Source organism: Salmo trutta, chromosome 7, assembly GCF_901001165.1.
Source record: "Salmo trutta chromosome 7, fSalTru1.1, whole genome shotgun sequence".
In the NCBI taxonomy this organism is placed as follows: domain Eukaryota; kingdom Metazoa; phylum Chordata; class Actinopteri; order Salmoniformes; family Salmonidae; genus Salmo; species Salmo trutta.
The window spans coordinates 20,073,836-20,180,476 of record NC_042963.1 but is presented as its reverse complement, the minus strand read 5'-3'; the positions used below and the strand labels follow the sequence as shown (position 1 = coordinate 20,180,476).

Sequence of the window (106,641 nt, the reverse complement as noted above, 5' to 3'; positions counted from 1 at the left end):
TGTTCAGTTAGGAAGTAAGGTATGATCAACTGCCATTTTTTTTTTTTTACCAGCCAGGGATTTGGTGGAATGATATTTCCCTTCACACATTATAATGGCATGGAATAGTATGGAATGGGAATAGCATGGAACGGAACAGACAGTGGTGGAAAAAGTACCCAAATGTCATACTTGAGTAAAAGGAAAGGTTCCTTAATTGAAATGACTCACGTAAAAGTGAAAGTCACCCAGTAAAATACTACTTGAGTAAAAGTTTAAAACCAAGTATTTAGTTTAAAATACACTTAAGTATCAAAAGTAAATGTAATTGGTAAAATATACTTAAGCATCAAAAGTAAAAGTATAAAAAAAAATCAGATTCATTATATTAAGCAAACCTGAGGGCACCATTGTCTTGCTTATTTCATTTGTGGCTAGCTAGGGGCACACTCCAAAAATCAGACATAATTTACAATGAAGCATTTGTGTTCATTTAGCCCACCAGATCAGAGGCAGCAGGGATAACCAGCGATGTTCTCTTGATAAGTGTGTGAATTGGACCCCTTTGCTGTCCTGCTAAGCATTTGAAAAGTACTTTTGGGTGTCTCCGAAAAGGTATGGAGTAAAAAGTACATTAATATCTTTAGGAATGGTGTGAAGTAAAAGCAAAAGTTGTCAATAATATCAATAGTAAAGTACAGATACCCCCCAAAAATATAAAGCAGTACTTGAAAGTAGATTTACTTAGTTACTTTACACCACTGGGAACAGAACATAATGGAATGGGTGGAACAGGAGATTAGATCAAATCCTAACAGAACAGAATAATATAGAAAGAAATAGAATAGAAGAGAAATAGATACTTGATTGTCCATTTGGCTAGAACTGAATAAATCTTGAGTGCCAATCAATTAATGATGGAAAGGTGAAAACATTGTCATTATAAAAAATAAACAATGTTTATGTAATGCTCGTCGAATGTGTTTTGTAGCTGATAAACTAGGTGTGGTTACAAACCAACTTTTGACTCAAATGTGGCTTATAGGCCTCCCGAGTGGCGCAGTGGTCTAAGGCACTAGCTGTGCCACTAAAGATTCTGGGTTCGAGTCCAGGCTCTGTCGCAGCCGGCCCGACCGGGAGGCCCATGGAGCGGCGCACAATTGGCCCAGCGTTGTTAGGGGAGGGTTTGGCCGGCAGGGATGTCCTTGTCTCATTGTGCACTAGTGACTCCTGTGGTGGGCTGGGCACAGTGCACGCTGATACTGTCGCCAGGTGTACGGTGTTTCCTCTGACACATTGGTGGCTTCTGGGTTGGATGGGCATTGTGTCAAGAAGCAGTGCGGCTTGGTTGGGTTGTGTTTCGGAGGATGCATGGCTCTCAACCTTTGTCTGTACAGGAGTTGGAGCGATGAGACAAGACTGTAACTACTACCAATTCGACACCATGAAATTGGGGAGAAAAAAGGGGTGAAAATACAAACAAAAAAAGTGGCTTATAACATTACCTCCATATATACACCACAATATTGTTGAAAGACCATGTTGTTTTCCAAGATTTAGTCTGAGATGTTTACTTTTGCAGAATCTGTGGATAATTTTTTTAATCTCTTGTGAGGGAGTGCTAGAGAAGTCATACCAACCAACCAGTAAGTAGAAATTGTCATTTGCTGGTGGTGGGTCTAACTAACTACTCTACACACACACCTACACATACACACACACACACACTATAAGACTGAGTGTGGGTGTTATTCGGGCTGAGATCCATCCGTGGGGTCAGAGGTGATTTGTGTGTTGATAGAGTAAGTGGGTGTAAGTAACCTGAACTCAATATGTTCTCTCTCTGTTCTTATTATTATTTTGTGTGTGTACATTATTAACGGTAAATGTAACATTTTGAGATCCAATCTTTACTAGAAAACATGTTTGAGATACGTGAGCCAGCCAGCACATAACGTTCTGAGACTTATATGTTTCTTAAAGCTTGGGATAGTGCGATTGTCCTATGGTTATTTTGCATACAACCTTCCCACAACGTTCTGGGAATTGTGAAAGCTACCCAGGTAGCACATAACACTCTGAGAACCATATTTTTCTCAGGTTGGAATTTCAGTACTTCTGCATAATGTTTCCTTCAGGTTTCCTCATGGTTTTATTTAAAGCAATGTTCTCAAATTGTTCCGAGAATGTTAAGAAACAACATTCTTCTGTTGGAATTTCAGTACTTCAGCATAACATTTTCTGCAGGTTTCCTCATGGTTCTATTTAAAATCATTTTCTCAGAACATTCAGAGAACACAATCATTTTTTTTAACCTTTATTTAACTAGGCAAGTCAGTTAAGAACAATTCTTATTTTCATTGACGGCCTAGGAACAGTGGGTTATCTGCCTTGTTCAGGGGCAGAAAACAGTTTTTTACTTTGTCAGCTCGGGGATTCAATCTTGCAACCTTTCGGTTACTAGTCCAACGCTCTAACCACTAGGCTACTTGCCGCCCCAGGGGTAAGCAAATGGGTAATGATTAATGGGTAAGCAAATTAATTTCCTATCTGTACTTGGAGTTCAAAACAGTTAACCCAAACTAAGATAGCAGTGTTATTAAAAGTCTTATTAAAACATATTCTCAGAACGTTATTTAATTACCTTCAAATAACCTATCATTTTCATTCTTAGAACATTAATAAAACCTCCCAGGAAACTTTCAGGGAACCATAATAAAACGTTCTCAGAACCTCCATGCAACCTAAAAATGAACTTTCCAAGAACAGGCAAAATTTTCCCTTCTCAGAACATTTAAAAAACATTCTGTTTTACCGGTCAGGATACGTATGGCTTTGTTCCCAGAACCAATGGGAAACCAAAAATGTACTTTCTCACAACTTCCAAGGATCTAAATGTGCTAGCTGGGAAGAGTCCATACCAGCTGTAAGACTCTCTGATATACTCATTCTAAAAAATAACCAATGGTAATAACCAATAACCCACCATTTCTATTAATAGAATTGCTAAGTACATTTTGATTGACTGACACATACATTACATTCCCTGACACCACATTGACTGACATCACCATTTACTGTAACCTAGTAACTGGTAGAGTTCTGATCTAAAAATAGATTTCTCAAAACATTACCATTGTGGAAGGGATTTGGTGCATTTTCCAGTACAATGCTCTCCAGTAAAGCACTTTGAAGACCCCTTATAATAACTTCAAACGTATTCCTGATCTCTCCTGTAGTAGGCCTATGATATGAACGCTCCATATGCTCCTCAATAGCATTAGATTAGCATCAGTTCATGGAGAGGGTCAGCATGCTTACTGCATGGGGAATCTGTGATGACTCCTGCTTCTAATTGATACCGAGAAACAACGGAGGTTTTCAGATGTAATTTTCAGATGAGATAATTTTACAGATGTAGGATCTTAATTTGATCCCTCTTTTGTTGCTGAGAATTTTCCTGTAAAGCAAAAAATATCCATACATTATAATTCACATAATAATTCACATTTCCTGTTGCTGCAGGATTATGTTCCTTCTGTATCAAACATAATAATTCACATTTCCTGTTGCTGCAGGATTATGGAACCCCTGGAGGGCCAAGAGAACAGAGGTGTCTGGTTATATATCTGTCATAGCTTACTGGACATATTGTTATACTGAAGTTCACTACTGACACAAACTATTCTACTCTATTCTATTCTGATCTGTTCTATTATATTATATCTGAGCTGTAAAATATAGGCTATCCGTTGTGTATCAGTTATGTATCAGTAACAATTAAATAGTCTATTTTTCCAACCTATTATTCAGTGAGAGGGGTCCACAGTTTGAATGCATGAGAACCACACAAAGGTATTTCCTACCCTGTGACTAAGCCATGTGGCTTTGAAACCTTGTCAAAAGTCATTGTTGTATGCACAGAACCATAGAAAGTGAATGGGTAGCAATTTCATGTCACATTGTGTATAGTTGGCTTGGATAAGTTAATCAGTCTACTTCAAACAAATAGTCAGGTATGGTGTGAGTCATCACAAAAGTTCCCTATGATGTTCACCTCTTGTCTAAAGGGGCTTTTCCTCATGACTTACCTCTCCAGTGTTAGGCCTCTCCAAGGGGCTTACTCAGAAACGGACTGGCCATAGGGCGGTTCTGGCAAATGCCAGATTGACTGGTTCATCTTTAGCCCAGAGGGCTGGTCTAAAGTTGGTAGTAATTTTAGTGCAGAATTGCCATTATTTAGCTAATAATGGTGGCCTCAAGGGAAGAGAAGTGTGGGAGCCTTGAGGGAAAAATGAGGGCGGTGTGCTAGAAATTCCCAGGAGGATTTGGGTTTAATTGGTTCATTTAAAAAACAAATCTATGATAATCACTGATTCCTTGGTCCAGATTATTATTGGTGGGTTAAATGAATGAGAAGTGAATCTTTATTGTAATGTTTGAGTTAATAATCCTGAGTCAATTTTGGAAGTTTCGATTTTGGATACATTTTTCATTTGATTTCAATGTACACAAAAACAGTATAGTTTTTGCTCATGTCATTAGGCTTTGTATTGTATTTCCTGTATTTCCTATCTGGGTGAAACCTTTAGTCTTTTTCAGACCCCTGATGTGTGCAGAGAATAAATAATCATTTGTTTTGCAATTTTTCACAAATGTTGCATTCATTATAGAAATATTTTAAAATTAAGATACAGCTTTTCTCAATATTAAGGAAATATCTAACTTTATGTACTTTTATTTGGTGCAGGAAATTGCCCTCATTCTCATAAGCAATGGTTGAATTCTGACATTGAGTGAATAGTCCACTTTAGTAAATGCCAATGTCGCCACCCAGTGGCCAAATTGTATTGATTAGAAACAATCAACTTCACTGATAACAACCTGATACTGAAATGAAATTAATCCATTCATCAAACCCTGCGATTCAAATAACTGACAAACAAACAGCCTACTGATTCACTGTATTATTTTGCCTACTTATACAACGGGTGGGTCTAACCCTGGATGCTGATAGGTTAAAATCGCATTCCAGCCGGTGTCTATTCCACAAGTTTACCACCGGCTAAAGCTATGACGTTGAAATACCTATTTACTCTGTCGCATCTCACTGCACAATCCACTGTCTCATCCGCCCAGCAGACAATTTATGAACTTGATCTCCACTATAAAAAGCATGTAGACATTATCGCCCATTTCATTTAGACTAGCATTTGGTTTTCAACAGCGGAGATTTGTATAAACCTTGCTGCAGACAGCTTTTCTCAGCCAGTCGAAATCATGAATCAACTGGCATGATTTTGATGGAAATATACAAAGAAATGTCAATAGAAAACAGGTAAAACGAAACGAAATGCAGATAGTTTGCAGTCTTTCCAGCTTCGGTTTGAAGTGATTGTGTTAGCTGTGTTGTTGACTAGATGACGAGAGAGCACATTTTCAATGCCAGGCGAAATCACGCCTCATTAGCGTTATGGATGACTGCAAATAAATGTCACTAGAACACAGTTTAAATAAATGCAGATGCAGCTACTTTGCTGTTATTCTGTCTGCACTGTTTGACGTGACTGTAAATTAGCCGTAGTTGGCTAGCTACAGTAGTAAGCAAGGGATAAGAACGTTGCCAGCTAGTATGGAAATGGAACATTTAGAACCAACGACTGGGAACAGAACAAAAGGACTTAAAACCTGTTGGGGATAGGGGGCAGTATTTGCACGGCAAGATAAAAAACGTACCCGATTTAATCTGGTTACTACTCCTGCCCAGTAACTAGAATATGCATATAATTGTTTGATTTGGATAGAAAACACCCTAAAGTTTGTAAAACTGTTTGAATGGTGTCTGTGAGTATAACAGAACTCATATGGCAGTCAAAACCCTGAGACAAATCCTGACAGGAAACTGAAATCTGATGTGTGGATATCACTTCAAACATTTGCCATTGAAACACACAGGGGCTTATGAATCATTTAGCACTTCCTAAGGCTTCCACTAGATGTCCCCAGTCTTTACAAAGTGGTTTGAGTCTCCTACTATCAAAACTGACTGAAAGAGAGGCTGTGGAAAGTGGTCACAGGTGGAGGGCCATTTACCATTATGACGTGGCTGCCCATGGCTACCCTCCCCTTTCGAAACGTTTTGAAAGACAATGCAAACGTCCCCATGGAATATTATTGAAGCTCTGGTTGAAAAAGGCCCTAAAGATTTATGTTATACAACGTTTGACATGTTTGAAGGAACTTAAATATTTATTTTTTGTACATTCGTGACGACAAGTCCGACTCAGCACGGTACATTTTCAGTAGCCTTCGGAGCGCGCTAACAATTGGGACATAAATGATTAACTTTTTCGAACAAAACTACATTTGTTATGGACCTGGGATTCCTGGAAGTGCTTTCTGATAAAGATAATCAAAGGTAAGGTTTTATTTACAATAGTATTTTTGATGGTTGATCGTTCCAAGATGGCTCCAACATGTATAGCCTAGCCTATTTTGCTGGGCATACCACGTCGTTTATTGCAAAGTGTGATTTCCCAGTAAAGTTATTTTGAAATCTGGCAAAGCAGTGGCATTCAAGACATGTTAATCTATAAGTCTTTGAATGACAATATTAAATTTTAACAATGTTTTCGAATAGTAATTTTGTTAATTGTAGCGCTGATTCACCGGAAGCATTTGAGGGAAAATATTTTTTGAATGTCACGCGCCGATGTAAAATGCTGTTTTTATATATAAATATGAACTTTATCGAACAAAAAATGCATGTATTGTGTAACATGATGTCCTAGGATTGTCATCTGATGAAGATTGTCAAAGGTTAGTGCTGCATTTAGCTGTGTTTTGGGTATTTGTGATGCATCTAGTTGCTTTGAAAATGGCTGTGTGATTATTTCTGGCTGGGTTCTCTCCTAACATAATCTAATGTTTTGTTTTTGCTGTAAAGCCTTTTTGAAATCGGACAACGTGGTTCGATTCAGGAGAGGTGTATCTATAAAACGGTGTAAAATAGTCATATGTTTGAGAAATGGAAGTTATAGCATTTATGAGGTTTTGCATTTCGCACAACGCGATTCCACTGGCTGTTGATTAGGGTGGGACGCAAGCTAAAATTGATTACATTACTTTTTTCCAGCATCAATCTACACATAGTACCCCATAATGACAAAGCGACAACAGGTTGTTAATTGTTTTTGCAAATGTATTTAAAAAAAGAACTGAAATACCTTATTTACATACAGTACCAGTCAAAAGTTTGGACACACCTACTCATTCAAGTGTTTTTCTTTATTTTGACTATTTTCTACATTGTAGAATAATAGTGAAGACATCAAAACTATGAAATAACACATATGGAATCATGCAGTAACCAAAAAAGTGTTAAACATATTTTAGATTCTTCAAAGTAGCCACCCTTTGCCTTGATGAGAGCTTTGCACACGCTTGATATTCTCTCAACCAGCTTCACCTGGAATACTTTTCCAACAGTCTTGAAGGAGTTCCCACATATGCTTAGCACTTGATGGCTGCTTTTCCTTCACTCTGCAGTCCAACTCATCCCAAACCATCTCAATTGGGTTGAGGTGGGGTGATTATGGATGCCAGGTCATCTGATGCAGCATTCCATCACTCTCCTTTTTGGTCAAATAGCCCTTACACAGCCTGGATGTGGGTTGGGTCATTGTCCTGTTGAAAAACAAATTATAGTCCCACTAAGCGCAAACCAGATGGGATGGCCTATCGCTGCAGAATGCTATGGTAGCCATGCTGGTTAAGTGTGTCTTGAATTAAAAAAAAATCACAGACAGGGTCAGCAGCAAAGCACCCTCACACCATCACACTTCCTCCTCCATGCTTCACGTGAGAACCACACATGCGGAGATCATCCGTTAACCTACTCTGCATCTCACAAAGACATGACGGTCGGAACCAAAAAACTCAGATTTGGACTCATCAGACCAAAGAACAAATTTCCACTGGTCTAATATCCATTGCTCATGTTTCTTGGCCCAAGCAAGTCTCTTTTTATTATTGGTGTCCTTTAGTAGTGGTTTCTTTGCAACAATTCAACCATGGTGGCATGATTTATGCAGTCTCCTCGGAACAGTCAATGTTGAGATGTGTCTGTTACTTGAAATCTGTGAAGCATTTATTTGGGCTGAAACTTCTGAGGCTGGTAACTCTAATAAACCTATCCTCTGCAGCAAAGGTAACTCAGGGTCTTCCTTTCCTGTGGCAATCCTCATGAGAGCCAGTTTCATCATAGCGCTTGATGGTTTTTGTGACTGCACTTTAAAGTTCTTGAAATGTTCCATATTGAATGACCTTCATGTCTTAAAGTAATGATGGACATTTATCTTTGCTTATTTCACATGTTCTTGCCATAATATGGACTTGGTCTTTTACCAAATAGGCTTATCTTCTGTATACCACCCCTACCTTGTTACAACACAACTGATTGTGTTGTAAAAAATGCCAAAAATTAACTTTAACAAGACACAAGTAAAAATAAAGAAAAACCCTTGAATGAGTAGGTGTGTTCAAATGTTTGACTGGTACTGTATTTATTTAGACCCTTTGCTATGAGACTCAACTTGATTGGAGTCCACCTGTGGTAAATTCAATTGATTGGACATGATTTGGAAAGGCACACACCTGTCTATATAAGATCCCACAGTTGACAGTGCATGTCAGAGCAAAAACCAAGCCATGAGGTTGAAGGAATTGTCTATAGAGCGCAGAGACAGGATTTTGTTAAGGTACAGATCTGGGGAAGTGCACCAAAACATTTCTGCAGCATTGAAGGTCCCCAAGAACACAGTGGCCTCCATTATTATTAAATGGAAGAAGTTTGGAACCACCAAGACTCTTCCTAGAGTTGGCCGCCCGGCCAAACTGAGCAATCGGGGGAGAAGGGCCTTTGTCAGGGAGGTGACCAAGAACCCGATGGTCACTCTGACAGAGCTCCAGAGTTCCTCTGTTGCGATGGGGGAACCGTCCAGAAGGACAAACATCTCTGCAGCACTCCACCAATCAGGCCTTTATTGTAGAGTGGTCAGATGGAAGCCACTCCTCAGTAAAAGGCACATGACAGCCAGCTTGGAGTTTGCCAAAAGTCACATAAAGGATTCTGACCCTGAGAAACAACATTCTCTGGTCTGACGAAACCAAGATTGAACTCTTTAGCCTAAATGCCAAGAGTCATGTCTGGAGGAAACATGGCACCATACCTACGGTGAAGCATGGTGGTGGCAGCATCATGCTGTGGGGATGTTTTTCAGCGGCAGGGACTGGGAAACTAGTCAGGATCGAGGGAAAGATGAACCGAGCAAAGTACAGAGAGATCCTTGATGAAAACCTGCTCCAGAGCTGCGTTGAAGGTTCACCTTCCAACAGGACAACGACTCTAAGCACACAGCAAAGACAATGCAGGAGTGGCTTTGGGACATTTCTCTGAATGTCCTTGAGTGGCCCAGCTAGAGCCCGGACTTGAACCCGATCGAACATCTCTGGAGAGACCAGAAAATAGCTGTACAGCGATGCTCCCCATCCAACCTAACAGAGCTTGAGAGGATCTGCAGAGAAGAATGGGAGAAATTCCCCAAATACAGGTGTGCCAAGCGTGTAGCGTCATACCCAAGAAGACTGTAATAGCTGCCAAAGGTGCTTCAAGAAAGTACTGAGTGAAAAATGTTTTTGTCCATTTTAGAATAATGTAACAAAATGTGGAAAAAGTCAAGGGGTCTGAATACTTTCCGAATGCACTGTATCTCCTGGAAGAATGAAATAGTATGAATACATTGATCAAAATAACCTTGTTTATGAAAATATGTCAATCATTATTTGAATATGTTGGTAACCCGTTGTATAAAAGTGATAATGCCCTTGAAGCCGGTATTTGGAGGACATATTGAGACGGTTTGCCGGCCCTCTACAAAACAACACCCGTGCCAATATATCCTCCAAACACCAGCTTCTCTGGTGTTATCGCTTAAGTGGTATTTTTATTTAACCTATATTTAGGTCAGTTTAGAACATTCTTACAATGACGGCCTACCCCGGCCAAACCCTAATGACGCTAGGTCAATTGTGCACCACCCTATTGGACTCCCAATCACGGCCAGTTGTGATACAGCCTGGAATTTAACCAGGGTCTGTAGTGACACCTCTAGCACTGAGATGCAGTGCCTTAGACTGCTGTGCCACTAAGGAGCTTGTGACATTTATTGTGAAATTGTAAGTGCTGTACACAAGTAGCGCAAAATGAAAGATGAAATGGTTATTATATATATCCATTGTAAAATCATGATTTACAACAGTACAAATACTTCTCAGGAAGTATTGACAATATGGAAAACATTGAACGGGGCTACAGTAAAATATAATATGCATCTCAAATAATAATCCAACTGGGCGTAACAAAATACTTTTTTATGTATCCTTATCAATTACTACCTTTTTATAGATGGTGAATAGCATAGGTATCATGCTATGCGCGAAACATTTTGTTCTATAAGTGCACCGGGCATTACCCCGTGACGTGAACGGGCAAAAACGGTGAGGGAGGAGCGCCCTTCTGAAATCCAACAGGAATCCGCGCAGCTCGGTCATATTGATAACAAGGCAGCATTGTGTATCGCTCAGAAGCATACAGCTCTTTTCCATAAAATATATGTTCAAACAATTTTCATTGGCAAGGCAAATAAAGCGCCGTGCTAGTAAGACACAGAATACAACTCATTACTCCACGTTCTCAAGCCACTTTGCTTCTGTTTTGAGCCGACTTCGCCGTCGCCTAAAACGGGGCACCGAAATTCCCCCAACATGTGACGTCGCGGTAACTGAGCTCCAATAAAAATAGCTATATGTAAATCACCTCTTCTTCAGTAGGAAGTCGGGCTGCAGTTGCTAGGTGCTCGCGTGTTTCAACTCTGTTCAGCTGTTGTAAACAGTCCGTGGCTACACCGAGCAGCTGTGCAATGTCCACAGAGAGCAAAACAGCTCGTATGCGTTAATGCAAGGACACTGATTCGGACGAAAGCTCGGAAATATCTTCGATGTAAAAATGGTATGTTGCTAACCAGCTGACTTGCTGGCCTTTTTTACAGAAACAATTGCTACTGCGTGTGTGCCTAAATTAGGGAGTCGGCTGACAGAGGGCAGTCTACTTTTTCTGTATGTATCACTGTATCAAAAGTGGGTAACATTTATGTATTCTATTCTAGACTAGATTGTAAGCGTAGAATGAGTTGTCTCGCGCAAATTCAACTCTAACACAAACATTACCTGTCAGACTCCACTGCTAAATAATAACGTCCGAATGATTTGGAATTCGTACAATGATACTGTTTTATAATGTAATTTGTATCTACATAAAGTCAAACAGATTAGACTTTTGCATTCAACAATATGCTGACAGTTTGCTATTTGGGTGACTTTTTGTTCCTCTTTTCCAGCGCTGCCAGATTCTGAAATGCATGTCCAGGAGGTGACTGAGTATCATTAGTTATTGAACAGAGGCAAGGTGGGCAAAAATGTTTGACACTGTCTGACCGACTTCGTTTCTTTCTGCTGTTTGTGGACTTCAAACCAGTCTTATTGTGGTCATATTTGATCTCATTATTCTTATCACGCTCCAATTTACATGATGTATCAATGCTATGATTGCGTGTGACTCTTTATATGCCCTCTGCACCAGTGGCGGTTCTAGACCATTTCAACTGGGGGGGCCAAGCTGGGGCCAGTTGTACTGTTAGAGGGGCCAGTTACATTAGACGTTATTGTTGTCATATCGTTTTCTTCACTGCATTAGCAGGCAAAAGACCATGTGCTGCATTGCCACTGTCTAATAACCAATGTAAAAAAAGAACGATAGCAAAAATGTGTTATGTAAAAATTATTTCATACTCCACATTTAGGGATGCCAAGAGGGGGTCCAAAATTGTTGTCACAGGGGCACTGCCCCCCCCCCCAGAACTGCTCTGCACCTGTGTGCCATTTGTTGCTGTTGTGATCATATGTTAATTGTGCCTAGACATAGGTCCTCTCTGTCAACCATGAGTGCGCTTGTGGAGCCAGGCGATGTCCACACCATTGCCCCCGAGATGCCAGCCATGTTTGATGGCGTGAAGCTGGCTGCCGTAGCAACGGTGCTCTATTTCCTGGTGCGCTGTCTGAATCTGAAGAGTCCCACGGCCCCGCCTGACATCACCTATCGGGACACGCCCCTCAATCGCTATCTGCTCAAGTCCTGCCCCATCCTGACCGAAGAGTGAGTACTGAAACCTACCCAGCAGATAGGATGCCATTTGGGACACAGCCACGATCACCTATAGAGCCCTGGTCAAAAGTAATAAACTATATAGGAAATGGGGTGCCATTTGGGACGCAAACCGTGTCCACTGTTCCCATGCACCGGCGCACACATAGGCCTACTTGAGAGCAAGCACACACACTTGTAAGTGAAATAGCAGTAAAGCCATGCATTTCTTCCTGGAACATGTTATGTTGTTGTGACTATGGTATCAAATTCCAGAGCAGACTGGTACATGCCACACACAGACAGTCACAAGCTCATACCCATAAACCCATATGTACAGTAGCTACAGGACATACTATCCCATTTTCATAAACATCCTTAATCGTTCCTTTCCCCCTGAGTCGTGATCACTTTCAACCCAGTCGCGATAGTGCCCTTCTCACAGTACCTCCCTGTTAGACCAGTCCTCAACACTCCCTGCATCAGTCAATGGCTGTCCAGCCAATCGAGATGCCCTGTGTGTGGGTATAGGAGGTGTCCTATTAACACTGTATTATTTTACAGCCACATCGCAATTACATAACATCTACACTATTGACCACACTGCAGACTTAGCATGGCTAAATTACACTGTCTTTACGTGGATAAAGTGAATTCTTTTAAAAAGATAAACTCTCTAACTAAAGGACATAGGCAGCTGTTTTTCATTGAGGCATATTTGCTTTAAAATGTAAATGGCTTCCATGAGACATGAAGATGTTAATGTCTTGCTACCAGTGATATATAATTGATCCTACAGGCCAAAGCCTGGTCACAGAGTGGGGAAATGAGGTTACTTAAAACGGTTGGGTTTCTTTGCATGAGGTGGAAAGACCATGCCAGAGGCACAGCTAGGATCCAGAGTTACTTGCAAATTAGATTACATTTTTTTGTTATACCTCTTTTTCTTCCTAATTTTGTGGTATCCAATTGTCTCATAGCTGCAACTTCCGTACGGACTCGGGAGAGGCCAAGGTCGAGAGCCGTGCGTCCCCCGAAACCCAACCAAGCCGCACTGCTTCTTGACACAATGCCCGCTTAACCCGGAAGCGAGCCGCACCAATGTGTCGGAGGAAACACCGTACACCTGGCGACCGTGTCAGCGTGCACTGCGCCCGGCCCGACACAGGAGTTGCTAGTGCACATGGGACAAGGACATCCCTGCCGGCCAAACCCTCTCCTAACCCGGACGATGCTGGGCCAATTGTGCGCCGCCCCATGGGTCTCACGGTCGCAGCCGGCTGCGACAGAGCCTCGACTCGAACCCAGAATCTCTAGTGGCACAGCTAGCACTGCGATGCAGTGCCTTAGACCACTGCACTACTTGGGAGGCCCGCAAATTAGATGTTTATACATGCAATAACATGTTAACTTCATGCTAGAGTTTGTGTGTGCTTTAGCATGTGATTCCATGCGTGTGCGTGTGTGTGTGTGTGGAATGTACCAGTTCACACTGGGATTTCAAACCATTCTCACAACACAAAATGTTCCATAAGGCACTGACATTACTGCTCTTACATCACTTTGGCTCTCACACAACCACTCTTGCCCGTTTGTGTATTCACACAGGTACGAACCGCCGCTGCTGTGGGGGAAGAGTGGACACCTCCAGACGGCCCTGTATGGGAAGATGGGGCGTGTCAGCTCCCCAAACCCCTGTGGGGTGCGCAAGTACCTCCTCATGCAGGATGGGGCCACTGCCACCTTTGACCTCTTCGAGTCGCTGGGGGACCACCGCACTGGAGGTGAGATATTCGCTCCAGGGTGAATATTCCCCTAGGTGCAGAACTAGGCTCAGCTTCCCCTGCACCAATCCTAACCTTAACCTTTAGTGAGGAAATGCAAAAATGACCCAAGATCAGCGTCTCGGCTGGGGCAGCTTCACCATACTCCGAGATATTCAGTGTCATGTACTGTACCACGTCATGTACAGACCTGGGTTTAAAAACTAAACTCAGCAAAAAAAGAAACGTCCATTTTTCAGGAGTCTTTGTCTTTCAAAGATAATTCGTAAAAATCCAAATAACTTCACAGATCTTCATTGTAAAGGGTTTAGACATTGTTTCCCATGCTTGTTCAATGAACCATAAACAGTTAATGAACATGCACCTGTGGAACGGTCTTTAAGACACTAACAGCTTACAGACGGTAGGCAATTAAGGTCACAGTTATGACAACTTAGGACACTAAAGAGGCTTTTCTACTGACTCTGAAAAACAGAGTCAGTAGATGCCCAGGGTCCCTGCTCATCTGCGTGAACGTGCCTTAGGCATGCTGCAAGGAGGCATGAGGACTGCAGATGTGGCCAGGGCAATAAATTGCAATGTGTGAGACGCCTAAGACAGTGCTACAGAGAGACAGGACAGACAGCTGATTGTCCTTGCAGTGGCAGACCACGTGTAACAACACCTGCACAGGATCGGTACATCCGAACATCACACCTGTGGGACAGGTACAGGATGGCAACAACAACTGCCCGAGTTACACCAGGAACGCACAATCCCTCCATCAGTGCTCAGACTGTCCGCAATAGGCTGAGAGAGGCTGGACTGATGGCTTGTAGGCCTGTTGTAAGGCAGGTCCTCACCAGACATCACCGGCAACAACGTCGCCTATGGGCACAAACCCACTGTCGCTGGACCAGACAGGACTGACAAAAAGTGCTCTTCACTGACGAGTCGCGGTTTTGTCTCAACAGGGGTGATGGTCGGATTTGCGGTTATCGTCGAAGGAATGAGCGTTACACCGAGGCCTGTACTCTGGAGCGGGATCGATTTGGAGGTGGAGGGTCCGTCATGGTCTGGGGCGGTGTGTCACAGCATCGTCGGACTGAGCTTGTTGTCATTGCAGGCAATCTCAACGCTGTGCGTTACTGGAAAGACATCCTCCTCCCTCATGTGTGGTACCCTTCCTGCAGGCTCATCCTGACATGACCCTCAGCATGACAATGCCAGCAGCCATACTGCTCGTTCTGTGCATGATTTCCTGCAGGACAGGAATGTCAGTGTTCTGCAATGGCCAGCAACGAGCCTGGATCTCAATCCCATTGAGCATGGCTGGGATCGGAGGGTGAGGGCTAGGGCCATTCCCCCCCAGAAATGTCAGGGAACTTGGTGGAAGAGTGGGGTAACATCTCACAGCAAGAACTGGCAAATCTGGTGCAGTCAATGAAGAGGAGATGCACTTCAGTACTCAATGCAGCTGGTGGCCACACCAGATACTGTTACTTTTGATTTTAACCTCCCCCCCCCCGTCACATGTCTGTGGAACATGTTCAGTTTATGTCTGTTGTTGAATCTTATGTTCATACAAATATTTACACATGTTAAGTTTGCTGAAAATAAACGCAGTTGACAGTGAGAGGACGTTTATTTTTTTTTTAATTTTATTTGAAATCTTTCAAATACTTGTAGTGTTTGCTTGAATATTAATAACTGTATTTATAGAGCACTTTCCAATAACAGGTTAACAAAGTGCTTCGCATCAAGTGCATAAGTGGGTTTTCAGGGGGGATTTAAAGAGGCACTGAATCTGCAAGCCTGATCTCCTCTGGCAGACCATTCCAAAGACCATTCCATTCTAGGGAACCTAATGGCAAATGCCAGGTCTCCTTTGCTTTTCAACTTAGACTTTTGGAACGGTCAACAGTGCTTTACCAGGGGATCTCGGGCTGCGTTTTGGCTCATAGGGAGAGAAGGTCTGCAATGTAAGTTGGGGCTAAACCAATCCTAGCCTTAAACGTGATCCTATCTATTCTAAAGGTGACTTGTAGATGGGTGGGGTTTGCACTTGTGCAATTATTGTGTTGGTTCAATTATAAGAACCCAGGTTTGGTCATGTGCCACATGCCATGTACTGTATCTGGGATTTGGGCATGACTCAGCCTATTGGTTAGGGTTACAAAAACAGCTGTGCTGTTGTCAATACTGTCCGCATCCCTTCAAGTCCTCAGTGTAGTGGCACTTCAAAATGAGGTTTAATGCAACAGGTCTGTGACTAGTGTGCATTATTTAGACATTTTGAGGTAATTCATCGAATGGAATTGGCTTTGGTTGGTGTCCACTGTTTATCTTGAATAATGTATGTCAAGGGAACACTTTTTATTTATATATATATATATATATATATATATATATATATATATATATATTTATTTCTCAAGTACTGTTTGGGCACATGCCCTAGGGTATCTAATTGGGATTGAGACCATTAGCAAGATGGTGCCCCTGAGGAAAGAGTAGCACACACCCTTTATCTGTGCAGTGACTCCCTGGTAGGCTTGGATGGTATACTATGTATACTGGGGTATTGTGTGTCCCTGGTAGGCTTGGATGGTATACTATGTATACCGGGGTATTGTGTGTCCCTGGTAGGCTTGGATGGTATACTATGTATACCGGGGTATTGTGTGTCCCTGGTAGGCTTGGATGGTATACTATGTATACCGGGGTATTTTGAAATATAGACGGTATGATTTCTCAAATAGTCATAATCGCTTCAGCCATGCATTTGGTTTGTTAGCTAAGTGGCTAGCCTGCAAGATAAGGCTTCTTGGTTACTGCAGAGGCCATCAATCCCCTCCCGGATCAAGATTCCTAGGGGGCCTCATTTATAAACTGTACACGATATCTCCCCCCCCCCCCCCCCCCCCCCAAATGTGTGCGTGCACCGATTTTCACGCAAAAATCGAACTTGATGAGAAAATGTGCTCACTTCCTCACAAACTTCAGGCCATGTGTATACACATCCTGCTAGGGATTGAAATATTGTATTGCAAGCTGGCAAGTATTTTGTGCAAATGCGGATATGTTGAAAAGCTTATTCATACAAAAAACAGGAACACATATTAACTAGAATGCAGCCGTTTGCCATCAGTGAGGAGTGAAAATCTTTTTATAAAAAATAAAACAAATATAAAATATAAACATTTTCCTATTTTGTTTTCATAAGTTGCATAAAAAATTCCTCACCGTTTCTGGCCGTGATGGATTCATATTTCCGAAGTAGCCATACAAAAAATGACCATGCGCAGCTCTCATTTAATTGGACCTAGTAGTCTAGTAAATAGACAGGCTAAATGTATTTCAAGTTTTGCAATCCCATAGGCAGCTCTATTTATAATATTCAGTGGAATTTAACAGGTGAACAGTCTATTTTACATTGAAGTAGGCTGTAGCATACATTAATGTAAAAAAGAAACTGTTCACCTGTTTAATTCGACTGTATATTATAAATAGCGCTGCCTATGGGATTATTGCATCCCCCCCCAAAAAGAGTAGCCTACCCTAGACAGTCCAAGATTTAGGTTGTGGGAAAAGTCAATGTAAAACATTGTTGTTCTGCAGCGTTACCCATGCAAAGATTAAATGCTAAGATTAAAGCATTCTGCCAACTCAGTAAATAGACTGGCAGCTTGTGTAAAATATTTGACAGTATGTGTAGGCTACAGTATTGGTGTGCGATAGGAGTGCGACCCCATTGCCTACTTAATCTCAGGGTCTATACCAAGGCAGGACATAGAAACCCAATCTATTGATAAACTACATTTTGAATGTCAATAGTTCCAAATTATACAGTAAATAAAAGGGTGTCATAGGAGGACGTTTGTCCAGGCAGAGTTTTAATGCTCGTTCACGCTTGCACAGTTTTACGACGGGTCTGATTTTAGAACTGGGGAAACATGCGTATGTATGGCGTGTGTCAAGTTTATAAATCTTAATATTGTTGTACCTGCGCAGACTTTTCAGAAATTGAGCATGCAGGAATGTAGTGAAATTTAAGCAGCGGTTAGACGAGGCCCCTGCTGCCTAAACGTGTCGTGCGTTCCAAAATATATCATTTGGAAAGAAATAACGGCCCTTTTGTGCACTGCGAGTAATACCGTATACCCTGGTATGGTACAGAGCGGTTTGAAAGTCTGGATACCGCCCAACCCTACTCCTTGGTCTTGTTCATTAGGCACCACACAGAAGAAAAGGACTGAAACGGGGAAGGACTACCGGGACTGGTCTAATGCAAATTAAAATGTTCTGTTGCAAAATGTTTTTAAAGCATGTTCCACTGTGTGCACTAATGAACATTGTGTGCACTAATGACCCCTGTTGCACATAGAATAGCGTGCTTTTCGACCTATCAATTTGCCCTAACAACACCTACTCACGGACTCCCCTTTCGCACCTGTTCACTGTGTTTTTACTCCACAGATGACATCACCATGGTGATCTGCCCGGGGATTGGAAACCACAGCGAGAAGCACTACATCCGCACTTTTGTGAATCACTCCCAGAGGCAGGGGTACAGGTGTGCTGTTCTCAACCATCTGGGGTCCCTGCCCAACATCGAGCTCACCTCGCCGCGCATGTTCACCTACGGTAAGACCGACAGGGCCAGGGCTCTGTTAAGTATGTGTATTGTTGTCCTTTTTAATAATAAAACTTTTCATTTGTAGCTTGTTTTTGGTCACAGGTCAACAATTACCTGGAGCTAACTCTGCAGATAGCACTGCTGGGTGATTTGAAAAGTCATAGTTAAACCATTATTATATTTCTGATCAATTCTCTTTAATTTACAATCTGTAGAAACAATGAGAATAGAAAGGTTCAGAACCTTTTGTGAAGCCTCACAGCACAGTTGTAAAAATATATGTCAAATAGAAATCCAATATGGATGGTGTTAAGAGAGAGATGGGTGGAGTTGAATGGAGCTGAAGGGTGGGACTAATACCAAGATAACGAATGTAAAATGTACTGTGTCCATAAAATGTATATAGGTTCAGCACAGTTAGAAATATATGGCAAATAGAAATCAAACTGTATGGACTTCAGAAATAGATGGGAGAGGTTGAGGAAGAACAGGACTAAAAACAAACAAAATAGAACTATTGTAAAATAGGACGTGTCCTTTAATAACCTCTATGGGTTAATACCGCCCCCTGTCCCCAACAGGTTAATAACCTCTATGGGTTAATACCGCCCCCTGTCCCCAACAGGTTAATAACCTCTATGGGTTAATACCGCCCCCTGTCCCCAACAGGTTAAAAAGGGTATGTAGTTTGTGTGTGTGTATAAGCTGGAAGTAAAAGTCTAAGTGTTGTTCATTAGTTTACTCCAATTAGGGGAGAGGGGGTAGGGTTAGGGGAAAATAATAAATATATTTTATTTATTTTAAAAAGGTGTATGTATTTAGATATATAATATGTGTATACACTACTGTTCAAAAGTTTGGGGTCACTTAGAAATTTCCTCAACTGGCAGCTTCAGTAAATAGTACGTGCAAAACACCAGTCTCAAAGTCAAAGGTGAAGAGGCGACTCTGGGATACTGGCCTTCTAGGCAGAGTTGCAAAGAAAAAGCCATATCTCAGACTGGCCAATAAAATAAGATTATTATGGGCAAATGAACACACTGGACAGAGGAACTCTGCCTAGAAGGCCAGCATCCCGGAGTCACCTCTTCACCTTTGACATTGAGACTGGTGTTTTGCGGGTACAATTTAATGAAGCTGCCAGTTGAGGACTTGTGAGGTGTCTGTTTCTCAAACTAGACACTAATGTACTTGTCCTCTTGCTCAGTTGTGCACCGGGGCCTCCCACTCTTTCAATTCTGGTTAGAGCCAGTTTGCGCTGTTCTGTGAAGGGAGTAGTACATAGCATTGTACGAGATCTTCAGTTTCTTGGCAATTTCTCACATGGAATTGCCTTCATTTCTCAGAACAAGGATAGACTGACGAGTTTGAAGAAAGTTCTTGTGTTTCTGGCCATTTTGAGCCTTTAATCGAACCCACAAATGCTGATACTCCAGATACTCAACTAGTCTAAATAAGGCCTGTTTTATTGCTTCTTTAATCAGGACAACAGTTTTCAGCTGTGCTAACATAATTGTAAAAGGGTTTTCTAATGATCAATTAGCCTTCTAAAATGATAAACTTGGATTAGCTAACACAACGTGCCATTGGAACACAGGAGTGATGGTTGCTGATAATGGGCCTCTGTACGCCTATGTAGATATTCCATTAAAAATCATCTGTTTCCAGCTACAATAGTCATTTACAACAATGGCAATGTCTACAATGTATTTCTGATCAATTTGATGTTATTTTAATGGACAAAAATGTGATTTTCTTTAGAAAACAAGGACATTTCTAAGTGGTGCCAAACTTTTGAACGTGTGTGTGTGTGTGTGTGTGTGTGTGTGTGTACACTCCCTCATTCAAGGGTTTTTCTTTATTTGTACTATTTTCTACATTGTAAAATAATAGTGAAGACATCAAAACTATGAAATGACACATGGAATCATGTAGTGACCAGACAATTGTTAAAACAATGACAGCTTTGCATACTTATTTTTGGTGACTACATGATTCCATGTGTTATTTCATAGTTTTGATGTCTTCACTATTATTCTACAATGTAGAAAATAGTAAAAATATAGAAACCCTGGAATGAGGTCATCTGTCCAAACATTTGACTGTGTGTTTACAAAAAAATATATGGGGGATTGGAAATGATGCGGACAATTACATTGATGGAAGCTACAATCCATCTGCAATATTTGACATTTAGTTGAAGTTGACTTTGGTCTGCTACAGACGGACATGATTGAAAACACCTGTGACTGAATTAACGTTACGTGTGACCTGTGGAGTTTTCCAAGTAAAAGCTTGACGTGGAAAACTTGGTTAATTAATAAATGTATTGCATTTACCTGTAACTTGCACTGTCTTAACTGCTACTAGGTGTGGCAGGTAGCCTAGAGGTTTGAGAGGCAGGTCAGCAATTGGAGGGTTGCCGGTTTGAATCCCTAGTACAGCTGGAAAATATGGTGGGGAGTGCGCCAGTAACCTGAGGGTTGCTGGCATCTGTATCCTAGATGCCATCTTCTGCCGTTGTGCCCTTGCGCAAGGCCCCTAACCCCTTAATATATCCAGGGGCACTACACCTTGCCAACCCTGGATTTCAATCTCTTGAGATTTGTTTGTGCATCTCAGGGCATTTGGTTGAAAAGCACAATACAAATGTCTGTGACTCCTTTTCCAGGTTGTACATGGGAGTTTGCAGCCATGGTAGGTTCCATCAAGCGGGCCTTCCCCCAGACACTGCTCATCGTGGTGGGCTTCAGCCTAGGGGGGAACATTGTGTGTAAGTTCCTGGGGGAGAACAGGATCAACCAGGAGAGAGTGCTGTGCTGCGTCAGTGTCTGCCAGGGATACAGCGCACTCCGGTAAGTGGAATTAAAATAAAGCGTTATACAAACGGCACCCACTACACTGTCAAGTAGAACGTTGTTGATACTGTGTTTCGGCTACATGCGAACATGCGTGTGTCTAGATCCACGCCCGTAAGTATTTGTGGAAGGGGCAGGCAGCCAGTCTGGCCTCTTTGTTCATACCCATAGGTAGGCCATGGTCACCACTTTACCCCATGTAGCTTTTGTGTTTGTCCGAGTCTCTTTAATCTCACTGATGTTGGGCGATTAGGCTTGGCTTGCAGTTGGCGTTCCAATTCATCCCAAAGGTGTTTGATGGGGTTGAGGGCAGGGCTCTGTGCAGGCCAGTCAAGTTATTCCACACTGATCTCGACAAAACATTTCTATACGGACCTCGTTTTTTTGCACAGCTGAAACATGAAAGGGCCTTCCCCAAACTGATGCTACAAAGTTGGAAGCAAAGAATCGTCTAGAATGTCATTGTATGCAGTAGCGTTAAGATTTCACTGGAACTAAGGGGCCAAGCCCGAACCATGAAAGACAGTCCCGGACCATTATTCCTCCTCCACCAAACTTTACAGTTTTATACTTGTCAGCAACGGGTGTGTCTGAAGTAGCCAAATCCACTATTTTGAAAGTGTGTCCACATGCTTTTGTGTGTATGTATAGGGGTAAGGTGACTAGGCATCAGGATATAAGATAAACAGAGTAGCAGCAGCTTGTGTGTGTAGTCAGTATAAATGTGTGTGAGTGAGCAGATAATGGAGTGAGTGTGTGTGAGTGTGCATAGAGGCAGTGCAAAAATAAAAAGTTCAACGAGGATACTCAGGTTAACTCAGTCCATGTAGTTATTTATCCGTATTATTGCTTGGGGATAGAAGCTGTTCAAGAGCCTGTTGGTGCCAGACTTGATGCAGGCTGTAATACAACAAATGTGGAATAAGTCGAGGGGTATGAATACTTTTTGAAGGCACTGTAGAAATACATGCACAAGAACAGAACCACTCATTGTGTGGTATTGACTTGGTGCCATTATTGATTGTGTCTCTCTTTCTCTCTCTCGCTCTCTCTCTCTCGTGTGTGTGTTAATCCAGGGCCCAGAAGACGTTCCTACAGTGGGACCAGTGTCGGAGGCTCTATAACTTTCTCATGGCAGACAGCATGAAGAAGATAATCCTCTCCCACCGGTACATCAAGCTGCTAAAACACACATCTCAGTAGTTAGTACACATATCACTGCTGTCATAGTCCTTATGCAATGTTCAGTCTTTAAAATAAGACCTAGACAGAAATCCTAAATAAATTGGCCTAATGGTTCATGTACGAGCTACATGCTTCAAGCCAGACTAATTTGCGTCATTTGTGATGATGAAATATCAAACTGTCTGGACGACAAAACAAACCCAGATAAAACGTCGTAATCTGAGAGTTCTCAAGTGGCCGCTGGGCCAGCCACCCTTCCATCAGTATCAGACAGCTGGTGTTCTTGTTTGCTTGTAGCCTATAACAAGCATGCAGGCTACCCTACTGTATAAAAATTACAATTTACAGGTGGATTCTGCAATGAACATTACAGCAGTAAAATGTAATTCAAGGCTTTTCCTTAATTTTTTTTTTACAATTTTCTACATTGTAGAATAATAGTGAAAACAATAAAACTTTGAAATAATACATATGGAATCATGTAGTAACCAAAAAAGTGTTAAACAAATCAAAATATATTTTAGATTCTTCAACTAGCCACTCTTTGCCTTGATGACAGCTTTGCACACTCTTGGAATTCTGTCAACCAGCTTCATGAGGTAGTCACCTGGAATGCATTTCAATTAACAGGTGTGCCTTGTTAAAAGTTAATTAGTGGAATTTATTTCCTTCTTAATGAGTTTAAGCCAATCAGTTGTGTTGTGACAAGGTAGGGGTGGTATACCGACGATAGCCCTATTTTGGTAAAAGACAAAGTCCATATTATGGCAAGAACAGCTCAAATAAACAGAGAAACAACAGTCCATTACTTTTTATGACATGGTCATTCAATATGGAACATTTCAAAAACCATCAAGCGCTATGATGAAATTGGCTCTCATGAGGACCGCCACAGGAAAGGAAGACCCAGAGTTACCTCTGCTGCAGAGGACAAGTTCATTAGAGTTACCAGCCCAAATTAATGCTTCAGAGGTCAAGTAACAGACGCATCTCAACATCAACTGTTAAGAGGAGACTACGTGAAGCAGGCCTTCATGGTCGAATTGCTGCAAAGAAACCACTATTAAAGGGACACCAATAAAAAGAAGAGACTTGCTTGGGCCAAGAAACACGAGCAATGGACATTAGACTGGTGGAAATCTGCCCTTTTGGTCTGGAGTCCAAATTAGAGATGTTTGGTTTCAACCGCCGTGTCTTTGTGAGACGCGGTGTGGGTGAGCGGATGATCTCCACATATGTATTTCCCACCGTAAAGCATGGAGGAGGTGTTATGGTGTGGCGGTGCTTTGCTGGTGACTTGCACGTGTTTTATTTAGGATTCAAGGCACACTTAACCAGCATGGCTGCCACAGCATTCTGCAGCAATATGCCATCCCATCTGGTTTGCGCTTAGTGGGACTATCATTTGTTTTTCAACAGGACAATGACCCAACACACCTCCAGGCTGTGTAAGGGCTATTTGACCAAGAAGGAGAGTGATGGAGTGCTGCATCAGATGACCTGGCCTCCACAATCCCCCGACCTCAACCAAATTGAGACAGTTTGGGATGAGTCAGACAGCAGAGTGAAGGATAAGCAGCCAACAAGTGCTCAGCATATGTGGGAACTCCTTCAAGACTGTTGGAAAAGCATTCCAAGTGAAGCTGGTTGAGAGAATGCCGTGAGTGTGCAAAGCTGTCATCAAGGCAAATGGTGGCTACTTTTTGAATAATCTCAAATATAAAATATATTTAGATTTGTTTAACTTTTTTGGGGGGGGGTTAATAAATGATTCCATATGTTATTTCATAGTTTTGATGTCTTCACTATTTTTCTACAATGTAGAAAATAGTAAAAATAAAGAAAAACCTTTTGAGTAGGTGTGTTCAAACTTTTGACTGGTACTATATATATTGTTTCATTATATATAAAAATATATATATATATATATATATATATATATATATATATATATATATATATATATATATATATATATATATATATTATGCTACAAACAAGTTGTAAAATGCCGGGGAAAGGAGTGACTCCGATGCATATGGGTTGGATATCTTTGGGTTGGATATTTTTGGGTTGGATATTTTTGGGTTGGATATCTTTGGGTTGGATATCTTTGGGTTGGATATCTTTGGTTTGTCTCTGACATTAGGAGGCTGTGCTACATCCTATAGCCGAGGAGACAAAACGTTTACTTTGCTTGGGAAGTGCCGTGTGATTCTACCAACAGGCTACTAAACAACATACTATCTCTAAATGAGTCGGCGGCAAGCCAGATAGCCTATTAATTATTTAGGCTATATTTTATGATCATTATTTCAAGGCTATAGCCTGCCATTTTAAGAAATCAATTGTGAAGCATTTGTGTGACGCTACAGGCTAGCAGGAGTGCTCAGCAGTTCAACAACACGTCTATAAATTGCACATTTAGACTGTATAAAATGAAATCTAAATAATGATGAAACGAAAGATGGCTTATTAGGCTATACAGTCATTCAACAGTGCCTTTTTGAAACCAGTTGATCTGTTCCATGTAGTGAATCTGTTATTCAATGTGTTTGTTTCAGCTAATAGCCCCAAAAAAAAAAAATTTCTCCAACAAATAATGTTTAAAAATATTTTTTTATATGTACTTCAAGGGGTCTTTTTAAAATGTTTAATTCAATAGCTAAATGATCCTTGGTATTACTTTTTTTTATATATAAGCAATTCCATATAGCTTAGTAGAACCCTCCTTCCCCATGCTTAGACTGTTTCTTTCGCAGACCGCAAATAAGAGATTCATACAGTGCTCTTATTATAATGGCTGTCTTTTCACCTTTGCCCACTTCAGAAGTCAGATTTTTCTCCAGGTGGCCCCTCGTTATCAATAACGTACTGTCCCTAAATTACACGTTTATTCTGTCACTCAACTCTTCATTTATAATGAGTCTCATTTTGTATTGAGTGGGATATAGCTAGATGCTGTATGTGTTGATTTGCTGTTGTTGTGGATGGATCAGAGGAACCAATAGAATGTGTGCAAGGTAAATTATCAGTAGACCTATGTGCCAAAATTACCTGGAGAAATCTGACCTGCAATTTGTAAATAAAGCTGCTGTACTTATAATTCGTAAAACCTTCATTTGTATCACTTTGAAGTGACCCAAATGGCAAATTAATCTTTCACCTATACATTTCGAGATATATTAAACCACAAAAAAAATACATTTTATTTGGCACTTAGAGCCTGGCTTTATTGGCATTGTCTGATAACACCCGTTACAAAAAATATTGCAGTTTTGAAGCTGCAGTAAAAGTGCAGTAACTGCAGTCGACTGGTATTTTGGACACCGTAATTGCAGTATACTGCACTGTAACTGCAGTCGCACTGCAAAATTACTACAGTAAAAAAACATTTGGACGCAGTATTTTCAGCATACTGCAATATTTTATTTGTAAGGGATATTTCTGATACTGATGAGTTGGAGTGATTTAAAAAAATAAATAAATACATTTGCAGGAATTTATTTTAAGTCATACTTTGTGTACCACCTGTACCCTGTTTCTGATTGACAGGGGCAGTTTGTTTGGGATGAACTCGAGCAAGATGGAGGACGCCGACCTGAGCCGACTGTACACAGCTACCTCCCTCATGCAGATTGACGACAATATCATGAGGTGACGGCCGGGTTTCTCAGACTGTGGTGGCCATCTTGAAGTAATCTTGTCTTTAGTAATTGTGGCCTTGTTGCTATAACCTGATGGTTTTTTTTGTTCATACGTTTCACAGAAAGTTCCATGGTCACGACTCGCTGAAAGAGTACTACGAGAAGGAAAGCTGCGTACACTACATTCACAATGTGAGTGAACACGGACCAGACCTGAGTCTCCCAGAGCCTTCGTAGCTGAAGTAGTACATTTTTGCTCTTGACGACCCAGACTCAAGTCTCCTATAGACACACAAAGTGCTTCATTGAACGAATTTTGCTCAAAGATTGAAGTCGGATATGGATTTTATAATTGTTCCACTAATGTGGTTGTCGCTCTGGGTTGTGGAGATTTTTCTTTTGACTATTTTAGCTACTAAGGATTTGAGAAACCTAGCCCAGAGTGATTACAAAGTGGTTTTCAAACTTAATGATGATGATGAATGGGGGTGACGATGACAATCCCATTTCAGATCAATGTGCCTCTACTGCTGGTCAACTCCTCAGATGACCCTCTGGTCCATCGGTCACTTCTGACCATCCCACGCACACTCGCAGGTATTCGCTCTATTCAATAAGAGTTGTAACTAATTGAGTACTCATTACATTTTATTAATTCATTAATACCAATTATTTATTCATAGTGAGTGATAGCAGTTTTAGTAGCCGGGAAAGGATATCTTCCAAAAAAAAATTGCTGGGAGTAAATGAGGCACGCTCACCAAGTTCACAATTTATGGCCAAATCACATCCAATAAACGTTTACTGAGCATTCTTATTTGATTACGTTTGGCTTAATGCAAAATCCTTTTACACTGGACATTGTGACGATGTGCAATGTCATTAGTAGTAGCGCAATTAATTATTCAATCAACACCAGGGTCACATCAACTTAGCCGCTTCTTCCTTTCTCTGCTGGACACACTCTCTTTAAGTGTTGACCGCTAAGTGTTGATAAATCCTTCTCTCTTAGCTATCTTTCTGCAGCGTCTACCAGCCCAGACAGTCTTCTGAATTTTTCATGGCCATGTGATCCCCTATGCTGTGGTATTATTTATAGGGTGTGTTTGTTGTGCGCCATGTGTCGCCCGCATTTAAGCATTTGTCTGCCTCATTGGCCGGGAGTCACTGCCCCCCCCCCCCCCCCCCCCCCCTTTAGTGTGTAAATCAACAGCCACAGGGCTTGTAGGAGAAAGGTGCTGGTATCTACTTCCCCTGAGACCAGGGCGCTCCAACCATGTTGCTGAAGGGCTACCGTCCTGTAGGTTTTCACTCCAACCCTAATCTAGCACACCTGATTCAAATAATTAGCTAGTTGATAAACTGAATAAGGCTATTTACATCTGGGGTTGAATTGAAAACCTACAGGAGGGCAGCACTCCAGGAACAGGGTTGGAGAGCCCTGCCTTAGGCCCTGTAACTCTACGCCTGGCCTGCATGTTCCATAGGGGACTGTGTTGTGGCGGTGTCCCATAAAGGGTATACAGGCTATCCTCACCACCAAAGGCTACGAGAGTGCAAACAAACCTATTGTATTGGACAACTGCATAGACGCGGATATGGAAGTAGCCTCATGTACCATATGTAGTCGCACACAACCCAATTTTTAAGGGTGAGTCATGCTCTCTAATAAAGGTAGATGGGTTCAGTCAGTGTTACTCCAGTTCATCGTCTCTCTGGCCTTAAAGGCCAGCACTTAATCCCATTTCCGCTGTCTGTATCTGGAGGTCAGTCAGGAAGCCAGCCAGCCAGCCTCAGTCTGCCTGGGCTCTTTCAGCAGCCAGCGCTGTGCTGCACAGCCAGCACCAGCTGTCTCTGCTGTGTGCCTCTCTGCTCCCTCTCAGCGCTGATGAGCTGCCTTTTAACTGGCCCGTGTGTTTGTGTGCGTGTGCTTCCTCCATATGGAGAGCTAATCGCAGGTCGGCTGCTACCACCTCACCACTAACCTTATGTACTTTACATAGAGACCGACGCTGATCTTGGATCATTTCATAATGAATAAGATGATATGGACAGGCCATAGATCAGCACTCTTACTCTGAGATGCTTTGTAAATACAGGCCCATGCCTGGTCAGGGCAGGCCTGTGGCTGTGTTATTTACTGACTGTTGTTGTATTATTTACTCTGGTCACTAGTGTTTCTGTAACGGTGTCACCTGGGCCAGAGTGAAAGACTGGGTTGCAGCTTGAATAGAAAAGCGGCGTGCTACACATTTTTTTATAATATATACTTCTGTCCCGTACACGCTTTTGATTTTGTATCTGAGCCTCTCTTGCGTTCAGTTTGCAGTGACTAAAAGTTATGAGGGAGAAATAAAGACGGAGAGAGTCAGGGCTGAGAGTGTTGGGTGGCAGAAATGGAAAGGAGATTAGGCCTAGGAGTCACATATCTGTGAGGAAACTCGAGGCTCTGCCAGAAAGGGCTACCTGCGAGCTTGCACAAAAATATACCAATGAATCGTCAGTACATTGGCAATATCTAATTCATTACCTCATCAGTTTGCACTGTTACATCTACCATTCGAGGTGTTTTGCATCGTGTTTACTGTGTTCGAGTAAGAGGGCAATGACCTAATCTATACTGAACAAAAATATAAACACAACATGCAACAATTTCATTTTTCTTTTTACTGAGTTAGTTCATATAAGGAAATCAGTCAATTGAAATTCATTAGGCCCTAATCTATGGATTTGACATGACAGGGGTGCAGCCACGGGTGGGCATAGGTTCACCCACTTGGGAGACAGGCGCACCCACGGGGGAGCCAGCCCCAGCCAATCAGAATGAGTTTTTCCCCACAGACAGAAATACTCCTCTGCTGGTGGCATCTTACCTAGTAATAGGCCAGTAATAACAGCATCCACCATAAGCCATTGTTTACGTAACGACGCCACTACATGCTAACTGTTAGCATCACCATATCTCTTTCTCCACACCCATCAGAAAAGAAGCAGAATGTGATCTTCGCCCTGACGCTCCACGGGGGTCACCTGGGCTTCTTCGAGGGGCTGTGCTGTTTCCCCAGCCCCTCACCTGGATGGACAAGGTTATCGTGGGCTATGCCAACGCAATATGCCAGTGGGAAAGACACAGACCGCCCTGCCTGAGGACACGTCGTGGACCCTGTCCACAGGCCGACGGTAAAGCTTACCGCACACGTGCTCACGTATGTCGTATGGACACACACACTCCCAGGGATAAAACGGGGATGCCATGAGACTAAAGGAAAGGTTTCACACTCTACCTACATTTACAGGCGTACACACATACGTTATTGTTATTATTAATATACGCACATCCAGTATTCCTCTGTCCTACATCCTGTCAATCAAGAGTCACTTTCTGTCACTCATCATTTTCTTTCTTTTTTTACATTTTTTTAAAGGGACTCCTAGTTTATAAGGACACAAATACGCCCACGAGAGAAGGCCGAACCCTGTATTCTTCAAAAGGGGGAAGGGGATGATCTACGGGCACAGTAGCTCGCCTGACTTTGTTCTGACTATAGCTTTGCTTAGAGAAACACAGCATTCAGCTGCGAATGACATTCATTGAAAGCCTTACCCATGGACTCCAGTCAGTCGAATGGATGGCACTTGCTCCTCTAAACGTGGATACACAGTGTAACCTGCACATGCTGGTGAACAGCTACAAGACTCCACAGTGGCTTATTTATTGGTCCGTTCTGTCCATGGAAAAGACTGGAGAGGAGATTTAGCTTCTGTGGGCAAAGTCCCAGCCAGCTCCCCTTGGATCTCACACTTGGGTTGCTACTTGGTCCCGACTCTCCTAGCTGTTTGTTCCGAGTGTGTACTGTTGTCGTGAGGGTGAATAGCACTCGGGGGGGGGGGTCTCTGGGAGGTTCAAATTGGAGCTCTGGGAGGTTGAAACTCTAAAGGCTTTTGTTAAGCAGAGAAATAGAATTCCTAGAACAGACATTTTATTTCTATGTTAAGCTTCTTTAGCTCTTTTTAATAATTGGGGCCAGGGTCAAAATCTGGTCTGGGCTCTAGTTCTAAGCTAATAGGCAATACTTTCCTGGTCAGGTCATCGTCTGAGGAAAAACTCCAATCTGGCCCTAGTGATACTATATTTTGTCTTCACATTGTCAAAGTGCCTCAAACATAAAATAAAAAATATATATTTCAAACCAAGAAAGGATGGCAATGGTTTAAAGTACTTCATTACTATTTTCAATACGCAGACATAGTGTTCAAGGACCACACTCTGTAAACATCTGACATTCTGAGGAAGCAACCAAATCCTACCCAGAACACATTTAATGACAAGTTCCCTTGTCCTGTACTGTATTCTTGGTGGAACAGCCTCTGAAATTCTCACTGGTTGGCTTGCACTACACAGCACTCCACTTCTGAGAATCAAATACATAGATTTTTATATATTGCAACTTGAGTTGTGAGTATAGGAATGTTTCTGACCTTTTCTAAGTAGTTGATTCTTACAAGGCGAGTGCACTGACTAAAGTCCTTATTCACAGCCACTGTGAGGCAAGGGTCCACTGTGCTATTTCAGTCATTCAGTTGACTTGCCTGAGTAGCCAATGTTCAATGGTACAATGTCAATGACACTTTATTCTGGCATGCACATTTTGAAGATTTCACTGTAGGACCAATGGAATGGTCTAAAATGAGCAAACTCCGCCCACCTGGGGCAACGGGCGACACAAAACAAGCGCCGCCCACCATTGAGCATTAGTTATTTGAGTTGATTGATTTTAACCCGGTAGGGAACTGACTGTCAAGGTTTGCCATGAACATTGTGTGTCTACCTGAATCATTGAACTCACCCAACAGCTAAGATGAAAATTGAAGCCACGTTTAGGTTCGTTGCTGTTGTGAAATAATATGTAGGTGTGCGCTACAGATGTAGACCCCAGTTGTCCTCAATTGAAATACCAAAACACATGTGACTTGGTCTTCTTCCTTATATGGGCAAAACCCCATGCTTTAAAAATAATAATAAAATTAACACGAAGGTTGAGGTTACCTTGTGTAAGTTTAGTCTGACAGCGTCTTTGTTTTTTGTTCTTGTTTTCCCTTTTTCCATTTAATATTTTCGCTGTTCTTTTTAAGAGATATTTGTTGGAAACTGTTGTTAAAAAAAATGGTGTGGTTCCTGAGATGTAGAGCACAGACTAAATTGGCTTAAATACTCTGGTCGAGATTCAGTCAAAGGCGTATTGTAGACAAACGTACTTCACTTTTGAAGGTAATTTGCACTTGACCCAACTTCTGAATGTGATCTCTGCACGTGTCAGGGAATTTGGGGTTCTGTTGATCAGTGCAGTGCGTTTGTCGACAATGCGCCTTTGATTGAATCCCGGGCTCTGTCTTTTTATTTGCGCTTGTCTGTATTCTATTCCTTGTATAAAAATGGACCAAGTTACTGTGATATCATTGGGTAGATGAGAGAAGAGTTGCTGGACTTGGAGCCTTGCAGAGAGAACTAAGGTCATGTCATAACTTCCACTATTTTTCCCTATGGAATTCATCCTTTGTTTGCCTTTTTATTTTGTTTACACCCCCTATAGATGTACAATGCTGTTCAGTCATTATAATGTAGAATCACAACTTGACGTGATGTATAAAGTAATCGTGTGTGTTTTTGGTTCCGATAAGGGTGTGCAAACGCAATACATTTATGGGGTGGGGGACTTTGAACTTGTATCCTTGAAAAACATTATTTTGTTGTAGATTTCTCTGCATTTATTGTGTATTCCTTGCTAACCTATGTTTTGTGTTTTCCAAAGATTCTACAAGCCAAGGCGAACAGATTGTCATCTTTCTTTTATATACAGTTTATTGAACACATAGTGGTGACGTGCTCATGCCTCTGCAGCAATTCAGAGGATTAAACCGCTCGTTCTTCTCCAAGCACAAACAAATGGAGACGGGGACTTGTTGAATTCCTGGCCTTCTTATCACCGTCAGGTGGATAGAGCAAACTGGACCCTGCCAGGTTTAGCTAGTACTAGCTGTCTGGGTCAGAGATGGGGTTAACACAAAGCATGTCCCCACAGTACAGAGAAAAGCTTGATGGTTCGGGCTGTTAAGTAACCCAATATAAGGCCTGAGCCAAGGATGTATAGTCTCTGTGCTGTTGGGAGTGCTTTGTAAGGTGTGTTAATACCTAATAACCGCTGGAAAACAAAATCAGTGCAAGACCACACCCACAGTTTTCTAAAGCCACACCTATGGTTTTTATTTCACTTTTTTTTTCCTCCAGAGTCTGTTTGGCGGTGTGTGTGTCTAGATGGAGAGGTGGCGGATGGGTAGAGGGGGTGTTCAGTCGAACAGCTTGGCTGCTATGGCTTTGCCGTCGTACTTGGAGTTCTTGCCGTCGAACTCGGAGGGCAGGATGTCCGCGTCAAACTCCTTGTAGTAGTTGTCCAGCTCGTCTCCGTGGACAAACACCTGATTTGGTAGACAGACAAACCTATTAACTAAAATATTCTCACCATATACACTCAGTGGCTAGCTTATTAGGTACACCCATCTAGTACCCCCCCCCCCCTTTGCCTCCAGAACAACTTCAATTCTTAGTGGTGTGGAAACGTTGGTCAATTGGTATCAAGGGACCGAACGTGTGCCAGGAAAACATTCCCCACACCATTACACCAACGCTACCAGCCTGTACCATTTGACACCAGGCAGGACGGGGCCATGGACTCATGCTGCTTACGCCAAATCCGGACTCTGCCATGAGCATGACTCAACAGGAACCAGGATTAGTCTGACCAGGAAATGTTTTTCCCACTCTTCAATTGTCCAGTGTTGGTGATCGCGTGCCCACTGGGACCTCTTCTTGTTTTTAGCTGATAGGAGTGGAACCCGGTGTGGTCGTCTGCTGCAATAGCCCATCCGTGACAAGGACCTACGAGTTGTGCGTTCTGTGACGCCGTTCTGTACACCACTGTTGTACTGCGCTGTTATTTGTCTGTTTGTGGTCCACCTGTTAGCTTGCACCATTCTTGCCATTCTCCTTCCACCTCTCATCAACGAGCTGTTTTCGCCCACAGGACTACCGCTGACTGGATGTTTTTTGTTTGTCGCACCATTCTCTGTAAACCCTAGACACTGTCTTGCGTTAAACGCCCACGAGGCGGCCTGTTTCTGAGATACTGGAACCGGCGCACCTGCCACTGATGATCATATGCTCAAAGTCGCGTAGGTCACTCGTTTTGCCCAACATTCAATCGAACGGTAACTGAATGCCTGCTTTATATAGCAAACCACGTCCACGTGACTCAGTCTGTAGGAGCTAACAATTTTTGTGAACTGGGTGGTGTACCTAATAAACTGTCCACTGAGTTTTTCATTATTGTATTTACTGTTACCTGTATATTACATGTTGATTTAAGAACCCATTCACCTTCCTTACTTGTTGATTTTTATCATGTTACTTCAGACATTTTCCCCATTTTTAAAATCCCAAGTTTTTCCCCACTACTTTCCCACCAACCTCTCACTATAAAAAGGCTCAATTTTTAATGAATTCTTTCATGTTCTTTCACAGGGCCTGTTTCACTCACTCTCTCCAGCAGCTTTCCCTTCATGAGGGGCTTGACCACGTTGTAGGTGGTGGTGAAGTACCAGGGCTGGTGGATGAAGTGGACAGCCTTGAAACGGGCAGGGAAGGAGTCCTGATGCACACAAGAGGAACAGCGGTTCAATTCGTTACAGATCTCACCACCACTATGACCATAAATAAGCATCCTCGTTGAACAAGTAACGGAAAGGGAAACTAGAATTGTTGCGCTACAACAGAGTTCAGCGCATTAGATTAGAACCGGGACGATAACCCGAAAATAAATGTTTAAAAAAAATCCATTATTTTCTATCACAAGGTGTTTACTATTCCTTTGGAATGTGTGGGGAAAGTGACCTGCAACATGTCCACCATCTTCTTGAGCTCAGTGGGTTTGATGCCAGAGGCCTGCTGCATGGTGAAGCCCTTGAAGTTCTCAATGATGCAGAAACCGTTGATCTGAGTCTCCTCGTTCTCCAGCAGGCTCTCCAGGATTACACAGTAGGCACGCAGGATCTGATGAGCACACATATACACGCATAGTCACATGTGCGCAGACACACACACACATGTTTGAAGCACACACCCGTTGACGCTTCTGTTAACATGACGAGAGGAATTGGGGGGAAAAAAGGGCCAGCACTCACTTGATTATGATTTGCAATAGTAGGAGCTTTTGTTTTTAATTCTTTCATAGCAACATGACTCAGTAGACCATACTGGCATACGTTACGGCCAGTGTGTGGACTATTAGGTAATATTGCTATGAAAGAGAATTAAAACTAAGCCTCTATTATTGCAAATCGTGATCAAGTGAGTGCTGGCCCTTTAAAAAAATAAATAAAATGTGAGTGATTTATTTTTGGTTCCAAGCAACCTTTTTACCTGTCTATGCAGATTTGTATATATATTTTTTTCATATTTTGAGCACGTTCTCTTCCTATATTGAGTGTGACAGAAGCCCTTGATGACCACAGATCTCATGAGCCAATTCAAATGATTATTATCATGGGATGATTTCAATGATCAATAACTCCCGTTTGACAACCATTACTGTATATCTATGAAAATGTTGGTCCTGTCATGTTTTTAGGGCCGTGCGGGGACCACCAATGTTTATATATATTTTTTATTTAACTAGGCAGGTCAGTTAAGAACAAAATCTGATTTACAATGACGGCCTACCGGCGAACAGAACAACAGATTTTTACCTTGTCAGCTCGGGGATTCGATCCAGCAACCTTTCGGTTACTGGCCCAATGCTCTAACCACTAAGCTACCTGCTGCCCCCAATGTATCTCAAATGTGTGCATTGTGGGGACACAGGTCCCCGGTAGTCACCTCATCAAAGGTGATCTCTTCGTAATCCCAGTTCTCGATGTTGAAGAGCAGAACGATGCGGCCGTACTTGTCTCTGCTGGACAGGATGCCTGGGTAGCCGGCCTCGATAGTGCTGCGGACAGCTTCCGGGGTCAGGTTCTCGAACAACTCAGGGTAATCCCTCCTGAAGCGCACGTAACCTGAACGTAGACACAGGATCATCAAGATCAGATATAGTCTGGCCAAGTTAGAAGTTGAGCATAAAGGAACTTCAACAGACGCTTATGTTGTTGTTTGGTTAGGTTTAACCAACTACATTTCGTTCCAATGCCACTGTTCAGAATAATCATGTGCACAATAGCATGGCTTCCTTAGCCTGGTCCCAAATCTCTTTGTGCTTTCTTGCCAACTCCAACAGTACTTGGCTATACAGCAACAGATTTGGGACCAGGCTATAGCTGCCTGTCATTTTAAGAAAAAGCATTTATAACACATGACATCAGCTTCAATGAAATAGACAAATGTGCTCACTAAGCTTCTCTGACATACAGTACGGTAGTTTGTGGGGACCCACCCTTCATTAGGTCGAAGGCTCTTGGCACGTCGTATTTCCTGGCGCGGATGAAGCGGACCAGCATGCCGTCGGGCTTCTCTCCAAAGGTTTCCAGCACCCCTTTGGCCAGGTCGTCCTCCGCCTCTGCCTTCTCCTTGATGATTCCCCTCAGCTCCTTGACTGCCAACGCCCGCTTTTCGTCTGTCTCGTTCAGCTCGTCCTTGGCCTGTAGGGAACCATCAAAGCATCAGTCAGTCAACCTCAGAACTGAAGAGCAGCTATATATTTTTTTTCAGACGATGGTGCTATATGTGGCATCTACACAGTACGATGTCATGCTTGTTCTTGTAATTTGCCTTTGCAAAGAAATAGCTCTTTTGGGGAAATTTAAGATACAATTAAGTGTTTTTGTTTTTGAGACCAGAGGGAGTTTGTACAGGTAGTCTGGACTCCAGTTGAACTCAACACATGATTTGTGGTTGCACTTGAGTTTGTGGTAGGGCTGATGATGTGAAGTGAATTTACAGTGTAAGGTTTGTGAGCGAGTGACTGCAGACCTTCTGCACGGTGTGGTCAGGCAGCTTGGCGCAGGGTCCGAACACGGGACCGTGGTCCTTGACCGTGAGGCGCTCCAGCTTGGCCCTGAGGGCCTGCTCTTCTTCCGACACCATACGGAACGTTCCACTCTGGGGAGAGAGGGGTGGATGATCTCACAACCATGACTTGCCAACAAGCACCATTCGCTCGCAAGACTACCAAATAGCTACCTTACGAATGAGGTTTAAACCAGGGCGTACGCCAATATACAATCCAAAAGGAGGCCTCCTATCAATGGGCTTTAGTATTAGCATTGGTTAATCTCCCTCACATGAGCACAGTAAAGCCTGTTTAACCTGGGCTGAGATCTGCTTAGGGGTTAATGCTAGCAATTGACAGCATCCAGCGCTAATGTGCCTGAGAAATGTTGAGCTGCCATTGTCCATGGCACAGGAAGTTATATGACGTTTGAGTCAACGTTCCCTGATGGGTGGACTGTCTGGCGGCCAAATTGAACGCCATTCTATGCTGTTTGAGTAACCCTACTGTGGGAAGTGACGGAAGAACGTGATGACGCAATAAGCGTATCTATTGTGAATTGCATCCTCCGAAGGAACATGATGATGCGCTCTGTTTTCTGCTCATCACTGGATGAAAAATACAATTTCTCAGAACGTGACTCTCAAGCTCAATGTCTCTACATTCGTCATTCCACAGACTTGTTACGTTTGACCATTGATCTGCCATAACAACCACAACTGAATGGTTTGAATAATTACAGTGCAGCATCTAAGCCTGTTGCATACAAAGAGAGGAGCTTAGAGGTACTTACGACGACAGCCATTTCTTTAGTTGTTTAGAGCAGCTTTGTACCCACTGGAAAATAAGAGGGATTTCATTATTCACAATTGGAGAATAGATTGGATTCCAGGAAAACATCAAAATAAACAATTCACGTATTGTGCTCCAAGTTTAAACTCCCTCCATCTTAACCCGCCAGCATTTGTAACACTTCAGATTGCGCCTTATTTGTCCGTTATCTGAATTAACAAAATGTCTGATTCTGTGTATTTTATATAGCAGGATGTATCAAATAATAACACCAGACTCAATCACGATATCACTGACACAATAGCACAGTTGTATGGACAGGGTCAGGCGTGGGTCAGCCACTCAATTCGGAGAGACTGTGCAACTGATCCCATAGTGCATTCAGATCATCGGAGCGACCATCAAAGCTTCCCTCCAAACTTCTGAGTCAGCTAGAGAGCTCTGCGAAAGCACTGGACTCCATTGATGGTCAGAGCTACAGGCAGTGGGTTCCCAAGTCCTCCGCTAGGCACAAGAAGGAAGCTGAAACATTCTGCCTGTCCACATTTGAGATATGGTCATAAACCACAAAGTATTCAAATCTCTCGTGTTTAGCAGATTTAACCCCCCCAGCGTTCAACAACCAATCCAGCATACAAGGCAATGCTCTGCCTTGTAAAACATGGGAGTAATATGTCATGAAATACCAATCATTTTTCACTCCTTCCTCCTGAGCAAAGAAACTTCCTAATTTGGGCTCCAATCCAGCAACACTCCACTGGGTCCATCAGAACTGCCAAACCCCCAGCAGGATTTGGAATGCACCACCCCCTGGGTGTGAGGGAGATGGGTCACAGTGGGTACCCCACATCGGAGGCTTCCGGATCGGGGAGATTGAGCCTTACCTGGGGAGGGAGGAAGCGGGGCGCTGTCGAGAGTCTGTGTGGAGCAGGACGGCCAGGCCCTACCATTTGTAGCGTCAGGATTGGTGTCGTCACACTGGATTACGCCCATCAGATTTCTCTGATAATCAGCGTAAAGTGGAAGGGGGGGAGAAGAAAGGAGGGAAGGACAGAATAGAGCAATGATGCTGAGCCAATAGAAGAAGAGAAGGTGGGGTTAGGGTGGGCTAGAGTGACGTGGGTGACGGTAGGGGTTGCTGTGAGATGTAATGGAAGGGATACACTTTTAGGTTGGGGGGGGGCATTTGATTGCATTCCAACGCTTCTTGGAACAAGTGAAAAGTAGTGGTTGTTAATACTCTCTCTGTGGCCTGCAACATGAACAGAGTTCTGGAGAAGGGGAGGTTCAGACCCGGCGTTGAAGGCACTCTAACCCTTCACGCGTATGACCACGCATATGATTGGGAGGTCTGTCTTTGCTGTATAGGACCAGGTCCCCCCCCCCCCGCTGCCACCAATTGTGCAGCCAGGTAAAGTGTATAAAGCAAGAGTTTTATCATTTTGTATCACTGACAAAGAGAGGACATGTCAATGGGTCTAGCCCAGATTGTCAAAACCTTTTTTTTGATATATCATGATACCTTCTTCTCCACCACCCAATGACTACTGGACCCGACCCCCATGCATTAGAATGTGGAGTAAGGTCTATTCTTATCAGTAAACACAGAGCCCAAATCAGCCACGAGTTCTATTATCTAGGTGTTGTCAGGTTCGTTTTCAAATACATATGTTCTTATGTACTATAGAAGATTAAAATGCTGTGCCCATGCTATATAACATAGTATAGTAGCATTGTGGTGTATGTGGCTACAAACAATGTTAACCCTATAGAATGGGGACGAGTTTAATGTAAGGTTTGTTACGTAGGTACATACAGGTACAAAAGTCCCCCCATTTAATCCGAAGAGAATGAGGGTTAGAAGAAGTGAAAGGGTGATTGAACTAAGGAGTAAGATTAATTGAGTGGTTCAGCTATGCAGAGAGAGAAATATACAAATACTAGATGTTAGGTGTGGTCTTTAGTTCGTAGCACGGGAAACATTTGAGGAACAATGAAATGAGTAAGTGTGGAAGTAGGTGAGGAATATAACCAGTGATGGTGAAATAATGAGTGACGTAGGAAGTAACCAAGAGTTACATGTTGAGGTAGCCATGGGTGTTCCAGTATAAAGCAGATGAAGGATATTCGGTAGTGAGCCCCTTTTCCCCAAAATGTCACTGATGCAGGTTTCACACTGACGCAATGGTGGAGCAGGAGTAATCTCTTAAACCAGGTCTGATCCGCTCAATGAGGGGGTCTGTGTGACTAAAGCGTACCGAATGGCAGCACAATGCCAGGCTCTGTGTTCCCATAGTCAGCCCTGAGCCCAAGGGCTAAGTTAAAGCTTGTGTGTGTGTGAGTAATGGAACCAGCAGCAGCACAGATAGTGGGACCATATAGGCTGCGTTTAGACAGGCAGCCCAATTCTGATTTTTTTTTCTTCTTTTTACCAATCACAGATCCTTTCAGAGCTGATCTGCCTTTCCAAACAGGACTACTTTTAGTTTCTGCTAATGCAAGTGTTGATCTAAGTGGCTAAAGCTGCAGGATTTCTCTGTGACGTGTTCTGTGACGCCATACTGGCAGTTCTCTCTCAGTCATCAGCATGACCCATGACCAAACAAAAAAAGGTGGAAGGAACGAACTTTGATGAACTGTTCAGCTTCGCAAAAGGAAGCTCTGATATAATGGCAACCATTAAAGGTACATTCCCTAAGGCCGGGATTCATTCAATGACTTGTTTCAGCACTGCACTACTGCCAATGTGCCTTTTTTTATAGCAATCTGAAATTGCCAATTTCCCCAAAGTAGGCGGAGATCGCATTCGTGGTAAACACTGTGGATGTCGGCTCAAGCGTAAATTAACTTTTCAAAGTAAAGTGCAATGCGCTTGTCAACAATGCGCCTTTCATTGAATCCCGGCCTTGGTTTGCCAGGGAACCGTGTCACCCCAAGGCTTTTTAAGGACGAAGACCCTCTGGCTATCTTTTTTTAAACCTTACACGATTATGTCTGTTCTTCCAACCCTAATCACATCTGAACAGATGTAGTTAAAGTGGCAATATGTAACTTTTTGGGTGACCTGACCACAGAAATGTGAGTTACAGATCTGCAAGTCTAAGAAGCGGTATGTGCCATATTTCTATGCTTCCTGTTCTAAAGTTTCACTTTTGCATTTTTTTTTACTTTCGGTGTTGTACACCAGCTTCTAACAGCTGAAATACAATATGTTTGGTTATGGAAAATATATTTCACAGTGGTTTAGATGGTACAATGATTCTCTACACTATACTAGCTTAGTTTGTCACAAACTGAAATTAGGCGAACTATTAGAATTTTAGCAACCAGGAAATGGCAGAGCAATTTCTGCATAGTGCAACTACAGATAGAACAATGAGACAGATATTTCACCGGATGTATAAATGTGAAGCATTTGTTTGGAGATGGAGTTTGGCTGACATTCTGCAAATGTTCTCATCAATGAACCATTTGATCTCAATACAGGTTTCTGTTCCCAAAACTAGATTCTGTTATGAACAGAGTGGACTAAGTTTTTTTAAAATCGCTTTGTTTATTAGGAGTGTAAAGGCGAATTGAGTTATTGCACACGCACACTTCACAAGGTAGGTGTTCCCTAACGGAAATATGCAGAAGAATGCTAGAACTGACCAATAGGATCCCGCTAGCTCGTGCTTGGCTCTTCCCACCTCCCTGCTTGTTCTGCCCACTATGACTAATTTGTTCACATTGGAAATGACAGGCTGTGGTCTATCTTGGTTTAATTATAAAATAATCATTGGTGCAACTTTATTTTTAATCTTTGGTGCAACTTTTTTTTTTATCTATGTAAAATATGGAAGTAGATCACTGTTTAGTTTCAACAGGCTCTTCCTAAAGGCACAGACAAGCTGCTCTTTAGAATAGGCAGTTAATTTTTTTTTAACGTGTGTGTGTGTGTGACCACGTTTTTCTCCCCAATTTTGATCTTGTCTCATCGCTGCAACTCCCCAATGGGCTCGGAAGAGGCGAGAGTCGAGTCATGCATCCTCCGAAACATGACCAGCTAAACCACGCTTCTTAACACCAGCCCGCTTAACCCGAAAGCCAGCCGCACCAATGTGTCGCAGGAAACACTGTCTCAAGGAGTCGCTAGAACGTGATGAGCCAAGTAAAGCCCCGCCAGACAAACCCTCCCCTAACCCAGATGATGTTGGGCCAATTGTGTGCCACCCTTATAGGACACCCGGTCATAGCCGGTTGTAACACAGATTGGGATTGAACCCGGGTCTGTAGTGACGCACTGCAGTGCCTTAGACCGCTGCGCAACTCGGGAAGTCCTATTTGTATGTTTTTACCACATTTAAGAACCACAGTAGACTGAAGTGGACTTACATAGAACCTCTGTACAGCTTTAGTAACCATTCGAAAGACTTAGTATTGACCAACCACTTCAAGTTAAGTAGTGGCATTGCATAACATGCATGGATATCTGTAGGCTACTTCAGAACTGTATAAGGGCATTTGTGGGGGCAAACTAAAGGAGGAAAAACACAATTCCTTTTTTTTAAAGACGATATTTGTGTGCAGCATCATGAGCATAAAAAAGCTATATACACGTGGTCACACCTATAACTGCCAGAGCAGGCTTCTCTGAGCCTCCTTTTGATATGATATACAGTCATGACCAAAAGGTATTGGCACTGTTGATAAATACTGTAAAATAAATACTCAGCTATATTGTATGCTTCAAAAAATGGGAAAATGATATTATTTTATACTAATGCAATTGCTCAGAGAAAGATATTTTGTTTAAACAAGTAACAGGTTTTCAGTGGGGTTCAAGTCCATAACATCGAAGATCCACCACCATATTACATACCTACTGTAAAATATGGCCTATTTTGCTTCCACTGGTCCTGGGCCCTTAAGGTCAACAGGCATCATGAACTTTACCCAGTGCTAAGACACTTTAGCCAACCTGGTTGCCTCTGCCAGGAGGCTGAAACTTGGCCGCAAGTGGATGTTCCAGCAGGACAATAACCCCAAGCACACCAAATTTCACAAAGAAATGGTTAATTCATCACAAAATCACATTTTTGTCATGGCCATCTGTCTTTGGACATGAACCAATCTAAAACATTTTAGAAAAAGGCTCAGTGCTATTATCCTTGCAAGGGGAAGGGGCTGGAGTATTGAAAACAGGTGTGGCAATTTTGACCCCTGTCTTGATTACTTGTTAAACAAAGCCTCTTTCTCTGAGAAATTGTATTAGTATTAAATCGTTTTCCAATTTTCTTTATCACACAATATAGCTCAGTATTTATTTTATTTTAACAGTATTTTTTTGCTCATCTTCATCAAGGGTGCCAATAATTTTGGTCATGACTGTAGGTCTGACGAAGCACGCTGCAGCATGCAGCCAGAATGGTTACGCTGTAGAACCTGCCTAAGACCAGTCTGCTCGTCAGTTTAAAATTGGCAGACATTTGATTTCCCAGTGGCTATAGCGGAAATGGAGCCTTTCCTGTCCCTCACCTTAACCAGGGAAAAACACCCCAAAAATCTGATAATGACACAAAATATGTTTTTGTTGTAATTTAAGTGTTTAATTGTTAATAAACATGTAGACAAGTAATATTGCAAATTATATTTTTCATATTATCGTAGAACATGGTCAGCATCATGAAAATGGCTTGTCCATCGAGTCAGGAGACATGGTTTAGTGACATATTTTGAGTCAAAATATTTAAATGTCATAATACAAAGTAAAGTATTATAGGTGTTTAGGGAATTACATAAACATATCAACTAAATATTATAAATAATTTATAATACCTGTCCCTCAATTTCATGTCACTGATGTTACCCTTAATTTTTTTTTTTAAACACCACTTTGAAAAAATGATACATCCTGCCATCTTCCTGGGTCAAAGGTTAATTGAAGTCAGGGCTGTTTTGAAGCATGCACGGTGAGTCTGCACTCTGTTCATATGTTAGCAATTTGAGGATTAATTTGGTAATTTAATGCTTTTAAACCCCTCACTGGTGTTATACAGTTTAAAGTATGGGGAAAGGAAATATGATTGAAATAATTGATCCAATCACGTTATTAAGTGATTTATTTACAATTTAAAAAGTGTGGTTTGTGCTACTGTGGCCCCCATTTTAGATATGCCATCTTGTCAGCAGATTCTTCACTGGTGTTATGTCACTTGTGTTACTGTTCCTGTTGGTAACATCTGTGACATGACAATAACACTGCTAACTTTTACAATGTTTCAATATTGTAATTTGTAACATAATATGGCTTTTCTTTTGATAGATATGGCAAATACAAAAGTATGTACTGCTGAAAAGCTAAGACTCTACAGACCCGGACCGCAGAGAAGCCTATCTTGAAAAAAACAACTTACTTATTTAAAGGATTTAGAGAGTCAAAAAAGAGAGTGAATGATCTCACAGAGAGAAGAAAAAGACAGTAGCGAAAGCAATGTCGGGTCAGACAGGAAAAAAACACGGAGAAATGTTGAGAGCAGGAGAGACGGTGTTGACCCCTTCTTCTGCAGAGCGAGACTCTTTTGGGTGGTGACGCCGCAGGAGAGAGACTGAGAAACTTGCCAGTGTAAGACTCATGAGAACTTGCAGTTTATGGCGGGTAAAATGCACAAACTTGGTCTTTCACAGTCCAGCAGCCACGAGGAGATTGCAGATGGCACAGTTGGTAACGATTCAAAGGCATGTACCTATGGCGAATCCCAAGAATGTGAAGATGCCACTGCGCCACCGGGCTAGACAGCAATCCAACGAAGAGGTGTGGAGAAGATGGAGCAAATGAAGAACAAGAGAAAAGTAGCTTAATCACTGTGAAGAAGGATACAGCCATAACCGAAGAAGAGCTGGTGACCCAGTTCCAGGATAGGCTCTTTAAATTTAGGAGACATCTGTTCAACATCCGATGGCAGTACCACAGCTACCGGACCTTGAGAGAGAGAGAGAACCTGACCAATGACTGCTTGATCCATATAGATTTTTCACATGCAAGTATGCTTCAGAGGTCCAGTCAGTTCACTTCGAGGGTTCACACAAGAAGGTGACAGTCCACACTGGTGTCTTCTATGTGGCAGAGGAGCACCCCCATCTCTTTCTGCACCATCTCACCCAGCAGAAGGCATGACCAAGCAGCCAAATGGGCTCACCTGGACACCATCCTGGACATGATAAAACAGTAGTACCCTACCGTGCAACACTTTCACTTACTCAGTGATGGCCCTGTTTTCAGTGAGGGCAACTTCTATGTGGTTGGCACTGAACCTTTCAAGAAGGGTTTCCAGGGGAGTACGTGGAACTTTTGAGGCCAGTCATGGAAAGGGTGCTCCGGATGGAGTGGGGGGTTCACTAAAGAGGTAAGCTGACCTCTTGGTCCACCACGGGAAAGACGTAATGGATACGATGTCTTTCTATCAAGAGGTAACGGACTCTGACACTCAAATACAGTTGTATTATGCCAGTGATGAAGCGATGGAAAGTAAGGCACAGAAGACTTATGGGGTACCTCTAGTAACCATAAAAGGAACCCAATGCGAATGCACCAGGTTCAGAGTATCACGCCTGGCATCCTAAAGTACAGAGACGTAAGATGTCTCGGCCAAGCAGCACAAAGCGTGTGGGATTTCAAATGTTATGGACTCCAAGAAATCACTCTCCCACCAGTGCCGGCTAATGGCCACGGTCTCTCACCTTCATATCAAACAGATGCCATCTACCCGGATAACTCAGCTCCACTTCGTCCAGATGTCATAGAGGCTCACCACACTGGACAGTGGTGGTGGTGGTATTCCGACAGGTCCACAGATGACGCCATCACACTGCACATTATCCTATCCCATCTGGACAAAAGGAATACCTATGTAAGAATGCTGTTCATTGACTACAGCTCAGTATTCAACACCATAGTGCCCTCCAAGCTCATCATCAAGTTGGAGGCCGTGGGTCTCAACCCCGCCCTGTGCAATTGTGTCCTGGACTTCCTGACAGGCCGCCCCCAGGTGGTGAAGGTAGGAAACAACATCTCCACTTCGCTGACCCACAACACTGGGGCCCCACAAGGGTGCGTGCTCAGCCCCCTCCTGTAGTCCCTCTTCACCCACAACTGCGTGGTCATGCAAGCCTCCAACTCAATCATCAAGTTTGCAGACGACAACAGTAGTGGGCTTGATTACCAACAACGACGAGACAGCCTACAGGGAGGAGGTGAGAGCACTCGGAGTGTGGTGTCAGGAAAACAACCTCTCACTCAACGTCAACAAAACAAAGGAGATTATCGTGGACTTCAGGAAACAGCAGAGGGAGCACCCCCCCTATCCACATCGACAGGACAGCAGTGGAGAAGCTGGAAAGTTTTAAGTTCATCGACGTACACATCACAGACAAACTGAAATGGTCCACCCACACAGACAGTGTGCTGAAGAAGGCGCAACAGCGCCTCATCAACCTCAGGAGGCTGAAGAAATGTGTCTTGTCACCCAAAACCCTGACAAACTTTTACAGATGCACAATCGAGAGCATCCTGTCGGGCTGTATCACAGCCTGGTACGGCAACTGCACCGCCCTCAACCACAAGGCTCTCTGGAGGGTGGTACGCTCTGCACAATGCATCACCAGGGGCAAACTACCTGCCCTCCATGACACCTACAACACCTGATGTCACAGGAAGGCCAAAAAGATAATCAAGGACAACAACCACCCGAGCCACTGCCTGTTCACACCGCTACCATCCAGAAGGCGAGGTCAGTACAGATGCATCAAAGCTGGGACCGAGCGACTGAAAAACAGCAATCACTAACTCAGAGGGGCTGCTGCCTACATTGAGACCCTTTTAATAAATGGATCACTAGTCACTTTAAACAATGCCACTCTAAATAATGCCACTTTATTAATGTTTACATATCTTACACTACTCATAATAAAATAACATTGAAACATGCATGAGAGGACCAGCTGTTCCGGAAGACTGTGATCACGCTCTCTGCAGCCGATGTAAGACCTTTGAACAGGTCAACATTCACAAGGCCGCAGGGCAAGACGGATTACCAGGACGTGTACTGCGAGCATGAGCTGACCAACTGGCAAGTGTCTAAACTGACATTTTCACCCTCTCCCTGTCCGAGTCTGAAATACCAACATGTTTTAAGCAGACCACCATAGTGCCTGTGCCCAAGAACACTAAAGTAACCTGCCTAAATGACTGCCGACCCGTAGCGCTCACGTCTGTATCCATGAAGTGCTTTGAAAGGCTGGTCATGGCTCACAACACCATTATCCCAGAAACCCTAGACCCACTCCAATTTGCATACCGCCCCAACAGATCCACAGATGATGCAATCTCTATTGCACTCCACACTGCCCTTTCTCACCTGGACAAAAGGAACACCTATGTGAGAATGCTAATCATTGACTACAGCTCAGCGTTTAACACCATAGTGCCCTCAAAGCTCATCACTAAGCTAAAGAACCTGGGACTAAACACCTCCCTCTGCAACTGGATCCTGGACTTCCTGATGGGCCGCCCCCAGGTGGTAAGGGTAGGTAACAACACATCCGCCACGCTGATCCTCAACACAGGTGCCCCCCAGGGGTGCGTGCTCAGTCCCCTCCTGTACTCCCTGTTCACTCATGACTGCACGGCCAGGCACGACTCCAACACTATCATTAAGTTTGCCGATGACACAACAGTGGTAGGCCTCTCCCTCAACGTGATCAAGACAAAGGAGATGATTGTGGACTTCAGGAAAAAGAGGACCGAGCACGCCCCCATTCTCATCGACGGGGCTGCAGTGGAGCAGGTTTAAAGCTTCAAGTTCCTCGGTGTCCACATCACCAACAAGCTAACACGGTCCAAGCACACCAAGACAGTCCTGAAGAGGGCATGCCAAAACCTATTCCCCCTCAGGAGACTGAAAAGATTTGGCATGGGTCCTCCGATCCTCAAAAGGTTCTAAAGCTGCACCATCGAGAGCATCCTGACTGGTTGCTTCACTGCCTGGTATGGCAACTGCTCGGCCTCCGACCGCAAGGCAGGACAGAGGGTAGTGCAAACAGCCCAGTACATCCCTGGGGCCAAACTTCCTGCCATCCAGGACCTCTATACCAAGCGGTGTCAGAGGAAATGCTCTAAAAATTGTCAAAGACTCCAGCCACCCTAGTCATAGACTGTTCTCTCTGCTACCACACGGCAAGCGGTACCGGAGCGCCAAGTCTAGGTCCAAGAGGCTTCTAAACAGCTTCTACCCCAAGCCATGAGACTCCTGAACACCCCCTCCCACACCGCTGCTACTCTCTGTTGTTATCATCTATACATAGTCACTTTAGTAACTCTACATGTAAATAAACTCAGCAAAAAAAGAAAAATCCCTTTTTTCAGGACCCTGTCTTTCAAAGATAATTCGTAAAAATCCAAATAACTTCACAGATCTTCATTGTAAAGGGTTTAAACACTGTTTCCCATGCTTGTTCAATGAACCATAAACAAATAATGAACATGCACCTGTGGAACGGTCGTTAAGACACTAACAGCTTACAGACGATAGGCAATTATGGTCACAGTTATGAAAACTTAGGACACTAAAGAGGCCTTTCTACTGACTCTGAAAAACACCAAAAGAAAGATGCCCAGGATCCCTGCTCATCTGTGTGAACGTGCCTTAGGCATGCTGCAAGGAGGCATGAGGACTGTAAATGTGGCCAGGGCAATAAATTGCAATGTCCGTACTGTGAGACGCCTAAGACAGCGCTACAGGGAGACAGGACGGACAGCTGATCATCCTCACAGTGGCAGACCCCGTGTACCAACACCTACACAGGATCGGTACATCCGAACATCACACCTGCGGGACAGGTACAGGATGGCAACAACTGCCCGAGTTATACCAGGAATGCACAATCCCTCCATCAGTGCTCAGACTGTCCACAATAGGCTGAGAGAGGCTGGACTAAGGGCTTGTAGGCCTGTTGTAAGGCAGGTCCTCACCAGACATCACCGGCAACAACGTCGCCTATGGGCACAAACCCACCGTCGCTGGACCAGACAGGACTGGCAAAAAGTGCTCTTCTCTGATGAGTCGCGGTTTTGTCTCACCAGGGGTGATGGTCGGATTCGCATTTATCGTCGAAGGAATGTGCGTTACACCGAGGCCTGTACTCCTGAGCAGGATCGATTTGGAGGTGGAGGGTCCGTCATGGTCTGGGGAGGTGTGTCACCGCATCATTGGACTGAGCTTGTTGTCATTGCAGGCAATCTCAATGATATGCGTTACAGGGAAGACATCCTCCTCCCTCATGTGGTACCCTTCTTGCAGGCTCATCCTGACATGACCCACCAGTCATGCTGCTCGTTCTGTGCGTGATTTCCTGCAAGACAGGAATGTCAGTGTTCTGCCATGGCCAGCGAAGAGCCCAGATCTCAATCCCATTGAGCACGTCTGGGACCTGTTGGATCGGAGGGTGAGGGTTAGGGCCATTCCCCCCAGAAATGTCCGGGAACTTGCAGGTGCCTTGGTGGAAGAGTGGGGTAACATCTCACAGCAAGAACTGGCAAAGCTGGTGCAGTCCATGAGGAGATGCACTGCAGTACTTAATGCAGCTGGTGGCCACACCAGATACTGACTGTTACTTTTGATTTTGACCCCCCCTTTGTTCAGGGACACATTATTCATATTCTGTTAGTCACATGTCTGTGGATCTTGTTCGGTTTATGTCTCAGTTGTTGAATCTTATGTTCATACAAATATTTACACATGTTAAGTTTGCTGAAAATAAACACAGTTGACAGTGAGAGGACGTTTCCTTTTTTGCTTTGTTTATTACCACAACTAACCGGTGCCCCTGCACATTGACTGTGTACCGTTAACCCCCTGTATATAGTCACGCTATTGTTATTTTACTGCTGCTCTTTAATTACTTGTTACTTTTATTTCTTATTCTTATCCATATTTTTTTAACTGCATTGTTGGTTAGGGGCTCGTGTGTAAGCATTTCACTGTAAGGTGAACACCTGTGACTAATAAAATTCGATTTGTCATCTAAAATATAGGTAACACCAGTGACAAAAAGGTAGCACTTGCACTTTATGTAATTTATCAAAAATATTCAAATTAAGGTAGCATGTTGATTTATAATGGTAAAGGCTAATCTATAATCTGACTAAGTTTTGGTTAAAAAAAAATATTTGAATTGTTGGCTCTTCAGAGTCCACCACTTCCGTAGAATTGGAACGCCGACTGCGAGCCAGGCCTAATCGCCCAACATCAGTGCCCGACCTCACTAACGCTCTGGTGGCTGAATAGAAGAAAGTCCCCACAGCAATATTCCGACATCTCGTGGAAAGCCTTCCCAGAAGAGTGGAGGCTGTTATAGCAGCAAAGAAGGGACCAAATCCACATTAATGCCCATGATTTTGGAATGAGATGTTTGACGAGCAGGTGTCCACATACACTACATGACCCAAAGTATCTTGTAGTATAAATCATGTATAGAGGTTCCAGAGAAAAGCTGATTATATGGGAGACTAGAGGACTTGCTGTACATTTGACATCACAGACGGCTCTGAAACGAGATCGAAAGCTAAACTGAGTTTGTTCCAAGATTGCACTCCCACCTAGTGGAGAAAACGAACAAGTTGCTCATATTCAAGGCAAAAAAAAAAAGATGGATTCAGATCATATTGTAACGACCCTGGGTTTATAAGCGTGGAAATCGACTGCCGCACGAGCATGCTTTTGCGGCACAGTCGATAGCGCGCTGGACCTCGGGCGAGGAGGTCGAGGGTTCGAGACCTGCTCCTTGCTGTTTCATTACAATATTAACACTGCGTTTGATCTGAAACATTTAGAAAAAAAGTGAAATTCCATGTTCGTGCAATGCATCAGCACATCTATTTTGAAGTCCAGTTAAGACTAGAGGTCGACCGATTAATTAGGGCCGACTTCAAGTTTTCATAACAATCGGTAATTGGCATTTTTGGACACAGATTGTGGCCAAAAGTTTTTTGTTACACCTTTATTTAACTAGGCAAGTCAGTTAAGAACACATTCTTATTTTCAATGACGGCCTGGGAACGGTGGGTTAACTGCCTCGTTCAGGGGCAGAACGACAGATTTTTACCTTGTCAGCTCGGGGGTTCAATCTTGCAACCTTCCGGTTACTAGGCCAATGCTCTAACCACCTGCCTTACATTGCCCTCCACGAGGAGCCTGCGTGGCAGGCTGACTGCCTGTTAAGCGAGTGCAGCAAGAAGCCATGGTAAATTGCTAGCTAGCATTAAACTTATCTTATAAAAAAAACAATCTTAACATAATCACTAGTTAACTACACATGGTTGATGATATTACTAGTTTATCTAGCGTGTCCTGCGTTGCATATAATTGATGTGGTGCCTGTTATAATTTCTCACCGAATCATTTCTCACCGAATCACAACCTACTTGGCTGTTGTCGATGTGTGCCTGGGGCGAGGAGAGGGACGGAAGCTATACTGTTACACTGGCAATACTAAAGTGCCTATAAGAACATCAAATAGTCAAAGGTATATTAAATACAAATGGTATAGAGAGAAATAGTCATAATAACTACAACCTAAAACATCTTACCTGGGAATATTGAAGACTCGTGTTAAAAGAAACCACCAGCTTTCATGTTCTCATGTTCTGAGCAAGGAACTTAAACGTTAGCTTTTTTACATGGCACATATTGCACTTTTACTTTCTTCTCCAACACTTTGTTTTTGCATTATTTAAACCAATTTAAACATGTTTCATTATTTGAGGCTAAATAGATTTTATTGATGTATTAAGTTAAAATAAGTGTTCATTCAGTATTGTTGTAATTGTCATTATTACAAATAAATAAAATCAGCAGATTAATCCGTATCGGCTTTTTTTGGGGTCCTCCAATAAACTGTATAAAAAAATAAATAATCATAATCGGTCGACCTCTAGTTAAGACAGTACATATTTTCGTAAATTATTTTATTCCAACATATTGATATCCAAATAGGGCACAGGCACAGCAGGGTCTTCATAGAACAGCAGCATAAAACATCAAGTTGGCAGTATGGTTCACTATTAGGTGACTGAAGGGGCAAAGGACCACTCACCGGGAGACACTGGTGTAATTTCGTGCATAAAGCTTAAATGGTGCGTTAAAGGGATACTTCAGGATTTTGCCGCAGAGGCCCATTATCTACTTCCAGAGTTCGATGAACTCATGGATAAAAATTGTGTCTGTGTCTAGTATGAAGGAAGTTAACATTGGTTTGCAAAACTACCTCTTAACTAGTGTTATCACAAGGGCTGCTAGCAGATGCACATAGACTTCCTGCCATTGTTCTAATTATCCAAGTAGTAAGTTAAGCATGTGTTTCATTTCCGATTACCACTTTATCTTCATGTTAAGTCAAACATGCTCTACATACACAAAGACATATGGCTGAAATGCATTCAAATAAATCCCTCGTCATTGCATTTTTCCCTCCTTTCCCAGTTCACTCCCTTTCTTGACGCCATTCTTGACATTGAGCGACTTGACGTGTTGCCATGACCTTATCCCCTGTGGAAACTGTGGCTCCCAGCATGGATGTGTGCAACATCAGCTAATCAGATTCATCTAATATCACCCCTTTTCCCATGAACTTCAGTTAATAGCCAGTCAGAAGAGCAGCTTGATATTGACTAAACCATACTGCCATGCTTGCCAAACTTGGATCACTTGACTTAAAACGCCCCTGGCCTACCTCTACCCCATCAACCCTCCTATACAGGCTTCTCTCAATGGCCATCATCGGTCAAGTCCTCTGGCCAGTACTGGTCCTGCATGTAGTGGTTTGAGGTAGCGGGGTCTGGGAGAGTGCCTGTGTCTCGGTCCTTCATTCTCTCTCGCATGTCCTGTTCCCACTCCCCCTCCACCAGTTTATACAGGTCCAAGGAAGCCAGAGCATCCTCCACTGAACTGTGGCCCCTCCTTCCAACCTGTCAGGGACAAGACAAAGACCACGTGACATCAGACTCAAAATGACAAACGCTAAACGCCAATGACCAAACCAACACAGTCAGACTATTAAGATATCCATCGATCTATTCAGATCCTTAACCTCAGACGCTTTTAAAAACATGGTCACCAAAACATGGCCACCAATACTATGCAGAGAGGAGCGCTCACCTGTATTTTCCTGTTTAGGAGGCTGTTGGCCAGGATCTTGAGTGAGACGCAGCGCTTTGTGGGGAAGCCAGCCAGTCGCCTGAGCAGACGCATACCACTTGTGTCCCTGATCATGTGACCTGGGTGGTTGAAATCCAAGGCCTGGAAGTCGTTGTACAGAGCGTGGCCGATCACCACTTTCCCATCCAGTATTCCTAGTATCTGGACCAGGAAAGCAGACATAGTATTGGTGGCCATTATCAACAGGAACACACATACAAGACAAATAGGAACAATCAAAGTATTAAACAAATCATAAACAGCTTCAATTGCACATCTACTTTCCTTTGAGACCCTGGCTAAATCCAGTTGGGCATTTTAGCATATAGACTACTGTAATCTTTGGTCCAGAAGTCACAAACGAAATAATACTATTAAAAAGGCCAAAGAGTACCAGACAATCTTGTGATGATTAGGAGCTAGTTCTCTTCTTACCTCTGTCCTAGCCTTGGGGAAGGGCAGAGCGTTCTGTAAGTGGTGCCTCTGGATGCCACTCCAACGGGTCCTGTAGTCGGTCACAGCCTGGCACGGACGGATGTACTTGTCGTACAGGACATTGCCATGGTAATCTACCAAGCTGCAGCGTGCCAATTCACTAGTGCGCCCGGCCAGCCCTGTACCAACCATCTCGCAGTCCATTGCCACCACCGTGGTCGGGCACATGGTGAGGCAGGGAGAACTGCGTCCGCTAGCAGGAGGGCTGGCCTCAGACGAGAATCCACTGTCCACCTCCCATAGCTCACTCAGAGCGGCCCCAACCAGCTTTTTGCCTGCTGAAGTCTGCCGGTTGGCGACACGGTTGTCCCCAGAAGCAGCTATCGGTAAACCTTCTACTGTAGGGAGCAATGGCGGTCCAAATTTAGCAACATGAGTCCATGAGTCTGTGGTTTTTAGAGTGCCATCAACTTCTAGACACGTGTGTCTCGCAGGTAATTTGATATTTTTTACTCTTTGGATAGTGTCCCGCGTTTGATTGTTTTCCTCTATCCTTTTTCTCTTATTGGAGATGTTATTCTTCTTTTGATGCTTCTTCCGTTCTCTGGCGTTCTCCACTGCACTGAGGAACATGGCTTTCCGGGATAAATATCTGTAGTTGTTGATAAGTCCCCAAGAATTGCTTTGGGTTTTGCTTCCAATTGAAGTCCATGCTTCAGACATTGCTCTTTCCATGTAGTATCACATCTGCAACAGACCTTTTATTTATTTCATTGGCAAAAACGAACGAAAAGACAAACGACTATATAAAGTTTAGTTATGTCACAATGGCTAGAACTAGCTACCTCAATTGAGAAAGCTCAACAAATTCATAACTAAAGAGTAGAAATGATGCCAAAGATAATGTGTCTAAATGTCACATCTGTCCGTGTTCCGGACCGCGTGTCACCAACGTGGCAAAATCAAATGAACAATCAAAATGTCGAAAAAAAAAATAACATACGGTAATTGCTTAGTTGTATGACATTGACTAACCAAAACATTATACTAACGAATTAATACATAAATGACCTAAAACAGGCATACAGTACCTCTGCTGACACGTCCACCCATCCCGAACACTCGACTGAACAAGCCCAGGCAAGTTTTACTAACTTGGCACTGATTGGCTGGAACGCAAGTAAGCCCCGCCTTCGGCATTCGTTCTCAACTTTGATTGGACCATACAGTTAAACCAATCAGAGAAAAATATCAACTCGTGGCCTGATGTCATTTCACAGAATAACTTCCAGGTTAACAAAATGTGCTGAAAAAGTCCAAAAGATGTTGCCCTCGTCTGGAGAGGAAGATCAGTTAATTCCAGCGTTCAAGTCTGCTTCAAACCGATTGGAACACAGAGAAATAGCCGCGGGAAGTAGGGGTACTAGGGATGCTGCAGCACCCCCCAAAAAACAAAAAACCCAATATTAATACAAAATATATATTTTAGGTTTAAAATACTGTTTCACAATAGTGCACTGGGCCTTTACAAGTCCTGTATTTTTATTAACCAGGCAAGTCAGTTAAGAACAAATTCTTATTTACAACGACGGCCTAGTTTGCGCGAGTGGGTTAACTGCCTTGTTCATGTACAGAACGAAAGATTTTTACCTTGTCACCTCGGGGATTCGATTTAACAACCTTTCGGTTACTGGCCGAACGCTCTACCCACTTGGCTACCAGCCACCCCAAACTGTATTAGCAGTTCGATATAGCTGTCTGTAGAGGTTGAGTAGTACATTATATACACACACACACACCATTTCACAAACCTTTAAAACTAATAACCTAATATTGAGATTATTTGTTTTTGCTGTTCTGCAAATAGGCTCCCCAGTGGCAAGTCAGGGTATGGCTTGGGTAGGCAGTCATTGTAAATACGAATTTGTTCTTAACTGACTTGCCTAGTTAAATGAAGATAACATTTAAAAAAAATTGCATTTCAAAGTTTTAAAATGGTGTATAAGTACAGTAAATGAGCTTCAACTGGTGGGTGTATTTCTACACCCCCTACTTTCCCATACCCTAAAAACACAGCCCCCCCCCCCCAAACTAATTCCTGTGGCTATGCTCAAAGAATATTTCAAAATCTTATTTTTTTGGGGGGGGGGGGGGGGGGGTTACTTAGTCAGGCCTCAACCCCTGGTACCATATGAACACAAGACATGACAAAATTAGTAGAATTACAGGATATGAGCATTAAAACTGCAACTTTTTCTCTTTGCCATCAAGAGTGGTGAAGTCTGAGGTCACGACTTGCAAGGTGGGGGTTTGTTACACCGATAAATGACAATATTAATCCAGACCTTTGCCACCTAGGAAATGTGTGACAGGACCTTCTCATATAGTGCTCAAGTACCCCTGCTCTTAACCATTCAGGTGCTCAATTTAGGACTCAGTGGTCACAGCAGAATTTCACACCTCTGCTCGAAAATCAATGACATTACACTGCAACATCTGCAAAGCACAAACTGTTTTCACAAGAGGAAAATAAACCATTACACTTGACTTTGTTGCAAAAGACTGCACACTGTCGTCTCTGGAAATGGCCTCTCACAATCAAGGCCGGTTTCCTGGAAACAGTAAAAGCCTATTCCTGGACTAAAACACCCTTTCAATAGAGTATCTCCATGGAGCATGCTTTTAGGTCAAGGAGTAAGCTATAAAAACACTCCCATTAAAAGTGCAACATTTTTCTATAGAATGGTCCCCTGTGGTTTTGAAGAATATGTTTTAGATCCTAATTACCATAAAATTCCTCAAGGAATTATATATTTTTTCTATTTTACTACTAGGGTCATACACAGCTTGATAATGTTCTATACACCCGACTCAAAACATATACATTTCTCCATAAATTCAAATAAAAACATGCATTTTGTTTTTGTGGGCCTTTTATTCCCAATCCTTCCAAAATGTACAAAAATGTAGTTAAAAAAAAAAAAAATTACCATAACCACCCCACTTTCAGAAATAACTAAACAATAGACGACTGGAAATTGGTCTCAAACCAAAGTGCATCAGAGGTACAGACCAGGGGAAATAATCTCAATTTCAAAACTGTCCCTCTTTCCATACATAAAAAAAAAAAAACAGGCAGACCCTGGCCACCACCACCTTCCAGTGTTCCCAGAGCAGCAGGACCCAAGGGAGGGTTCAGAGCATTCTGTAGTTCACTAAAGATTGGAATAGAATTTAGTTCTGTCAGTGATTCCCGCCTCGGAATGTTGGCTCCAGTTGAGCTTCTATAGCTCGATCTGAATATTCTTGGACTTCTCTTCTTGAGCCACCAGAGGGTTGGTGGCCTCCCTCTTCAGGTAGGAGACAAAGTCACTGACCTCGCGAGCACCCTGAAAAAAAACCATCATGCCAGGTAAGCTGCTGCATCAACGTGAGACAATGAGGTCTAAGTGGGAGTACCCTTTGAGTCTTACATGAGCCAGATATTATAACCCAAGCCGTATATGTTATGTATACTCGGGACGAACCTCATATTTCTTTGGGCTCATTTTCTGTCCAGCTGGAGCAAAGAAGATGGTGGGGAATCTGAAACAGTGGGGAGGGAACATGAAGATCAGGGTGTAACACAGACAGGACTTGTTTGACATGTAGGTCCAGTGTGTGTCAAGCACTTTCCAAATAGTTATGACTTGAAGACTTATCACTCACCCCCTGACTTCGTATTGAGATGGGACATCATTAGCTGTGGCATCCATCTTTGCGATGACAATGTTGGGATCACTGGACAGCTGTGAGGTAGGGGAGGGAAAGGGTTAGTTTCACGTGCCAATGTAGAATGGCCATGACATAGTCAAGAAGATTTAAAAATCAGCAGCCCTTACCTTCTCTCCCAGCTCTTTCCACTTGGGCTCCAGGCTCTTGCAGTGGCCGCACCACGGGGCGTAGAACTCAATCAGCACGTCCTTTTCCTCGTTGTTCACAATGGCGTCAAAGTTCTCAGCCACCACAGTCTGGAGAACAACAGAGAAGGATTTTTTTTTTTTTTTTTTTTTAAAAGGTTGGCCTGGGTGAGAATGGTTTACACAGACAAACCTTGAGAAAACCCATGCTTTTTTTTTTTTTTAATGGCGTAAACTACGGGAATCTCTCAGACAGCACAACATAAACCTAGGCCCTCCCCCAACACACTCCTCTCATTGGAAAGCATTGAGTTGCTGTGTTTTTCCCCCCGGTTTGGGAGCACCCTTAACCACTTGCAATTTCAGTCTCAAGTGCTGACTCACCTTGACGGGGCCATCGTTGTTCTCAGGGCTGGGCTCAGACTTGAGGTAACGCTTCAGCTTGCCGTCAAAGTAGTCCTGCAGGAAACGCTCCAGGGCCTTGCCGTCACGTCTGTGGAAAACCAAGACAATGGACTGAATCAGTAGGGAATAGCACGTGGGGAAATAAAACCCAGACACAGGACGTTTCTACTTCTACAGAGGTCATCAAGACCATTAGTGCTTCTATACTAGGTGGAAAGTGTACATGATATCCTTTGCTGCAGAGTTTAAATGTCACAAATTTGGCTCCAAAAGCACCAAGTGCTTTTTTAACATTCTTCAAGGGACCCTTGAAATGTTAATGAGTTCAATGGCAGGTTGTACCCACTGTTACATGAAGGTGATGAGTGCTTGTAAGTGAATTCCCCAAGTAAATTACAGGTAGCACTTGTATGATCAATAAACTCATAACCACTAAATCATGAACCAGTCTGTCACCCTAGAGCTGGAACGATAAACCGAAAATTAGACACTCAATGTTTTCCTCTTATCAAAGCATTTTGGCTTACATTGGTCATTTTGTTACACAACATTCCTGTAGATTGTTCTAGTCGCTCTGGATAAGAGCGTCTGCTAAATGACGTAAATGTAAAATTTGGTCAACAGTAATAGCCTATGCATTATGTTTCCTGCTATGAAAGTATCTACCTGTCAGCTGCTGACGCTCACTCCCTCTCCTCACTGTGCACAAAGACAAGGGAGCGATGCATTTTGAGAACCACAAGCGTACAGTGACTTCAAAGGTATTCACACCCCTTGACCTTTTCCACATTTTGCTGTGTTACAAAGTGGGATTAAAAATGGATTTAGTCGTTTGTCAACGATCAACACAAAATACTCATGTCAAAGTGGAAGAAAAATTTCAAATTAAAAGAAAAAATACAATTGATTGCATAAATATTCAACCCCCTGAATCAATGCATGTTAGAATCATCTTTGACAGTGATTACAGCAGTATGTCTCTAAGAGCTTTCCACACCTGGATTATGCAACATTTGCCCATTATTCTTTTCAAAATTCTTCAAGCTCTGTCAAATTGGTTGTTGAACATTGCTAGACAACCATTTTTCAGGTCTTGCCATAGATTGACTTAAATCTGCTTGAAAATCTAACTCAGCCACATTCATGGTCTTCTTGGTAAGCAACTCCAGTGTATATTTGGCCTTGTGTTTTAGGTTATTGTCCTGCTGAAAGGTGAATTAATCTCCCAGTGTCTGGTGGAAAGCAAACTGAACCAGGTTTTCCTCTAGGATTTTGCCTGTACTTAGCTCCATTTCATTTGTTTTTTATCCTGAAAAACTCCCCAGTCCTTAACAATTACAGGCACACCAACATGATGCAGCCACCACTATGCTGGGAAATATGGAGAGGTACTCAGTAATGTGCTGTAGCAGATGTTCCCCAAACATAACACTGTATTCAGGACAAAAAGTTAATTGTTTGCCACATTTTTTCAGTATTACTTTAGTGCCTTATTCTGTAAAGGCTTCCTTCTTTTCACTCTGTCATTTAGGTTAGTATTGCGGAGTAACTACAATGTGTATCCATCCACAGTTCTCTCCTATCACAGCCATTAAACTCTGTAACTGGCCTTCCCTGTGGCTCAGTTGGTAGAGCATGGTGTGTGCAACGCCAGGGTTGTGGGTTCGATTCCCACTGGGGGCCAGTACAAAAAAAAAACGTATCAACTTTACCATGCTCAAAGGGATATTTAATATCTGCTTTTCTTATTTTTACCCATCTACCAATAGGTCAATTTCTTTGCGAGGCATTGGAAAGCCTCCCAGGTTTTTGTGGTTGAAATTCACTGTTCGACTGAGGGACCTTACAGATAATTATATGTGTAGGGTACAAAGATGAGGTAGTCATTCAAAAATCATGTTAAACACTATTATTGCACACAGAATGAGTTCATTCAACTTAGGTGACTCAAGGAAATGTATAATTCCACTTCGTGGGGTGTTGTGTGTAGGCAAGTGACAAAATCCCAATTTAATCCATTTTAAAATTCAGGCTGCAACAACGAAATGTGGAAAAAGTCAAGGGGGTGTGAATACTTTGAAGGCATTGTATGACCGTTGCTCAAAATGCTATTGCGGGAAAAAGACAGAAAAACTAGTGTCGTTCTAGTTACAGAGAGGAGTGTAACAGCTTTCCGAGAATACATCATACACGCCTCACCTCATAATACTGATTTCATGGCGCCACTTTACAGCCGGAGTAGGCTGTAGCGTGGTATGGTTTTGATGTGCCGCGGAGCACACCGTTCGCAGTGAATAGCCCTGCATCAAGTAGCCTAGGCCTAGCGCTGGACAATTTTTTTGGAGGACATTAGCCAACATTTACTGATAGTCATAAATTAAGCAACAATACCATATTTTAGATTTAGCAATCTAGCTAAGTGTTTTGAGTTCCCACTTCTTCGGGTGGTCAATAAAATGCAGCCTTTAGGCCAATGTGCACAAAGAGGTCAGCAAATTCTCTGAGGAGTGAAAAATACATCTGATAATTCTGGATCCTATTTTGACAGGTTGCACATAAAAATATCAATGATGCATTTCCTAGATGAAAGAGTTTACTTTTTTGAATCATAGGCTACCATCTGTTGTCTTGGCACTAGGAAAAAAAAAAAATAAAAAAAATTCTAGAGCCCTGCCGCTTGTAATGTAAAGCAACTGTCAGTTAAATGTTTTTATGGCATTTGTTGTTTTCGAGCAAAAGTTACATTTATCGCGATATAAAACTTTGTCCATATCACCCAGCTCTAGCACTTCCCCCTAAAAAAATAATCGTAATTTATCACATTTGTGTCTATAACGTCCAGTTCTACGTCACCCTAACTTAAAGGATACCTTGTCCGAAGTGCCATTTTGAGTTGCATGGTGAGTGACACTTACGAGAACTCCTCGGCCATGACGTATTTGTCTCCCTTGGCAGTGCGGATGCCGACCACGGGCAGCTCTCCGGAGCTGGCGTCCAGGCCCATTTCAGAGATGTCGTGGCTGAAGCTGTTCTTGCTGGCCACAGCGAAGTTCAGCGTTTTCCCCTGGTCCAGGAAGCTCTTGGCCACCTTCATTACCCTATAGACAGCGAGAGAGAGGGAGTTGGGTTCATACAACAATGCTTTGGAACATTTTGTCAAGGATCCCAAAGAGTCCACTTGTATGCAAATCTGTTGCAAATCTCCATTGAACATGCTTTTCCCCATCCGTGTCCAGGAAACCGGCATTCAGAGTACACAAAATGAGGTACAAGTTTAGTCTTGGGGGCACACAAAGGGGGTTCCCTCCTGGGAATAAGTGTTATTTATTAGGGACCCTACCGGTTCCTCCAGTAGTTGGAGCCTTTGGGGTTCTTCTCATAGTCCACATCATAGTAGGCCACCAGCAGGTCCTTGTCCTTCATTTGGTCCTTATTGTCATCAGTCATGTGGGGGCACATTCCAAAGCTGACGGAGAGAAAAAATAAATAAAATCAGTGTAAGAGGTACAACTCGTTTCATTAATGTCAACATCCAAAATGCAGTGTAAAAGAGGTACAACTTGTTAAAAATGTCCCCATCTCATCCATCTCGACTGTGGGATTGAGGAAAAAAAAATAAAAAAGGCTGATCTTCAGAGAAATTGGTCTTAGCTGGCACATGCATCTCAAAAGAATTCATTAAATAGACCAACAACAAAAATCCATTCAAACTGCCTACGCTGTTTTACTGCTGGCAACATAAACATTTTGAGGTGGTAAAACTCACATGTTGTCCTGGATAAACTTCTTGATCATGGCGTTGGTGAACTTGTCCTCACTGAACTTGATAATGCTCTCTTCAAATTTGTTGCTGAGGCGTGCTGGACGGAACAGAATGATTCCCCTGCAATAAAACAGAACACAAGCAGTCAGATCGGGACACAACAAGTAAGGACACTCAAACATGGTTTATGAACTGATACACAAAACGACACCGGATTCAAAACTGAGTTTTTCAATATGAATTATACATAATTCTTGTAACAAATGGAATATATATATGACACAAGCATAGCAGCTCTGCAGATTTTGCTGTGAAGAGACAGAATCATTAGATCATTTGTTTCGTCCATATGTAGCTTGTTTTTGGTCACAGGTTCAGGAACGGCTGAACAATTACAACAATTACCTGGAGCCAACTCTACAAATAGCACTGCTGGATGATTTGGAAAGTCATAGTCAATCGATCAATTATACTCGTAGCAAAAAATTGTTCTATTTAATTTGCAATCTGTAGAAACTATGCGACTAGAAAGGTTCAGAACTTTAGTGAAACATCACAGCTGACTAATATATAGCATATAATCTGGATGGTATTCAGAGATAGGAGGGGTTGAGGGTAGCTGAAGGATGAGACTAAAAACAAACAAAATAACTAATGTTGGATTCTGAGAATATGATATATACTTATTCATGTCACTGAGGGAGAGAGGGTAATGTATAACGTTTACATGATATCAGGTATCCTATTGAAATATTGAGTGCAGGGAAGCGATCACGTGGCAGGCATTGATAAGGGGGGAGAGCCATGGATTAGTGATGGGGGGGGAGAGAGGTCGAGATCAGGTCAGGTCACGTTAAGTTAATGGCCCATACCTCCTAGTCTGAGTGTCCTGCCTAGCAGTAAAGACAATGTTTGTACAGATGTGCAAGTGGACACTCAGCCTAGGAGGAAGGGTTAAATATCAGTGCTTGTGTGAAAAGGTTGTATTGATCCTCTGGGAAGAATAAACTTGGTTGAGCTTTCAAAGAGTCCGTTGAGTTTTTACTCTGGAAATTAGAACCTAACACTGTAAAATATAGTGTTTGTAAAATGAATATAGTATGTATGAGCTGGAAGTAGAAGCCTAAGTGTTGTTGTTCATTAGTTTACTCTAACTAGGGGAGGGGTGGTAGGGTTAGGGAAATATAATAAACACAAACATATGGGGAATTGGAAATTATACAGACAATTACATTGATAGAAGCCACAATCTATCTGCAATATTAAAGCTGGTCTACCCTTGAGGTAAGTGGAGAAAACACAATGTTAAGAGGAGCACTCACTCTCCCTCCACGCCATTTTTCTGGAGAAGCTCCACAGAGTTGGTGTGTGCAAAGCGGAAGGACTCTCGGAGGGCACTGGCCGACTTAAGGAACTCTGCTTGGGCTGGGCTTCCACGGTCAGCAAAGAAACCTGGACAGGACAGACACAGGAAATAAGCCATACAGTCAAATATGATTGACAACAAAGGCAAAAGTAGAAAAACTTCACTGTCATTTAGTTTTGTTTATTTATGCAGAGGTCGACTTCCAAAGGCCATACCTACCCACAACACTTGCGTCACGGTCTCCGACATACTTCGTAAAATCTGCCTCGGTCTTGAGCTCTATGGAAGACGGGCCAGCCTGCTTCTTTAGATGGCTCACAATCCCATCTGACAGAGAGAGAGACCATTGAAATACCTGGTCAAAACATGCAATAGGTGGATGACAGGCAGTTATTATGCTTTTGTATCTAAGCGCATCAGGTCAAGACACGGCATGTTCAGTCCAAATACCTGCAGTTCTGGGCCCATCGTAGGCACCGGCATCCTCTCCGTCTTTGAAGATCTTCAGTGTTGGGTAACCGCTAACTCCGTACTTCTGGCACACATTGTTTTGGACCGTGCAGTCGACCTAAAGCACAATGACAGGTGGCCATTACTTTGTGAATGTGACAAAGAGCACAAACTAGGTGACTAACTCAGTTTATAAACCTTGTAGACATGGCTGCCTTTACAGGAGTATGGGGATTTCACACAACCGGTTGTAATCCAAAGGTAACATTTTAATGTACAAACGGTAGGTGCATTAAGTGACTAAAGTACCTTGGCCAATGCGACAATGCCTTTCAGACGTGTGGCTGCCACCTCAAACTCCGGAGCTAGTCGTTTACAATGGCCACACCTAAGGGACACACAAGTGAGGTAAACTGAGATCAGTAAAACAATAAAAGCTTGACCCTTATGTTGCCGTTAATAATCCATTCAGACCTTAGTTTGAAATCTAGAGAGGTGGGCTTTAAATGCAGGTGGAATTTGATACCACCGTGATGGATGGGTGTAAATTGACGTTTAAATAAATGCAGCCGCAATGTTGAGGAAAAAGGAAAACCACATTATTGCTGGAAAATACAAATCTGTGAATGACTTTATCAAATCTTAACTATGGTTCTGATCATCCGAGGAAGTCTTGCTCAAGTTTGACAGCAATGAACTACCTGCTAACTGTTCTGGGGACCAATCAGGAGTAGCCACCAAAACTTCACTGGCCAATCATAAGGTTACAAAAGTGGTATCCCAAGCCTGCAGTTAGGTGATTTTAAACCCATTTTAGCTCGCTTATAGCCTCCTAGTTAAGTTTGAGAGGTAAACAAGTTCAATTTGAGGAAACTCATGATCAACCTGAAACTCTACGAAATAAAATTCAATTTCCTATTATATGAAACATTGTGGCTTGCCAGGCCACATCCAAAGTAGCCAACTTAGTTACATACTAGCCATGTCCATTCTACACCCAGCTAGCTAGTATAACGTGATATTTGATAACGAGCAACGCTATGTAGCTAGCAAAGTGCATGTAAGAAATAAGCAGAAACGGGTCACTATGGCTAGGCTGTGGCCAATTTGACATTCCCTTCCTAACTTGCTAGCAAATGTTGTGAGCTAACCATTAAGTAGGTAACGTTAGAAAAGTGTTTGTTTCCTCAACTAGCTAACGTTAATACATATAGTTAGCTAGTAGCTAGTTAACAGTTAGTTGACAGCCAGAAAGTCAACTATTCAATTCTATAGAGTATTAACTTTTTTTTAACCTATTGCTCTTGCGCGAGTAGAGCTAGCTAACAGTGTCTGTTCACTGGAGACAAACTTGTAACAATTTAGCCTCAGAATGTAGTTAGCTATGCGTTTCTGTAGACCTTACCACGGCGCAAAGAATTCCACTAGAATCATCCCGTGATCTCCAATTTTACTGTCGAAATCATCATCAGAGAACTCTATCACATCACTCGCCCGGGCAGCCCCGGCGAGAACAATGAAGAAAAACAACTTCAACATTGCAAAACGTGCCGAAAGAGGAGCAAATTTAAAAAAAGTCAAGCCGGTTTTTCTTAAACCCTCCTAATGTGATAATGTGCTAGGTCCAATGTTGGAGGCACTGTTCGGAAAAAGAAAGAGAAAGCGCTATTAGTGGAGACGGTAAGGATGTGAGTTACTGGGCTTCTGAACAAAGTGTGGCGTCTCACCATTGGATTTTGAACAGCGTCATACTGTCTGAATCAGCCAATAAGAGCCAGGCACACATGATTTCCTTGTTCACTACCAATCCCCATTCATTCCTTTATCATACTTAAATCGCAAAAAATAATACTGATGATATTGATCACAAGAGTTCAATTCATCTAAATACACAGCACAACAAACGTTATTTGTTGTGGGGAAAATATAAAATCACAGATATTAAAATAGTATGTGTTATAATGTTCATTGCTTATTCATTACTATTGGTAAATTGGGTTTTTCTTTCCAAACAAAAATGTTCTGTGTCAGATGATACAGTACTTTTACACGTATTAATCACTACAGTATTTTAAACTAAGAGCCGGACAGAGTTGATTGATTTATGAAGTACAGACAACATCAAACACGTTTTGATGAACGATGTAACAACAGGTGAGAGATTACGCTCTAGAACGATTATACTGTTGTGACGTCACACATAATAAAATACCATTTCGATTTATGACAAACTTGTGTTCTGTTGAAGGGAACATTTCAGTCATGTCAAACTGCTTAGGTGAAATCATGTCAAACTGCTTTCGTTTTGCTTAGCTGAACGATATTCATATAGACAAATGGGGACACAGGTAAGTAATAATTTAACAAGACTGTTTCATGTTGTGAGTTTATGGCTATCCAAATTGTCATATTAATGGCATTCTTTAAAAACTTTACTGTAAATTCAGGGTCTAATCACTGACAACAATTGCTGTAATTTGCATGGTCATTTTCCAGGAGCCCCCCTCCATGGATCTTCCCTCCTACAACAGCCATAATGAAAGGGGCAAGTCAACCACTGAGAAGTTCCTTCCCAGAGCAGAGGTGGTCAGGTCCAAACTCATCCAGAGCTTTTATCTGCTGGACCAGTTACAGGAGGAGCAGAGAGGAAGCCCCAAATACTGCACCAATGATGTTTTAGGTAGCCCACATAGCTTCCAATTTGGTCTGAATGAAATCGGCCTCAGTTGTTTTGAGATTAGAGGTGTTTGTCTGTGAAGAGATTTGTAGAAGTATGTTTACTTCAGATGATTACACACTTTGGTCCTGCTTGGCCTACACTTTACAATACAGGAAAACTGTGATTTTATCGTGTGTGTTGTTTTTAAGAGGCATTGCTAAATAACAAGGATGCTTTTCTCGTGTCTGTCTGTCTGTCTGTCTGTCTGTCTGTCTGTCTGTCTGTCTGTCATGTGTGTGTGTGTGTATTTGACAGACGAGGAGAACTACACCAGTCTGATGGGGAAGGACACACACCAGCTGGTGCGCTTCGAGATCTCCCCCCAGAGGGACAGCACCATCACCATGGACCGCCGTCGCCAGGGACGACTGGAGAACCTTCATGCCAACTATCCGCCCTTGAACATGTTTGCCCACTGGATTCTAGAGAGTATCCTTACACCCAGTCCTGAATGGAAAACCAAAGCCTTGGGTTTTAGTTGTACCTGTAAATGTAATGGAACTGCAGTGACGTAAAGTGATTAACCCTATAGATGCAAGCCATTTCAAAACAAACCCTAAACAAACTCTACCTATATATATAAACTCTTTTTTTATATATATATATATATATATATATATAAAAACCTTTTTGGGGGGGTGGGTTCTACTACAGTGATGTACTTGAGACTCATGTATGTCTTTTTTGTTGTTGTTTGGGCTCAAGAGTTTTTCAATGTTTTTCATGATTATTCATAGGAGCATTACAAGTGAACAAGTGTTTTTCTCAGGAAATAGCTTTGCACATATTCCTTTCAAGTGTGCTGTTTACTTGACAGAATTCTCTAGGTAAAATATTTATGAATATCATTGTCATCCTCATCATTCTGAACACCATTGTATTGGAGATACAAGCAGGTAAGAAAATATCAAAGTCTCTCATCATATCAATTCAATGTCAAATAATCATTAACATTTGTAATGCATTTTATCCCCTTATTTCCACAGCCGGGTGTATGAGCATTGACTGGAATTTTCAATGACATAAGATGTTTCACTACGTAGATTGAATGCCTACTATATTTCAAAGTGTACGGTCCGGGTCTGTTAGTGCTCCAGTCCCCCCTGTCATAGTTAGCAACAGAGGACATGGAAAGCATGTTATTTCCCGTAGAAATGGTTGTGTGGTCAATGTAAGTAACCTAATTTATGTTCCTCTAACTCCCCTGAATACCACTGTCATCCCAGCGATAACTCTTGTCAGCAGATAGCGCTTAGCTCGACCAGTGCAATTAGTTCCTATGTGAATTCCACAAATGGATACCCCCTCAGTTTTCAAATCAGTTAGAGGGCTTGGGCTGTTGCACATGAACGTCATGTCAAAGATGGACCTTCTTGATTTCAGGGTGCATGACACCTACCCTGATATTCTGTTCCTCACAAAGACCTGGCTCAGTGGTCTGATTATGAATACGGACATTGGAATTGGGGATTACAACACCTTCAGGTGTGATATCCTGAAAAAAAGACTGAGGGGTGGCTACACATGTGAAATCAATGCATGTTCTCTAAGTGTCACTATCCACAAAAAGTGTGAGTGTTTGGTTATAGATGTGGCTTTATGCCAAAATACTAACTTGTTTGTAGCAGGGATTTACTGCCGTCCTGCTGCATTGGCGGATGCTGTTGGTACTATTTCTGAGTATTTATAACATTTTATGTCATCTGAATTAGTTATGTTAGAAGATTTGAACCTGAATTGGCTTAACATGGCCTCTGATCATTTGAAGAATATTTGTCTGGACTATAACCTGACTCAACTAATCTCCAAACCTACACTGATTCATGTAAGAAACCCAGCAAAGTCCTCGTTGATTGACCTCATTTTGACAAATAGCTCCCACAAGTTCTTAAGTGACGTTTTGCTAATGACATCAGTGATCATTGCACGTATTAGAGATACGAAACAAAACACTTTGATCTTCATATAATTATGCAGATGAATTTAAAAAACTTAACTCCCCAAGTATCTCTTCAAGATCCTACTGTATGTTTTGCTCTGAGCTTTCCTCTATCGGCTGCATGCCTGACCCTAAACTGGCTCTATAACTTTTTTCATAAATGTTTATACTGTGTCTCTGTCACGGCTGTCTGTAAGAGGGAACCAAGGTGCAGCAGAGGATGTGCTCATCATTAGAATTTTAATTCAAAACAAACAAGAGAACACTACAAAATGAACAAAACGACAGCAAACAGTCCTGTTAGGCAAATACTCAAACAGAAACAATTACCCACAAAACCCAAAGGAAAAACATGCTCCTTATGTGTGACTCCCAATCAGCAGCAACGAGCTTCAGCTGTGCCTGATTGGGAGCCACACACGGCCCAAAACAAAGAAATACCAAAACATAGAAAAAGGAACATAGAACGCCCACCCAATGTAACACCCTGGCCTAACCAAAATAAAGAACAAAAAACCCCTCTCTATGGCCAGGGCGTTACAGTCTCTGGCAGACAAACTGACTCGGTAGCTGATTGGCAGTGTTTCAGGCAATTGAAAAATAGATACACTTCCTTAATTAAGAAAGCTAAATCAAGCTACTTTCTAAGTTCTATCTCAGACTCTGCTGGTGAGCCGTACAATTTTGGGAAAACAGTTAATGCGCTGAAACGTGGAAATTCCTCTCCTTCCCTGCCTAAGCAAATCGTGTCAGACTGGCGTCATTACTGAGAAAAATTAGATAAGCGATGCTTTTACTCAGCATTTTATCTCGGCAGGCTTTTAATTTGAAATAAATGGTGGTTTAACTGACCCTTGGTCAGTTAGTTGACTGCTCTTCCCTCTCCCAACCTCCAGTAGGCGCAATTAAAGATCTGTCAACTTCTAGTGAATCTTCTTCTACTGATTTTCTACTGAGATGTGCTTGATGTGTAAAAAAGTTATTTTTTTTAAATCCACTGGGGCTGATTTGCTTAATCCTTTCTTGCTGCATCTTTCTGCTACCCTGATTGCGGAATCATTGAAATATTTTATCTTGGGTGCTGTTCCTAGGGTTTGGAAGGCTACCCATGCGCACCATCTCAAAGGTGGTAACCCTTCCGACATTAATAACTATCACCCAATCTCAAAACTATTTTTCCTGGCAATTAAAAAAAAAAAATGTAATCAACACTCAGCTTAGATCTTTCTTCGCTTCAAAATGTATTCTAAGGTTTGCAGATGATTTATCTTTGCTTTAGCCAACTCATTGATTGTTGTTGGCTGGACAAGAAGCAGACCTGGCAACCTGACTATTCTTTCTGCCCAAGAGGTGTTTGACAACATGGACCCCAATCTGGAGATTGTGAAATTGGTTCTGGAAATGTTGGACTGGAGCATCCTGGCCATCTTCTTCCTGGAGATCGTATTGAAGTGGTTGGACAACTTCTGGAACTTCTGGAAAAGCACCTGGAATATCTTTGATTTTGCTGTTACCATGCTGGTAAGAGTCAAACCAGCAAGGAATTGAATAATGTGAATGTACTGTAGATGTGATGCAGATAGACGCACATAAATAAATACAAACCTATATATAGGCCTATGCATTATGTATATATACATACAGTGCCTTCAGAAAGTATTCAAACCCCTTGACATTTTCCACATTTTGTTGTGTTACAGCCAGAATTTAAACTATATTAAATTGAGATTTTGTGCCTACACACACAATACCCCATCATGTCAAAGTGGAATTATGTTTGTAGACATTTTTACAAATGCATAAAAAATGAAAAGCTGAAAATGTCTTGAGTCAATAAGTATTCAATCCCTTTGTTATGGCAAGCCTAAATAAGTTAAGGAGTAAAAATGTGCTTAACAAGTCACATACTCAATCAAATGTATTTATAAATCCCTTTTTACATCAGCTGATGTCATAAAGTGCTGTACAGAAACCCAGCCTAAAACTCCAAACAGCAAGCAATGCAGGTGTAGAAGTGCGGTGGCTAGGAAAAACTCCCTAGAAAGGCCAGAACCTAGGAAGAAACCTAGAGAGGAACCATGCTCTGAGGGGTGGCCAGTCCTATTCTGGCTGTGCCGGGTGGAGATAACAGTACATGACCAAGATGTTCAAACGTTCATAGATGACCAGCAGGGTCAAATAATAATTATCACAGTGGTTGTACAGGGTGCAACAGGTCAGCATCTCAGGAGTAAATGCCAGTTGGCTTTTCATAGCCGATCATTTAGAGTTAGAGACAGCAGGTGCGGTAGAGAGAGGGAGTCGAAAACAGCAGGTCCGGAACAAGGTAGCACGTCCGGTGAACAGGTCAGGGTTCCATAGCCGCAGGCAGAACAGTTGAGACTGAGGCAGCAGCACGACCAGGTGGACTGGGGACAGCAAGGAGTCATCAGGCCAGGTAGTCCTGAGGCATGGTCCTAGGGCTCAGGTCCTCCGAGAGAAGAGAAAGAGAGAGAATTAGAGGGAGCCTTCTTAAATTCACACAGGACACCAGATAAGACAGGAGAAATACTCCAGATATAACAGACTGACCCTAGCCCCCCAACACAAACTATTGCAGCATAATTACTGGAGGCTGAGACAGGAGGGGTCAGGAGACACTGTGGCCCCATCTGACTATACCCCTGGATAGGGCCAACCAGGCAGGATATAAGCCACCCAGTTCGCCAAACCACAGCCCCCACACCACTAGAGAGAACTTCAACCGCCAACTTGTCCTGAATACAAAGCGTTATGTTTGGGGCAAATCCAATATAACACATTACTGAGTACCACTCTCCATATTTTCAAGCATAGTGGTGGCTGCATCATGTTATGGGTACGCTTGTAATCGTTAAGGACTGGGGAGTTTTTCAGAATAAAATATAAAGCTGAATGGAGCTAAGCATAGGCAAAATCCTAGAGGAACACCTGGTTCAGTCAGCTTTCCACCAAACACTGGGAGATTAATTCCTCTTTCACCAGGACAATTCAGCGGGACAATAACTTAAAACACAAGGCCAAATCTACACTGGAGTCGCAGTGAAAGTTCCTGCGTGGCCAAGTTACAGTTTTGACTTAAAATCATCTTGAAAATCTATGGAAAGACTTGAAAATGGCTGTCTAGCAATGATCAACAACCAACTTGACTTAGTTTATATAATTTTATATTGTACAATCCAGGCACGCAAAGCTCTTAGAGACTTACCCAGAAAGACTAATTTCTGCCAAAGGTGATTCTATGCATTAACTCAGGGGTGTGGATACTTATATAAATGAGATATTTCTGTATTTCATTCTAGATAAATGTGCAGCAATTTCTAAAAACATGTTTTCACTTTGTCACGATGGGGTATTCTGTGTCGATGGGTGAGAAAAAAATTGATATTTAATCAATTTTGAATTCAGGCTGTAACACAACAAATGGAATCCGTGAATGGATGTGAATACTTTCTGAAGGCACTGTACATACAAGTCCAAATCCAAATCCCAGTTACAGTACTCAGGTTACCTCTCTCTCCTCCCCCAGTCTGTTATACCAGAGATCGTGAAGGTTTTCAAAGGGGTGGACACTGACGACTTGGAGATTGTGGCACTCCTAAAGAAGTTCCGTATCCTCCGCTCCCTGAAAATTATCTCTAAATTCAGGCAGATCCGCCTTATCGTGTTGGCCATCTCCAAAGCTTTCAAGGTAGGGAACCAACCATAGAATTACAGTATAATTATTATTCTATGTCTATGGATCCAACAGTTTTACACTCCCTCTGTATTGGTGTCAGCATTTATTGTGCAGTTAGAGACTGAGTGATACAGACTTTGGGAGTCGGACAAACATGAGTGACAAATTTTTCAAAGGTACGTGTGCACGAAAAGGACTCAACCTTGCGCGTCAGTTTTCACGCAAAGGTTGGCATTTATCAATTTCTACTTGACAGCAAAGTGTAAGTATTGGGGCAACAGGGTAGCCTAGTGGTTAGAGCATTGGGCTAGTAACCGAAAGGTTGCAAATTTGAATCCCCGAGCTGAAAAGGTACAAATCTGTCGTTCTGAACAAGGCAGTTATCCCACTGTTCCTAGGCCGTCATTGAAAATAAGAATTTGTTCTGACTTGCCTAGTTAAATAAAGGCAAAAAATCTCCACGTTCAGCTCATGCATACGCTCAACATCTAGTGGTTGATCAGTTGTATTGCAAGCAAATATAGTTATTTTTTGGGAAATGGAAGTGTTTGATGCATGGGAAATATAGAAATAGTAGACTAATAAAAACATTAAAAGGTAGGCCTAATGATAAAACATGCATTTGCTGTCAGTAGATCGCATTGCAGCAATTAGCCTAATATGTTTCTTTTACTTGTATTATATAGGCCTAAATCATAATCGTATTGCAGGGCATCTCTCCTTTCTGACATGACTTGCTTATTTCCGCTACACAACAAATTAGGCTAACATTTATCCATCGCTCAATAGCCAAGCATGCTTGAAAGTAATTAGTAGCCTACTTAAAATAATTGTGTGATAAGAGAGCGACATCATGGCCTGTAATCTCAGAGTTTATCCCAAGGCTGGAGATTATACCAAGGCTGTATAATTTATTTTGAAATTGTTCAAAATGGCAATCAGCCCTCCAGAATGCGCGGCCAGTATTTGGCACTCGCTATAGATGGCATGCATTTTTGGTTTGAAAAAGTCACTGCAAAGGATTTAAACACTCTGCTCATGGCCCAGTTCCAACATGTCCAAATTATACAGCAAATGAGAGTGTTTTTGTCAACATAAAAGGTGAATGGATGACGTTTTTCAGGCGGGTATGTGTCTGATTTATCAATGAAAACATGCATATATGTTGTGTGTGACAGTTTGATGAATCCCAATAATTTGTTGTGCACTTAAATCCTAGAATCTCCATGTACGCCAGATTTTAGTGAGACATTTACACAGGGTTGATAAATGAGGCCCCAGGCAGGTAACATGGTCAACTTCTAGCCATACTATTATCACATATGACTGCCAAGCACTTCTGGATATCAGATTGACAGTTACTAACCTCGATTTCAACTTCAAATACGACTTCAACTCAGACTCAGCTGTTCCACTGCTCATACTGGACCATATTTCTTTGTTCCATGGGCTACCAAAACGTGGGAGACGAGGTGGTGTCCTGGTGAAATTGAGGCGAAGAGAAAAACTGAAAGGCTTTTCGGTCTGTTCTATTGGCAAATGCCTAGTCACTCGAGAATAAGATGGATGAGCTTCGTTCCAGAGTCTCCTATTATAGAGACTTTAAATGCTGCAATATATGTCTTACTGAAATATCACATTTACATAAGTATTCAGACCCTTTATTCAGTACTTTGTTGAAGCACCTTTTGGCAGCGATTACAATCTTCTTGGGTATGACGCTACAAGCGTGGCACTGTATTTGGGGAGTTTCTCCCACTCTTCTCTGCAGATCCTCTCAAGTTCTGTCAGGTTGGATGGGGAGCGTCACTGCTCAGTTATTTTCAGAGATGTTCGATCTGGTTCAAGTCCGGGCTCTGGCTGGGACACTCAAGGACTTTCAGAGAATTGTCCCTAAAGCCACTCCTGCATTGTCTTGGCTGTGTGCTTACGGTTGTTGTCCTGTTGGAAGGTGAACCTTCGCCCCAGTCTGAGGTCTTGAGTGCTCTGGAGCAGGTTTTCATCAAGGATATCTCTGAAATGTCCTCCATTTAACTTTCCCTCGATCCTGACTAGTCTCCCAGTCCCTGCCACCAAAAAACATCCCCCACCGTAGGGATGGTGCCAGGTTTCCTCCAGATGTGAGGCTTGGAATTCAGGCCAAAGAGTTCACTCTTGGTTTCAATAGACCAGAGAATCTTGTTTCTCATGGTCTGAAAGTTCTTCAAGTGCCTTTTGGAAAACTCCAAGTGGGCTGTCATGTGCCTTTTACTGAGGAGTGGCTTCTGTCTGATCACTCTACCATAAATGCCTGATTGGTGGAATGCTGCAGAGATGGTTGTCTTTCTGGAAGGTTCTCCCATCTCCACAGAGGACCTCTAGAGCCCTGTCAGAGTGACCATCGGGTTCTTGGTCACCTCCCTGACCAAGGCCCTTCTCCCCGATTGCTCAGTTTGGCCAGCCGGCCAGCTCTAGGAAGAGTCTTGGTGGTTCCAAATTTCTTTCATTGAAGAATGATGCAGGCCATTTTGCACTTGGGGATCTTCAATGCTGCAGATATGCTTTGGTACCCTTCCCCAGAGATGTGCCTCGACACAATTCCATGTCTTGGAGCTCTACATGCAATTCCTTCGACCTCATGGCTTGGTTTTTGCTCTGACATGCACTGTCAACTGTGGGACCTTATACTCAGACCTCATACTTTTGTTTATGTAGTCTATTTACCTCAAATACATCATACCTCTGCACAGGTGTGTGCCTTTTCAAATTAATTGATGACAGGTGGACTCCAATAAAGTTGTAGAAACATCTCAAGGATGATCAATGGAAACAGGATGCACCTGAGCTCAATTGAGTCTCATAGCGATGGGTCTGAATACTTATTTAAATAAGGTATCTGTTTTTATTTGTAATGAATTTGCAAAAAATTTCTAAAAACCTATTTTTGCTTTGTCATTATGGGGTATTGTGTGTAGATTGATGAGCAATAAAATGTATTTAATACATTTTAGAATAAGGCTGTAACATAACAAAATGTGGAAAAAGTCAAGGGGGGTTGAATAGTTTCCGGATGCACTGTACATACCATATGCACACTCTATAACAAGTGCGCTGAGAGTCGGGAAGCAAGTTCATGAAGTGAGTGTTTCAATAAATAAGCGCAACTAAATACAAAACAAGAAACACAAACAACACACCGACATGACACTGGAACAGAAACAATAACACCTGGGGAAGGAACCAAATGGAGTGACATATATAGGGAAGGTAATCAGGGAAGTGATGGAGTCCAGGTGAGTCTGATGATGCGCAGGTGCGCGTAACGATGGTGACAGGTGTGTGTCATAACGAGCAGCCTGGTGACCTAGAGGCCGGAGAGGGAGCACACACTACATGGTCACTCCCCCAAATTCACATACACTACACACGGATACCGACACAACACAAACACACATGCATATTCACACACTCTTTATTTTACTCATATGATTATCTATCTGGATGCCTAGTCGCTTTACCCTGCCTTTATGTACATACACTATATATACAAAATGTGGACACCCCTTGAAATTAGTGAATTTGGCTATTTCAGTCACACCCGTTGCTAACAGGAGTATAAAATCGAGCACACAACCATGCAATTTCCATAGACAATCATTGGCAGTAGAATGGCCTCACTGAAAAGCTCAGTGACTTTAAACGTGGCACCATCATAGGATGCCACCTTTCCAACAAGTCAGTTCATGAAATTTCTTCCCTGCTAGAGCTGTCCCGGTCAACTGTAAGTGCTGTTATTGTGAAGTGGAAATGTCTAGGAGCAACAACGGCTCAGCAGCAAAGTGGTAGGCCACAGAACAGAACCCCCGAATGCTGAAACACGTAACGCGTAAAACTTGTCTGTCCTCAGTTGCAGCACTCACTACCAAGGTCCATACTGCTTCTGGAAGCTTCCGGAAGCAATGTCAGCACAAGAACTGTTCGTCGGGAGCTTCATGAAATGGGTTTCCATGGCTGAGTAGCCGCACTAGCCTAAGATCACCATGCTCAATGACAAATGTCGGCTGGAGTGGTGTAAAGCTTGCCGCCATTGGACTCTGGAGCAGTGAAAATGCATTCTGTGGAGTGATGAATCACGCTTCACCATCTGGCAGTCAGACGGACAAATCTGTGTTTGGCAGATTCCAGGAGAACGCTACCTGCCCCAATGCATAGTGCCAACTGTACAGTTTGGTGGAGGTGGAATAATGGTCTGGGGCTGTTTTTCATGGTTTGGGCTAGGTCCCTTAGTTCCACTGAAGGGAATCTTAACACTACAGTATACAATGACGTTCTAGACAATTCTGTACTCCCAACTTTGTGGCAACAGTTTGGGAAAGGCCCTTTCCTGTTTCAGCATGACAATGCCCTGTATACAAAGCGAGGACCATACAGAAATGGTTTGTCGAGATCGGTGGGGAAGAACTTGACTGGCCTGCACAGAGCCCTGACTTCAACCCCATCGAACACCTTTGGGACTAATCGGCCAACATCAGTGCCCGACCTAAGCAATGCTCTTGTGGCTGAATGGAAGCAAGTCCCCGCAGCAATGTTCCAACATCTAGTGGAAAGCCTTCCCAGAAGAGTGGAGGCTGTTATAGCAGAAAAGGGGGGATTAACTCCATATTAATGCCCATGATTTTGGAATGAGATGTTTGACGAGCAAGTATCCACATACTTTTGGTCATGTAGTGTATTTACCTGAAATACATCATACCTCTTCACATTGATCTGGTACTCCCTGTATATAGCTCCACATTGATCTGGTATTCCCTGTATATAGCTCCACATAGATCTGGTACTGGTACTCCCTGTATACAGCTCCACATTGATCTGGTACTGGTACTCCCTGTATATAGCTCCACATTGATCTGGTACTGGTACTCCCTATATATAGCTCCACATTGATCTGGTACTGGTACTTCCTGTATATAGCTCCACATTGATCTGGTGCTGGTACTTCCTGTATATAGCTCCATTCTTGTGTATTTTATTTGATTCCTTGTGTTAGTTACTATTTTATTTTGTATTATTATTTTTAAAGGTTCGTAAGCAAGCATTTCACTGTAAAGTCTGTACCAGTCGAATGTAATACATATGATTTGATTTGATTAGTCCTACCTGTATACATGTGTGGTCCTTTTGTGACCTGATGGAACATAGAAATGGCCCCACTGTTATGAAGTGCCTCTATTCTATACTATTCTACAGAAGGACGACAAAATATCTCTGTGTTTACAGGCTATGACCTTCATCTTCTTACTGCTGCTGGTGTTTGCTTATATCTTCGCTGTGGTTGGAGTCATCCTGTTCGAGAGTTACACTCGCTCCAACGTCGAGGGCCTGGTCTACAATATGAACTTTAAGTGTGTGACATTTGCTCTTACTATGAAAGCTTGATTTCTTTGGAAGTATTTAACAGTAGTATTTCTCTCATTCTCAGTTATGATAAGATAATATGATATTAATGTGAACAGTGGTCATTGAGAAACATGACATTTTCCTAAATCTCAGGCCTTCAAGAGTAGAATGCAAACACTTGATATTACATTACAGATAAGGTTAGAGTCCAACCAGTCAGAATCCATTTCTGTTAAGGAACAAAACCTACAGCCATGTTACATCTTTGAAGATTTTTGACACATTTTCATGAACTTTCATCATCTCCCAGAGATATCTACAACTCCTTCATCACCCTCTTCATCCTCTTCACCATGGATCACTGGTACGCTCTGCTCGCCGACACCCGCAAAGTTCCAGAACTGGACAAAGCCATATGTGGCCTATACATCATCCTCTGGCTCCTCATAGGCTCCTTCGTATTCCGCAATATCTTTGTGGGTATTATGGGTAGGTACTTTCCCGTAATGCTTTGATAAAGAGCATCCATTTAGCTATTTCATTTTCTTTTTTTATATTCTCAGACTTGACTGTTTGTGGGTCTTTATCTTTTATCTAGATATTTCACATTAAAATGGAAATTAAAAACGTTCTCTAACTTTGTGGGCCAGTTTGATATAAACGGTTTTATTTCATACTGTTCCAATGTCCATACTACTTGCATAAGTACTACTGAGCATGCAGTCTAAGTGGTACGCTAATGTGATAATGCTCAGATGTTTTTTACCTAATTGTCTGTTTCCTTTTTGTCCATCCAGTGAATAACTTCCAGGCCATCCGGAGTGACCTCTCTAAAGAGGTACAGCAGATTGAGATCCAGGCCAAAGCTGATCTCTTTAAAGCTGAGATCATAAACAGGTGAGGGTGGAGATGTTCTATTGGATGCTACAGACCGGTGTGATTGGCGAATAAGATGTAGCATTACAGTAAAGAAATGAAACAGTATTATCTTTTTCAAGATAGAACGTCTTTGATGTTGATGTTCACCATTACTTTCTGGGCCAATATGTGAGAAACTAACCAGTATATTACAGTGAGGGAAAAAAGTATTTGATCCCCTGCTGATTTTGTACGTTTGCCCACTGACAAAGAAATGATCAGTCTATGCAAATCAATTTATTTAACATTTTTGACATGCGTTTTTCTGGATTTTTTGGTTGTTATTCTGTCTCTCACTGTTCAAATAAACCTTCCATTAAAATTATAGACTGATCATTTCTTTGTCAGTGGGCAAACGTACAAAATCAGCAGGGGATCAAATACTTTTTTCCCTCACTGTACCTTTGTTTAGAATAAATATGTTCATGTCATTGAAATGTCTTTTGACAAATATCTTGAAAAATGTATGTTTTTGCTTTTCTTTTTGTAGGAGGATAAGTCATTTGAAATTTGCCAGGTAAGACAGTTTCTTTTAAGGTTTCATGTACGTTCTCGTCCCTGTCATATCGTAAAATGTATAAAACAATTTGATGTCGACACAATTGAATTAATTTCATTTAAATTCACAATTGAAAAAAGTTCAAGTTAGGTCTAATATATTCAAATATACATTTAGGCTGAGCAAAGTGGCAGAGGGTGATGAAGAGTCATTTTCCACTGAGGATCTACTAAAGTTTACAAGATGTAATATTCCAGAAAAAGGTGGGTTCTTTTCAAACCTAACCACCATTGGGACACCGTAATATACTCGTCATACTTTGAATAGGGACCATTTCTTTGTGATCCTAGAATGAGACAAAAGAGCAATTTATGTTATCTAAACATAGATATAGAAAACAGGAAAAAAACACAAAACACCACCTGTCACGCCCTGACCTACTCTACCATAGAAAATAACATCTTACTATGGTCAGGACGTGACAGAACTTGACAAAAAATGTTTTATTTCATTACTTTAACAGAACGTTTCCTAAAAGTTCACACATGGTTACATTTAATTACATTTTGATAATATTCTAAGAATGTTCTCTAAATGGTTTGACATTGGGAATGTTCTCAAATTGTTTAATGTTAAGAAACAATGGTCTTCTTTGGGAATTTCAGTACTTCAGCATAACGTTTCTTACAGGTTTCCTCATATTTCTATTTAAAGTAATGTTCTTAAATTGTTCAGAGAACTTTAAGAAACAACGATCTTTTGTCGGAATTTCAGTACAGAACATTCTGCACAAGTTCCCATGAGGTTCTATTTAATGTAATATTTTGACTACATTCTGGGAACATTCTCAAAAACAGTGTAACTTAAGCAATGTTCTCAGAACTTTCGGAGAATGTATGGTTCTCTTTTATGTCCGTTCTTGGTAATATTCTGGGAATGTTGTAAAAAAAATGGAATTCTAAATGTTACCAAAAACATTACCATCAATAAGCTCTAAATTCTGTTCTCAGAACATGGAGAAAACTTTCCATAAAAACCACAGAAACTTAGGTAACTTTCAGAGAACGCTCTAAGAATGTTATTTACATATACATTCCATTCTCAGCGTCAACAAAACTCTCTAATCCTCCATCTTAAGTGTGTGCAAGATCACACCTACTGTAATTGTAAGCAAACTTTCACTAATAACTAAACAAAACTTTCATAGCATTTACAGAATGTTCTCAGAATGTTATTTAATTACCTTCAAATAAACTATAATTTCTGTTCTCAGAGAGTTAATATAATCTCCCAGAAACTCAAGTGAAATGTTTTCAGAATCTCCCTGCAACCAAAAAAATAAACGTTCCCATAACAGTCTGGAATGTTTGGTTTTGTTCTAAGATCGTAAAAAAAAAATGTTCAGTTATACCCGTCAGGAAACTTAGGGCTCCGTTCCTGGAAACCAATCTGAAACCAAAAACACACGTTCCCACAACTTCCAAGGAACCAAATTTGTGTCAAAATGTTGGTGATACCCAATAAATCATAGGGAGTACATTTGGAGCGTGTGATGATATTTGGTACAGTACATCAATTCTGTTAAGAATTTTAGTGAACATACCAACATGCCCCGGACACTGAGATCTCATTACTATGATGCACTCTAAAAGAGTAGTCTGAGCCATCTGGATCATCATAAAGGCACCAAACTTAAAACAAACTGAAACAGAGAGGGTATCCCTGGACTCGTTTTCTGCTGCAAACAGTTTTACAGCATTTTTCTGTTTCATGCCCTAATGAACTGGTTTCCTCGTATTACCCCCCTCTGTTAGACTGGGAGTCGTACGTGGAGGAGAACATGAAGGTGATGCAGGAGCAGGAGGAGAACGAGAAGGTCACCTGGCCCCGGGATTCCCTTTTCAGGTACTTTGAGCTGCTGGAGATGCTCCAGCACAACCTGGACGAGAGGAAGAGGCTGCAGAACTTAGCAGGTAAGGAATCACACGGAGGAGGAGGAGGAGTAGTAGTCGTCCCCTCCCGGACTGTATTTAGATGGCGAAGAGACTAAAAGGTTTTGCACGTGGGGTGGGGGCCCCCCAACCAAATCTCTCATAGGGCCCCCAAAAGGCTAGAGATGGCACTGAGTGCAGATGAAGGAGATGAGATAGGGAGAGGAAACCACTTGAGACTATGCACTTTGTAATAGTCTTGATAGCCGAGACTAGTAGAAATGAGTCTGAACTATTGTAACAACAGCTCCCTTCTGAATAGGTTTCTTGTGTTTTTGTCAGATGCCTTAATCATGTAATAAGTATGCCTCATTTTAGAACCTCATTGTAAAGTACATAATAGACACAGTAGACCTACAGTATGTTTGAGTCAAAAAATGTTTTTCTCTCTGTCACTCTCCCTACTCTCTCTGTCTTCTCTGACACAGTTCAGGCTTTGCTAAACCTGCACGACTCATAGGACCCCACATCGACATCTATTCAGAAGAAGAAGAGCCACCATATTTTGAAGAAAATAAAACATGTTTTTTTCTCTTCCCAGTATTGTCAGTGTCCATGTTCAATTAGTCATCTAGTTTACCCTGATGTGGAGGGCAGAGAGAGCCAACGATAGCCTGGTTAAACCATACTGAATGCTGCGCTCACCTTTGTTTTACTTCACCTCAGTTTGGATGCCAGGCTAAGGCAATGAGGTCAAATATATTTATTCCTAGTAGTAGTCAACTTGAATGGTCTCACAGTTCCACCCAATATGTAATAGGGGGCACTCTTACACAGTGTCACTGAGCCCCCTGGGAGGTCATGCACCGTGTCCACCACAGTTCCCCTTAAGATTATTCCCTGCCATTTTAGATTGACATGTGACATCTTAGACACATCAAGGTTACATTGGTACTGTCCTATGCAATAGCTGGTGGACAATAACAATTGGTTTTTTTTAAAAACAAGGCTACATTAAGTTCTCAGCGCAGAGGTGACTCTCAAAGTAGTTAAGAAATGGCTGCCAGACCTTAGAAAACTTTTGAGAGGAGCCACGGGTGGAATATTTTACCTTCTCAAGTTTGAGATGTGGCATAACAACCCTAACTCAGTGCGCATGCGATGGCGGGGTATCGGATTTCCACTTAAAAAGGAATAAGTGGTCGGGCCAGAAGGGACGAGAAGGCTATGGCCTCTGCTTGGGTAATGCAGAAAGTAATCCCTTCGGGGGCGCCCCAAAAATAGGGACAAAAGGGAGTTGGGGCAATTTTTTTATTGCATATATATGATAAAGTCTCAAAGATAGAGCACCAGAATGGACCTAGTGTCGGGCATGACCAGTACATGTGATACAGAGTGGTGGTTAGCTGATGGCATCTAGAGCAGGTTGGGTCTATTTCTGTTTACAATCTGGCAGGTCTACTCCTGCAAAAGTGTAGGCGATGAAATACTTTATAACTGTAGTAACTCATGTCTAATGCAGATAGAGGATGAGTGTATCCTGTCAATTGCAGAATGCCAGGTGATATCGGAGATCTCGATTCCAAACCCTTCCTCCCATGAACGATTTACATGGTCTGGCAGCCATTTCTCGACTACTTTGAGAGTAACCTCTGCTCTGAGAACTTAATGTAGCCTTGTTTTATAAAAACATTCTATTGTCCACCAGCTATTGCATAGGATAGTACCAATGTAACCTTGATTGATGCACATGTCTATCTAAGATTGGGACACGCAATATTCAGAATAATGTCATACGGCATAGAAATGTGTCCCTTTATTTAGGGATCCAGGATCAGACCAACTGGTGGGTGGGAGAGATGGGAGGGGAGGCATAGACTAAAGAGACCGGGATGATGTTTGACATGAGTGCTTTTCCATAAGTGGCCACACCAGTTGGTTCTTCCCCCTCTAAGCACGTAGAGACCCAAAAGGTTATCTTGTGAATATTGACAGGCCGGTAGTAATGGAGGAAACTGGGTAGAGCAAGACCCCCCCTCTCCTTTATGTCTTTCCAAAAATGCTTTACGCAACCATGGGATCGTTTTATTCCAAATGAAAGTACATATACACTCAGTGTTCAAAACATCAAGGACACCTGCTCTTTCCATGACACAGACTGACCAGGTGAATCCAGGTGAAAGCTATGATCCCTTATTGATGTCATTTGTTAACTCCACTTCAATCAGTGTAGATGAAGGGGAGGAGACAGGTTAAAGAAGGATGTTTAAGCCTTGAGACATGGATTGTGTATGTATGTCACTCAGAGGGTGAATGTGCAAGACAAAAGATTGAACGGGGTATGTAGTAGGTACCAGGCACACTGGTTTGAGTGTGTCAAAAACTGCAATGCTTCTAGGTTTTTCGTGTGTATCAAGAATGGTCCATCATCCAAAGGACATCCAGCCAACTTGACACAACCGCGGGAAGCATTGGAGTCCACGTGGGCCAGCATCCCTGTGGAACGCTTTCGACACCTTGTGGAGTCTATGGCCCGATGCAAGGCGGTATTGAATGTCACTGTCTGTCACATCAAATGTGTCTCTTGACCTGTGTGCACCTACGTTGTAAACTTTCATTCATAGGCTAGGTTGTAGCAACCTCATGATGGGTATAGGGAAAATGAAAGTATCATGTAGTTGCCTAAACCTATCGATGTTACATTTAACTGGGTGAATGGAATATGAATGAGTCTTTCAATACGCTGTAATAGAAATAAGGCCATGCTCATGAAAAAAATGTGTCCTCCTTCATCTGAAACGGCACTGACCGCAACCGCAGTGTATGTGATATGAGGAGTGTCGACCAGCGACTGAGGTCCTGCTTAGATTTCTCCAAGGCTGGCTTGAAATTAAAATTGAACAGGTCTTTGAATGTCCGAGTCACACAGATCCCTACATAGGTGAAAGTATTGGGGGCTACCGTGAAAGGAAATGAATCAAAAGATACACGGCGTATACAAAACAAGAACACCTGCTCTTTCCGTGACTTTATCCTTATTCAGACGGGATACCTTTTACTGGGCGAGCTCAGGTAATGTAATTATGTGTACGAGCACAAATCACCACATCCGTAATTTTAGTCCGTCCGATTCAGAAGATTAAATTAATTACTTGTCTGGAAGGTTATTATACCATCCCTAAAAACCTACTGTTTTTCGGCAAACGCTTTCGACACGTTGAGGTGTCCATGCCACGACGAATAGAGGCTGTTCTGAGCGCAAAGGGGTGGGGGGGTGCCGACACATTGCAACTCAATATTAGGAAGGTGTTCCTAATGTTTGGTGTACTCAGCGTATATCTATTGCTTCGTTATTGATCGGAAAGAGTATGCTTTTTGTCAAATTGATTTTGTAACCTCCACCATTGACAAAACACTAGATTATATCGAGAACGATTTAAGAATTGAGATAGACCCAATCACGTCTGAGACATACAGAGAGTTTGTGGACCTGTCCTCGATCTATACGTGTCGTCCCCGCGCTGCCTTTCAGGGAGATGCTTAGGGTTTCGATGACTATCTCAAATAGGAGAGCCCTAACAATTTCCTCTATGCAGGGAGAAATATAGTGAGAGGGTGCTGTTAGTACGAACATACAATATGCTTGAGGAGCTGAATACAGGGCCTTTTGTCCAAGAGACAAAAGTGAGGCCAAATATTTCAAGAGCAGTAAAAAGGTATTAAAATGCAATACGGTCAAATGCCATCCAGAGAGATTAGGGCTTCTGGAGTGGGGGAATAATTTGGTGAGTAAATAATATTGAATAAGCGCCGTAGGTTACTGAGTGATTAAAGCCTGTCTGGTCGGCGGGGTATTATTGCAGGCATACCCGCTTCTAGTCGGATAGCCAGAGCCTTAGTAAGTATATCTTATAGTCACAGCAAAGCAGACTAACAGGGCAGTAGGACCCACATTTCAGCGGGTCTTTTTCAGACTGATATTATGGCCTGTGACATGGCTGGGGGGAGTGACCCCTGCTTAAGTTTATTTCTGCGTAGATGTCGCATAATACGGGTGTCTGTTTAGAAGGTCCTCCTCAAAATGTTTGAATTGAGCATTGATGCACTTTTGGTCTGAGGTGGTCACATCTGCTGAGGTTGTGATTTCAGGTATTAGGTCAGAGGCTGATGATTGCCTCAGTTGATGGCAAAGAAGTTTACTGGCCAGTTCCTCATGCTCATAGTGGTTTTGTCTGGATTTTAAATGGAGGTCCTCTGATAAAATTCCATCTGTAATGTGATTCTCTCCTTATAGAGGTCTGCAGATGGCGTGGTTGAGTGCCTCTGATCAATGTCGTTTATAAGGTTAGCAAGTTCTGTAAGATGCCCTGACCTGTTATTCATGCCGGCGTTATATGATATGATCTGGCCACTTAGGTACGCTTTCAGCGCTTCCCATAGGGTGAACATTAATGTCTCTGAAAGCCGATTGACCTCAAGGTAAAAATCATTTTGGGCAGATATATACGTATGTGTCCAATTCTTCATCTGAGAAGAGACGTGGATTGAGTCGCCAAGTGCGTAGTGGGAGAACGTTATCAGGAAAACACAATACCATTACCACTGCGCTGTGGTCCGAGATGACAATACCCTCATAATCAGTGGACCTTAGTATTGGAAGCAACTTGTTGTCTAAAAGGAAACTATCAATTCTGGAATACGTCTGATGGACTGGGCGAAATAAAGAATATTGTTAAGATGTAGGATTTTTAAATCTCCAAGGGTCTGTTGCACAATATTCCTGGTTAAAATAATTAACAAAACATGCTGATTTAGAAAGGGACCCTGATACCGCTTTAGAGCGATCTAATGTGGGGTGCAGGACACAGTTCAAATCCCCCGCTAGTATAAATTGGTGAGTGTTCAGATCAGGGAGGAGTGGAAGAAAAACAACTCCCATAAAAACTGGTCATTGGCCCAATTAGGAGCATAAATACTGGCTAATACAACTGGCATGTTGAATAGTTTGCCCTGCACAATGACAACACATTTGACCTGGTGGTTCAAACTGCACATGTTCCAACTGACAAATTGAGTTGCTGCCCTGCCTAGCCTATTTGGCAATGCCAGAGTAAGGCTATTCAAAACCTTTGAAAACCTCTGCAAGGGGGACTGGGAGGTGAGGAAGTGAGTGGAAGAAAACAACAAAATAGAAAAAAAATTTGGCAAAAAAGTAACACATTCACATCGAGAACTAACATGCACAATAACACCCCAAGTGCTAGCCTCATCTTTACTAGTCCTGTATTAGCGGAGCCATTTCATTTTTTTCAGCATTGCCAGCATGGTCTAGCTGGTTCTGCTGGCCGACCAGCATGGTCTAGCTGGTTCTGCTGGCCGACCAGCATGGTCTAGCTGGTTCTGCTGGCCGACCAGCATGGTCTAGCTGGTTCTGCTGACCGACCAGCATGGTCTAGGTGGTTATGCTGGCCGACCAGCATGGTCTAGCTGGTTATGCTGGCAGACCAGCCTCTGTTGTGTTTTTGCTGGTGACCAGCCTTTCACAGTTTATTTTCCTGGTGATCAGACTTCAGTTGTGTTTTTTCAAGTGAGCAGTAGTGACGTGTAGTTTTGCGAACGATTCATTCTTTTTGAACAACTATTTTCACTGACTCGAGAGCCATGATTTATTTTTTTCTGAGTGACTCGTACAGTTTCGTGGTTCACTTGACCTTCTGGCCGCAATAAATCCTACAGCAGGATGAATACGCAGTCCTCCTCCGGTAACACTGGAGACGTGCTCCGACCAACAACTGTCTGTCATATATGTGCGCAGAGAAGAAGAAAAAAGAGTTTAGAACTCATAATTGATTGCATGGTGTGAGAATGAATGCAATGCATTTTGACTACTGAATGCTATGATGGACTATGAATAGAAACTCTCAGGATGGAACAATTGAGTTACAGTTCATGTAAGGAACTCAGTCAACTGAAATAAAGTCATTAGGCCCTAATCTATGGATTCCACATGACTGGGAATACAGAGATGCATCTGTTGGTCGCAGATACCGTGAAAACAAAATGGAGGGGCGTGGATCAGAAAACCAGTCAGTATCTGGTGTGACCACCATTTTGCCTCATACAATGCGACACATCTCCTTTTGCGTAGAGTTGATCAGGCTGTTGATTGTGGCCGGTGGAATGCTTTTCCACTCTTCTTCAATGGCTGTGCCAATTCGCCGGATATTGTCATTAACTGGAACATGTGGTCGTACACGTCGATCCAGAGCATCCCAAACATGCTCAGCGTGTGAGATGTCTGGTATGGAACATTTCTGGGATCTTTTATTTCAGCTCATGAAACATGGGACCAACACTTTACATGCTGCGTAATGCTCAGTGCACTACTTTTGTGTGTGTGTGTGTGGGTGGGTTACTAGTTTCCGCGTCTATGACTGAGTGTACAAAACATTAAGAACACCTTCCTAATATTGAGTTGCTCCCCACCCGTTTGACCTCAGAACAGCCTCAATTTGTCTGGGCATGGACTCTACAAGGTGTCGAAAGCATTCTACAGGGATGCTGGCCCATGTTGACTCCAGTGCTTCCCACAGTTGTTTCAAGATGGCTGGATGTTCTTTGGGTGGTTGATCATTCTTGATACACACGGGAAACTGTTAAGCGTGAAAAACCCAGCAACGTTGTAGTTCTTGACACAAACTGGTGTGCCTGGCACCTACTACCATACCCCTTTCAAAGCCACTTGCATTTTTCTTGCCCATTCACCCTCTAAATGGCACACATACACAATTCATGTCCCAATGGTCTCAATGCTTAAAAATCCTTCTTTAACCTGTCTCCTCCCCTTCATCTACACTGATTGAAGTGGATTTAACAAGTGACATCAATAAGAGATCATAGCTTCCACCTAGATTTACCTGGTCAGTCTGTCATGGAAAAAGCAGGTGTTCTTAATGTTTGTACACTCAGTGTATGTGACAAGTGGTGCCATCCCCCTACAGGCCCTGGTTACATCTTACATCTGGTTACATGTGGTTTTTGTGATCTAATCAAGATGATCCAGCTACAGCAAGTCCCTGTCTACCTCAGTAAGTGGTCAGGAAGATCATCAAAATCAGTCATTTTCATTTTCTACACCGGTCTAAAAATGTGGGCACAATTTTAACACCAGGCATAAAACAGGGCTTCTGTGTGCTATGATGAGTCTGTGTTTTCTGGCTTGTCATTGTTCCCGTGCGTCCTGCAGCTCCACTGAAGGCTTGAGGATTAGTTGGCTGTGCACAGACAAAGCCCCCCTTGGAGTTCCTAGTTCCCGTTCCTCCATAAGACTGTTGCCATGGCAACGCACCATTTTTTCCCTGTGAGATTTGGGAGGAGGACCAAGATCTGCAGACTGCAATGCAAAGCTGGCGGGGGGCGCTTCAAGTAGCTTGGCTGTATTGTACAGGGTTCAGTAGGCACCAAACGGAAAAAAAGACCGGGAGGAACTGCTCATTTCTGTTTTCCGTTGCAAAACATTTTGCTATGGTGTCAACAACCCAGATTTCAGTAACACAACATGCCACTCCAATGCTTTTCAAACAATCACTGGTTGGATGGAGAGAGGGATTCTTAAAACCTTGTAATACAAACACTTCAGGGTTTATTTGCAGCTCTGAATAACACGGATGCTGTTGCAATGTCAATGTTCAGCATTAAGGAACAAGACAAATTGTTCCCCTAGTTTTCTAGCACATATTATGTTACGATGTCAAATAGCCTGGCTGGCAGATCTGAAGTCAGTCGTACGAGACAGTGCTCTTGTTAGAACATCTCGTATCAAAACATGTTATCACTCCTTTACCAGTCTTTAATGAGCAAGTATTAACGATTGTAGTAGTTGTGCAACGTTGTGAATGCTACTCAGATTTATGACCTTAAACTGCACGACAGATTGGTGTATTGGCTACACATTATCAGAGTTTGTTCACACTAATCAGTGATTTACAGTAATTCAATCAAATGCATAGAAAACTAACTCCCTTTGGCCATAAGTCTTGGCAGAGTACAGCGGTTGGTTATAGCACAGTGCACTGTTAAGAAGAGGATCAGTATTGTCACATGACCCCAAACCCTACCAAGCTGATTACAATCAAGCACTGAGAGTTTGGTTACTATGGCGCCCATCCACTGTAATAAGTCACTCAAAGCATTGCTTTCATGATGGGATGAAATCACGCACACGCAGACACACACACGCTTTAAACAGTTACAGGTTGCAATGTGGTCAAGTTCGACACAATTCTATAAGCCCGTGGGTCAACAACGCACGGGCACGTAAACAGGTTTATAATATTAATGACGAATGAGAGAGGAAATGTATTAAATACATGGTTCCTTTAATAAAATCTGTCCGAGAATGACATTCAATGGTGGGTTGAAATGATATTGCTGCTTGATACATACAGTACATCACGGAGCACAGTAGTTTAGCATGAGTTATTATTAGCACGACTTAGTTTAACCCGTGTCTTACTAAAACTTCGACATAGAAGTCTTTTCAGTCCAACATGGTCGTTGTGCTGCATTCAAGTCGTCATCTATCACTACACGGTTACACTCTGGGTGTAGACTACCACAAATGGATGGATTACACTACCGTAGCAGTATCAGTATAGCATATAGCCGTGTTCCTCCACATCCCGATACAGAGGGAAGACGAGGAAGTAGCAGTATCGGACACATAGAGTATAGGACATGCTGTAGTCTAGGTGTAACAGGCCTAGGTGTCAGGTTGAGGGCTATTAAGTAGAAGGAGTCCCATTGCATATAGTTGCATTGGGATTAGCGCTATAGGTATGCACTAGAACATTCTAAATGTGCATTCCTACCGGGAGTGTAACGTTCTCGGAACATCTGGTGCCATTTAAATTCGACATCTCAAACGGAGTTGGACTAAATCTGGACATTACCTACGGCTCTGAATGGGGATGAGACAGACGGGTCGGTAAGAAGAGGTATATCTGGGCCGGAGGGGGTTGGGTGGTCTACTTCTTGAACGGCGGGGGAATCTTGATGTCCTGACCCTTCTCCAGCTTCTTCTCACAGTCGATCAGGTAGTTGACGCCGTCCACCACCGTCTGCACTAGCTGGACCTGATCACACAGAGAGAGTCAGTGGGCGCGTTGGGGAGAGAGAGAGAGAGAGAGAGAGAGAGAGAGAGAGAGAGAGATGACTGCGTCGCAGACCGCGCCAGATCTCACAACATCCAGTTAGGTGTTTAACATATCAACTAAGCGCATCGAATGACATTGTCCGAGCAATGTGATGCCCGGCTGCGCAGTTGATGACGTGGCACAGGACCAATGGTTGCTGCAACATCGGCAATGAGGTCTGCCTGGAACGCAGCCACGGTGTGCGTGTTTGAGGTCGACCGCCTTGCAGCCAGAGTGTGCAGAATCACTGATCGACGGTTCATCTTGCATCCCGAACAACTGCCCGTTATGTCGTCAAGATCAGTGATTCGGATTCTGAGCCCTGCTTAAACCGATCACCTCAATCACGCGGACAGAGACTGTGGACGGTCGAGAGTTGTCGCTCTCTCTTGCTCGCTCTCTGTTTCTCACCCTCTTACTCTTTTGTTCTCTCAGTCCCGCGTTCTTTCACTCCCAGACCTTGCATTCCTCACCGATTGGTTCTGGAGAGCTGCAGTGTGTGCGTCCCCCACCTTATTGAAATAATCAACCACATCGTGATTGATGTGTGTGTGCGTCTAAATGCATGGTTAGCAGAGGATCTACAGGTAAGTGCCATAATGAAAGGAAACACCGACATAAAGCGTCTTAATAGGGCGTTCGGGCCACTACGAGCCGCCAGAACAGCTTTCAATGCGCCTTGGCATAGATTGTACAAGTGTCTGGTACTCTGCACACATTGTGGCTCTCCAGGACCCACACCAGCAACACACAATACAGAATAGTCCCATTGTCTTCTTTTATCCATGTCACCATCTCGCATGCAGACACAGGCATGACAGCATGACTGGGTACACAAGGGGGTACACAACACACAAACAGAGGCAAGACGCTCTCTCTCCTCAAGACACTGTTCAAGCCTTCCAGTACAACCCATGGCCACATCTCAGTAGTCTAAAATGGCTTCCTCGCTCGTGTCCTCTCATTTACTATACAGGGCTGTAAAAGCAAATGCATTTGGTACTCTTCACCGTATTGTTTTGACCTACCTTCTCAGATTCTGAATAACAGCGTTTGACTTGCCTTCTTAAGCCCTCGGCTCCTAAGGGGCTGAGGCTATTGATGAACGTCCGCCATCTCAGTCAGCTCCTGGCAAGTTTTTCCAGGTAGTACCTTAGTTGTAATATCCTCATTTGGGATAATAACTGTTATTGCATTGCCTTGTATTGTAGGCGCAGGTAAAGGAGAGGAGTGCGCCATTTTATACTATTTGAGATGCACCCCGTGGCTGTGTGTGTGTGTGTGTGTGTGTGGGGGGGGGGGGGGGGTGAAGTTTCCCCTAGTACAGATCTAGGATCAGCTTCCCAATCCAAACTGACTCAAGATCAGTGTCCAAGAGAAACTTCACCCTACACTATGTATTCCTTATTACCTCTGACTGTCCCAGTCTGTCCAGGTTGGAGATGTCAAAGGTGCTGCCCACGGCTGCAGTGTCCACTCCTCCGGTACCTCTCTTCTGCAGACGCAGGTTGTCCAGAATCTTTGCGAAGCGGGGGTCCTGCGGGGGGGGGGGGGGGGGGGTGTACAGACACAAGCTTTTACAGATGCACCATTGAGAGCATCCTGTCGGGCTGTATCACCGCCTGGTATAGAGACTACACCGCCCGCAACCGCAGGGCTCTCCAGAGGGTGGTGCGGTCTGCCCAACGCATCACCGGGGGCACACTGTCTTCCCTCCAGGACACCTACACCACCCGATGTCACAGGAAGGCCAAAAAGATCATCAAGGACATCAACCAGCCGAGCCACGACCTGTTCACCCCGCTACCATCCAGAAGGCGAGGTCAGTACAAGTACATCAAAACTGGGACAGAGAGTCTGAAAAACAGCTTCTATCTCAAGGCCATCAGACTGTTAAATAGCCATCACTAGCCAGCCTCCACCCAGTACCCTGCCCTGAACTTAAGTCACTAGCCGGCTACCACCCAGTTATTCAACGCTGCACCTTAGAGGCCGCTGCCCAATGTACATAGACATGGAATCACTGGTCACTTAAATAATGTAACACTAGTCACTTTAATAATGTTTACATACTGTGTTCTACTGTATTTTAGTCAATGCCACTCCGACATTGCTCATCCTAATATTATATATTTCTTAATTCTTAATAATTGATTTAATATTTCTTAATAATTGTGTGTATTGTTGTGAATTGTTAGATATAACTGCACTGTTGGAGCTAGGAACACAATCATTTCACTACACCCGCAATAACATCTGCTAAATATGTGTATGTGACCAATACCATTTGATTTGATTTGATTTTGATGGGGCACAAAACGTAGGAAATGAAGAGATACTATCTGAACTTGTCCAACAGGAAACACTCATTTCCGATGTAAAAACGTTTTGCTAGGGTGTGCCCTCACAAGCACGGCCCTGGTTAGCGAGGGGAGAGGAATGTTCAGAAGACAAATGGGCCTTGAATGACTGGCAAGTGGGGATCTTGTTGGTCGCTGGTGTGAGGGTATAAAGGTTTGTGTGTTTGTGAGTGTGTGAATCTGTATAGGGGCAAGACAAAGATGTATTATCTTAGTAAGATGTCTTATTAAGAAAAAATGATCTTGAAACAAGATTAATTATCTTACCCCACTTGTGTCAAGCTTTTTTTTAGGTCAAAATAAGCAACATTATCTGCCAATGTAGTCAGATAATGTATCTTGGTAAGAAAAAAAGTCATTTTAAATGTATTATCACTCAATACAAGATTGAAAAAAAATCTAGGTAAGACCGTTTTTGCCGTGTATTCTTTTTGAGGCTCCGAGTAGATATTGCAGTGTGTGTGTGTGTTACCTTGCTGAGCTTGGGCAGGTTGACGTGTACTCCAGCACGGAGCCCAGTGCCCAGGTTGGAGGGACAGGTGAGGATGTAGCCCAGTCTCTCATTCCACATGAACTCCCAGCCTTTCTCCTGGATCAGCCTCTCCACCTGACCAAACATTACATGAGAATTTGAGATTAGATGGAAAACTAGATTGCCATTTTATTTCCCCTTGAAATGAAATTTGTCTTGCAAACATAGACTGTCGATCAGCAGCCATACAGGGATCGGGGGTGTGCACCTTTGTCTTGTCCAGACATGTATGATCTTCGAAAAACCCAGGTTCTTGTACGCTACCATGTTTTATTGTGGGTCCTTCACATGGACTGTCAACTGTGAGACCTTATATATATACTGCTGAAAAAAATAAAGGTAACACTAAAATAACACATCCTAGATCTGAATGAAAGAAATAATCTTATTAAATACTCTTTTCTTTACATAGTTGAATGTGCTGACAACAAAATCACACAAAAATAATCAATGCAAATCCAATTTATCAACCCATGGAGGTCTGGATTTGGAGTAACACTCAAAATTAAAGTGGAAAACCACACTACAGGCTGATCCAACTTTGATGTAATGTCCTTAAAACAAGTCAAAATGAGGCTCAGTAGTGTGTGTGGCCTCCACGTGCCTGTATGACCTCCCTACAACGCCTGGGCATGCTCCTGATGAGGTGGCGGATGGTCTCCTGAGGGATCTCCTCCCAGACTTGGACTAGAGCATCCGCCAACTCCTGGACAGTCTGTGGTGCAACGTGGCATTGGTGGATGGAGCGAAACATGATGTCCCAGATGTGCTCAATTGGATTCAGGTCTGGGGAACGGGCGGGCCAGTCCATAGCATCAATGCCTTCCTCTTGCAGGAACTGCTGACACACTCCAGCCACATGAGGTCTAGCATTGTCTTGCATTAGGAGGAACCCAGGGCCAACCGCACCAGCATATGGTCTCACAAGGGGTCTGAGGATCTCATCTCGGTACCTAATGGCAGTCAGGCTACCTCTGGCGAGCACATGGAGGGCTGTGCGGCCCCCCCAAAGAAATGCCACCCCACACCATGACTGACCCACCGCCAAACCGGTCATGCTGGAGGATGTTGCAGGCAGCAGAACGTTCTCCACGGCGTCTCCAGACTCTGTCACATGTGCTTAGTGTGAACCTGCTTTCATCTGTGAAGAGCACAGGGCGCCAGTGGCGAATTTGCCAATCTTGGTGTTCTCTGGCAAATGCCAAACGTCCTGCACGGTGTTGGGCTGTAAGCACAACCCCCACCTGTGGATGTCGGGCCCTCATACCACCCTCATGGAGTCTGTTTCTGACCGTTTGAGCAGACACATGCACATTTGTGGCCTGCTGGAGGTCATTTTGCAGGGCTCTGGCAGTGCTCCTCCTGCTCCTCCTTGCACAAAGGCGGAGGTAGCGGTCCTGCTGCTGGGTTGTTGCCCTCCTACGGCCTCCTCCACGTCTCCTGATGTACTGGCCTGTCTCCTGGTAGCGCCTCCATGCTCTGGACACTATGCTGACAGACACAGCAAACCTTCTTGCCACAGCTCACATTGATGTCCCATCCTGGATGAGCTGCACTACCTGAGCCACTTGTGTGGGTTGTAGACTCCGTCTCATGCTACCACTAGAGTGAAAGCACCGCCAGCATTCAAAAGTGACCAAAACATCAGCCAGGAAGCATAGGAACTGAGAAGTGGTCTGTGGTCACCACCTGCAGAACCACTCCTTTATTGGGGGTGTCTTGCTAATTGCCTATAATTTCCACCTGTTGTCTATTCCATTTGCACAACAGCATGTGACATTTATTGTCAATCAGTGTTGCTTCCTAAGTGGACAGTTTGATTTCACAGAAGTGTGATTGACTTGGAGTTACATTGTGTTGTTTAAGTGTTCCCTTTATTTTTTTGAGCAGTGTATATATATGGTATGTACTTCAGGAAAGTATTCAGACCCCTTGACTTTTTCCACATGTCGTTACGTTACAGCCTTATTCTAAAATGGAATAAAACAATTTATAATCCTCAGCAATCTACACACCATACCCCGTAATGACAAAGCGAAAACAGGTTTTTAGACATTTTTGCAGACGTATAAAACATTTAAGTATTTTATATATATATATATATATATATATATATATATATATATAAAAATATATAGACCCTTTGCTATAAGACACAAAATTGACGTCAGGTGCATCCTGTTTCCATTGATCATCCTTGAGATGTTTCTACAACTTGATTGGAGTCTGAATTTACCTATGGTAAATTAAATTGATTGGAAAAGCACACACCTGTCTATATAAGGTCCCACAGTTGACAGTGCATGTCAGAGCTAAAACCAAGCCACGAGGTCGAAGGAATTGTCCTTAGAGCTCAGAGACAGGATTGTGTCGCGGCACAGATCTGGGGAAGGGTAACAACACATTTCTGCAGCATTGAAGGTCCCCAAGAACGCAGTGGCCTCCATCATTCTTAAATGGAAGAAGTTTGGAACCGCCAAGACTCTTCCTAGAGCTGGCCGCCCGGCCTAACTGAGCAATTGGGGTAGAAGGGCCATGGTCAGGGAGGTGACCAAGAGCCCGATGGTCACTCTGACAGAGCTCTAGAGTTCCTCTGTAGAGATGGGAGAACCTTCCAGAAGGACAACCATCTCTGCAGCACTCCACCAATCAGGCCTTTATGGTAGAGTGGCCAGACGGAAGCCGTTCCTCAGTAAAAGGCACATGACAGCCCGCTTCGAGTTTACCAAAAGGTACCTAAAGACTCTCAGACCATGAGAAAGAAGATTCTCTGGTCTGATGAAACTACGATTGGACTCTTTGGCCTGAATGCCAAGTGTCATGTCTGGAGGAAACCTGGCAGCATCATGCTGTGGGATGTTTTTCAGCGGCAGGGACTGGGAGACTAGTCAGGATCAAGGCAAAGATGAACGGCGCAGAGTACAGAGAGAACCTTGATGAAAACCTGCCCCAGAGCGCTCTGGACCGCAGGAGTGGCTTTGGGACAAGTCTCTGATTGTCCTTGAGTGGCCCAGCCAGAGCTCGGACTTGAACACGATCAAACATCTCTGGAGAGACCTGAAAATAGTTGTGAAGCAACGCTCCCCATCCAACCTGACAGAGCTTGAGAGGATCTGCAGAAAAGAATGGGAGAAACTCCCCAAATACAGGTGTGCCAAGCTTGTAGCGTCATACCCAAGAAGACTCAAGGCTGTAATCGCTGCCAAAGGTGCTTCAACAAAGTACTCAGTAAAGGGTCTGAATACTTATGTAAATGTTATTTTTCAGTTTTTCTTTTTAATAAATGAGCAAAACAATCTTAAAACCTGTTTTTGCTTTGTCATTATGGGATATTCTGTGTAGATTGATGAAGGAAAAAAACTAATTTGATACATTTCAGAATAAGGCTGTAACCTAACCAATTTGGAAAAAGTCAAGGGGTCTGAATACTTTCCGATGGCACTGTAGACAGGTGTGTGCCTTTCCAATTCATGTCCAATCAATTGAATTTACCACCGGTGGACTCCAATCAAGTTATAGAAACATCTCAAGGGTGATCAATGGAAACAGGATTCACCTGAGCTGAATTTAGAGTCTCATAGCAAAGGATCTGAATACTTATGCAAATAAGGTATTTCTGTTTTTTTATTTGTCATAAATTTGCAAACATTTCTAAAAACCTGTTTTTGCTTTGTCATTATTGGGTATTGTGTGCAGATTGATGAGGAAAATGTTTTATTTAATTCATTTTAGAATTAGGCTGGGGGTCTGAATGCTTTCCCAATGCACTGTGGTAATATCTGTGTGTATTTCTGAGTGTGTGTAGTGTGGTCATTGCTTCTGTTTGGACATTACTACTGTTCAATAACAGTCCTTGCTTAACAATTTGGCGTCTCCTGCATCTAATGAGGAACTTGGAACAATTAGATAAATAACTAAAGTGTGTGAGTGTGTGTGCACCTCTTTCAGGCCTGTGCAGAAGCGGTCAAACACTCTCTTCATGTTGCCTCCCTTCTCCATAGAGATGACCCTGGTGTGATCCTCTTCATTGATCCAGATGAGGAAGGTCTTCGTGTTGTTGTGCCTGGGTTTGGTACAAATGAGTGGAGACGGTTTAAAAATCACAAAACACTCTCTTAAATCAATACTTCAATTGATATTGAAATCAACGGATCCCACCGCTGCCACCAGCGTACGTAGACTATTTTGGAGGAGCTGATCTCAACCATTGATATCGATGCGTTTCCTTAATGTTGGTGAAAAGAAACACAGTGCTTGGATAATGGATTGAGTTAGACAATATCAATATGACTAAGAGATCATTTTCCTATTCTCCATTGCACCAGCTAGAGTTGATGTCCCGGGTTCCATTTACCATACATGTACCTACGTTATAACTTCATGCACAAAACACTGGTCGCCGTATACAGTATTGCCATATACGCAATAATCTCACAGTAATGCATTGTATTGAGTTGCATTCAGTAAAAACTGACTTCTTAAAAACAATTAGAGAAAGTAATGGATAGGTCTGGAGCAAGGAGAGCGGAGGGCAGGATGAAAGGAGGAGAGCTGTCAAACGGAGAGAGAGAGGGTGAATTATAAAGGAGAGGAGAAGAGTTTGGTATGATGTAGGCACAGACGGGGGGGGGGGGTAAGAGGAAAGCTGGTGATCGATGCTGGAGCAGCACCAGGCTATTTCTGGACACCAGGCTATTTCTGGGTACCGGCTGAAACTCAATGTGGAGAGGGCATTGTTTGCAGGGCCATAGCCGGGTTCTGAGTTCTAGCGAGGTCTTGGGGTGGGGGGGGGAAGAGGGGAGAGGTTAACTTTCTTATAAACGTAAAGAAAGTTGAAGCTCATTTCCTGCATTTCTATACAATTTACAAACTCTAAAATGTCATTTGGAGAAAACAAGCAACAATGACCCCAGCCCCACATTGGTTGCTGTACTTCATTTACCTCAGTCAATCTACAAACACATTGCCAATTGACTTTTCCCACATTTTGTTATGTTGTAGCCTCAATTTAAAATGAATTAAATTGAGATTTTTTTTGTCACTGGCCTATAAACAATACCCCGTAATGTCAAAGTGGAGTTATGTTTTTAGAAATTTGTACAAATGAATTCAAAAATAAAGATGAAATGTCTTGAGTCAGTAAGTACTCAACCCATTTGTCATGGCAAGCCTAAATAACTTCAGGAGTACAAATGTGCTGAACAAGTCACATAATTAGTTGCATGGACTATGTGTGCAATAATAGTGTTTAACATGATTTTTGAATGACTACCTCATCTCTTTACGCCATACATACAATTATCTGCCAGGTCCCTCGGTTGGGCAGGTAGCCTAAGGGTTAGCGCGTTGGGCCAGTGACCGAAAGGTTGCTTGGATCGAATCCTGAGCTGACAAGGTCCAAAAAAAAAATCTGTTGTTCTGCACCTGAACAAGGCAGTTAACCCATAGTTCCCCGGGAGGCCGTCATTGTAAATAAGAATTTGTTCTTAACGGACTTGCCTGGTTAAATAAAGGTTCAATAAAAAATACATTTAAAAAAAGCTGTGAATTTCAAACAGATTCAACCATAAAGACCAGGGAGGTTTTACAACGCAGCCAGCTATCTAAACTTCTAGTTATCATGGCCGAATTACTGACTCGCAAAGTGCAGATATTGCATATACCTTTGAGCATGGTGAAGTTATTAACACTTCGGATGGTATATAAATACACCCAGTCACTACAAAGATAATGGCGTTCTTCCTAATTAAGTTGCCGGAGAGGCCAATGGTGACTAAAACAGTTACAGAGTTTAATGGCTATGACAGGAGAAAACTGAGAATGGGTCAATGACATTGTAGTTACTCCACAATACTAACCTAATTGACAGAGTGAAAAGAAGGAAGCCTGTACAGAATAAACGTTTTACAAAACCTGCATCCTGTTTGCAACAAGGCACTAAAGTAATACCACTAAAAAAAATGTGGCAAAGAAATGAATGTTGTGTTCAGAATAGAACGTCTTATGTTTGGGGCAAATCCAATACAACACATTACTGAGTACTACTCTCCATATTTTCAAGCACAGTGGTGGCTGCATCATGTTATGGATATGCTTGTAATCGTTAAGGACTGGGGAGTTTCAGGATAAAAAAATTATGGACCAGACACTGGGAAAGAAATTTATCTTTCAGCAGGACAATAACCTAAAACACAAGGCCAAATCTACACTGGAGTTGCTTACCAAAAAGATTAGACTTAAACCTACTTTAAAATCTATGGCAAGACCTGAAAAGACGTACCCAGAAAGACGCACAGCTGTAGTCGCTGACAAAGGTGCTTCTATAAAATACCGACTCAGGGGTGTGAATACTTATGTAAATGAGATATTTCTGTATTTCATTTTCAATTAATACATTTGCTTTACAGATTCAATTTTTTGTTGTTGCAGTTTTACAGCTAATTTCCTGCAATTCTACACATTTTGCCATGCCTTATGTCACGTTCATATGGTACCTGAGCAAGAGTGACTAGCTAAAGCAATGGGGGCCCCATGGAGGTCAGGGCCCCAGGGCATGTGCCCTGCGTGCCCGGTCAGTAATTCACCCATGATAACTAGAAGTTTAGATAGCTGGCTAGACTAACTAGACTCATTTACCAATTTAAAACATTTGAACTGACATGGGCTAATTGAGTGACTTCCTATAGCTAGGTTTCCATCCAATTGGCAACAGATTGTAATGTGAATATTCTCAAATCCGCATTAAAAACAATAAGCGTGTTTTCCCCTCCAAAGATGTTTCCATCAAATTGGCTCATTGCAGATTAAAGGCTGTGTGTGATGAGGTAGTGCACATAAAATACCTTTTGCATTTTCAACTCTACTGATGGTTTTTGTCACAGAAAAAAATGGCATTATATAGCAAGTGTGCCCACTCTGGTATTAGCAAGTGAGCGCACCGCTACCTGCACACTGTTGGCTAGAGTGCACCTGTAGCCTACCGGATGAGATTATTATTATTATTATTATTATGGACAAAAGAGCAAGATTACTTCTATTTGACGGGCAGCCAAGCATCGATTATCATGTCATCAGAATAAGACCCTCAATATTTATTGGAAAGGAGCATCAAGCCCATCACCTTGCACTTTCACCACCCTGTGAAGTTCATCGTCATTTATTGAATCTATTGCCTAATAAACAGCATTCTTTCCCAACAAATCAGTGGGAGGACCACACAACATGTCATCGTGTGACTCCAAGTTAACTTCGATAGGATGGTTATTTTATAAATATTTGCGCATAAAAGCGTTTCCGCTGATATTTCCCGCATAATTCATTTTACTGATACAAAACAAATCCCACTTTGTCTAGCATATTTTGTTTTGCCGACATTTAGAAAGTTTACCGAAAAATTTTCTTCAGACCTGTCATGAAATTGTACTTTACGCGCATAAAAAGGTTGGATGGAAACCTGGTTAGTGAGTGACATATAACAAGAGAAAAATAGTCCAAATTAATTTAAGATAAATCAGGAAATCTGTAATCAATTTTGCTGTTTTTGCCCAGGAGGTCTCAGTCATGTAATTTTACATCTAACTAAGATGTTAGTGAGTTAGTTGGTGCAGTATTTCTAAAGTGAACAAAATGTACATGAAAACTAGTCTTCTCTCATTGAATGACAACAAACACGTAATTAAAGAATCCCTACTGTTAACCAATCACAGACGAAAGGGTGTAGACTTCCTCTACCGAAATGCGACTACCCTCAAGAAAAAATGTGCTCGAACAGCAAAAAATGTAATGAAAAAAATGCACCAAAACCAACACAAATTTCACAACATTTTGTCAGAATATATGCGCAAACAGTATCAACTGGGAAGCATACGGTAAGCTATAGTAGTACGGTGGCCCTGGAGCAAATTAGGGTTAAGTGCCTTACTCAAGGACACGCCAATTGATTTTTCACCTTGTCGACTCGGTATTCGAACCAGCGACCTTTCGGTTACCCGACCGACACTAACTGCTGGACTACATGCCACTAATGCACGTTTAAGGCTCAATCTAGAGGAGCTACAAGCTAGTGGGCATTATTTTGCTAGAAGGGTCATGGTGATGTGTAGCATGAACTGTATGCAAATAACTGTGCAACAATCAAAATCACCTCTCACTGTTATGACTGTTAATGACCACTAAGGGTCTATATCTATAACTAACAGGTGCTTACCAGATACCGCGTGCGTCTGGCCAATCACGAGCCATCCCCGAACAGGTCAGCAGAGGAGACACGGGTTTGTCAAACAGGAAGTGGTCCTGTGTCAACATAGTAGAGACAGGAGATGCTGTATTAATGAAAGTGGAGCAATATCAATGTCCCCTAAAAAAATCCTTGCTATTATTTCCCTTTTCTCACTCTCCTTTATGTCCTTACAACACGCAAAATGGATTGGCCTCTTGACTCACGTCAATGAGCTGCTGCTGCTCCTGGTCTGTCATGTGGGTGAGGCTGTAGTAGGTCCCTGCCAGGTCCCCCTTCAGACCAGCCAGGGCGTCAACCACCACCCTCTCCACCTCGCGGCGTTCTGCCCGGGTACACGCCGGGGGCAGGCTCAGCCCCCTGATGCTACGGCCAGTCCTGACCCGCGACGACAGCACGTAGCGCTCGTCAAAGTTGCCAGACGTGAGCTGCAAACGGAGAGAAATAGAGCAATAATGAATGGCGTTTAGTTAACAGTATCACAACACCAACATTGATGGAGGAAATTTGTGAATGATCTATGATCCCCAAAGAGCAAAAGGGTTTTAAGGCAAGTTAAGACATGATTGTTTCTATATTTTGTTCCCTTAACAAATGATTTGTATGCAATGTAATTAATTGTAGCTTATAATATATTCACGTAACATAACATTCCAGTATGCGCAATGCATGTACTGCATAATTGTATAATATTAGCTGGTATAACTGATTAGTGTAGTGCATTGACTGTATATGAATGGACAAAGACAGCGTCACACCATTCATTGCTATGTGACGACTCAATGGCGCAATTGAAGCTCAGGAAGTCTGTTTTATCTTGGTAAGAGTTCTCACGGGTGGGATTCTCAAGACATAACATTTGCAGCTTGAGTTACTCCAGGAAGTGATGTTGCAAGCTGTGACCAGGGGAGAACGACTGCCCCGTCTCATGGAGCATCTCAAGTTGAAGCCCAACCGGGTTACTGCAGGCTGCAACTAAGCTATCCTTATAACTTATTCTGTGTGCGATTTTAAAATAATTGGTTCAGGGACATACATCTGGTGTAATAGAAGCAATTATTGATACCATGATTGTCTTCGAATTTGGTCTTTATTTGCATGAAGATTGCGATTTTCCCATTGACTATAATGGGGGACCCTGCTTTATTAAAACAACAGCCTCGGTCGGCCTTCATGGCTTCACTGAAAGGAGGCTGTCGTTCTCCCCTGGTGTAGTGTCCAGTGAGTGAATCTGTCCACCTTCTAACTCCACTGTCACATCTAGGCGGCGTCCCAAATGGCATCCTGCTCCCTGTGTAGTGCACTACTTTTGACCAGGGCCTGCACCCTACTCCCTATGGGGTCTGGTCAAACGTAGAGCACGATCCAAGGAATAGGGCGCCATTTGGGACGCAACCCCCACACTGTTGTTTTCAGTGAGGTTGCATCTCTATACCTTGCTGGAGTCCAAGTCGGTGGGATGGGTCATAATCTGAGGGTCGTAGCCATTGTGCCGCTCCTTGATGACTGGGTCAAGGAGGTCTGCAAACACCTGAAACCCCCACATCCACATCAGAAGTCTGACCATATAACATCATCATATAGCCTACAACAGTTCTCACACCTAAGCTGAAATGATGGGAGTTCTTTAAATGATCATTGTCACTTTATAAACTACTAGACGGGCTTACGGTATAGTATTGTAATGCAGTTTAGTTAAGCAATAAGGCCTGAGAGGGTGTGGTATATGGGCAATTTTAATTTTATTTAACTAGGAAAGTCAGTTAAGAACAAATTCTTATTTTCAATGACGGCCTAGGAATAGTGGGTTAACTGCCTTGTTCAGGGCAGAACGACAGATTTGTACCTTGTCAGCTCAGGGATTTGACCTTGCAACCTTTCGGTTACTAGCCAAACGCTCTAACCACTAGGCTACCCTGCCACCAATGTCCACTCACTGGGCGGGGAAATAATGCAGACCACAGTCATAGCCACATGATGAGACAGAACATCATCTGCATACGAGTGAGGAAAATAATAATGATATCACTTTTTATTTTGAGAACTTTTCAAGTTCATAGCAAGCAATGAGATCCCAAATGACACGGTCTCCTTTATCGCAAAACCAGCACCCCACTGGTGCTTTGGAAGTGGGCCTCAGTCTAAAACAGAACTTGAGGCTTGGATGTGCCTGTTCTCCATTGTCAGATTAAGAAGTGGCTGGGATTGTAATAGAATGTGGTCCATGAACCATTTCGCTCACTACTGATCGTTTTAGATGCCAAAAGTGTTATATAGGCCACAGGGTAGTCATTCATTCTCAATTCCTCTGAGATAAATGTAGACCATTGACTAAATTGGCTATTTATGGCTAAAGCGATTGCTTTTCTTTGTCGTTAAATATGCTCCACAACTTGACCTTCAACCATACATTTAGGGGGTGTCTGAAAATGTTACTAGCTGTCAAATCCTTTCTTCCTCCCCGTGCTCATTTCCCCAAATCCTCATCTTCCTCTCAAAGCTCATTGGAGGATGAGGTCCAAAGGAGGGACTTCAGATCCTCTCCTCCTACTCTTTGAGAGAACAAACACAGCCTATGGCTTCACTACACTGACCTTGAACTACTGCCTCCAACTAATTCCCCTTGCTCTGACCTCGTATGACTCCTCGTCCCCTGCCACCATGCCCACAGTCTTGATGAAGGGGTGCCCGGGGTTGTCCACGCCAGTCTGGATGGCCTGGTCCAGGGAGTACCCGTTGGGCGTGGTCTTGTCCACCAGCTTGGCATAGATGGCTGGGGTCAGGTGGCTGGCCATGCAGTTGTTGTGCTTGCGTAGGTCCGGGTACTCCGCACTGTCAGGACACAGTCAGTCACTCACCAAAAAATTGCTATATCACTGTAACTGAGAAACAACAACAAGGACAGTTTAAAATTCTACATGAAATTGGAAATGTGCACATGACTATTTAGCGTTCATTATTATGATGCTCCTGAGAATTATAACCTAAGACTCACTGCAAGTCAACACCTACACAGATTTCCATCTATGTCTCTGATTGTTAAGAGCTAGCTATGATTATCGGTTGGTTACCTGTGATTTTCTTTGACAGAGCCTTACCACTAGGCTTTTGGCATGTACTGCGTGTATGCGCTATGTATACACCTGGCACCGAGCGCTGTCTTCACCGACGACATAACATTGTATAGTAGCCAAACATGATACAATCTGGTCACACCAGAAGTTGAGCATTCTTTGGAAATGGACTGTCCAATCATTCTTAATACACATGCATGCAATCCGATTTTCCAGTTGAGCATTTTGCCTACAGCAGTGTTGGGTTTGTGCTTGATTCTGCCTATCATTAGGCCTATAAAGTCACAAAAGCAGAGTTTTCCCTGACCCCATGCAGGTCATACAAGGTCACATCTAGACAATTCCACCATGGTTCTGGAAAAAAAAAACCTGTCTCATCAACAACTCAATTAGAACATATCAATGTGGCCTAGTATTTTGTTGGCAAAACATTCCCTCGTGGAACCATGTAGCATTCAGAGAATGATTTAGAAAATATGCATATTTAATTCTTTATATCTATATTAATTATTCATCATTAGGCATAAAGAACATGTGGTGCAATATAAGTTAAATATATCTCGAGAATAAACAGGCCTAGGTCGGTTATAATGTTCACACATAGGTTCGTTTATGATCGAAAGACTCGAAATACCACATTCGTCTCCCAGTCGCGGGCATTGCTTTGATAGCGAAATGATTTCACCGAGGTCAGCATAATATTCACGTATTAGGCTACTCTATCTAAATCCTTAATGACAGTATGGCACTACGCTCTCGCACCTGACATGGCTGAATTGAAAATGTCCATATACAGCAGGAAAGGGCGTCGCGGTTTACCTGGCGGGGTACACTCTCCGTGCTTGCGCTCCGGCGGTGACACGTTCACGATTGAGCAGAAAGCCCGCTGTCAAAGACCCGGCTCCAATTAATGACAGAATCCTCACATTTCGTTTGGAGGACAACATCCTGGCGAAGTTGTTTGCCATTCTTTAATTTCCACAGTTGAAGAGGCAGGGATGGATGAAAGGGAGCCTTGCTGATGCCGAGCGTCTAAAAAGAAGGGATGCAATCAGAGAGAATGGATGAGTGAGACTGGAATAGAGGAAGACTGCGTGGTGTGAATGCTAAGGGGTCCAAGAGAATACAGCAATAGACGAAGCCGCCTACACTACACTAAAGGAGCTGTAGGCTACGCTGGATTCTGTCTGTATTTCCCCCCCTCCCATAGGCCTACACACTGGACACATAATTACTTCATTTAGTTGTGGCTAGACCGTGAAAGCAGGGTGCAAAGTGCATCTGTGGATTTTTGAATATGCTCACGGACAAACGTCCCACAACTACAAGTAACCATGCAATGCGTCATGGATGGGTGTAGTAGGCTATAGCAAGCGCTATAGTTGAATCATTCATGTGAAATTGGAGCAAATCGATATCTCTTGACATTTCCTTAATTGGATTATCAATCAATGTATTGGGGTTTGGGTTCGCGTAATTACCGACCAGTCAGCATGTATTGCAGGAACCAAGAGTTTAGAAAGGGGCAGATTTTTTACCAGGGATTAAGGACAAGTATAGTGACTAAATACCTTGCTTTTGAGATATAAAACTTTTAAAGAGGCGTAGAAAAGCATACAGCCCTATTCAGCTACAGCCTAATTCAACTGAATATATAGGCTATGAAAGGGGATATTATTACAGTACTGTATTGCCTTAAGAGATCATTTTATGGTATTTAAACAGGCTTTATTGAGTGGAAATCCCTCTTAAAACGATCTGCATGGGTACCTACTTTATGCCATCATGTGGGAAATAACAAGAGCATTACTGTAGAAAACCAAAGGCATTATTCTGAGGGAGACTTGTAGGGAAAGCTATTTAGTAGGGGATAATTCAGTGATCAAGACATGAAATTAGGAAATAGCAAGCTTACATGGGTTATCTGATCAAAGTTCACAGGAGGAAATTATGCAAGAGTGTTTTATATACAGGCCTATGGCAATTCCATTGCAGGGTAGATGATTGCATAACATATGCTTTTGCAATATAAGTTAGCTAGTATTATTAAAAGACGAAACGCATATGTTACATGACCAAAAGTATGTGGACACCTGCTTGTCGAACATCTCATTCCAAAATCATGGGCATTAATATGTAGTTGGTCCCCCTTTGCTGCGATAACAACCTCCACTCTTCTGGGAAGGCTTTCCACGAGATGTTGGAACATTGCTGTGGGGACTTGCTTCGGGCACTGATATTGGGTGATTAGGTCTGGCTCGCAGTCGGCGTCCCAATTCATCCCAAAGGTGCTCGATGGGGTTGAGGTCAGGGCTCTGTGCAGGCTTGTCAAGTTCTTCCACACCGATCTCGACAAACTATTTCTGTATGAACCTCGCTTTGTGCACGGGGGCATTGTCAAGCTAAAACAGGAAAGGTTCTTCCCCAAACTGTTGCCACAAAGTTGGAAGCACAAAATCGTCTAGAATGTCATTGTATGCTGTAGCATTAAGATTTCCTTTCACTGGCACTAAGGGGACTAGCCCGAACCATGAAAAACAGCCCCAGACCATTATTCCACCTGCACCAAACTTTACAGTTGGCACTATGCATTGGGGCACCAAGCGTTCTCCTGGCATCCGCCAAACCCAGATTCATCCGTCAGACTGCCAGATGGTGGAGCGTGATTCATCACTCCAGAGAACGTGTTTCCACTGCTCCAGAGTACAATGGCTGCAAGCTTTACACCACTCAGGTCGACTCTTGGCATTGCACATGGTAATCTTAGGCTTGTTCAGCCACGGAAATCCATTTCATGAAGCTTCCGACGAACAGTAACAGTTCTTGTGCTGACGTTGCTTCCAGAGGCAGTTTGGAACTCGGTAGTGAGCGTTGCAACCGAGGACAGACGATTTTTACGCCCTACCCGCTTCAGCATTCGTTGGTCCTGTTCTGTGAGCTTGTGTGGCTTACCATTTTGTGGCTGAACTGTTTTTGCTCCTAGACATTTTCAGTTCACAATAACAGCTCTAGCAGGGCAGAAATTTGACAAACTGACTTGTTGGAAAGGTGGCATCCTATGATGGTGCCACGTTGAGTCACTGATCTCTTCAGAAAGGCAATTCTACTGCCAATGTTTGTCTATGGAGATTGCATGGCTACGTGCTCAATTTTATACACCTGTTAGCGATGGGTGTGGCTGAAATAGCCAAATCTACTAAATATTTGGTGTAACTGCAATAAATAATAATCGTTAAATATAATACAGTACAGAAACAATTGCAATTGAGTTAACATTCATAGAAAACCAATTCTAAAAATGTGTACATTTATACTTTGGAAGTCAATTCTTGTGGCACACTACAAATGTAAAATATATGCAGGATAGTCTCACCTTGTTGCAGTACCCAGGTACTGGATGGCACTGCCCGTTGATGCCTTTGGCTGCCTGGCAGACCTGTGAGAGGCGTGGTGTCTCCT

The 106,641-nt window shown here is 42.7% G+C and overlaps 6 protein-coding genes across 8 annotated transcripts in view; 2 read left to right on the top strand and 4 right to left on the bottom strand.

The window, feature by feature from the left end:
* The first annotated feature begins 10,853 nt into the window (after window positions 1-10,853).
* LOC115197109 (monoacylglycerol lipase ABHD2-A) lies at window positions 10,854-31,369 on the top strand. The gene is made up of 12 exons (XM_029758296.1): window positions 10,854-11,047; window positions 11,436-11,503; window positions 12,014-12,250; window positions 13,847-14,022; window positions 18,481-18,648; window positions 21,312-21,495; window positions 22,575-22,667; window positions 26,239-26,340; window positions 26,453-26,522; window positions 26,843-26,927; window positions 29,314-29,510; window positions 29,756-31,369. The coding sequence occupies exons 3-11, from the start codon at window positions 12,036-12,038 to the stop codon at window positions 29,475-29,477; spliced, it is 1,257 nt and encodes a 418-aa protein (XP_029614156.1). The 5' UTR covers window positions 10,854-11,047; window positions 11,436-11,503; window positions 12,014-12,035; the 3' UTR covers window positions 29,478-29,510; window positions 29,756-31,369.
* An 803-nt stretch (window positions 31,370-32,172) lies between these two features.
* Window positions 32,173-50,803, bottom strand: LOC115197110 (retinaldehyde-binding protein 1-like). 2 transcript variants are annotated; one of them, XM_029758298.1, is made up of 8 exons: window positions 50,784-50,803; window positions 37,161-37,204; window positions 36,349-36,477; window positions 35,813-36,017; window positions 35,260-35,438; window positions 34,276-34,434; window positions 33,923-34,033; window positions 32,173-32,804 (listed from the first exon to the last, which is right to left on the bottom strand). In XM_029758298.1, the coding sequence occupies exons 2-8, from the start codon at window positions 37,170-37,172 to the stop codon at window positions 32,676-32,678; spliced, it is 924 nt and encodes a 307-aa protein (XP_029614158.1). In that variant the 5' UTR covers window positions 37,173-37,204; window positions 50,784-50,803; the 3' UTR covers window positions 32,173-32,675. The 2 variants fall into 2 exon arrangements, with proteins under 2 accessions (XP_029614158.1, XP_029614157.1); XM_029758297.1 differs by lacking the exon at window positions 50,784-50,803 and adding an exon at window positions 38,044-38,150.
* A 341-nt stretch (window positions 50,804-51,144) lies between these two features.
* isg20 (interferon stimulated exonuclease gene) lies at window positions 51,145-54,010 on the bottom strand. Its single transcript, XM_029758295.1, has 4 exons — window positions 53,916-54,010; window positions 52,825-53,571; window positions 52,351-52,551; window positions 51,145-52,160 (listed from the first exon to the last, which is right to left on the bottom strand). Exons 2-4 carry the CDS (start codon window positions 53,557-53,559, stop codon window positions 51,960-51,962), a joined length of 1,137 nt encoding a protein of 378 aa, XP_029614155.1. The 5' UTR covers window positions 53,560-53,571; window positions 53,916-54,010; the 3' UTR covers window positions 51,145-51,959.
* A 1,729-nt stretch (window positions 54,011-55,739) lies between these two features.
* Window positions 55,740-64,419, bottom strand: LOC115197107 (protein disulfide-isomerase A3). Its single transcript, XM_029758294.1, has 13 exons — window positions 64,113-64,419; window positions 63,017-63,095; window positions 62,708-62,825; window positions 62,477-62,584; window positions 62,214-62,343; window positions 60,895-61,011; window positions 60,469-60,594; window positions 60,044-60,226; window positions 57,108-57,216; window positions 56,706-56,834; window positions 56,533-56,612; window positions 56,352-56,409; window positions 55,740-56,213 (listed from the first exon to the last, which is right to left on the bottom strand). Exons 1-13 carry the CDS (start codon window positions 64,244-64,246, stop codon window positions 56,109-56,111), a joined length of 1,476 nt encoding a protein of 491 aa, XP_029614154.1. The 5' UTR covers window positions 64,247-64,419; the 3' UTR covers window positions 55,740-56,108.
* Window positions 64,420-64,532: 113 nt separating this feature from the next.
* LOC115197106 (cation channel sperm-associated protein 2) lies at window positions 64,533-80,386 on the top strand. Its single transcript, XM_029758292.1, has 13 exons — window positions 64,533-65,055; window positions 65,204-65,387; window positions 65,682-65,855; window positions 66,254-66,322; window positions 68,714-68,886; window positions 70,913-71,074; window positions 76,319-76,443; window positions 76,749-76,927; window positions 77,236-77,335; window positions 77,847-77,873; window positions 78,033-78,118; window positions 79,670-79,828; window positions 80,275-80,386. Exons 1-13 carry the CDS (start codon window positions 65,044-65,046, stop codon window positions 80,304-80,306), a joined length of 1,482 nt encoding a protein of 493 aa, XP_029614152.1. The 5' UTR covers window positions 64,533-65,043; the 3' UTR covers window positions 80,307-80,386.
* Window positions 80,387-88,143: 7,757 nt separating this feature from the next.
* LOC115197105 (creatine kinase U-type, mitochondrial-like) overlaps window positions 88,144-106,641 on the bottom strand; it is an 18,514-nt gene continuing 16 nt past the window's right edge. The window contains exons 1-10 of one of the 2 annotated variants that reach the window (XM_029758291.1): window positions 106,556-106,641; window positions 104,002-104,214; window positions 102,742-102,940; window positions 101,544-101,639; window positions 100,315-100,536; window positions 100,079-100,164; window positions 95,812-95,935; window positions 91,813-91,947; window positions 90,392-90,517; window positions 88,144-88,920 (exon numbers count right to left, since the gene is read on the bottom strand). The exon at window positions 106,556-106,641 is cut by the window's right edge and continues 16 nt beyond it. In XM_029758291.1, coding sequence (XP_029614151.1) covers window positions 88,813-88,920; window positions 90,392-90,517; window positions 91,813-91,947; window positions 95,812-95,935; window positions 100,079-100,164; window positions 100,315-100,536; window positions 101,544-101,639; window positions 102,742-102,940; window positions 104,002-104,150 — 1,245 coding nt within the window. In that variant the 5' untranslated portion in view covers window positions 104,151-104,214; window positions 106,556-106,641 and the 3' untranslated portion in view covers window positions 88,144-88,812. Of the gene's footprint in view, window positions 88,921-90,391; window positions 90,518-91,812; window positions 91,948-95,811; window positions 95,936-100,078; window positions 100,165-100,314; window positions 100,537-101,543; window positions 101,640-102,741; window positions 102,941-104,001; window positions 104,369-106,555 lie in introns of those variants that run through there. The other variant, XM_029758290.1, reaches the window with a different exon arrangement.

What these genes read in the sequence shown, in the direction of transcription:
- LOC115197109 (XM_029758296.1), top strand. Translation starts at nt 12,036, where the DNA reads ATGAGTGCGCTTGTGGAGCCAGGCGATGTCCACACCATTGCCCCCGAG. An exon ending in GGGGGACCACCGCACTGGAG is followed by an intron (nt 14,023 to 18,480) that starts GTGAGATATTCG and finishes TTTACTCCACAG; the next exon opens with ATGACATCACCATGGTGATC. An exon ending in GCGTACACTACATTCACAAT is followed by an intron (nt 26,523 to 26,842) that starts GTGAGTGAACAC and finishes ATCCCATTTCAG; the next exon opens with ATCAATGTGCCTCTACTGCT.
- isg20 (XM_029758295.1), bottom strand. Translation starts at nt 53,559, where the DNA reads ATGGAAAGAGCAATGTCTGAAGCATGGACTTCAATTGGAAGCAAAACC. An exon ending in TCCCCAAGGCTAGGACAGAG is followed by an intron (nt 52,552 to 52,824) that starts GTAAGAAGAGAA and finishes TTCCTGGTCCAG; the next exon opens with ATACTAGGAATACTGGATGG. An exon ending in TCCTAAACAGGAAAATACAG is followed by an intron (nt 52,161 to 52,350) that starts GTGAGCGCTCCT and finishes TGTCCCTGACAG; the next exon opens with GTTGGAAGGAGGGGCCACAG.
- LOC115197106 (XM_029758292.1), top strand. An exon ending in ATTTTGCTGTTACCATGCTG is followed by an intron (nt 68,887 to 70,912) that starts GTAAGAGTCAAA and finishes CTCCTCCCCCAG; the next exon opens with TCTGTTATACCAGAGATCGT. An exon ending in CCATCTCCAAAGCTTTCAAG is followed by an intron (nt 71,075 to 76,318) that starts GTAGGGAACCAA and finishes CTGTGTTTACAG; the next exon opens with GCTATGACCTTCATCTTCTT.
- LOC115197107 (XM_029758294.1), bottom strand. Translation starts at nt 64,246, where the DNA reads ATGTTGAAGTTGTTTTTCTTCATTGTTCTCGCCGGGGCTGCCCGGGCG. An exon ending in CCGTGACGCAAGTGTTGTGG is followed by an intron (nt 62,344 to 62,476) that starts GTAGGTATGGCC and finishes TGTCCTGTCCAG; the next exon opens with GTTTCTTTGCTGACCGTGGA. An exon ending in GTCATGGCCGAGGAGTTCTC is followed by an intron (nt 57,217 to 60,043) that starts GTAAGTGTCACT and finishes GGTTTTCCACAG; the next exon opens with ACGTGACGGCAAGGCCCTGG.
- LOC115197110 (XM_029758298.1), bottom strand. An exon ending in AAGAGATCACCTTTGATGAG is followed by an intron (nt 34,435 to 35,259) that starts GTGACTACCGGG and finishes TGTGCTCATCAG; the next exon opens with ATCCTGCGTGCCTACTGTGT. An exon ending in AGGGAAAGCTGCTGGAGAGA is followed by an intron (nt 32,805 to 33,922) that starts GTGAGTGAAACA and finishes CTACCAAATCAG; the next exon opens with GTGTTTGTCCACGGAGACGA.